The sequence below is a fragment of the Bufo gargarizans genome, chromosome 2 (assembly GCF_014858855.1).
Source record: "Bufo gargarizans isolate SCDJY-AF-19 chromosome 2, ASM1485885v1, whole genome shotgun sequence".
Lineage (NCBI taxonomy): Eukaryota > Metazoa > Chordata > Amphibia > Anura > Bufonidae > Bufo > Bufo gargarizans.
This window is the reverse complement of record NC_058081.1, coordinates 544,885,770-545,029,948: the sequence shown is the minus strand read 5'-3', so window position 1 is coordinate 545,029,948 and position 144,179 is coordinate 544,885,770. Positions and strand designations below refer to the sequence as shown.

The 144,179-nt window shown below is 43.2% G+C and overlaps 1 protein-coding gene across 1 annotated transcript; it reads right to left on the bottom strand.

Annotated features, from left to right (window-relative positions):
- Positions 1-32,004: 32,004 nt before the first annotated feature.
- Positions 32,005-126,099, bottom strand: FAM83E (family with sequence similarity 83 member E). Its single transcript, XM_044278083.1, has 6 exons — positions 125,707-126,099; positions 103,246-103,813; positions 76,760-76,927; positions 68,643-68,767; positions 63,057-63,822; positions 32,005-33,312 (listed from the first exon to the last, which is right to left on the bottom strand). Exons 2-6 carry the CDS (start codon positions 103,693-103,695, stop codon positions 33,082-33,084), a joined length of 1,740 nt encoding a protein of 579 aa, XP_044134018.1. The 5' UTR covers positions 103,696-103,813; positions 125,707-126,099; the 3' UTR covers positions 32,005-33,081.
- Positions 126,100-144,179: the final 18,080 nt, after the last annotated feature.

Here is a 144,179-nt window from a genome sequence, read left to right as displayed (position 1 = left end):
AAAAGTTGAAAAATTTGCAATAAAAATTTGAATCTGAAAATTCGAATTACGAAAATTCGCATATTACACAATCATTACCTTGCCGATTTTTTCAAGAAAAAAAATCGCGAATTTATGAATTTTCGAATATTCGACGAATAAAAAAAAAAAAAGATTCTCAATGGGGTTAAGGTCTGGACTCTGTGGTGGCCAATCCATGTGTGAAAATGATGTCTCATGAGCCTGATGAATCCTGGCATTGTCATCTTGCAATATGCCATGCCATCAGGGAAGAACAAATCCATTGATTGAAAAACCTGGTCATTCAGTATGTTCAGGTAGTCATCTGACTACCTGAACATTCTTGGAGCACATACTGTTGCTGAACCTAGACCTGACTAACTGCAGCAACCCCAGATCATAGCACTGTCCCCACAGGCTTGTATAGTAGGCACTAGGCATGATGGGTCCATCACTTCATCTGCCTCTCTTCTTACCCTGATGCGCCCATCACTCTGGAACAGGGTAAATCTGGATTCATCAGACCACATGACCTTCTTCCATTGCGCCAGAGTCCAATGTTTATGCTCCCTAGCAAATTGAAGATTAGTGGTTTTCTTACGGCACACAACTGGTCAGTCCCAATCCCTTGAATTCCCTTCGCATTGTGCGTGTGGAAATGCTCTTACTTTCACTATTAAACATAGCCCTGAGTTCTACTGTTGTTTTTCTTCGATTTGATTTCACCAAACGTTTAAGTGATCGCCGATCACGATCATTCAGGATTTTTTTCCCCGCCAAAATATGATGGGTCCCAACTATCCTTCCAGTTTTTAATAATGCATTGAACAGTTCTTAACCCAATTTTAGTAGTTTATGCAATCTCCTTAGATGTTTTCTCTGCTTGATAAATGCCAATGATTTGAGCCTTCTCAAACAGACTAACATCTTTTCCACGACCATGAGATGTGTCTTTCGATATGGTTGCTTAAGAAATGAGAAGCAACTGTTTGCACCAGTTGGGATTAAATAACTTGTTACCAGCTGAAAGATAATCACCCATGCAGTAATTATCCAATAGGAGGCTCATAACTATTTGCTTAGTTAAATCCAGGTGGCAACTTTTTTTTTTAAACAGGCAGTGTATAAATTTGCCTTATAAAAAGAATGGTGAAATGTAAAATCCCCTCAAAAGACGAGGGCTATCAGCCTCCGTCTTGCGAAGTAAGAATTCAGTCTCCATAGGTGAAAAGGCTTCTTTACTGTAAGAACTGTAATTCTGTGGAATAGTCTATCTCAGGACATAGTCAGAGCAGGAACAGTGGACAGTTTAAAAAAGGCTTAGATGAATTCTTAAACTGAAATAACATTGATACTTATAAAAATGTGTAGACGTCTGGAACTCACTCCCCTATTCTAAAATTTCCATCCACAGCCATTCTCTGATTGATCTTGATAAAATGATGTCTTTTTCAACCGTATTAACTATGTAACTATGAATATGGAGATAAAGATAAATCTTCGATTTCCAAGACAAATTCCCTTTTTTTTCAATTTGCACATTAGTATACAGATTGAACACCAGGGGGCTCCATTATAATAAAGAAAGAAAATATCTCACAATCAGAGCAATTTTGTAACGGCAAGTATATTACAAAAGAAACTAGCCTATTTATATGCTGAATTATATTACAATAACCCCTTTAACCCCTTCCCTTCCAGCGCCGTACTATAGTATAGCGCAGCGGGGCGTGACTTGCCACCCAGCGCAGTACTATTATGGCACGCTGATCGGGCGGTTGCAGGAGCTGCGCCCGACCGATCAGCAGCACGGGTCCGACAGTCACCTATAGCCGGACCCCTGCTGTATGCGCCGGCATTGGTAAAAACACTGATGCCAGTGCATTAACCCTTAATGTGCCGCGGTCAGCGCTGACCGCGGCATGTGCGATGTGTGCAGAGGAAGAGAGCTTCCATCAGGTCCCCACGCTGCTGTGACGGGGACCCAACGGCAGGGAAGGCAGTCGGATGCCTTACTTAGGCATGAAGGCTGCATTCCGTGACAGCCTGTGAGATCCAGCCCCCTGGATCTCACAGGCAAGCTGGCTGAAGGGTATTACAGTGTGTAATACACTTACAGCCAATGCATCACAATAAAGAAGTATTGTTATGCATTGTAAAGGGGATCAAACCCCCAAAAGTTGAAGTCCCAGAGTGGGACAAAAAATAGTGAAAAAAAAAAAAAAGTTTTACAAAAAAATTAAAAGTTTCAAGTAAAGCATCCTTTTCCCAAAATATAGTATTTTTTTTTTAAATAGGGAAAAAAAGAAAAGTAGACATATTAGGTATCTCCGCGTCCATAACGACCAGCTATATACAAATATCACATGAACTAACCCTTGAGGTGAACGCAGTAAAAAAAAAAGAAAAAACTGTGCTAAAAAAACATTTTACATCACCTTACATTACTAAAAGTGCAACACCAAGTGATCAAAAAGGCGTATGCCCCCCAAAATAGTACCAATCTAACCATCACCTCATCCCACAAAAAAATTAGCCCCTACCTAAGACAATCACCCAAAAAATAAGACTATGGAGACACTAAAATATGATTTTCTTTTTTTTTGTTTCAAAAATGCTTTTATTGTGTTAAATGTAAAAAAAAATAAAAAAGTAGACATATTAGGTATCGCCGCATCCGTAACAACTTGCTCTATAAAAATACCACATGACTTAACCCCTCAGGTGAACACCGTAAAAAAGATAAAATAAAAATGGTGTCAAAAAAGCAATTTTTTGTCACCTTACATCACAAAAATGGTAATAGCAAGCGATCAAAAAGTCATACACACCCCAAAATCAAACCGTCATCTCATCCCGAAAAAAAGAGACCCCATCTAAGACAATCGGCCAGAAAATAAAAAAAAATATGTCTCTCAGAATATGGAGAAACTAAAACATGATTTTTTTTTGTTTCAGAAATGCTTTTATTTTGTAAAACTTAAATAAATTTTAAAAAGTATACATATTAGATATCAACGCATCCGTACGAACCTGCTGTATAAAAATATCACATGACCTAACCCCTCAGGTAAACGCCGTAAAAAAATTTTTTAGAGAAAGTTTGTCAAAAAAGCCATCACAAAAGGTGTAATACCAAGCGATCAAAAAGTCATATGCACCCTAAAATAGTACCAATCAAACAGTCATCTCATACCGAAAAAAAATGAGCCCCTACATAAGACAGTCTCCCAAAATGTAAAAAATAACTATGTAAAACTGAAACAACTATAAAAAGTAGTCATATTTGGTATTGTTGTGTCTGTAACAACCTGCTCTATAAAAATACCACATGATCTAACCAGTCAGATGAACACTGTAAATAACAAAAAAAAACGTTGCCAAAATAGCTATTTTTTGTTACCTTGCCTCACAAAAAGTGTAATATAGAGCAACCAAAAATCATATGCACCCTAAAATAGTACCAACAAAACTGCCACCTTATCCCATAGTTTCCAAAATGGGGTCATTTTTGGGAGTTTCTACTCTAGGGGTGCATCAGGGGGTCTTCAAATGTGACATGGCAGCTTAAAATTATCCCAGTGAAATCTGCCTTCCAAAACCATATGGCTTCCTTTCCTTCTGCGCCCTGCCGTGTGCCCGTACAGCAGTTTACAACCACATATGGGTGTTTCTGTAAACTACAGAATCAGAGTAATGAATATAAACTTTTGATTGGCTGTTAACCCTTGCTTTGTTAGTGGACAAAAATGAATTAAAATGGAAAATCTGCCAAAAATGTGAAATTCTGAAATGTCATCTCTATTTTCCATTAATTCTTGTAGAACACCTAAAGGGTTAACAACATTTGTAAAATCAGTTTTGAATACCTTGAGAAGTGTAGTTTATAAAATGGGGTAATTTTTGGGTGGTTTCTATTATGTAAGCCTCACAAAGTGACATCAGACCTGAACTGGTCCTTAAAGGATAAATGTCATTTTTATTTTTATTTGCTAGTTTATTAGAGCTAGGCATGTATACCTGAGTTAGTCTGTTAATGATTGCCAAAAGATCTGTAATTACCTTATAATAGCTTTCATTAATGTCCTCTGTTCCTTTCCACTGCTCCCTTAAAAGACCGTTGCTATGGCTTGTCTGTTTCCTGCTAGGAAGACAGAGGGGCGGTCCTTCACATTGCATGCCTGCATTAGGCCTCAGAGTGAGGAGGCGTGTCTCTCAGTAATCCAATCTGATTGGCTAGCAGGAAGCTGCTGGCTACAGCAAGTTTGTATGTGACCTGAGGGAATGCAGTTTTGGCCTCAGAGAATTGGCAGAGTCATCTTGAGTAGATCCTCATAATGTAGGAATCAAAACAGCCGTAACTAAGGGGGAAACTCAAGGAAAACAGTGGTAAGTGAAGAAACTAAAGATTGCTTTATACATAATGCTGCTGCTGCAGTAACATGCTACAATAGATTTGTTTAATGAAAATATGACATTTATCCTTTAAAAAGTGGGTTTTATAAATTTTTTGTAAATTTGGTATTTTTTTTATAAATAAAAATGAACTTTTTTTATTCATTTTTACCACTGTCATGAAGTACAATATGTGAAGAAAAAAAACAATCTCAGAATGGCCTGGATAAGTAAAAGCATTTTAAAGTTATTACCACATAAAATGACACTAGTCAGATTTAGAAAAAAATGGCCTGGGCAGGAAGGTGAAAACTGGCCCGGGGTTGAAAGGGTTAATGAGGTTTCCTTTCTGTATCTTAAAGACATGCAGACACTTTAAAGTGCAGAAGTTATCAACACGTCTAAGGCCTCTTTTACAGGAGCGTGATGGAGTAGGTTCGGGTGCGTTCAGTGAAACTCGCACCATTTTGCAAGCAAGTTCAGTCAGTTTTGTCTGTGATTGCATTCAGTTGTTCAGTTTTTTCTGCCCGGGTGCAATGCGTTTTGATGTGTTTTTCACTCGTGTGATAAAAAACTGAAGGTTTACAAACAACATCTCTTAGCAACCATCAGTGAAAAACGCATTGCATCCGCACTTGCTTGCAGATGCAATGCATTTTTCACTGAAGATCCATTGACTATGGGGCCAGGGCTGCGTGAAAAACGCAGAATATAGAACATGCTACGATTTTCACGCAACGCAGAACTGATGCTTGAAAAAAAACACTCATGTACACAGACTCATTGAAATTAATGGGTCAGGATTCAGTGCGGGTGCTATGCGTTCACTTCAAGCATCGCACCCGCGCTGAAAACTCGCTCGTGTGAAGGGGCCTTATTGTTTCTATGATGGAGGAGGAGTGATACACAGATGAGCTGTTAATATGATGCAACTAACAGGCACCCTTACATCAGGTGGGATGACTTCTGTGTGAGGAAACTTAGAGCTAAAGTTGGGTCTTCAAGTAGTCTTTTATCAGTAAAAGTCAAGATGATATTGAAAATTTCTAGCCAATAAGTATGTACCACTGGACAATGCAACCACGTATGCATGTTCCCTTAAAGGTAACCTGTCACTAGTTTTATGGTGACTTAAGGGCAACATAAACTACTGGGTTCCTTAGCAAATTGTTGGGTCACTTTCTTTAATTGGCCCAGCCTTTTTGTAAAATTTTGTATTGAAAATCTCCAGCACATGCCAATGAGCCCCCATATTCATGAGCTCCTGGCTCTCCCCACCCACCTGCTGCTGATTCATATGGGAAAAAAATCAGATGCAAGTGGGCGGGGAGAGCTGTTAGCTCATGAATATGAGGACTCATTGGCATGTGCTGGAGCTGTTAGAATTTAAAATTGATGGCAGCAGAAAGTTGGTGACAGATCCCCTTTAAGGCCGCAGCTTCATTAGCATAGATATGATTAGTTTTATTTATCTATTTTAACTATTTTTATCTTTTTCTTGACTATCCATTTGATAAGTGCTAGGAAATTGATCTCTGGAATAGGTGCCTTATTCTCTAGGCCTTTGTGGCCCATGGCAAAGTGTCATGCCTTCTTTTTTTCCTTCCTGTTGAATTAGTCAGCTAAGCGCATCGAGGCCCGAAGGGTAAGACTGCATGTACACAAGACTATACATCATCATCATCATCATCATCATCATAAGATACCAGCAGAGCATTATCTTCCAGGACAATTCCTAGTATTTAAAGGGAACCTGTCACCAGTTTTATGGTGTCCTAACTAAGGGCAACATAAATGACTGATTCTCTTAGCAAAATGCTGGGTCACTTTCTTTAATTGACCCACTCAATCTGCCAACATCTTGTATTGAAAAGCTCCAGCTGATAATGATGAGTCCTGAATATTCATGAGCTCCTGACTCTCCCCGCCTACCTGCTGCTGAATGACCGTTTTTTTTTCCATATGAATCATCAGCAGGTGAGCAGGGGAGTGGCTATAGCTCTGAATTAAATATACGCTGGACTCAATGACATCATGCTGGACTCAAATCAGCTAATTAGCATGCGGCATGTGGCCGTCTTTGTGTGTATATTATGAGGTAACCATCTGTCACACCAGTAAGTGAATACATCTAAGGTACTTTTTAGTAGTTAATGATTGTATATAATTAGTTAGATTATAATCAAATATCCCTTTAACCCCTTTAGAAATTTAGAAATCTAGCTAAGTGCTTGAAGCCATTGGGAAACAGAAGCATTACATTTCAAATGATATTCCCATTTATTGCTGTAGGGCATTTTATCAGAGTCATAAAACAGCAATCATACCTAAGACCTGAGATGCTTTTAACACCTTAAGGACCCAGCCATTTTTTTTAAAGACTAGGCTGTTTTTTGCAAATGTAACATGTGTCACTATATGTGACAATAACTTTGAAATGCTTTAACTTATCCAAGCCATTCTGAGAATGTTTTCTCGGGACATATTGTACTTCATGTTAGTGGTAAATTTGAGTCAATATGTTTCACCTTGATTTATAAAAAAAAATAAAAAATTACAGAAAATGTGCTATTTTCTAAATTAGAATTTCTCTGCTTTTAGGCCGGATAGTGATACCTCATAAAATAGTTAGCAGTTAACATTCCCCATATGTCTACTTTATGTTGGCATCATTTTGTAAATTTAATTTAATTTTTTTAGAACATTAGAAGGCTTAGAATTTTAGAAGCAATTTTTTAAATTTTTAAGAAACTTTGCAAAACCCACTTTTTTATGGACCAGTTCAGATATGAAGTCACTTTGTGGGGCTTACATAGTAGAAACCGCCCATAAATGATCCCATTTTAGAAAGTACACCCCTCAAGTTATTCAAAACCAATTTTACAAACTTTGTTAACCCTTTATGTGTTCCACAAGAATTAAAGGAAAATGGAGGTGAAATCTTGCAGATTTTCGCAGATTTTCCATTTTAATCCAGCTTTTCCTCTAAGGCAACAAGGGATAACAACAAAACACAATGGGCCAGATTTATCATTACTCTGACAGCTCACTCCACTTTCACATATGGCTAAAGTCAGTTTTAGCCAAGTCAGATTTATGATCGGCCCTTTAAGACTGTGATAAATGTGGTTAGACGGTAGCAGTTTATCCGTCAGTAAGCAGCTTTACAAAAGTCGCACATCTTTACGAAAAAGTCGCACGTTTTTACGAAAAAGTCGCATGTTCTATTAAAAAGTCTCATAAGATAAGCATTGTCCTCACTGGAGTAAAATTGCGCATTTTTTGTCAACTTTTTTGTGACTTTTTAAATAGTCCCAATAGTAAATCTGTCTAGAGATTCATTTACATAAGAAAACACGCCCACTTTCAGAAAACTGGCGCAAATTTGTGCGCAGTTTCAAAGTTTGCACATTTTTTTGCAACTTTTTCACTCCATTATTCTGACTTGAGCTAATGATAAATCTGGCCCCATATGTATTAGCCTACATGCACACGAAATTGGTTTGGTTCCGCATCAAAACCGCATTCTTTGCGGCTCGGGTGCAGACCCATTCACTTCAATGGGGCCGCAAAAGATGCGGACAGCACTCAGTGTGCTGTCCGCATCCGTTGCTCCGTTCCGTAGCCCCGCAAAAAAAATAGAACATGTCCTATTCTTGTACGTTTTGCGGACATAGATAGGCATTGTTACAATGGATCCGCAATAAAAAGGATGCCATACAGACGTCATCCTTTTTGTTTGCGGATCCGCAAAACATAAACGTTCATGTGCATGTAGGCTTACCCTGATTCTGTGGTTTACAGAACCACCCCATATGTGGTTGTAAATTGCTATTTGGGCACAAGGCAGGTCTCTAAAGGAAAGAGGCGCCATATGGTTTTTGGAGGGCAGATTTTTCTGGAATGGTCGCCATGTCCCCTTTGAAGAGACCCTGAGCTACCCACATAGTTGAAACTCCCAAAAAATTATCCCATTTTGGAAACTACACCCCTCAAGTAATTTACTTGGCTGTAAAAATCAAAAATTTCATTTCCTCCACTAAAATGTTGCATAAGCCCCCCATTTTTCATTTTCACAAGAGGTAACAGGATAAAAATCACCCAAAATTTTGTTAAGCATTTTCTCCTGAACATGGCAACACCCTATTTTAGATTGTAAGCTAATAAATGGGCACACGGGAGGGATCAGAAGGGAAGGAGTGCCATATGGGTTTTGGAGGGCAGATTTTGCTGAAATGGTTTTTTGGGCGCCATTTCACTTTGAAGAGACCTTTAAGTACCCCTACAGTGGAAACCCCCCAAAAGTGACCCCATTTTGCAAACTAATCCCCTCAAGGAATTTATTTAAGGGTGTACTGACCACTTTTTCACCACATGTCTTTCATAGAATTCAGAGACACTGGCTGTAAAAATTAAAAATTTAATTTCCTCCACTAAAATGTTGCATAAGCCCCCATTTTTCATTTTCACAAGAGGTAACAGGATTAAAATCACCCCAAATTGTGTTAAGCATTTTTTCCTGATCACGGCAGCACCCCATGTGTGGTCCTAAATAGTGTTGGGCAAGCATGCTCGGCTGAACACCAGTTCGGCTTGAGCATCGCAATGCTCGGCACATCGCGGTGTTCGCCGAATATCGCGTGTGCTCGAGCGTGATGCTCGAGTCAGTGTATTTAAATCTAATTTAGCCTCTATTTCTGAAAAGTTTCTGGTGGGATTCAAACTCACAACCTTCTACATTACAGCCAAGAATGTTAACCACTAAACATGTTTTTGTGCTGCCATTTTTAAAGAGCCATATTTATTTATTTTTTCTGCTAAACATTGTTTGTGTTGGGGCTAATTTTTTCCATGGGTTCCATTTTGGGGTACATAGTACTTTTTGATTACTCGCTATTACGCTTTTTGTAAGGACAAGTGAAGAAAAGTGGCTATTTTGACACAGTTTTTATGAAAAAAATGTTTTACGGCGTTCACCTGATGGGGTATATCATGTGAGATTTTAATAGAGTTCATTGTTACAGATGCAGCTTTTTACTTATGTCCCACTATGAGACTTCAACATTTCAATGCAGCACAATACATCTGTATTGTGCTGTATTGAACTGTCAGTCTCTTACACTGTAAGATGCTGACAGTTGCCTAGGAGACCCAGCCCTGGGGCTGGATTTCCTGGACTTCAGTAACTGGCGGTCCCGATGCCTGTGTAAGGCATTGGGGCTGCCATAGCAACCATCAGGTCCCCGTCATTGCAGCACCGGGATGGGGGATTTACAAGCTGCCGCAAAAACCCTGTATGCCGCGGTCAGCGTGACTGCGGCATAGAGGGGTTAATCCACCGGCATCAGTGTTTTCACCGATTCTGGCGGATACAGCAGGGGCCCTGCTGTCAGTAACAGATGGCCCCTGCTACTGATCGCGGCAGAGCATGTGAGGAAGCTGGTTAACCGTAGGATGAGAATGCTCAGTCCTAAGGCGTTAAGTACCGGTCAGTTAGGATGAGTATTCTCATCCAAGGTCAGCAAGGTGTTATGCGAATTTGGAAACAAAAGACTCCTCAAGTCTTAAGGACTCAAAGGATGCCTAACTCAACAGTATTTATAGAATTATTTAGAGTACCTGTCACCACTTCTGACATGCCTGTTTTAATAGCTTCATGCATTCCCCATGTAATAACAATTCTGAAGCATCTATTCTTATGGCTCTATGATGTGCCATTCCTATATTATTTCTGCTAGAAGTTCTGAATATATTGCAAGCAGTCTGCAGTAAGGGTACAGAGGGGTAGTAACTAGCAATGAGCGGACCCGTGGATGTTCGGGTTCGCCGGGTTCAGTCGAACTTCGGGTCAAAGTTCGGGTTCGGGACCCAAACTTGACCTGAACTCGAATACGAACCAGAACCCCATTGATGTCAATGGGGACCTGAACTTTGGTGCATTAAAATGGCTGTAAAATAGTCGTAATAAGGGATAGAGGGCTGCAAAAGGAAGCAAAATGGGGGTAAGAGCAGGACCGTTGCCCTGCAAACAAAAGTGGATAGGGAAATGCCTTAAAATAACATAGAATAGAAAAAAATAAAAATCTTGAACTAGGAGGCGGAGGTCAAAGTTGAGGAGGCGGTGGACGTGGCGGTGTAGGTGGAAGCTGCAGTGAAGGAGGAGGAGTTAGCCAACATTGTTTTGGTTGTTTTTTTTTTATTATTATTATTATTATTATTAATATGACTTTTTTTGTATTAAAAACACTTTTCTTTTATTGGTCGGATGAAATATGCTAATATTTTGAGATAGGAATTTTGGGTTTTCATGAGCTGTATGCCAAAATCATCAATATTAAAACAATAAAAGGCTTGAACTACTTCAGTTGGTGTGTAATGAATCTAAAATATATGAAAGTCTAATGTTTATCAGTACATTACAGAAAATAATGAACTTTATCACAATATGCTAATTTTTTTAGAAGGACCTGTATATATATATATATATATATATATATATATATAATATATAATTTTTTTTTTATACATTTGGGAAGACCCTGGGAAATAGAAAAGAGAATGCAAAGAGAAAGTGCCCTGGAGTATAACAATGGCTGGGTGCAGCCGGTATACTTGTCTACTCAGCACAAGGTGTGGACAAGTCTTGTGGGATCTATGCCTGGTTCATTTTAATGAACGTGAGCTTGTCCACGTTGGCTGTGCGCAGGCGGCTGCGCTTGTCTGTGATTACCCCCCTGCCATGCTAAACACACGTTCAGACAATACACTTTCTGCAGGGCAGGCCAGCACCTCCAAGGCGTAAAGGGCAAGCTCAGGCCATGTGCCCAATTTGGGGACCCAGAAGTCGAATGGGGCAGACCCGTCAGTCAGTACGTGTAGTCATGTGCACACGTACTGTTCCACCATGTTGCTGAAATGCTGCCTCCTGCTAAGACGTTCCTTATCAACTGGTGGTGCTGGTTGTTGTGGTGTGCTGACAAAGCTTTTCCACATTTTAGCCATGCTAACCCTCCCTTCTGAGGTGCTGGCGGTGCCTCAGCTGCGTTGGCGACTTCTTCCTCTTTTTCTTCTTATGAATGAATTGCTAGCAGTCTGCAGTAAAGGTACAGAGGGGTGGTAACCAGTTGGGGGGGGGGGTGTACCTGCACAGTATCACTTTATCCAATCAGTGCTGCTATTTTCAGACTGTGCAGGGTGTGAGGGATTAGCTCGCTTTCAGGGGTCACACTCAGAGATATCTTCGCCAGACACCAAGTTTAAGGTACAAACACTATGCTTTATTGCAGCACATCCGCGTAAACATAAACAATTATACAAAATAAACACCTCGCCCGTCTGGGCTCTACCTAAACAGAATAATATCCCTGACTCACCTACATAATGCAGTTCACACTTGGAATCAGATGCAGCTTTCTCAGCCAGTCACTCAGCAGCCTCCAGGCTGTAGCAAAACAGTAGGTCTAGGGAACTAGGGCCCAGAAGTCCGCCTGACTCTGGCGGTGCAACCCTCTCATTGCAGGCGTTGCGTGGTCCCCCAAACTCCAGGCTATTCAAAGCCTTGTGGCCCCTCAGTCCTTCTGACTGAGACACAGAGCCTCTGCTTCACAAAACACACTCTCTCTCTCTCTCTCCTGATACACTGAGGGTTGTTTATAAGCCCTTGAGTACCTCCAGCTGGTCTCACCTTTGGTGGAATAGGCGTGTGGACCATACTATCCTCCCCTTCTATGCCTCAAACCTGCACGAGACCTGTCACTGTCTCACAAGGGATACACCCCAACTTGTTACCACCCCTCTGTACCCTTACTGCAGACAGCTAGCAATTATTCATAACTTCTAGTAGAAATAATAAAAGAATGGCACAACATAGAGTCATAAGAATAGATTCTCCACAATTGTTATTACATGGGGGATGCAAGTAGCTATTAAAACAGGCATATCAGGAGAGGTGACAGGTCCTCTTTAATAGAAACTGCAAAGTTGTTCAGTAGAACTGAAAAGATCTTCATTTGATATCACTCCATTAGGCATTTAATCTGGGATGTGTCATTTAGTGGTGTTTCCAGAAAGACAGTGGGTCCTAAAAGCTTAGCCTAACTTTTTTTAATTTAACCTTATAAAAATACATCACACCAAACACACAGTATTTTCAGATTTTTAGTCAGTCGGGAAGGATAATATACTTGTAATCAGGTTTGGATTCCATCCCAAACTGTACACTTACTGGTCACATATATGTGTATTCCCGCAACAAGGGTTGTACTGTAGTATTAGGGTAGCATTAGGGTCTATATCCTACTGCATTCAGGTTTGTAGTAGGTGGGTGCACACCACTTATTGGGTTGTCAGATACTTGTTTTAGGGAATAGCTCTGGATATCTTTCAAGAAAAGTTTGGATACTAGTAATTTGTTCACAAGTGGCGTTCCAACAAGATGACTCCACGCATACCACACAATGGGCTCTTCAGGGTATCTAGCGCCTCCCCCTCGGCCAGCTCAATAGCCAGATCTCTCCCCCATCGAGAATGCCTGTGACTGGATGGGACCGATCACCTTGGCTGAACTATGGGTCCAGGTTGAAAGAGCTTGGAATCACATACCACAGAAGGACATCCAGCATCTCCAAGATTGTTATCATGCCAAAGTGGCAGACTGTGTCACAGCAAGACAAGATGCCACCCAGCTTTAATGTGACCCTGCCTCAACATACAGTATTTCCTGCTGCAGAACCCAAAATAAAGGGTGCAACATCTTGTGTGATCATTGACCAAGTACCGCTAATAGTTTATACTTTTTATAAAAAATTTCGTTTGGTGTGAGAAGCTACTTGATCACTGTTTGTGGGTGTATGTATAATGTAATCTTTTAGATTCCAATTATAGAAGGGCAGAATTGAAGGGTAGCCTTGGAGTGTTATCGTGACTGGGGCACAGCCTGACCATGCTATATTTCCTATTTTTGAGTGTGTGACATCCCATTCCTTTCCCATTAGTGCTGGGCGAGCATGCTCGGCCGAACATTAATTTTACTCGAGCATTGCATTTACTCGGCACATCGCGGTGTTCGGCTGAATACTGTGTGTGCTCGAGTGCGATGCTTGAGTCTCCTCCCCGCACGTTTGTATGCTGCTATGCAGCCAATAAACGTGCAGGTAGGTACTGCCATTCGCTGAAATGCCGTAGCCATGTTGGCTCCTGGCACTACAGTGATTGGCTGGCCGGAACGTGTCATCGGGTGCTATATAGCACCCGATGACACGTGTTCGGCTCAGTCTTAGTCAGGGAGAGCTGGAGAGCAGAAGGGAGAAATAGTGTAGGGAGTGAAATAGGAATATTTTAGCCTTTATACTTGTTATAGACCCAAAAGTCCTTTTAAGGACTATTGTTGTGTGTGGCAGCAATATATATTTTTAGTGCAACCTGCGCTAAATTGCTAAAACTTGTTATAGACCCAAAAGTCCTTTTAAAGAGGTTGTCCGGTCCCAAAATAAAAATTTTATTATGTGTTCCTAACACCCCTCACCATGCATACATATGCCCCCAATACCTGTTTTTCATGTCTGAGCTTTCCTTCCCCCCTGGAAGACATCACATTATCCTGGCAGATCTGTTTACTTTCTCCCCTTCTTGTTGAATATATAACTTTATTGATACACAAGCCTGGCTGCACTGCACAGTGATGAGTCACAGGCTGGACACGCCCCCCAACTCTAACTGTCCACAGGCTCTGCCCTCACATGTGTATCTAATCCTATCATGTGTGATACAGCCTGCTGAGCTGTGTATCTAATCCCATCACTGACCGTCTGCAGGCTCTTCCCTCACTATCTCGGCCGTGTGAAAAACAGCTTGAATCAGCAAGCGTATCCAATCACATCTGTATCCAATCCTATCCTGTGTGATACAGCCCTGCTGAGCAGTGTATCTAATCCTATCACTGACCGTCCACAGGCTCTTCCCTTACTATCTCCAGAGTGTGATAGACAGCTGGAACCAGCAAGCGTATCCAATTACATCTGTATCTAATCCTATTCTGTATGTGTGCCTGATAAAGATCCTGTTGTGTGCGATACTGCCTGCTGAAGTGTGTATCTAATCCCATCTTCTATGATACAGTGTGCTAAAATGTTTATTTAATCCCATTTTGTATGATACTGCCTGCTGAGCTGTGTATCTAATCCCATTTTGTATGACACAGCCTGCTGAGTGGTGTATCTAAGCCTATCTTGTATGATCCTGTCTGCTGAGCTGTTTATCTAAACCCTTATGCACACGACCGTATGCATTTTGCGATCCGCATTTTTTGCAGTCCCATTGAGTTCTATGAATTTGAGGTCCTCATTTTGTTCTGTCTTTAATCGAACTGACATACGGATGTAAAAAACACACTGATGACGTCCATGTGCTTTCCACATCCGTATGTCAGTTCTGCGAAAGATAGAACATGTCCTATTCTGGTCCTCATAATGTAGATCTAAACCCCATAGAACTCAATGGGACTGCAAAAAAATGTGAATCGCACACGGACAGTAACCTTATTTAGTGGATCCGCGACTTGCAGACCGCAAAACAGATACGGTTCTGTGCACGAGCCCTATCACTTATACTCAGCGCCCATAACAGTGACATCCACAGTGCCCCCATAACAGTAACGTCCACCGTGCCCCCATAACAGTGACGTCCACTGTGCCCCCATAACAGTGACGTCCACTGTGCCCCTAGTGCCATCCAATGCCCCCTTGTGCCATCCATTGCCCCCATTGTGCCATTCATTACCACCTTGGGCCATCCAGTGCCTCCTGTTTGCCATCCATTACCCCCTTGTGCCATCCAGTGCCCAACTTGTGCTATCAATTGACCCTCTTGTGCCATCCAGGTGCCCTATTGTTCCAACCATTGCCCCCTTGTGCCATCCAGTGCCCCATGTGCCATCCATTGCCCCCATTGTGCCATTCATTGCCCCCTTGGGCCATCCAGTGCCTCCTGTTTGCCATCCAGTACCCCCTTGTGCCATCCAGTGCCCCCTTGTGCCATCCAGTGCCCCACTTGTGCCATCAATTGACCCCTTGTGCCATCCAGCTCCCCTATTGTGCCAACCATTGCCCCCATGTGCCATCCATTGCCCCCTTTGTGCCATCCATTACCCCCTTGTGCCATGCAGTTCACCTATTGTGCCAACCATTGCCCCCTTGTGCCATCCAGTGCCCCCTGTAACATGCACAGCATAGCGATTAGCCTCTGTGGCTGATTACTATGCTGTCACTCCTGCACAGCGCTTACATCGCGCTGTGCAGGAGTCAGTACAGGCTTCACATAGAAGCCTGTACGATACAGAGAGAGGCCAGAGGTCCTGCACATGCGCACTAGCATTCAGCCTAGTGCGCTGTGAAGACTGCCGGCCAGCGCTTTCTCCAGCAGGAGGCAGTGATGTCACTTGTGACGATCCGTCTCCTGCTGGAGAAAGGAAGAGAAGACAGGAAGATAAGAAGACGGACTTTGTCCGGAAGCACTGGAGAGACCACGTGACCGGGAGGCAGATCTCAAGAACGGCTGCACTCTGGAAGGAAAGTATGCGACCAATAATCTTTCTTCCACAGTTTAGCATTTATTACCCCAAAAAAGTTTAAGCCAGGAGAATCCTTTTAAAGGGCTTCTGTCACCCCACTAAACCGTTTTTTTTTTTTTGTTTACTTATAATCCCTATACTGCGATTTATGCCTACATAATCTAATTAATCATTTTGGTCCAGTAGATTGTGTTAAAAACTTGCTTTTAAAATATGCAAATTACCTTGCTACCAGCAAGTAGGGCGGCTACTTGCTGGTAGCAGCCGCATCCTCCGATCCTAAAGACGCCCCCTCCTCATGTTGATTGACAGGGCCAGGGAACGGGATCGTTCTCTGCTGGCCCTGTTTGCATTCAAAATCTCGCGCCTGCGCCGTACCTGTCTTCAATTGGCGCAGGCGCACTGAGAGGCTGGACGCTCGCTCAGCCGCTCCATCCTCAATGCGCCTGCGCCGAGTGTAGATGTGACGTCATCGGCGCAGGCGCATTGAGGATCGAGCGGCCGAGCGAGCGACTGCCTCTGAGTACGCCTGCGCCGACTGAATACCGTTACGGCGCAGGCGCGAGATCTTGATAGCAGACAGGGCCAGCAGAGGACGATCCGATTCCCTGGCCCTGTCAATCAACATGCGGAGGGGGCGTCTTTAGGATCGGAGGATGTGGCTGCTACCAGCAAGTAGCCGCCCTACTTGCTGGTAGCAAGGTAATTTGCATATTTTAAAAGCAAGTTTTTAACACAATCTACTGGACCAAAATGATTAATTAGATTATGTAGGCATAAATTGCAGTATAGGGATTATAAGTAAACAAAAAAAAAAAAAACGGTTTAGTGGGGTGACAGAAGCCCTTTAAGGGCTAAATAGCTTGCAATTGTTTGGCCGCAGCAGACAGCGACATTATCTGCGCTACATCTCCTGTCTAACATGTGCGCAACCTAAAAATATCTGTGACTTCCAGTGTACTTTTTCTGTAGACGGTGTCCGCTACAGACAGTTACATTACCTGCGCTACCTATCCTGTATAATGCCCATCCTAAATATCAGTGACATTAATTCAGTGTAATTTTTTATTAGCCGCTGGTGACAGCGACATTACTTGCACTATACCTCCTGTATAATGTTTGTGCATTCTAAATATCAATATAACAAAATAATAGCAAAGACAGGTGCACTCTGCGGTCTTACTAAACCCTCAAACTGATTTTAAAATTGAGAGATTAGCCAACATGTCCTACGGTGTAGGACATGTCTGAGCCCGAGCACCGCGCCAAGTTTTCTCAAGTAGCTCGGGACCTAACACTCACCTACCTGTGCCATGTGGGCAATACCAGGAGCCAGTTAGAGGCCGACTCACAAACAACTCACCAGTTACCTCCAGCATGTAACTATGCTAGCAATGGGAGGAGGGAGGAGTCTGCGAGTCCCACTCAAGACTGGTTGGTATGGCCCAGGCCTCACAGGTGCACCTAAATTGGAGTTTATACACCTCCAGGCATCTCTATATATACAAACTGAAAAGAATGGTGTGGTATTAAACAAGTAGGAAGTGCTCAAACCCACATGCAGTTGTGCATATATTTATACATGGGAGCAAATCCTGCACTTGTGGCCCGTTGCTAATGACGATCCTCAGCAAAAATGCATACAGTGGAGGATGCCAGCCAGTCTTGAGTGGGACTCGCAGACTCCTCCCTCCTCCCATTGCTAGCATGGTTTGCGAACGTCGAACGCACATTTTTGCAAATGTTCGCGAACGGTCGGACCGGGCGAACCGCCATTGACTTCAATAGGCAGGCGAATTTTAAAACCCACAGGGACTCTTTCTAGCAACAGTAGTGATGAAAAAGTTGTTTCAAGGGGACTAACACCTGGACTGTGGCATGCCGAAGGGGGATCCATGGCAAAACTCCCATGGAAAATTACATAGTTGACGCAGAGTTGGATTTTAATCCATAAAGGGCATAAATCACCTAGCAATCCTAAATTGTTTTGAACAACGTGGTTTAAAACATCCAGTGTGTGTATATGATCAGGTATGATGTTGTATCTATCAGGTAGTGTAAGGGTTACGCCCGCTTCACAGACATTAACCAAACTCCCCTTTTAATGCACCGCAAACAACCGCAAACAGTCCATTTGCCCAACTGCAAACTCCCCATTTGCACAAGGTTGGATACCAAGCTAGCCATGTCCCATTGATGTCATTGAAGGTTTCTTCCTCCACCCAGCCACGTACAACACCAAGGGTCCCGAAAGGTGAATTGAATTGATTTTTCGAACGGGGAGATGGTTAAAAAAAACGCTGGCTCCCTCCCCTTTGTTTGAATCCACGGTCACTGCATCTGCGCTGTACAATTTACTGTCACACCCGATATGAGTGGTATTTTCTGTAGTACTATTCTCATCAGTTTAATCCCTGTTATGTCCCCAATCTGGGGTCCATTTATAAAAATGATTTTTCGAACGGGCAGATGGTTAAAAAAAACGCTGGCTCCCTCCCCTTTGTTTGAATCCACGGTCACTGCGTCTGCACCGTGTAATTTACTGTCACACCCGATATGAGTGGTATTTTCTGTAGTACTATTCTCATCAGTTTAATACCTGTTACGTCACATATCAGGGATTGCCTTTTGTGAAAAAAAAAGTTGGGGCACTGCGCGTACACGGAGCAATGTGCTGTGACACCCTATATGAGTGGTGTCTTAACTAGTACTATTCCTATCAGTTTAATCCCTGTTACGTCCCCTATCCGGGGACGTGTGTCGAATTGATTAATCATTGTCGAATAAACGACATCCTGAAATAATTTTGTTCTGAGCTCTGTACTTGCTTTGTATTGGAATTGATGGGGATTTTTTAAATTGTCTGCATTATTTCTAATAAACTATTAAGAGAGTTTATTATGATTTTTTTATTTTATGTATTAAAAACCCATACAACTTTAAAAAAAAATAAAAAAATTATGTGTTTTTTCTATGGAAAATTATCCAGTCGATCGCTTTTGGTCTGATCATAATGAAGCAACGGCCTTATCATCTGGGGTGTGGCAACATTGCCAACCCACTCATAGAGGTGATGATCGCTTCATTGTGATACGCAAGCCCCTTCACCACAACAAGGTACTGATCACGAAAGGGGAATTGACACTTGTATGTGCCTTTTTTTTTGTTTTGCTTTTGCAGCCACAGTGCAGCACCAGAGGCCAGAAAAATTAGGCATGTATTTACTCAAATGTCCACGGCTCGTACCAACGCCTGGACTACCTATTCGTATCTAAAGAGCATCTTCAATACTGTCGTAACCCTCAAATAGGGTCTATACACTTATCCGACCATGCCCCGATCTCCCTATCACTCTCTGCCCCGGGCCCCAAAACATACAAATTTAAATGGCGCCTAAACGAATCTCTATTGGGTAACCAGTACACTAGAGACAAGATTGCTGAACTCCTTGAGGAATACTTTACCTTAAATAAAAACCCTGATATTTCGGCCCTATCCTTATGGGATGCCCACAAGCCTTTTGTTAGGGGACACTTCATAAGTATGGGAGCTCACCAAAAAAGAGAGAGGACTAAAAAATTAGACTTCCTTTGCCAGAAAATACAAGCCTTGGAATCCCTACACAAGCGTTCCTTCACCGCTCTACAACTCCAGGAGTTGTCTGGCTACAGGGTTGAATTGAAATCCATGTTACAGCAATCCACAAATAAGCTTTTCTTAAATTTGCAACACAAGTTTTTTGCTCACGGAGATAAAACATCCAAATTGATGATGAGTAGGATAAGAAATAGAAGAGCAGCAAACTACATCCACCAAATATCATCCCCTCAAGGCTCTCCCTTATATTCCTCTAAAGAAATAGGTGCTCAATTTAGAGAGTTTTATGAAGCCTTATATAACCAGCCCCAAACACTCTCCCCTGAGGCCCATACGTCTATCCTCTCCTCCTTCCTAGACTCACTCTCAATTCCGACCATTCCTGATGACCAGAAACAGAAGCTGGCCTCCCCGTTCACTCTTAAAGAACTCAAAACTACCTTAAAACAGACACCTTCTGGCAAAAGCCCAGGCCCTGGCGGCCTACCGGTACAATATTCTAGAACATACCAACAGTGCCTACTCCCCCACCTACTTGAGGTGTGTAATCTAACCCTACAAGGGGTGAAACTATCCAGGGATATGACACAAGTCCATATTACCTTGATCCCTAAAGAGGGAAAAGACCCTAAACAATCTGCCAACTACAGACCCATTTCCCTCCTCAACATTGACCTTAAGCTGCTTGCGAAATTGTTTCCCTCCTGCAATAGTACACGGGGATCAGGTAGGCTTTATCAAAGGTAGAGAGGGTAGAGACAATACAGCCAGAGTATTGAACGCAGTGCAATTTTCTGCCAACCGCTCCAGACCCCTCCTCCTGCTGAGCACGGACGCAGAAAAAGCGTTCGATAGAATTAATTGGCTTTTTCTGAGACATGTCCTTTATAGATTTGGCCTGCCTGATCCCTTTGTACAAGCTACCTTCGCAATGTACGCTCAGGCCTCAGCTTCTGTTTTGATCAATGGCGATCTATCTGACCCCTTTTTTATCCAAAACGGTACTAGGCAGGGATGCCCCCTTTCCCCTTTGCTCTTCGTACTAGCTTTGGAGCAGCTTCTCCTGAAAATGAGAGCAGACAAAGGTATTCGAGGAGTGATTTTGGGAGGCAAGGACCATAAAATTGCTGCATTTGCGGACGATATCATGATCATGACATCTAACCCTAAAGACTCATTGCATATCATCCAAAAACACTTAGATAGCTACAGCTCTTTTTCGAACTTTAAAATTAATAAGCAAAAATCACTAGTAGTATGTGTGAGGATCCCCCAATCGACCCAAAATAGCTTAAAAAGAAACTCCCCTTTCAACTGGTCCTCCCCTTATATAACATATCTAGGGATAAAAATTAGCTCAAACACAATGGATTTGTTTTCATTAAACTATACCCCTTTATTAAATGATATCTCCTCTAGTATAGATAAATTAGATATCCCAACTATATCTTGGTTTGGCCGGAAGAATTTACTAATGTCCTTGATACTCCCCCGCCTTACATACTTACAGCAGGTTTTACCCATCCCGGTTCCCAAAACCTATTATAACTCCTTAAGGAAACTATTTCGCTCATTTATATGGAGAGGGAAAAAGCCAAGATTGTCTTATGAACTCCTGTCGCGCCCTAAATGTTTTGGGGGTATTGCCCTACCAGACCCAGAGTTATATGGGAAAGCAGTCCTGCTGTCCAGAATAATAGAATGGCTCAGACCTAGTAGCACAAAACCTTGGGTTGCAATGGAGCAAGAATTAGTGAACAAGTCCTTTAGATACGTATTATTAGGTAACAAAAGCACATGTAATTTACCTTCCTCACCATATCCTATCATTCAAGCTACTTTGAATGCGTGGAAATAGTTTCAGTCATCCCACTGTTCAATACCTTTCCCCTCTCCTCTTCTTTCCATTAGGGATATTCTGGGAACAGCACTGCCCGAGGTAATAGAATGTACCCCAAGGGATTTGAGGGATTCAACACTCCCAATTCTAACTTTTTTCGACCCCCAATGGTTCCTTAGTCCAACTCAAGGAGTTCCAAACTATTTTTAATGCTGATCGCCGACATATCTCCTCCACATCCTATATACATACATTCCTCTCTCAACACGTATCAATCAGCGACATTTCTAGACCTTTACTTTGGTCTTAAGCCTTAATCTCAAACCCTATCCCCCTAAGAAATTAATCTCACAACTCTTCAAAAGGCTAAACATTCCACCGATCCCCACTAAGCCAGCGTTTATCCGCCACTGGGAAAAGGATTTAGGAAAGGAGCTCTCAAGCACCACAATCCCGGACATATTGTCTTCTCCACACTACTCATCCAGATGCATCCGCATACAGGAAAATGGGTACAAGATCCTAACCAGGTGGTACAAAACCCCCGATACAACCTCGCTGTATTCGGCAACAGCTTCTGACCTATGCTGGAGGTGCAGTACTAGTAGGGGAACTTTTTTCCACATTTGGTGGGATTGCCCAACTATTAAAGCATGGTGGGAAGAAATATTCCAGATTAGCAATTCAATATGCAAGACCAAGGTGCAAATGTCTGCAAGTAAAGCCCTGCTGAACCTCAATTTGGATAAAGCAACTCACCCTATGCCTTTTCTCTTCAAACAGCTACTGATAGCCGCTTGACTTTTAATCCCAAAATGTTGGCTGTCATCTGCCCCTCCTTCCATAGAGCAATGGAAAATGAAAGTGGATCAAATTTTTCGCTTTGAAGAATTATCCTCGTGGGAAGCTAGGAATTATCCTAAATTTCAACGCCACTGGCATTTATGGCAAAAGTATAGGCACCCGAGCTACACATAAGGTCTTGCTCTATATCCTGTTAGACAGGGATGTCCTCTAAGGTTTTTTGGGCCTACTGCGGAGGAAAATAAAGCACACATCAACAGCTCTATACTGGTGAACCCTGTTATTGGTGTTATGTCATTTATGGTTAAACACTGATGTTATAAGTAAATGTAAATCTGATATACTGAGAATGTCAAACATATGTATCTATGAATTTACTCTTCATTATTGTATCTGATGTGTACCCTATGTAATAACATTTCTATAAGTGCTGCACGCCTTGCAAGGTGTGTAAGCGCATATCAATGTACCTTGTTACGTTATAAAAATAAAATAAAAAATTTAAATAAAATAAAAAGTGAAAAAAAAAAAAATTATGCATGTACACATGCCTGAAAAAATAGGTATTGTTGCAGCCGCTGTTGTAGCAGCGGCCGGAAAAATTGATGTTTTCCAGGCAGAAAGGTGACTAATACATTGCGGCTTGAACCCTAGTTGGTGGCGGAGAATTCACGAAAGTCATCCGGCATGCAGACGTTAAATACAGCAGCGTGGGGACCATTTTGAGGCCAAGGCATGTCATCAGGCCTTTTGTTAGTCAAACGTATCCCCCACTGTCAGTCCCTTCGGGATCCATGCCTCATTCATCTTAATGAAGGTGAGGTAATCAACACTTTTTTGACCGAGGCGACTTCTTTTGTCAGTGACAAAGCCTCCTGCTGCACTGAACGTCCTTTCTGACAGGACACATGAAGCGGGCAGGCCAGAAGTTCTATCGCAAACTGGGATAGCTCAGGCCACAGGTCAAGCCTGCACACCCAGTAGTCAAGGGGTTCATCGCTCCTCAGAGTGTCGATATCTGCAGTTAAGGTGAGGTAGTCTGCTACCTGTCGGTCGAGTCGTTCTCTAAGGCTGAATCCAGAAGGGCTGTGGCAATGTGTAGGACTAAAAAAGCTCTGCATGTCCTCCATCAACAACACATCTGTAAAGCATCCTGTCCTTGCCACCGTGGTCGTGGTAGGAGGAGGATTACTTTCACCTCTCCCCCAGTTAGATTCCCGTTATGCCGTGACATCCCCCTTATAAGCTGTGTAAAGCATATTTATTAGTTTGGTTTTGAACTGCTGCATCCTTTCTGACTTTTGGTAATTTGGTAACATTTCCGCCACTTTCTGCTTATACCGGGGGTCTAGTAGCGTGGCCACCCAGTACAGGTCGTTCTCCTTCATCCTTTTTATACGAGGGTCCCTCAACAGACATGACAGCATAAAAGACCCCATTTGCACAAGGTTGGATGCCAAGCTACTCATTTCCCGTTCCTCGTCCTCACTGATGTCATTGACGGTCTGTTCTTCCCCCCAGCCACGTACAACACCACGGGTCCCAGATAGGTGACAACAACGAGCACCCTGGGATGCCTGCTGTGGTTGGTCTTCCTCCTCCTCAAAGCCACATTCCTCCTCTGACTCCTCTTCCTCATACTCCTCTTGCAGCGTTGCCACAGGTCCGGCAAGCGATGATGACAAGGCTGTTTCTGGTGGTGATGGTGACCACAACTCTTCTTCTTCACGCTCATCTACAGCCTGATCCAGCACTCTTCGCAGGGCACGCTCCAGGAAGAAAACAAATGGGATGAGGTCACTGATGGTGCCTTCGGTGCGACTGACTAGGTTTGTCACCTCCTCAAAAGGACGCATGAGCCTACAGGCATTGCGCATGAGCGTCCAGTAACGTGGCAAAAAAATTCCCAGCTCCGCAGAGGCTGTCCTAGCCCCCCGGTCATACAAATACTTGTTGATGGCTTTTTCTTGTTGGAGCAGGCGGTCAAACATTAGGAGTGTTGAATTCCAATGTGTCGGGCTGTCGCAAATCAAGCGCCTCACTGGCATGTTGTTTCAGCGCTGAATGTCTGAAAAGTGCGCCATGGCCGCGTAGGAACGCCTGAAATGGCCACACACCTTCCTGGCCTGCTTGAGGACGTCGTGTAAGCCTGGCCACTTAGACACAAAGCGTTGTACGATGAGATTCAACACATGTGCCATGCACGGCACATGTGACAATTTGCCCAAATTCAATGCCGCCAACAAATTGCTTTGATTGTCACACACCACTTTGCCGATCTCCAGTTGGTGCGGGGTCAGCCACTGATCCACCTGTGCGTTCAGGGCGGACAGGAGTGCTGGTCCGGTGTGACTCTCTGCTTTCAGGCAAGTCAACCCCAAGACGGTGTGACACTGTCGTATCCGGGATGTGGAATAGCCCCTGGGGAGCTGGGGGGATTCAGTTGATGTGCAGCCAGACGCCGCAGCAGAAGAGGACTCAGCCGAGGAGGTTATGGAAGAGGATGGAGTAGGAAGAGTAGAGGAGGTGGCAGTAGGCCTGCCTGCAAGTCGTGGCGGTGTCACCAACTCCGCTGCAGAGCCACGCATTCCATGCTTGTCAGCAGGTTGACCCAATGCGCAGTGTACGTGATATACCTGCCCTGACCGTGCTTTGCAGACCAGGTATCAGTGGTCAGATGGACCCTTGCCCCAATCCTGTATGCCAGAGATGCCATGACTTCCTTTTCAATAACTGAGTAGAGGTTTGGGATTGCCTTTTTTGAAAAAAAAAATCGTCTGGGTACCTTCCACTGTGGTGTCCCAATAGTGACACATTTTTTGAAGGCCTCAGACTCCACCAGCTGGTATGGTAAAAGCTGGCAGGCTAAGAGTTCCGTCAAGCCAGCTGTCAGACACCGGGCAAGGGGGTGACTCTGTGACATTGGATTCTTGCGCTCAAACATTTCCTTGACAGACACCTGACTGTGGGCAGATGAGATGGAACTGCTGAAGGTGAGAGGCGGAGTGGCGGGTGGTTGAGAGGGGGCAAGGAGGACAGCAGTGGTTGACGTGGCTGAAGATGCTTGACCAGGAGGAGGATGGTGGCTTTGAGTTTGTGTGCTGCTTGTACTCATGTGTTGATCCCATTGGCGTTTGTGATGTGAGATCATGTGCCTTCGCAAAGCAGTTGTACCGAGGTGGGTGTTGGACTTCCCACGACTCAGTTTCTTTTGGCACAGGTTGCAAATGGCATTGCTGTTATCAGAGGCAGACACACAAAAAAAATGCCACACTGCTGAGCTTTGCAATGACGGCATTCTGGTGGTGGCAACAGCATGCGTTGATTGGCGTGCTGTCTGGCTGACCCCTTGTGCCGATACATGCTGTCTGACTGTGCCACTAGCTCCTTGCGACGACCTCCCCCTGCTTCCAACTCGTCTCCTCCTTCTGTCTCCCCTTCTGAACTTCCCCCCTCTTCTTCTTCTTCTTCTCTTCGAGCAGGCACCCACGTGGCATCCACGGACACATCGTCATCATCATCCGCTTCACTTGTATCTGACACCTCAGCAAAGGAAGCAGCAGCGGGTACAACATCATCATCATCATCATCATCATCACACTGTACGTCCATGTGTGTAATGCTGCCTGACTGAGACATATCCCTGTTATCTACATCCTCTGGCAATAATGGTTGCGCATCACTAATTTCATCCAACTGATGTGTAAATAACTCCTCTGACGGATCAAATGAAGCAGCTGTGGTGGTAGTGGTGGTGGTGGCAGCAGGCGGGCGAGTGGTAACTTGAGAGCAGGTGACTAAAGCTGAGCTGGAGGAGGATGGTGCGTCAAGCTTCTTAGCGGAAGCTGTTGAAGATTGGGTGTCCTGTGTAAGCCAGTCAACTATGTTCTCAGAATTTTTAGGGTTCAGGGTACGTGGCCTCTGATCACTGGGCATTATTCCAGGGCCAGTGGAAATCGCAGCAACATGACCACGACGGCCCGTGCGGGGTGGCCTGCCTCTGCCTGTCATTTTTTGGGGGATAAGTGGTAGGTACTATGCGTGCAAGGTACTGTGCCACCCTATATAAGTGGTGGGCCGTGGGCACAGTACAGTCTGTGTGGGCCTGACACACACTGGCTTGCAACTGCGATTATATCACAGAGAAAAAAATGAATTGACTTGTTTCTATCTGCAAGGTATTGTCTGTGACACCATGTATATGAATGGTGTGCACACAGTACTGTCTGTGAGCCTGCAGCCTCTCACTGTCTGACAACTGAGATTATTAAAGAAAAAAAAAAAGAGACTTTTTTTATCTGCAAGGTACTGTGACACCCTATATGAGTGGTGTGCGCACAGTACTGTCTGTGAGCCTGCAGCCTCTCACACATGGGCAGGCAACTGCAATATATATATATCTATCTATCTATATATATATATATATATATATATAAAAAGCTGACTGATGTACCAGCCCTAAAAAGGGCTTTTTGGGGTGCTGTCAGGACGCTGTCCTTACAGCAGATGAGTCTGTGGACACAGAACACTGCCCTAGCTAACGCTTCCCTATTGAATCAGCAGCAGCACTGTCCCTCCTCTCACTGAGAATGCAGCTTCCGAAAGAATCTAAAATGGATTCTGTCCAGGAGGTGGGAGGGTCTGGGAGGGAGGGTCTGCTGCTGATTGGCTGGAATGTGTCTGCTGACTGTGAGGCACAGGGTCAAAGTTTGCTCAATGATGATGTATAGGGAGCGGACCGAACATCGCATATGTTCGCCCGCAGCGGCGAACAAGCCATGTTCACCGTGAACTGTTAGCCGGCGAATAGTTTGGGACATCACTAGTGAGCAACTGAGGTTCACATTATAAGTTTGGTTGTTGTCAGGCTGCTGAGGTGATGGGTCTAGGCTGGCCCTTTAACCTTTAGGCTACCAGCACCATGCATGTACGGCGCTGGTGCGATGTGTAAACATGACGCCCGCTCGCACGTGCATGGCCGGCAGATCTCTGCTGTTTCATACATATAATGCCGATCGCGGTAATTAAATGCTTTAGATGCCGTGATCAAGTGATATGTGCAAAAACCAATCCGGGCATAGGTAGTTGCGCTGAATAATGGTAGCTTTACTGAGTAAGTTAACAGTATTAAAACTGCAATTTTTATTTTGGCCACCAGATGGCAGGCCAGGATAAGTAATAAGCAAAAGTGAGCAAAATAAGCTAATAATATATTCCTGATAAACCAAATATTTTTTTTTATAAGCTCATATATGAGGCACAGAATGATCACAAAAAATTAAAAAACAAAATGTAAAAAAATATATAAAAGTTTAAATCACCCCCCTTTCCGTATAATTAAAAAATAAATACCTAAATAACAATAAATATAAACATCATGGGTATCACCATGACCAGAAAATGCCCATACTGTAAAAATAGAAAAAAAAAAATCCAATATGGCGAATGGCGTAACGGGTCAAAATTGCCGATCTGACATTTTTTCATTGCTTCTCTTACAAAATTTTTTATAACATGTGATCAAAAAGTTACACATACCCCAATATGGTATCAATTAAAAGTACAAAATGAGCCCCTAAACAGCTCAGTAGACATAAGTATAAAAAAGTTATGGGGGTCAGAATATGATGATATAAAAAAAAATCTAAAAGTTTACATTTATTTTTACACTATTTAGACATAAAGAACCTATACATATGGAGTATCGTTGTAATTGTACTGACCCATAGAATGAAGGCCATGGGTCAGTTTTGCCGTAAACAAAACGCTGTGGGAATAAAACCCGTAACGTGGAGGGATTGTGTTTTTTTCTGCTTCCCACCACGTTTTATGCCATATCTAATGATGGCATTAGAAAGTACAAGTAGTCCCGCAAAAAATAAGCCCTCATACAGCTATGTGACCGGAAAAGTAAAAAAGTTATGGCTCACGAAAAAAAGAGAAGAAAAATGAAAACGCAAAAACGAACAAACCTCCGGTATCCAAAGGGTTAAAGGTAGTGATTAGTGCAGACCTTCTCCTGGAGAATAGAGGGATTTACAGAGTGGACTAGAGATCAGATTTTATTCTTTTTTTTTTACAGTACTTCACAGAAGGAGTGTGAGCTTAAGCAAACACTGAGATGCTTTAATTTTTCAAGGCTGTATAGCAGGCTGAGCTGGTTGGGTTTGTTTCCTGGTTGCTAATTTAAAGGGGTTGTCCAAGTTATATTTATTGATGACCTATCCTCAGGATAGGTCATCAATATCAGATCGGCGGGGGTCCGACACCCAGCACCCCCTCCGATCAGCTGTTTGAAGAGAAGGCATGCGCGGTGTCAGCGCTGCCTCCTCTTCACTGTTTACCTTCTAGCCGTTGCATCTGCAGTGGTGAGCAGGTGTAATTACACCAATGCCTTCCCATTCATTTCAATAGGACAGCTTGGGTGTAATTACACCTGCTCACCACTGCAGATGCAACGGCTAGAGGGTAAACAGTGAAGAGGAGGTAGCGCTGACACCGCGCAAGCCTTCTCTTCAAACAGCTGATCGGATGGGGTGCCGGGTGTCAGACCCCCACCGATCTGATATTGATGACCTATCCTGAGGATAGGTCATCAATAAATATAACTTGGACAACCCCTTTAAGCCTCTGCTTCAGACTAGGCCTAGGCTGTGGGTTGGAAAAAAGAACCTAAGCCAGCAATATAGGACTTAAAATAATTCTCCGGGCTGTCCTGTATGCCAACGGCACTGTTTTAGACCAAGATAGTAGCAGTACCTTCCAAGCAAGATGGTGCCTGCTACTATTCAGGGCATATCTTAAGCTGATGAGCAGTGTAGGCAGTGACCCATGGAAGATACTGAGGAAGACAAGGTATGGAGATGGGCAAATGTGTATCCAATAATGTATACAACTGGGGTCCCAGTGCCAGGAGCTGTATACAGGGGCTTCCATCCAGGTCAATAGGAAGCCATTTACATTGTAAATAGTGAAATATAAGGGTACATCTGCAGCAAAATTCCACAATAAAGCATATACTATACATTGTGATTTATACACTGTGATAAAATTTGAAACATGTAAACATGAAGGGGGCCCAGTATACATTTTGGTTCATGCAGTAGATATGCTAGGAACACCCCTGCTCTTAAATGCTAACAAGTATTTTGCCAAAAGCAACACAATTATGATTACATTGGTAATTTTAATCAATAACACATTTTGGTTCACATTTTTCTTCTCAGTTTTAAAGTATACAATTACTATTGTAAGTATGATATTTTATGTAATATAAATGAGCTGCCATTCACATTGGCATTATATATAATCCATTCATTTGCAAAAATTCATTATGAAGAAAAATATAGCAAAAAAGAAGAGTTGGAAAATAACTAGTAACATTGTTATTTCCCTTAGGCCAAGTTCACACGTTGCGGATTTCTTTTGGATTCTGCACTGTAAATCCTCAGTAAAGTACAATTGCGTCTATTGGATTTTCCCATCTAAATGCAGCAGATTTTTGAATATATGGATTTGCTCATTCGGATGGGACTTTCAAATTGACAGCATCCCCATTATCTTTTGGATTGCTCAAAGATTTCTTCCATTAACGTCACTGGAGCTTAAATCTGCTTTAAAATCTATGGCTGACAAATGTGAGGTGGATTTACTTGAGGATTTGTTGTGGATTTCATCCACAATGTGTGAACTTACCCTTATAGTTAATTTGTTACAAAGTGCTTGTTCAACATCAAGGTGTAAGAAGCATAGTTTCTTTGTCCTCATCTCTACTGATCTTTATGATCGGTGTAGGACAGGAAGGGATGAAAGCATCGATTCAGGTGAAGCTCAACTAGGTGAGCAAACAGCAGACACCAGGTATCAACCTCTCCACTTAACCCAGTGATTAACCATTATACTACCCCAGAAAAGCTGACATTAAAGCGGCATTCCCATCTGGGACATTGATAGCATATCCCTAGGATATACCATCGAGGTTAGATAGGTGTTGGTTCCTATTTCCAGAATGGGACCCCTGAAGTGAACAGAGAGCAACCACACATGTGTGGCCACCTTCCATTCAACACCCTGGGAATTCCAAAATGTAGTTAGAGCCCAGCTCCACTTCAGTAAGAGTTTGGCCACACATGCAGAATTTTTATGCAATTTTAGAAGCCATAACTAAGAGTAGATTTAAAAGAGGAGAAGTAGTATCTTTTTTTAATACAATCTTTTTATAATCTACTCCTGAAAATCTGCTTGTGCAGCCCTATTGTGACTACATACACACAATATACCCTATGTTTGCAGAATATACAGTTGCAAGAAAAAGTATGTGAACCCTTTGGAATGATATGGATTTCTGCACAAATTGGTCATAAAATGTGATCTGGTCTTCGTCTAAGTCACAACAATAGACAATCACAGTCTGCTTAAACTAATAACACACAAATAATTAAATGTTACCATGTTTTTATTGAACACACCATGTAAACATTCACAGTGCAGGTGGAAAAAGTATGTGAACCCTTGGATTTAATAACTGGTTGAACATACTTTGGCAGCAATAACTTCAACCAAACGTTTCCTGTAGTTGCAGATCAGACGTGCACAACGGTCAGGAGTAATTCTTGACCATTCCTCTTTACAGAACTGTTTCAGTTCAGCAATATTCTTGGGATTTCTGGTGTGAATCGCTTTCTTGAGGTCATGCCACAGCATCTCAATCGGGTTTAGGTCAGGACTCTGACTGGGCCACTCCAGAAGGCGTATTTTATTCTATTTAAGACATTCTGTTGATTTACTTCTATGCTTTGGGTCGTTGTCCTGTTGCAACACCTATCTTCTGTTAAGCTTTAGCTGGTGGACAGATGGCCTTACGTTCTCCTGCAAAATGTCTTGATAAACTTGGGAATTCATTTTTCCTTCGATGATAGTAATCCGTCCAGGCCCTGATGCAGCAAAGCAGCCCCAAACCATGATGCCCCCACCACCATACTTTACAGTTGGGATGAGGTTTTGATGTTGGTGTGCTGTGCCTCTTTTTCTCCACACATAGTATTGTGTGTTTCTTTCAAACAACTCAACTTTGGTTTCAACTGTCCACAGAATATTTTGCCATTACTGCTGTGGAACATCCAGGTGCTCCTGTGCAAACTGTAAACGTGCAGCAATGTTTTTTTGGGACAGCAGTGGCTTCCTCTGTGGTATTCTCCAATGAAATTCATTCTTGTTTAGTGTTTTACGTATCGTAGATTTGCTAACAGGGATGTTAGCATATGCCAGAGACTTTTGTAAGTCTTTAGCTGACAGTCATCTTTACAGGATGGCCACTCCTAGGGAGAGTAGCAGCAGTGCTGAACTTTCTCCATTTATAGACAATTTGTCTTACCGTGGACTGATGAACAACAAGGCTTTTGGAGATACTTTTATAACCCTTTCCACCTTTATGCAAGTCAACAATTCTTAATCGTTGGTCTTCTGAGAGCTCTTTTGTGCGAGGCATCATTTACATCGGGCAATGCTTCTTGTGAAAAGCAAACCCGGAACTGGTGTGTGTTTTTTATAGGGCAGGGCAGCTGTAACCAACACCTCCAATCTCATCTCATTGATTGGACTCCAGTTAGCTGACACCTCACTCCAATTAGTCTAGGGATTCACATACTTTTTCCACCTGCACTGTGAATGTTTACATGGTGTGTTCAATAGAAACATTGTAACATTTAATTATTTGTATTATTAGTTTAAGCAGACTGTGATTGTCTATTGTTGTGACTTAGATGAAGATCAGATCAAATTTTATGACCAATTTGTGCAGAAATCCATATAATTCAAAAGGGTTCACATACTTTTTCTTACAACTGTATGTTAAGGATTTTCAAGTATCTAGCTACTGATTAGCTATCCTCAGGATAGTATATCAGTAGTGTCGAGCGAAGCAAAGCATTTGAAGGGAAATCATGCTAGAAGTGCACATTGACGTCATCACGCTCAGCGCAGGTCCTTCGGCAGGCCTTTTTCAATAAAGAGAGGAGTGGACTGCCTCTGTGCAAGCTAGTGGATGAGCTGAGTGATTTTTTTTTTTCTTTACTCAAAAAATCATATTGCACTAGCGTATTACTGTTTTTAATGGACGTTAGATGGTTGTACTTCTGTCTAAGCGGTCATTAAAAATGGTCCAAATTATTCATATGCTGAATAGAGTTTTAACATAGCGATTCGTGATAAATTAATAAATAACTAATAGAATTTCTTGTCAAACTTCAGCAAATCTTTCAAAACTTCTCTCATCTCTGTATCAGTATGAGATTGGTGGGAGTCTGACATTCCAACCTATCAGCTGTTTTTAGTTTTTATCAGTAAATCAAAAGCTTGAGAAGGTACTGGAATTATAACAATACATTTAAGGGATTTTATGTAATGTTTAAAAATTTTTCCTAGGGCAGGAAGTTGTATAAAAAGGAACTCACCTTTTGGATGGCTCGCCACTCCAGTGCCGTGCTCCAGCCCCAGTCTCTCTGGTCACTATTGGTCTAACAGTGAAGTGGAATCATCCAAAAAACCATTATAGCCACTAAGGTATTTTCTTCATTAACCCTCCCCCCCTTCCCCCACACACTTTTTCTATGATATCTCCTGCTCAATTCATTTGATGGTACACAGTAACCTCAATCTTCATCAGGCTTATAGACTATAACAGGAACACAAGATAGCCCCTCCACTAAATCTCCTCTCCAAATTGACACTAGCTCTCTTACTACTTAGTTTACTCTGTCAGTAATCAAGCTAATAAGACAGTAAATGAAGCAGTGCATATAGAAAGAAAAATTGTCAAGTTCAGCCGAGGACCATTAGAACCGGAATGGAACAGAATAAGGCCATCAATTACAACAGATCATCAATAGTATGTTGGTCTTCCAAGTTGTCTTGTGGTACTAGTCCATGGTCTAGCCAAAGAGGTTGTAGACACACCGTGCACTAACTGTCCTTGCAGTCTTACTGGTGTCAAATTATTTAGTGATTGAAATGACACAAGGTTGGTCTCTCGAGGCCTGTTCTCTTCGGGAAAAGCTCTTTGTCGCATCAGTAGCATTGCTGGGGTATCCTTTATAGACCATCTTGATTTGCTCTGGTGGAAAAAATGAAAAGGTATGTTAGAGCTTACCAACTAGGAGATATAGCTGTACATAAGGCTGAGTTCACAGCTGCATTAGGAAGTCTGTTTTATTGTCTTAGGAGCATGAAACTCAATTCAAACTGTGACACATCAGGACACCAATGGAACCCAACAGACTGTATGCCTTGAAATGGAGTCTTTTGGGATCCATCATTTCCCCAGATAAATAATGAAGTATTGCATGCTTTGCTATTTTTATAGCAAATTTAATGGAATCTTCAGTGGAGCATCCAAAACAGATATGAACTTAGCGTAATAGTGTATGCACACGAAGTTTATGAGATTTTACATTATGTGGTACACTACTACTGTTATATTCTTTTCATCTGGCATAAATAGAAGCTGACATATGCTGAGTTATCATATAGTTCCAGAAAAAATATGCAACTGACTCATAGGTGGAGAGAAAGTTCAGCCTGAAGAAAATGTTACCACAAAACCTGATTAATCAGAAGGAATTCCTATCTGCAGATTTTCATGTATTTTACATTTTTTCTAGTTGTAGGTATAGGAAAATCAGATTCTATCAGATAGTTAGCCATGTTATCCTAGTTGTCCTAGTCAGCTTAGTGAGGAAGAGCTTAGTGGGAAGAAAGTTTGTCTATTAGTGTATGAAGTAATGTCTTAGGTTGTTAATAGAGAATAAAAGTCTGAAGTAATGAATTATAGGATATGTCTTCTAGTACATGCATCTAGATGTTATCTGGTGAGTAGGGAGGCTTGTGGAGTCAAAGAGGTAAATTCATGTATTTAATTAACCCTTCTAGTATACAGTGTGGCTGTATTACAATTTTGTCGAAAGTATGTGTTGTAATGTTTTATGACCAATATATTTCTTTCGGAAGATAACAATGAAATAAAGTGAAAGATTGTTGTTATAGGTCTCCTAAGAGACTATATTAGATATTCACATGTTGAACATGACAAAACTTTTATCGAATCAAGAATTACAAATTCTACCAAGATGTGTAACGTCTCCCATGCGTATTGATGACATCATGCATATGAATAATAATCTACTGATGATGTAATGTATGTGAAGTTGTGAACCATTAATGTCTACACTCTGGCAATCTGTGGCATTTTTATGAGAAAAATTTTACCATTCCATTCTCCACCTTGCTTTCATACAGTAGCCTGCCTGCCTTTTCAATTTACTCTGTAATCTGCCCTGCCAAGGGTCCCAGCGAGGGCACCCTCTGCAATTCTATATTTAGTACCTATCTTGTAGATATGTAATAAATACTTTTTATGGGATAACCCACTGAAATGATCGATTATAAGAATGAAGAAACTGCAGCTCAGGTTAAACAGACACTCCTAGAAACAAAGTTTTTGTCCCCCTCCCCATTTGTATAGGCGCTGTTGTACGTAATTATATATGTATATATATATTCAGTCTTTGTTACTTTTGGGAGCAAGATCATATGACCCCTGGTGAGACTCACTGAATCCTACAGTATTTGCTGTGTAAAGAGGAAGTCAGTTTCTCTATTGGTTCCTATGAGGGCCTCAATATCATTCTCACAGGAATGAATATAGAAGCTGTCCATACAGCAGAAGCTTGCAAGAGAGTAAGATAAAATTGGCAAACGTAAATAGGATATAAAATGAATATACTTAATATGGAAAAGTATGCAGCAGTATTTTTCCATCCAAATGACGGCATTTATGCTGGAAACGCGGTGGACCACGTTATAGTGGATGGGACCCGTCACGTGTGGGATGTGTCTGGCATACTTCAGATGCAGCAAAATCAGTATTCTGTTACTATGCTGGTACAGAATACTGGAATTACAAAAGCAAATGTGGATGTAGCCTAAAGCCATGTAAATGGCTGCAGATTGGCAGCAAATACGCAGCATTTTACAGTACCAGCAAAGTGGATGAGTTTTCAGAAATCTCTAAACTCTGTGGAGAAAATTCTCGTAGCGTAAACTAACTTGCACTGCTGATCAATCCTTGGTATGTCAATTTATTTTGCAGGTTTTACTCATGGCTTTCAACTTTGGGGGATGACCTGCGGCATTGCCATCAAAACATCAGCCTATTGCACTGTGGCGAATTTCAGAGAAAACCACCGATTTGATTTTCTGGGATAAACGTTCAGTAGCGTAATCATCCTGTTAGCGTGAACCCTTAGAATCCGCGGTATCATAGCTGGGCTATGGGTAACAATCACGGCAAGAGAAGGGATTTAGCTATTCCCAAAGGGGAAGCTTTTGAACCAACACGCTGGGTTGTATATAGAAATGGTAAGACAAAACGATTCAAATGAGAAAGCAGCTTAGAGTGTCACAACAATGAGACCAAGGTGCGGTTACAGCAGAGATCAGAAAAGCATCAAAATCTTATTATTATCAGTCATTTTGTGTATCTGAATATATGCAAGGTACCTTGTGTAGATAAAGCTTCTGCAGATCCAGTGCAGAGCCATACCTCCAAACTTTTGAAAAACACAAAGGGCAATATGTGTGGAATGCATAACGCACCATGACAATGTTTTCCGCCCAAAACATAAATATACACACCCAGTCCCCTTAATGCCCCTACATACACAGTAGTTATGCCTATATTGTGTCCATCACATTAGTTATGCTTCGATACTATGGTTTATTAAGGTTTGCTGCTTTAATAAAGAAGCTGTGGCTGATCACCACCCAGCAATAAAGTGACACAGTTGTCAGTATTTATGTTATGGGTCAAGGTTGGGTAAAGGGGCCAAGGGTGCGTTAAAGGTGGTACCCCCTCCCCTGTTTCCCTGGATACCATCAGTCTGTGAGAAGGTGGTGGAACTCTTCTACAACATGCTCGGTTGAGTCCATCCCAGGCGCTAAAGTGATCCTCTGTGTGGATGGGTCAAGACAACAAAAGCTAGAGGGAAGGGTAGCCATAGCAAATGTCACCTTCGAACTGTAGCCTGAAAACCTTTCATCCTGTCATGCACGCTGCCCCAAGCACAGAGCTGCTTACCCTGATCAAAAATTGGGAACACTGATGTTTCCTTATTTCTAGTGATAGCTGTAAAACAGGCAGTCTCAAACTGCGACCCTCCAGCTGTTGTAAAACTACAACTCCCACAATCCCCTGCTGTAGGCTGATACTCTTAGGCTGTTCGGGCATGCTGGGAGTTGTAGTTTTGCAACAGCTGGAGGGCCGCAGTTTCAGGATGCCTGCTGTAAAACATGCAAGCCTTATACAAGCAGTTCAAATTTTATTCCAAAAAGTTAAAATATAAACTCAGTGCCGAGTAATTCAGAATGGAGCTCACATGTTTGAACAAAGCATATTGGGGGAGATTTATCAAAACTGGTGCAAAGTAGAACTGGCTTAGTTGCCCATAGCAACCAAACAGATTCCACCTCTCATTTTTTACAGTTTCCTTTAAAAATGAAAGTTGGAATCTGATTGGTTGCTATGGGCAACTAAGCCAGTTCTACTTTACACCAGTTTGATAAATCTCCCCCATTGTTCCTAATCATAACATGGAAAGCACACATCTCATCCTGTATTACCCGTATACTGCACATTAATTAACCATTTAATGACTGCCATATTTTTACATACATGCTAACTGTCTATGCCCTGTGCAGTTAGCATGTATATAAAGTTTGCCGTACATGCACAGCAATGGATTAAATTTCCAGCTCCTACACTCTAGCAGAAGTAGGACGGCTTCTTGGCTGTCAGGCTAAGGCCTCTTGCACATGACCATATGGCTTTTTTTAGTATTTTGTGGTCCTTTTTTTAACTGATCCGTTGTTCTGTTTTTTTGTTTCCGTTGTGTTGTGCAAAAAATCTCTGTTTGGTTTCCGTATGCGATCCGTTGTTTGCGGATCACAAACAGAAACATACAATTTTTAATCATTAATGTAATTTACAGTAATGTATTTTAACAGTATGCACATGGGCAAAGTGGGCATGGATCCGCAAAAAATGAATGACATACGGATGTGTTCCGTATGCATTCCGCATTTGTTGCGGACCCATTGACTTGAATAGAGCCACTGATCGTTATTTGCAGGCAATAATAGGACAAGCTCTATCTTTCAGCGGAACGGAAATACGGAAACGAAATGCATACGGAGTACATTCCGTTTTTTTTTGTCTGGAACCATTGAAATTAATGCTTCCACATACGGACCACAAACAGAATTCGCAAAAACGGAATGAAAACGGAAAAAAAAAGTTTGTGTGCAAGAGGCGGAAGGCACAAATGCTTTTTTTCCCCGCTCCGTTTTTTTGTGTTCAGTTTGCGGTCCGTATGCGGAACCATTCACTGTATGCATTCCGTTTCCATATTTCTGTTCTGTTCAAAGATAGAACATGTCCTATTATTGCCCGCAAATCACGTTCCGTGGCTCCATTCAAGTCAATGGAACCATCTATTGAAAATGTTATGCCCAGCCCAATTTTTTTTTATGTACTTACTGTTTAAGGGTCCATTCAGACGTCTGTAGTGTTTTGCCGTCCGCATATTGCGGACCACAAAACATTGACGCCGCACCTCGCCGGCACTTAATAGAGGATTTCTATTCTTGTCCACGGTTGCGGACAAGAATAGGACATGCTCTATTTTTTTGTGGAGCCGCAGACCGGAAGTTTGGGGCCACGGACCGGAAATGCAGATGCATCTTTTCCGGTCCCATTGAAAATGAATAGGTCCACACTCGTTCTGCATAATTGCGGAACGGATCCAGACCTATTCTACGGACGTCTGAATGGACTCTAAACATTATTGTACGCTTCCGTTTCCAATCCGCAAAAACAGATCACAAACGGAAACCAAACGGAAAAATGGAATGGCAAAATGGAACTGCAAAACGGAAGCGGAAACACTACTGAAACAAAAAAAAGGAAAAACTGATCTGTTTAAAACGGACCGCAAAATACAGAAAAAGCCATACGGTCGTGTGCAAGAGGCCTAAGAGACTGAGCGCTATGCAGTGTAGAGAGGAAGTGGCTATGCCGCTTTTTCTACTGGATCCAGTGATCACATGATTGGCAGGTGTCTCGGGGGCACAGGAGAGCTGATCAGCTCTGCCTACGTGTAATGACCCCACAGAGGACTGTTTTCTTTTAATGATCTATTCGAGGACATATTATGTACCAAAAATATATAAAAAATAAGTAAGAAACGTATAATAAAATACAAATAAGAAAAAATAAAATACAACATGCCCACCTCAACCCAAACTGTTTCCATAGCCCCCTGTGCGCGCAAAGCTATACATATTATATATCAAAATGACCAACACAAGATGGGGACCCCACTTTAATAATTTATTTTTGTGTCAGTTTGCATATTTTAAAGATAAAAGGCTGTAGTTTGGGGGAAAAAAATACTCTAAATCTAAAAAAGGAAAAAAAAATCTCTAAAATCCATATTAATAAAAAGCTCTAGCTGTTACATAAAAAATACAAAAGTTAGGGTAGTTAATCCACCACGTGTGCGAAATCACAAAAGTGTCTGGTCACTAAGGGCTTTTCTGCCCTGGTCATGAAATAGTTAAACCACTTAAAGCTACACTTGCCGGATAAAATATAGCATTTTACTACTATATTCAGTCATGTATATTAACACAGTTAATATTGGATGAATTAGTAGATATACCAAAAGACTGTCTGAAGAATCAGATTGATAAATATACATAAAGTCTGTAGGGACATCCAAACCTTCAGGAAATTCCAAATTCAGCATGCAAAAAGCCTGTCTGTTATACAATTTTCTTCCGCAGTCCATGCCTCTCACGAGTTTCTTAATTTCTTTCAAAACCATATACACACATGGTTTATGCATTGCCAGCATGTACATATGTATATAAAATGACTCGATGCTGGTGATAAATTTAAGGCCCAGGGCTAGAGATATCATAAATATGTTCACCAAAATCCTTCTTCCTAAGGCCTCCTGCACACGAATGTTTGCTGCCCGTTGCTGTATTGCGGACCGCATTTGCGGAACCGCAATACACAGGCGCCGTTCCGTGGGCATTCCACATCACGGATGCGTACCCATTCACTTCAATGGGTTGGCAAATCCGGAGATGCAGAATGGTGCAGAACGGAAGCACGGAACGGAACCCTACAGAAGCACTACAGATCGCGGACCCATTAAAGTGAATGGGTCCACGATCCGCTGCGGCTGCCCCATGGTCGGTGTTCGTGCATTGCGGCCTGCGATTAACGAGCCGCAGCATGGCCACGGGGGGCACATGTTCGTGTGCAGGAGGCCTAAGGCCTCTTTTACACGGGCATTGCGGGTGTGTTGCGGGAAAATGCAAGATTTTTCTACCCGAGTGCAAAGCGCTTTAATTCGTTTTGCACGCACGTCAGAAAAATCTGCAAGTTTGGTACCCGAACCCGGACTTCTCCACAGAAGTTCTGGTTTGGGATCGGTGTTGTGTAGATTTTATTATTTTCCCTTATAACATGGTTATAAGGGAAAATAATCGCATTCTTAATACAGAATGCTTAGTAAAATAGGGCTGGAGGGGTTAAAAAAATAAAAATTAAAAATTAGACTCACCTCATCCACTTGTTCGCGCAGCCCGGCTCGTCTTCTTTCTTCTTTTTTGAGGACCTGGGAGCAAAAAAGGACCTTTGGTGATGTCACTGCACTCATCACATGGTCCATCACCAAAGGTCCGTTTCCTCCCAGGTCCTCAAAGAAGAAGAAAGAAGACGAGCCGGGCTGGGTGAATAAGTGGATGAGTTTAATATATATATATTTTTTAACCCCTCCATCCCTAATTTACTTAGCATTCTGTATTAAGAGGGCTATTATTTTCCCTTATAACCATGTTATAAGGGAAAATAATAAATATTGGGTCCCTATCCCGATCGCCACCTAGCAACCGTGTGAGAAAATCGCACCGCATCCGCATTTGCTTGCGGATGCTTGCGATTTTCACGCAGCCCTATTCACTTCTATGGGGCCTGCTTTGCGATTTTCACGCAACGCACAAGTGATGCGTGAAAGTCACCGCTCATGTGCACAGCCCCATTGGAGTGAATAGGTCCGGATTCAGTGCGGGTGCAATGTGTTCACCTCGCGCATTGCACCCGCACGGAATTCTCGCCCGTGTGAAAGGGGCCTAAAGGTTCTACTTGTGCAACCTACATACTAAAGATGCCAATGATTACACTATAATTCACACATGTGTTGAACTGTAGTTAATAAAACAAGTTATGGGGTATATGTATACAGCCAGTACTACTTGATGTGACCACTTTACTCCTACACATGAAGCTACAGACCATAGTGAATACCGTCACTTCTATATGACCCTGTAGTGTTCCACCATGTCTGTATTGCTGCATATTCCCCCCCCCCCCCACCCACTGAGGGCTTGTTCACATCAATGTTGCGAATTCCGTTATTGTTTTCTGTTATAACATGGCTATAACAGAAAATAATAGAATGTGTAACACAGAATTGATAGTGGAAACCTTTAGAGGCACTCTGTTTTGATCCATCATAATAGAGGTCTATAGGCAAGCATAACGGATCTGTCTGTTTTCCATTATCCAGGCTTCGTAACGTTGATGTGAACCCACCCTAAGAGATTTATATCCGGTATAGGATCCCTAACAGAACACCCAGTGGCGCCCCTAGAACAACCAGCCAAAATTTTATTTATTTTTATCCTTCAGAGTCGCACCGCCGATCAACAGGCGGCGCAGCTCCCTGGATGTAATTGCGGGCATTTGCGGCGGCAGCGGTGGTGGTGGGGGGCCGGGGGTCAGTAGGAGATGAGCGTTTCCATTGTGGAAGCGCTCATCTCCATATCTAATCCATCTGTATCGCTGTCCTTAGGACAGCGATACAGATGCCTGTGCTGCGGCAGAGCAGGGGAGGGAGAGGTGTGTCCCTCCCCTGTTACTCTGATAGGCCACAGGCACTAATGCCTGCAGCCTATCAGAGGCCGGCTCAGGCGGCGCGATGACGTCATCATCGCGCCGCCTGAGCCGGGCAGCACATCGCAGGGACACAGGCCGGAAGAGGCCTGCATCGCATCGCTGCTGATGGAGGTCAGTATCAGTGTATTATTATTTTTTTCTTATTGGCACATTATGGAGGTATTATGGCATCTGGTGGCACTAAGGGGGGCATTTTTTTACTGGCACATTATGGTAGGCACTATAGGGGAGAGCGGCACTATGGGGGAGAGGAGCACTATTGGGGCATATGGTGGCACTTAGAAGGGGCATTTTTTACTGGCATATTATGGGGGACACTATGGGGAAGGGGGAGAGGAGCACTATGAGGGCATTTACTGGGGCACTATATAGGGGTATTTTATACTGGCATACATTATGGGGACATTAGCTCAACATCGGGCACTCAGCGGGGGTATTTCATGTACTGTCATATTGTAGGGAGAATTATTAGTACTAGGAGGTATTATGCGGAGCTTTGCTAATACTGGGGGGCTATGAGGAACACGATTACTAGTATGGGCACTATAGGGGCATTATTACTACTAAGTGTGCTCTGGCAGAGAATTATTTCTATTTTGGGGAGCCCTGTTACTTTGGGGGGCACCCTGCCACAGTATCAGCTTAGCACAATAATTTTTGGGTGACATTATCTTTCTACTATTAGTGTCTGGCCGCAGTTATTTTTTACAGCACTGTGTGCCAATAATTGTTGAACCATTGTGGGACCATTTCTGCAGTATAGTATTGGGGGCATAGCGGGTACAGTATTGGGGCACTATCTGTGTGGTAGCAGTATTTCCAGGGGGACTGTTTCTGCAGTATAGTATTGGGGGCACAGCGGGCACAGTATTGGGGCACTATCTGTGTGGTAGCAGTATTTCCAGGGGAACAATTTCTGCAGTATAGTACTGGGGGCGCAGCGGGCACAGTATTGGGGTTGGCAGGAAAGGGTGTTCAGAAGATGTGAAGATGATGGAAATGTGGGAAACTAATGTCTGTTTGGTAATCTCTGCAGAGACGGGAGATGGCTGAAAAATCATCTTGGCGGTCTGGTCTGAATGGAGAAGATGAGGAAAGAGAACGTCTACAACAAAGGTGACATCACTGGATGTAAGAGGTATGTGGCGCTATGTAGGAGAGGAGATGCTCCGGCTGCTCCCCCTGCCATTTGCAGAAGGAGGATTCAGAGCTGGGTGAGGTCAAGGGGGGCAGCAGGCCACGGGCGGGTGGCAGATGGTAGGGGGGAACCACAGACCTTGAGCAGGGTCAGGGGAGGGAGGAGAGCGGAGGAGCTTCCTGGCTGCAGCCGGCTGTCTATTGTATGATGTGAAGCAGGCAGTGCAGCCAGGACAGGCCTCCCCTCTCCGTATGATGTGTAGAGACAGGCTGCAACTATAGAATGTCAGCTGTACAGTGTGTGTTGGGAGTGGCCTATTATATGTAGGAGGGGCTTTTAATAATGGGCGGGGCCGCATTGTTATTTTCCTACAGAGCTTTTAGAATCGTCAAGTAAAAAAATCAGCGCAACACACTACACCCCTTCCCTGCATTTTTAAATATAAAGAGGGCTTTGAAAAATTAAATTAGCACAGCGCACTACACATGCCACATTTTTTTTGCTTTCGGACCCCCCCCCTAGACAAAATTCCTGGGTGCTCCCCCCGAGAACACCTCTACCCCTTGCTAGACAGGTGACTATAACCATTAGTTAGTGATGAGGGAAGCGAGCTTTGGATGCTACATCCAATGTCACTTCACTCAAAACTTCGGATTTATGCTGCACGGAGATCCGTCTCTGTACAGCATTAAAAGTTGGGAGGTATGAGTAGAGCCAGCAAATGGCACACTGAAAGAGCATCCAGAGACATAAGAAGAAAACCAAGAGAGAACTGTGTCCTTAAGGGCTTGTTCACATGAACGTACTGCTTTGCGGTCCGCAAATTGCAGATTCGCAAAACACGGAAGCCGCCCGTGTGCCTTCCGCGGAATGGGTGGCCCTTTATAAAAATGCCTATTCTTGTCTGCAAAACTGACAAAAATAGGACAGGATTTGGGCCACGGAACGGAGCAACGGATGCAGACAGCACACAGAGTGCTGTCCGCATCTTTTGCAGCCCCAGTGAAGCAAATGGGTCCACACCTGAGGCGCAAAAAATGTTGCTCGGATGCGGACCCGAACTACGGTCATGTTAATGAGCCCTAAGGCTGATAGATTGGAGCATGAGGAGTGTAGATGGTGGTCTACAGTGTCAAATGCCACAGAGAATTAGTAAAGAGCGGTCACCGATGAATTTAGCTGGCAGGATGTCGCGTTGTCACGTTGGCGAGGGCAGTTTCTGTAGAAAGTATGTTATATCTTTATGTTATGGCTAAGCTTTTATAACTGCTCAGCTTTATAAAGCCTTTAGTAAAGGGCGATTTCTTGCAATAATACCATTTCAATCTGATGACATGAAGCCAACTTTCCCCTTTGCCAATTTCTATTAACAGACTATTGTCAGAAAGAGAGAGCAGAGCAATCATATCATCAATTCTCCTGACTTCCATGGGGTCTCTGTCTTGTTTCCCTTAAAAATGATGGGGGTCAATTATGAAATCGGATACATTAGTTTTGTGGTGTACAAAAGTCGCAAGTCATGGCAATTGTGACATTTCCATAACAACTGTCACATTTTTTTGTGATCCTCGCCAATTTTCGCAGTTTAAGAGCTTAAAGTGAGATTAGACCTGGATTATGGCACATTAACGTCTGTGACACATTAAATGTTGCAGAAAAGTAGCAAAAAAGTAATATCCTACGCCAGGCAGCGTCTAGTGTATTAGCTAAGACTAAGGCCTCATGCACGCGACCGTTGTTTGTTTCCGCGTCCGTTCCACCGATTTTAGCGTTTCTGATGCGGGCCCATTAATTTCTATGGAGCCGTTGAAAATGTGGATAGTCCACCGTGGTTCCAGTCCGTTAAAAAAAATAACCTTTCCTATACTTGTCTGCAAAAAACGGTTTGCGGACCCATTCAAGTCAATGGTACCGCCAAAAATGCGGATGCACAACTGTCTGTCATCTGTGTCCACATCCATTTTTGTAGAATCAGTGTGGCGAAACCAACCTCGCCACTGGGTTTTGGAGGGGCCTGTTTGCCAGCCTCTTGCCCCAGGATTATGGCCCATAATAACTTTGAAGGAGAAGACAGACCAGCCGCACAGCTTAAATCTGTGGAACTGTTTTGGGCAGGAAAGCCATGCTTGCGGCCGGCCAAATGTGACTTCCATGGGATTCGGGAACCCCTGCTCGGATCTGGGTGATTTTTGGATATGTTGTTCACCCAGATCAGAGCTATCCATGGATGTATACATTATGGGGATATGTGGGGTTTTGAGGTGTTTTCTGTGTTTTGGAAAAATGTGTGGTTTCTGTCTGTGAGTGATTAAGTTAGTCCATTACGTTTGGTAATTGTATTTTGTTGATTGAGTCTCAGACAATGCCAGTGTGTTAGTTAATTGCGTCACAGACAATGCTCATTGTATTTTGTTGATTGCGTTACAGACAGAAGGAAGGGGATTTTGTGTACAATTGCTAGGAAGGTTTCAATACTGTAAATGCATGTGATTGGCTGTTTTTACAAAATCCTGTGGGTGGTAGCCTTGTTGGAAGATGTGTATAAATCAATGCTTGTGTGTCCAAATAAAGAGTTCCTGTTTTACCCTTTACCAAATTGAGGCTGATGTTTGGGTAACTGATCGACACTGGGGGATTGCTATACGCTGAAGATTTGCTATACTCCCCTGGCATAACTACTAGCTCTTGTAAGAGCTGTTCCTGCTCTCTGGATGTAGAAGAGGTTCACCCACTGGAGCCTGGAGCCTTGTCGTAGGTCCAGGTTGGGTAGGAGATGGTGAGACCTCAACCAAGCTTCGGTGGTTCGTGGGGTCTGCAGTGCTTACGGTGTCAAGTGGAGTGCTTGGAGTCCTCAGGAAGCGCTAGGAGCATCTATCGACGGAGGTACCCGGTCAGGGTGCCAGGAGATCCGTTACATTGGTGGCAAGCAGTGGGATAGCATCCTAGTGAGAGGAGAAGCAGCTCGGAGACACCGCTCGTGGATTTACAAAGTTGAGGGCAACGTTAGTATCCATACAGCGCCCCTGGATACAGCAGGATGGAATCGGCTAGTCTTCGGACAGTGTTCCATGACGAGGAGGAGGAGGCAGCTGCGGACTACAGGGATGCAGACAGAAAGGAAGTCTGGTATGATGCCCTGGAAAATGCCCAGCGGCGGCGAAGTGAGAGTCTCCCCAGTGAGGAGCAGCAGTTGCGGATGCGAGTGGCCCTGCGAATGCCCCTTCTGGGAGAGAAGCCCCTGGATGAGTGGGTGACAGAACTGGAGAGCCTGGTATGGAAGGAGTGTTGGCTAGACAACGCCTACCAGGCACTCTGGTGGGATGTGATTCGGCACTCCCCCTGGATGGCTGAGCACGACAGACCCGAGGGTGGGGATTATGATGGCCCTGGCCTGTTGTTTGAGGCCTTCGCAGAACCGAAGTTCGGAGATGCTGGAGAGTCCCAGTTCTGGAATATCTATGACTACAGGGAGGCTATGCACGATTGGGCTACAGCGAGAGAGGTGAGACAAGACCTGGCATCTCTAGTGTCAAAGGAGTGGGAGCTGGAGCAGGATTACCAATACCTCTTCAGCTCAATTCGGTCCCAATATACACTGCCAGAGAGCTGGGTGGCAGTCCCAGACCTACAACCCTACAGCTGGGAAGACCCGACTGAAGTATCCCCTGCTTCATTACCAGTTACAGAGGAAGGGGACCTCATAGACTGGTCCTGGGGGGAAACTCATATGGCAGGTGGGGATGGGACCGAGATCTCTCCACTGGCCCTACAGGGATGCTGGGCAGTCGGCCCAGATCCCCAACGGCAGCCGTAGTTTCAGGGAGTAGGGACAGTTGGTCCTGCTCCCCAGCGGCAGTATGTTTTGCAGGGAGAGGAGAGCATTGTCTCCATTCCCCAGTGGCAGTGTACTTTGAAGGGAGAGGAGACAACCGGTCTCTCTCCCCAACCACAGGGGGACAGGACCCCTAACTCCAATGATGCAGATGGGACCACAGTCTCTGCACCAGACCTACCAGGGTGCTGGACGGCCGATACAGAGTCCCCACCAACCCCGCAGGAATGCCAGGAGAAGGAGGTAAGCGATCCCTCCTCTCCACAGCTGATCCGCGACAAGGTCCTGGGGGTAGGATTCCCTGACCCCATCCCAGTGGAAGAGCTGGCATCTGGGCAGAGCGCAGTTGGCCTCTGCCCTCCCCTATCCTCTTCTCCAGAGCCGGACTTCCCACAGGCTACCCCAGCGGAAGAGCTGGCATCTGGGCAGAGCGCATTCGGCCTCTGCCCACCTACAGCTCCAAGCTCGAGAACAACAAGGAAGCAAGGAGTAGCAGATGCCCACTCAACAGCTGGGGACATACAGAACAAAGCCAGGCCCAAAATTCAACAGGTCCAGTATTGGGTTGTGGGTGGACTGCCAGACTAACTCAGGTACCGACCGACGTGAGATCAGGTATCTGGTTAGTCTTCCCTGGGAGAGGGAGATGTGTGGCGAAACCAACCTCGCAACTTGGTTTTGGAGGGGCCTGTTTGCCAGCCTCTTGCCCCAGGATTATGGCCCATACTAACTTTGAAGGAGAAGACAGACCGGCCGCACAGCTTAAATCTGTGGAACTGTTTTGGGCAGGAAAGCCATGCTTGCGGCCGGCCAAATGTGACTTTCATGGAATTCGGGAACCCCTGCTCGGATCTGGGTGATTTTTGGATATGTTGTTCACCCAGATCAGAGCTATCCATGGATGTATACATTATGGGGATATGTGGGGTTTTGAGGTGTTTTCTGTGTTTTGGGAAAAATGTGAGGTTTCTGTCTGTGAGTGATTAAGTTAGCCCATTACGTTTGGTAATTGTATTTTGTTGATTGCGTCTCAGACAATGCCAGTGTGTTAGTTAATTGAGTCACAGACAATGCTCATTGTATTTTGTTGATTGCGTTACAGACAGAGGGAAGGGGATTTTGTGTACAATTGCTAGGAAGGTTTCAATACTGCAAATGCATGCGATTGGCTGTTTTTACAAAACCCTGTGGGTGGTAACCTTGTTGGAAGATGTGTATAAATCAATGCTTGTGTGTCCAAATAAAGAGTTCCTGTTTTGCCCTTTACCAAGTTGAGGCTGGTGTTTGGGTAACTGATCGACACTGGGGGATTGCTATACGCTGAAGATTTGCTATACTCCCCTGGCATAACTACTAGCTCTTGTAAGAGCTGTTCCTGCTCTCTTGATGTAGGAGAGGTTCACCCACTGGAGCCTGGAGCCTTGTCGTAGGTCCAGGGTGGGTAGGAGACAGTGAGACCTCAACCAAGCTTCGGTGGTTCGTGGGGTCTGCAGTGCTTACGGTGTCAAGTGGAGTGCTTGGAGTCCTCGGGAAGCGCTAGGAGTATCTATCGACGGAGGTACCCAGTCGGGGTGCCAGGAGACATCAGTATCCTGGGTGGGGATATTTAGTTTACACTTTTTTTTACCTTTCCTTTTTTTTGGCGGTCTGCCATAAAAAATGGAAGACACACAGAAACACAATGGGGGAAAAAACGGCAACGGAACAACGGATCCCCAATTTGATGAACGGAAAACAACAACGGTCATGTGCATGAGGCCTAAGGCTACATGCACACAACTGTTGTTTTTCTCTGCGTCCATTCTGTTTTGGCTGATCAGATGGTTACCCATGCATTACTATGGAGCCGTTAAAATTGCGATGTAGTCAACCATTTCTTTTCCGCATCCGCTGTCCGAGTTTCCCATCCGCAAAAAAAGTATTGCATGTCCTATTCTTCTCCACAATAAATGTCTTGCGGACCTATTGAAGTCAATAGGTCAGCAAAAAAACGCAGATGACCAACGGAAGCCATCTGTATGTCATCCGCATCAGTTTTTTTTTTTTTGCGGATTGTTGCTCGGAAACCTGTATATATTAAATTTCAAGAATTAGAGCCTTCAGGTTTTTTTTGCGGACCGCAAAAAACAACTGTGGTATGCATGTACAACACAGTGCATTGCACCAAATACATGAAAACTGTGTGCATTTTCATAAATTTGGTGCAAAAACACTATGTTAAAGGGAACTTGTCATCAACTCTATGATGACCTCACTGGGGGCAGCATAAAATAGTGACAGAAATTCTACTTGAGAAGAGTCATGGTTATTCCTAATCTCCTGCACTCTCACCCATCTGCTGATGATTGGCAGTTCTCTTCTAGGGAGAAAGGGAGAAAACTAGGTAGAAGACGGTCACTCATCAGCAGGAGGGCAGGAGAGCAGGAAGTCATGGATAACCAGGACTCTTCTCAGGTGGCCGGGACTCTTTTCCAGGCCCAATCTGCAATGATTGTGATGTTGGTTCTCGGCAACCATTTACTTTTAACTTATAAATGACAGACAGAGCGCTGAAATCAACTCACCTGTCTCTACTTAGTATGGGCAGCATACAGTTGATTACAGGTTCCCTTTAAACAGACTGACAAAGTGACATGAAAATGATCTCAAATGATAAATGACCCCCTATGTTTAAAGTGTATCTGTACTGTCACAAACTGTTGATATGTCATAGTCATGAGTGGGGGTCTGATCGCTAAAATGAGGAAATAGAATCGCTCATGCAGATCACTGTGTGACCTCAATGCCGAAGATGTGCATGTTAAAAAGTCTATGAGCCCATCTCGAGTCCATCTCCTGCCATAAGGCAAGACCGTGCTCTGTCCTCTCATTCTAGTGATCAGCAGGGTCTTAGCACTCAGACCCCCACTCATTAAAACCTTTGTTATAACACTATCATAAATTTGTAAAACGACAGGTACACTTTAAAATGTACTTTTTGTAATAGCAGCCGTCGTTCCACGTATGAAGCTGCATAACAGAATATCATATAACCAGAAACATAAAATATACGGTCTCTCTTAAATATATATATATACTGTAAATATATATATTTATTTTTTACATATATAGACTTTATGAGTCCTTGGTTATGTGTAATGCTAATAGCTCCGTTACAATTAAATCATCAATATCACTTCTGAGGAATTTTTAATAAAGGTGCAAACAAAACATCAGAGTAATTACATGATAAATATAAAGATGGGCATGGTTGGAATGTAGGGCAGATTAGATGTAGTGCCATGGCATGTAGCCCGGACTTAAGTGCTGTCACAGCAACAATAACAAGCAGCATGGCTAATCTGAATCTAACGAATCTGAATCATGTTATGTATCAAACGTAAAGCGGGAGACGTGGGGGCGTAACTAGCAGTCTAGTCCCAATTATTAATGACTATGTTAGGGTACTTTCACACTAGCGTTAGAAGAATCCGGCAGGCAGTTCCGACAACGGATCCAGAAATCCGTATGCAGACGGATATAATTTATTTCCGGATGCCGATCCGTCTGATGCATTGCAATACCGGATCCGTCTCTCCAGTGTCATCTGGAAAAAGGATTCGGTATTTATCTTTTTCACAGATTTAAAGGTCTGCGCATGCGCAGACCGGGAAACCGTATCCGTTTTTCCAGGAACACTTGGTACCGGATCCAGCATTAATACATTTCAATGGAAATTAATGCTGAATCCGGCAAGTGTTTCGACATTTTGCCCAGAAAAAATACTGCAGCATGCTGCGGTATTTTCTCCGGCTAAATACCGTAAAAGGGACTGAACTGAAGACATCCTGATGCATACTGAATGGATTGTTTTCCATTCAGAATGCATTAGGATAAAACTGAAGCGTTTTTTTTTTTCCAGTATTGAGCCCTTATGACGGAGCTAAATTTCCAAAAGATGTTCAAGAAGCAAAGAAAAGAGCTAACTCCCTGCAACACCACTGAAAATCTGCGCAGGCGCACGTCTCATCTCAGTCTGCAGCTGCACCTTCTGTGCCCGTCTGGGGGCTGCAGCATCAGCAACTGAACTGCATATAGACGGGAAGGATGTGCCCCCAGAAGGGACCAGATGGTGCATGTGCAGATAGACCTGCACAAATTTCCAGTGGTGGCGCAGGGGAGGACTGGGGCTCAATTTGAATGGGCACGGCTGGTCTCCTTTGCCAATCAGTACAGTCCCATGGAATCTCTGTTTACTAACTAGCATATTGATTATAAACAGTTTTTTGGGGAAAAAACAGGGGAAACAGCACATAAACAGGGGAAACAGCACATAAACAGTAAAGGTATGTTTGGAATTGGGAGTTTGAGAACAAGAATGGCCTGGAAATGGTTTAAAACCTACTGTAGTGGTGACAGGGTACAATTTCTGGCATAAGGGCATCTAAAGCTTCACAAAACTTGTTAGGAGAAGTGAGCATGTTACTCCAACAAAGTATTGATTTAGGCTGGCGTACGAAGTGCCAGTCTTTATGAACCTCCCTCTTAGAGTTTACCGTACGCCTGGCCAATAGAGTCTTGAATTGGGCAGACTAGATGGGCCAAATGCTTTTTATCTGCCGACACAGTCTATGTTTCTATGTTGAATATAATTTTAGAGCTCTTGCTTTGGAATATTTTTACATGGGATTTACCTTCCCTAAGCTCCTTTTCCAATGAATGGATTAATGAGATGATACAAGCCATTTGAATGTACAAATACAGAAATTAGACTGCAGCAGGGAAGGAGCTGGCTTTCATCTCGTCATGCAGCTGTACAAAATAGTTCTTCATTACTGGCACGGCTGGAATTTCTTTTGATTAATTATTTCAAATATGTTAATCTGTAATGTGTTATCCTGACCTACATTAATTCCCTGTTAGTGTAGTCATGACATATGTCATCATGAAAGGTTATTACAGCAACTCATGTCTCTCAGTTTCACTTGCTGCCTCTTATTTTACTACATGCCATTGAAAAGATTAAATGCATCTGAAAGTTATGTAGACAAACGGACAAATCTATTGGACCTGAAGAGTAAATATTGGAACAAGGTGGAGGGAATATTAGACAAGGGAGGAAACCACACACCGTAGAACACAAGTCAAAGATCACTATGGATGGGGATGAAAGAAAGGGACATTTTTCACTTTCCTCGTAAACTGGGGAGTTATAGGTAGACTTCCTTTCTTAAACTGGGGCAAACATTCTGTTTATGAATACCCTTGACAAGGAAGATTGGCTAATTACCCCCTTGCCTCGAGACGCAGGATCCAGAGAACTTGCCCTGCCAGCCTCTTCTGAATATGCCACCTGCAGGGCAATAAAAGCACATTTTACACAGTGGGGCTCATTTATGAAAGACCAGTGTTTTCTATGCTGGTCTTGATATCCCCTAAGCCACCAGAGAATGCCCAATTACTACTTCAATTTTTGGGTTTGTTTTTACAGTAATTAATAAAAGTTACGTTTAAAGTGGTAGTGGTATAATTTAAAATGAGATGCATGCCAGTCCCCGACTATAGGTTTTCCTTATCCTTTGGTATTGCGCATTGATGTCTTTTGATCCCTGTGGGTCAGCAGAACAGAGACTAATCCGAGAGGCAGTGGCCTGGTGGTTACCCTGCAGCAAAGTCCAGATCCCTGTGTAGGAGTTAAAGGGTCAATATCAGGGGGGAGCACTTAGATAACTCCCATAGGCTAGTTTCACACTAGCGTTGAGATCCAGCAAGCTATTCTGGCAGGGAACAGCCTGACAGGCCTCCCTCAATCTGGCATTACAGGCAGCCATTGTGTTGCCATCCAGCCCCATTAAACTACATTGGAGGCTGGCAGAGATCCAGGAGCAACCCAACTAACTATAGGAAAGGTTCCTAACTTGAAAGATATATTCTTTGCTAATGGCTCACTATCATTGTTTTTTAGTTGTTCTACATTAGAATGATGTATGATGTCACAAAATAGACTTGCAAGAATTATCTAAGATTTTTATAGGAAACTATAGGTGCAACTTGGAAAGCAGAGATCAAAATCGTAATTACAATGGCACGACAAACACTCTCCGTTCTAAAACTCCTAACATCACCTACTGATCAGCTAATACAGTTTGTAGTGACTGTACCCAGTACAAGTAAATGGGACTGAGCTGTAATACCAGGCACAGGGTCTGCAAAATTTGCATAGCTGCACCTGGTAAGCAATGAAGTAGACTGCACCTTTAATCAGCTAATTGCGAGGATACAAGTTTTCAGACTTCCACTGATCTAATATTGATGACCTGTTCTAAGGGTAGGCCATCAGCAGGGCCGGTGCAAGGATTTTTGCCGCCCTAGGCAAAGATCCATTTTGATGCCCCCTCATGTCACTCATTCACTTACTTACAGACACACACACACACTGACAGACAGACACGCACTCAGACACTCACTGAACGACGTACACAGAAACTCACTGACAGACACACACTCATCCACTGAAACACACACAGAAACTCACTGACAGACACTCACTCACTGGCAGACAAACACACTCATATACTCACTAACAAGCATACACATACTCACTGACAAACACACAGACACTTACTGACCGACAGACATCCTCACTCACTGACATACACACACAGATACTCAATGACAGACACACATTAATTTACTGACAGAAAGACAGACATTCATACACACACTCACTCACTGACATAAATACACAGGCAGACACTCACTCAGTTAAACACTCACCTCCCTGGGGTCCAGTGTGATGCAGCTCCTCAGTCCTCCAGCGCGCTGTTTAGTATGCTGGGGCCGGAATGACGTCATATTCCGGCATCACAGAGGGCGCACGAGGGAGGAGTGGGGAGCTGCTAGAACAGCCTCCCTTGCCGCCCGCCTCCTCTCCTCCGGTTATTTACTGGCAGAGCAGGCACCAGCCATCAGGGTAAGCAGATGTCTGTTCTGCCATATTTAAGAAGGACCTCCACCTCCTGGCCCCCCTGTGACAGCGCTGGGGGCGGCTCAAGAGCCGCTCCCCCAGGGCTGCAGCCCCAGTCAGGGGGAGCCCACCAGGGTGCCCCCAGCAGGCCGGCGCCCTAGGCGTACGCCTAGTTAGCCTATATGGTCGCACCGGCCCTGGCCATCAGTATCAAAGTTCAAGGAAATACCTTTACCACCAATCATTTCTATGGTCATATCTAAGGGATAGCGCAATGTACTTCTGCTTACAAAATACTTTGTTTGTCCACTCTCTGCTTCCAGGTACAGCCTGTCCCAGCACTTCGCTTTACAGTCGTTGAATATCACTATAACGCTCTGTATTAAATCTTGAAATTTTGAAAAGTTGCACATTGTACCAGAACCAGGAGTTCTACAAGCACACTTAAAGGGGTTCTCAGAGGCTTCACCTAAATTCTCAGTTTCAACTAATGTGTGGAAGGATGAGAGTTTCAGCATTACTTACACTTCCGTCATACTAATGATTCCGCAATCTTGGCTGTGGGCTCTTTCATTGAAGTCCAGACTGGATGTGCTCCTACTGTATGTCTTCTTGTACAGCTGTATAATGTACATGCAGCTGAATAGAAACAAACAGGGGCACATCCGGTTGGGACTTCAGAGGAAGAACCTGCAGCCAGCTGGGCAATCATGAGATCACCGATTCGGAGGCGCAGGCGAAGGAAAGGACTGATGAAAGTCTTTCTTCCACAGGTTAGCTGAAACCAGGGGCTCCTGACGAAGCCTCTCCAGGTAAAACGTACGTCGAGGTGCAGCTTTTGGTCACACGCTCTGGGTCCAGCATATCATGGGTAATACATGTTTTGTTGTTTTGCTCAGTTAGTTGTTACATTTCTTTTTATATCTCTATTGCCACCTGCACTTGGCACACTTGCCTCTGTCTGTATTGTACAGTTCAATGGCTATGTGCATACCTTATGCGGCCATCCCAGGTTTTTGGGTTGGCTAGTTTGCCTTGTGCTATTTGTACATTTTTTCATTTATCTTTCTGTGCATGCAACATACATACCAGTACATGTTACTTTGAGTGAACCTACAGTTCTCACAATTTTCATGCTGATGTATACCTAGGGCTGTGACATCTTTTTCCCTGCCAGTTGGGTGTTTGGGAGAGAGGTTGTATCTGACCTCCTTACATGAGGTCTCCCCCCCCCCCCCTCCTGTACACTTGTGCCTTTTGTTTCATATATTGTTTATGTGATCATGTCTCAATAAATTACATATATTTTATGTGTGTGTCTCCCACTTTTCTTTGGGGTTATTGGTTCTGTTTTTGGGTTGGCTCAGCGGATTGGCAATGCACCTTACTGGGAAAACTCACAGTGGGCCGATTTCCTTTTACTAGGCAGTGGGCTGGCAGAGTCCTCACTTTTCACACTTTCTCAGCCCTCTCCAATACACCTCGCAGGCCACCGGCCCTCCTGCTCTCAGTCATTATTATACACTGTGCGTGATAATGACAGTAAAGGCTAGCATTATGTGTTACCGCCTGTAATACACATTTCAGGTGCTGGACCTGCTGTGCCCAGTGTGCTGCCATGTCCTCACCAGCAATGTTGCAGGACTACCCCTAGTAATAGATATGTAGTGCAGTATATATATATATATATATATATATAATGAAAAGAAGAAGTAGGACTGCACTCCGAAATAGTGATAAAAGCAAACTGAAGTTTATTCACCCATATTATGGCAAGTCTTGCGACGTTTCGGCTCACAAGAGCCTTTCTCAAGCTTGAGAAAGGCTCTTATGAGCCGAAACGTCGCAAGACTTGGCATAATATGGGTGAATAAACTTCAGTTTGCTTTTTATCACTATTTCGGAGTGCAGTCCTACTTCTTCTTTTCCTATACTACTGGGGATTGCCGCTACCCTACGTTGGACCGTGCACCCACGCTCTGGCTGGTGCTCCCACTAGACTTTTTATATATATATATATATATATATATATATTATGGGATCGCTCCCTCACAAGGGGTCACAATCACAGATTTCTCCTCTGACAATGGGGTTCAAGTCCAAATGGTGCTTTATTTTGGCACTTCAGCACCCACACAAACTTAAATCCAAACTAAGATAAACACCTGCCTGTCTGGGCACTTCCTAATACATATATCGTCTCTACCTCACCTATTTCCCAAACAGGGTATCGGGTCAGCTCACCAAACACAAGTCCATGGGAGAGATCCGGCTTCTATAAGCCGCATGGTCTACCAGCCCTCCTGGCTGTGACCACGCAAGTCCCCCAAGCTTCCCTCTCTGTAGGGTCGCTTACTCTCTCCCCAGACTCCCCAGACTAACAACTTGTCTCCCAGTTCAAAGAAATCTAGCCCATACAACTTTAAAAGGCAAAACTGTGCACATTTCAGAGTGGCATTTCATTGTGGGCAGTCTAAGGCACACCTGTGCAATATTCATGCTGTGTAATCAGCACCTTGATATGCCACACCTGTGAGGTGGGATAGATTATCTCAGCAAAGGAGAAGTGCTGTCACGGTGGAGAGTGGGGGAAAAAAAACACTGTACTATGACTGAGGGATAATGAAAGCAACTAGGCCTGAACACAAGGATAAGGGTGCAGGTCACCTCCTAATGCATCCCTATACCTAGCCCTAACTCCTCACCGTATGAGCGGACCTGGATGGTAGGATGGCTCATACCTTGATACCTAAGGCCCTGAGAATTCCTCACAAAGGAGATAAGGAGAGGCGTCCTGTTCTTCCAGGACACGGAAGAACAGGAGTCTCAAAAGGCTTAGAAGCATGGAAAGGAAAAGACAATATGCAGCAAGAGAATCGGCAGGTAAGAAAACAAGACCACACACTTACCTGCCGCTGCCACCACAACTGGAACCCGTGAATACGTATCGGAGCCCTAACGCCAAACAGGACCCCTTACCAGCAACTCACACAGGTATCCAGCACACCAGACTCCGCTAGGACGCCCATGCCGCAAGGTGCATGGCAGCCCCAGGTGGCACTGCATACAGGCTTGTGGTTCAATAACAACACACCAAACATACAACACATGTAAGGGAGGGAAGACATTGTTAGAGACCTCGATGTCCCACTAGGAGGCCCTCACTCTGGGAGATGGAACATGAAGACCAGGAGCATAACTCCAACACACACCATGGCTGGAGTACCACTGACAACTGGCCTCTAGCCACAGGTAAGATGAAGCGCCTAGTGACCACGCCCAACAAGATGGTTTACCCCTCCAACATCGGACAGAGGAGGAAATAACTGAAAAGGGAAGTGCACACACCAGCATAAAAAGCTACATGTTGCCGCAGGCAACAACATGCAAGGCAACCATGTCACGGCACACACCACAAAGGCCGTGACACTGCCCCCGCATGCTGAAACAGCAACACGTTGCCACAGGCAACAGCAAGCAAGCATGGCAGAAGTGTCACAGCGCACACCAAAGGCCGTGACAAGTGCTCACTAACACAGATTTAGACAGCTTTGTGAACAATATTTAAATGTAATGGGTCTTTTGTGTATGTAGAAAATGTTTCAGATCTTTGAGTTCAGCTCATGCAAAATGGGAGCGAAACCGAAAGTGTTGCATTTATATTTTTGTTCAGTGTATATCTCCACACACCCCTGGACTGCACCTTGTAATAGATGAGAACTGCAGTATCTATCTATCTGGGTAGTCCTGCAGTGTATGTGTGTGTATGGACATGTACATTTATGTCTGTCCCGCCAATGAAAAACATGCGGATTTCAAAAGAACAGTATCTGGATGCATGGTTTGCAGGTGGCAAAACAGATATGGCCGTGTGCATGAGGCCTAATACATATACACTGCAGGATTACCCCTAGTAATAGATATATATATAGGGTGAGATTTATCAAAACAGGTGCAAAGGAAAGCTGACTTAGTTGCCCAAAGCAGCCAATCAGATCCTTTCATTTTTCAGAACTCCATGGGCAACTAAGTCAGTTTTCTTTTGTACCAGTTTTGATAAACTCCGCCCCCCGCATGCTGCAGGATTATCCCTAGTAAAACGATAAACACAAAAAAAAAATACAAAATATGTTAAATATAAAAATACAAAGTCAAGTAACATCTAAGGGCTCATGCACACAAACATATTTTTGCTCCGTGTCCCTTTTTCTTTCCAGCCCGTACGCGGTACCATTTAGTTCAATGCGGCTGCAAAAAAACGAAATGACTCCATGTGCATTCCATGTCCATATGTCCACACGGCCATTCCACAAAAGGAATAGAACATGTCCCATCTTTGTCTGCATTACCGATAAGTTTAGGACTATTCAATTAGGGGTCGGATGATCCATTCTGCAAAATGCGGAATGCACACGGCGAACCGCAAAACGCCAAACGGTCATGTCTGTGATCCCTAAGACTGAGTTGACATTACCGTTTATTTTTCCATTCTTCTGATGCAGTACTTTTTTTTTTTTTTTTCCTAAAATAACGTCTCTCAGGCGGAAATGGCTCAAACTGATGCCAAATGTGCATAACTGATGCTCAGGGTCTGTTTTACTTTTATAGGATCCATTTAGTTGTTTTCATTATTTTCCTGTTGTTTTGATTAATCAGAAGAACTGAAAAATAAATGGCGATCTCATCTCCTCCTAATATGGGATCTGTGTAAGAATTTAGCATGAAAGTCTTCTAACCAATAATATACAAGGTTGTAGTTGTAGCTGGCCTAAGGCCTCTTTCACACGGGCGTCATATTTTTGGCCCGGATAAGATGCGGGTGCGTTGCGGGAAAATGAGCGATTTTTCTGCGCGAGTGCAAAACATTGTAATGCGTTTTGCACTCGCGTGAGAAAAATCGCGCATGTTTGGTACCCAAACCCGAACTTCTTCACAGAAGTTCGGGCTTGGGATTGATGTTCTGAAGATTGTATTATTTTCCCTTATAACATGGTTATAAGGGAAAATAATAGCATTCTGACTACAGAATGCTTAGTAAAATAGTGATGGAGGGGTTAAAAAAATAAAAAAGTTAACTCACCTTATCCTCTTGTTCGCGTAGTTCCCGGTCTGTTCTTTACTAGCTGTGGGCTGAATGACCTGTGGTGACGTCAGATCACATGCTCCAATCACATGGTCCATCACCGTGGTGATGGAGCATGTGATCTGACATCACCACAGGTCCTTTAGCCCAAGCCCACAGCTAGCAAAGAACAGACCGGGAACTATGCGATCAAGAGGATAAAGTGAGTTAACTTTTTTATTTTTTTAACCCTTCCAGCACTATTATACTATGCATTCTGTAGTCAGAATGCTATTATTTTCCCTTATAACCATGTTATAAGGGAAAATAATACAGTGAATAGACTGTCACCTAGAACCCATGCGTGAAAATCGCACCGCATCCGCACTTGCTTGCGGATGCTATGCGATTTTCACGCAACCCCATTCACTTCTATGGGGCCTGCATTGTGTGGATTATCGCACCGCAACGCACAAAGAGGAGCATGCTGCGATTTTCACGCAACGCATAAGTGATGCGTGAAAATCACAGCTCATGTGAACAGCCCCATAGAAATGAATGGGTCAGGATTCAGTGCGGGTGTAATGCGTTCAACTCACGCATCGCACCCGCACGGAATACTCGCCCGTGTGAAAGGGGCCTAACAGTTTTCTGACCTCGCCTAGTTGACTTGGCCACGCCTTCTGCTTATGTGGCTCCATCTACAACAGGCATCCTCAAACTGCTGCCCTCCAGCTGTTGCAAAACTACAACTCCCAACATGCCTGAACAGCCTACAGGTATCAGCCTACAGCAGAGCATTGTGGGAGTTGTAGTTTTACAACAGCTGGAGGGCCGCAGTTTGAGGATGCCTGATCTACAACATGGGGCCACTTTTACCTTTTTTCCAGGGCCACTTTGAGTTCCTAATCCACCCCAGCTCAAGCACAGCATTTAAGTAAAGCCATGGAGAAGCCCCTTTAAATTCTTAATTTGTTAGTAATGGGAAATTCAACTACTATATTCTACTTTTTATTGTGTCTTACATCTTGTGATCGGTGAGGCGTATGTAAGCCCTAGGACTGACTTTACAGGTTGTATGCTTAATGGGTGGAAGAATGTTCACCTCTCACTGGGTGATATGGAATTGCAGAAAGCAAACTAGCAACTCATCTACCAGCCATGGTTGCCTACCTGAATTTTTTTAATTATTTTTTTCTGGACAACTTCACAGACAGCCAACATTTTTTACAGGTAAATTGTAAAACCATCGTGAATGAGAAGGAGTATAACTAATACTGGTCTACGGCTCAAGATACTGAAGATCGTATTACTAGTATGAACTGGGAACTGTAAAAATGTATAATCACCAAAATAACTTGCTGAAGGAGATATATTCTCTATAAAAAAATTACAAATTGTATTCTATTCAAATTCTATTTTTTTAGTCACGGACAAGAAACAAGTTGCTATTACACTATAGTGTGCAGTCTACCAGGCATTACACTACAGTGTGCAGTCTACCAGGCATTACACTACAGTGTGCAGTCTACCAGGACATTACACTACAGTGTGCAGTCTACCAGGCATTACACTACAGTGTGCAGTCTACCAGGCATTACACTACAGTGTGCAGTCTACCAGGCATAACACTATAGTGTGCAGTCTACCAGGCATTACACTACAGTGTGCAGTCTACCAGGCATTACACTACAGTGTGCAGTCTACCAGGCATTACACTATAGTGTGCAGTCTACCAGTGCATTACACTACAGTGTGCAGTCTACAAGGCATTACACTACAGTGTGCAGTCTACCAGGCATTACACTATAGTGTGCAGTCTACCAGGGCATTACACTACAGTGTGCAGTCTACCAGGCATTACACTACAGTGTGCAGTCTACCAGGCATAACACTATAGTGTGCAGTCTACCAGGCATTACACTATAGTGTGCAGTCTACCAGGGCATTACACTATAGTGTGCAGTCTACCAGGCATTACACTATAGTGTGCAGTCTACCAGGGCATTACACTATAGTGTGCAGTCTACAAGGGCATTACACTACAGTGTGCAGTCTACAAGGCATTACACTACAGTGTGCAGTCTACCAGGCATTACACTATAGTGTGCAGTCTACCAGGCATTACACTACAGTGTGCAGTCTACCAGGCATAACACTATAGTGTGCAGTCTACCAGGCATTACACTATAGTGTGCAGTCTACCAGGGCATTACACTATAGTGTGCAGTCTACCAGGCATTACACTACAGTGTGCAGTCTACAAGGCATTACACTACAGTGGGCAGTCTACCAGGCATTACACTATAGTGTGCAGTCTACCAGGCATTACACTATAGTGTGCAGTCTACCAGGGCATTAAACTATAGTGTGCAGTCTACCAGGGCATTACACTACAGTGTGCAGTCTACCAGGCATAACACTATAGTGTGCAGTCTACCAGGCATTACACTACAGTGTGCAGTCTACAAGGCATTACACTACAGTGTGCAGTCTACCAGGCATAACACTATAGTGTGCAGTCTACCAGGCATAACACTATAGTGTGCAGTCTACCAGGCATTACACTATAGTGTGCAGTCTACCAGGGCATTACACTACAGTGTGCAGTCTACCAGGCATTACACTACAGTGTGCAGTCTACCAGGCATTACACTATAGTGTGCAGTCTACCAGGACATTACACTACAGTGTGCAGTCTACCAGTCATTACACTATAGTGTGCAGTCTACCAGGACATTACACTACAGTGTGCAGTCTACCAGGCATTACACTACAGTGTGCAGTCTACCAGGCATTACACTACAGTGTGCAGTCTACCAGGCATTACACTACAGTGTGCAGTCTACCAGGCATTACACTACAGTGTGCAGTCTACCAGGCATTACACTACAGTGTGCAGTCTACCAGGCATTACACTATAGTGTGCAGTCTACCAGTGCATTACACTACAGTGTGCAGTCTACCAGGCATTACACTATAGTGTGCAGTCTACCAGGGCATTACACTACAGTGTGCAGTCTACTCTTCTCAGGCAGATTTGCCTCTTTTCAAGGCCTGGGCTGCAATGATTAAGATGCTGGTTCTCTGAAACCACTTACTTTTGGCTCATGATTGACACACCGCTGAAATCAGCATTTCTGTCACTAATTTAGGCCTCTTTCACACGACCGTTTTTTTTTCCGTTTTGCGGGCCGTTTTTTGCGGTCCGTATACGGTCCGTATACGGAACCATTGATTTCAATGGTTCCGCAAAAAAAACGGAATGTACTCCGTGTGCATTCCGTTTCCGTATTTCCGTTTTTCCGTTCCGTTTAAAGATAGAACATGTCCTATATTTGGCCGCAAATCACGTTCCGTGGCTCCATTAAAGTCTATGGGTCCGCAAAAAAACGGAATGCATACGGAAATGCATCCGTATGTCTTCCGTATCCGTTCCGTTTTTTGCGGAACCATCTATTGAAAATGTTATGCCCAGCCCAATTTTTTATATGAAATTACTGTATACTGTATTTGCCATACGGAAAAACGGAACGGAACAACGGAACGGAAACGGAACCACAACGGAAGCAAAAAACGGAACAACGGATCCGTGAAAAACGGACCGCAAAACACTGAAATGGACATACTGTCGTGTGAAAGAGGCCTTATGCTGCCCTCTGTGAGTGCAGGTACCCTTTAAGTATTATACTGGTGCTTGGCTTATCCAGTGGCAGTTTTGTATGCACATAAAAAGGGGTATTTGGATTCACATTATAGGGCAAATGTAATAAAACTGACTAAAAGAAAAACTATTTGTTTCCAGTAGCAACCAATAACAGGACAGCTTTCATTTTTCAAGAGCATTAAAAGAAATGAAAGCTGTGCTCCACCTGCCACACCGTTTCTTCTACGGTAGTCATGTCTAGTGTTGAGCGAACTTGCGATTTGCTGACCATAGACGTCTATTATGACAGAATGCAATACAGACTGCCTCTTATAGGCGTCTGTGGTGCATGCCATCATAGAATTCCATTATGGTCTGTGGTAACAGAATCCATTACAGAATTCTTAGATAACCCGAACGGCGAACTTGCAAATCGCAAGTTCGGTCAACACTAGCCATGTCCCCTACACCTCTCTTCTCCATGTTGTTTAGGTGGAAATGTCCAACAGAAAACCCATCAGGGTTCCCCAGATGCAGTGATACTGATTATATGAAAAACAAATATATTGGGCAAACATAGTGTTTTGGGCACTCTGGGAAGATATAAAATATTTCATTATGGGACTGGAGGACCCCTTTAAGATATTAATATGCTAAAAAGAACCTGTGTTTCTTTATATCTTCTCGCAGGCATTCTTAAAGTTGTACCTCCCATAGTTACTTAAATTACCCATGGTAAAAGTTTGGGTTTAAAAAATATGCTCTGCCAAGTTCTTAAGAATGTTATCTTTTCAAGCTATCCAGAAACGGGCAGATATCTTGATATCTAACCCCGCAAACATGTTTGTTATATTTAGCTATTTCTATAGAGATTTTCAATTGTTTATTCTCAAACAAGAATTCTTTTGTCTCAGTGGGAACCATCAAGTATTGGATTTCAACACTGCATGATCAGGTGAACACAAGGTATTAAATTTAGCAGCCATTTTTTTTTGTCTCAAACCAAACTCATGTATGTAGATAGCAGAATAAACATTTGCTTCGCCCTGTTTCATCACTCTCCAAAAACCTATAAAGACTGCAAATACATAAAGTCTGCAAATACATAAAAAATCTAATTTTATTCCAAGTGAAATACAACACACTTACCTTTGTGTCCTCCCCAAGTTCTAAGGGGTTTTGCCTCAAACCAGGTTCTCCACTGCAGCCTGACAATTGAGACAGCTGACTAAGATCCCAAAGAGACTTGCTCGGCCTTCCCCCTGTTGTCTTAGCCACTGATAACCTATTCCGCTGAACATTCTTTAAAATATCACTCAAAGCACTGTGAGACTCCTGAGCATTACGAAAGTTCATGGAAGGGCCTTCAAAATTGTGACAGGCAGCAAGGCGGTGGCGAATGGAGTAATCAGGCACATTTACTGCACTTTTAGCTGCGGCTGAAGAATCTTGAGGTACACCTGAAGTCCTGTTAAATCCAGCATCCATACCATTATTCTTTACTATAGCTGGTACAACTGTCCGCCGCGCTGCTATGTTATTAATACTTTTGGACAACTGCAGTCCACCCATTGGGATTAAGTAAGGGGATGAAATGACATCTGTTGGCTGCAAAGCTCCATGGGTGGTAAATCTCTGAGGTGAGGAAAATCCATTTGTGTGGGGTTCTGGCACAACTGGCACAGCCTGCGCAGTGGAATTTACGTTTTCAGTATCTTTAGGCAGTGCTGGTGCAGGCGAGGGTATTATAACTCTATTTTGAGAATCTTTGTTGGGATCCTTGACAAAATCATATCTCTGAAGTGGTTCAGAAGCTGCAAATAGTGTACGAAACTGATTATCAAACGAATCGGTTATTTCTCCAGTTAAAAGTGTGATCAAGTTTCTGTTTAGTCTTGAATCACTCCATGTGAAACTGAAAGGGAAATATATATTAAAGATAAGTAAAGATGCCTGGAATAATTTACACAATAAACAGTGTTTTGGGGGGAATATGGTACAACATTCAACATTAGACCCCATTGTACATGTGATTTCAGCCAGTCAAGGTAGAGAATTTATTCATGTTAATTGGGGTAATCCAGTGTTTATAACGTGACTCTTTTTGAAAGTATTGAGGGAAGTGAAGCAATCAAAGTGAAATTCGATCCGAAGTTTAGGAGAATTTCTATTTGCAATGAATCTGAATTTCCTCGGGCTTCATGGTAATGAATCAGATTTTCCTAAAATGGCGGTTGCAAAGTTAAGGTAAGAAGCCCGGGAAGCGGAGATCACCTATAATGTCGCGCAGCCAGACAATCTGCAGATAGCCATCCCCTGTGATGTCACAGCCCAATAAAACCGTCATCCAGTACGGTCTCTGCCATTGTCCTGTGAGCTGAGCATCAGAATAGATGTAGCAAGCGCTCATGTGTTAGGGACACTGTTGCTCAAAATGATAATACAAGAATATTGTAGAGGGAGACTGCAAGGAGACTGCAGAGAGAGTGCAGGGAGACTGCAGGAGACTTATTTTCTGTCAATTATTTATCAGCTGTAAATTAAGAAATGTAATTAAATACCAATAAGTTGAAAACTTTTATTATTCCAGTGCCAGCGTGCCAACCAATACCATCCAAATCGCACCCCTTAGGGGTGGCAGGCCTTAATGATGACCATCCTCATTATTTGCTGGCTTTACTTCTTCTAAATCATCCTTCAAAGTCTCCATGTCCTAAAAAAATCAGCAAGATGCAGAGAGAGGAGGAGCTGGATGTTCCTGATTACATATTCTCATTGATATTAGATGTGGAAAAGGAGGAAAAGCAGATGGCAGAAGAAGGGCTCCCACCTGTAGGGCAGGAGAGCGTTGGGATTGGAGAAGTGGGTATGCCAATTCTGATTAATATTCAGTGTTTACTGTCCAATAACCTACAGGAGATTGCAGGCAAGAACAACAATAATATGCATATTGTGCAAATTATTACCTAACCAGCCAAATCCAATACCAGCTCCAGCCCCAGTTTAAAGGTGCATTAAAGGTGCAGCATGGCTGCTCTGTGTGGCCATACCATAAGGCAGAATCACCTAGGTATGCTGGATTTATAGTGACATGACAAAATAATCCATCAAATTTTTTGGCTAACTTTAGCAAAGTTGCTGAATCAAATTTTTCTAAACTTCACTCATCTCTATTAAACATCCTCAATATATACTGATGAAATCTTTACAGTACTTTTCCACAAAATCACTTTCCATGTTCTGGCCCAAAATATGACATTTACAGCTTGCTGTCTAGGGTTATGATCGTAGTTCACTTTCAGACTGCTGGTCAAGCATGCTCATTTTCAGCACTAGGAGTTATAGAATGCAGTAACTGGGAATTAATCAATTGGTGGTGTTAAAGAGGTTTACAAGAAAGTGATAGACATTTCCATTAGTACAATTATCTTTTGCCGACATAAGTTCAAATGTATTGGAAAATGCAAACTTTTAGCTGTAGTGATGGCTTTTATGTGTACACAATCATTTTCTAATAAAGATAGATGATAGTTATACTGATTTTTCATTAATAATTGTTTCATTCACTTTGAAATAAATGGACTGTATTGACATATCTAAACTGGCCATTAAAATTCCAATCAATAACAAATATAACAGAGATCTTTGTTACCCTGTAGTACATGTAGCTGACTCACAAAGGCTACATTTACACACATGCACTTCTAACCAATATAAATTTAAATTGGTGAGTAAATAGTTATCTGTATTTAAGTAAAGGCCCATTTACGCACACCAATTAAGCAGGAAACTATCAGGAAGGACCCCCTCCCCTTTATATACACTAGACTATTGCCAGCCAACCCGCAGTTTTTGGCAAGATCAGTTGACAATCTAATGTGTATGATATTAGAGGAAAGAAGGATCAGGGTGCATAAATATCAGCACCTCATCCTTTGATCTCCCAGGAGACTAAAGAATCTAGCAGCAGCGTTCCTTTATGAGCATGGGGGAGTCAGGAAAGATAATGTAGCTTTCAGCCAAACGAGTGACTAATCGCTATTGAAGATGTATGGGTATCATAAAGGGGTTGTGTCACAAAACATATTCTACATTTTTCAAACCAGCACCCAGATCTGAATACTTTTATAATTGTATTTAATAAAAAATTTAGAATAGCTACTGAGTTATTCAGTAAAATGTATCTTTTGTCCGTGTCACAGAGCCGGTCGAAGATGCTCAGTTTAAAACTTCAACTGCCACCAGTTATACAGTTGCAAGAAAAAGTATGTGAACCCTTTGGAATGATATGGATTTCTGCACAAATTGGTCATAAAATGTGATCTGATCTTCATCTAAGTCACAACAATAGACAATCACAGTCTGCTTAAACTAATAACACACAAATAATTAAATGTTACCATGTTTCTATTGAACACACCATGTAAACATTTACAGTGCAGGTGGAAAAAGTATGTGAACCCTTGGATTTAATAACTGGTTGAACTCCTTTGGCAGCAATAACTTCAACCAAACGTTTCCTGTAGTTGCAGATCAGACGTGCACAACGGTCAGGAGTAATTCTTGACCATTCCTCTTTACAGAACTGTTTCAGTTCAGCAATATTCTTGGGATGTCTGGTGTGAATCGCTTTCTTGAGGTCATGCCACAGCATCTCAATCGGGTTGAGGTCAGTACTCTGACTGGGCCACTCCAGAAGGTGTATTTTCTTCTGTTTAAGCCATTCTGTTGTTGATTTACTTCTATGCTTTGGGTCGTTGTCCTGTTGCAACATCCATCCTCTGTTAAGCTTCAGCTGGTGGACAGATGGCCTTAAGTTCTCCTGCAAAATGTCTTGATACACTTGGGAATTCATTTTTCCTTCGATGATAGCAATCTGTCCAGGCCCTGACGCAGCAAATCAGCCCCAAACCATGATGCCCCCACCACCATACTTCACAGTTGGGATGAGGTTTTGATGTTGATGTGCTGTGCCTCTTTTTCTCCACACACATTTCTTCCAAACAACTCAACTTTGGTTTCATCTGTCCACAGAATATTTTGCCAGTACTGCTGTGGAACATCCAGGTGCTCTTGTGCAAACTGTAAACGTGCAGCAATGTTTTTTTGGGACAGCAGTGGCTTTCTTTGTGGTATCCTCCCATGAAATCGATTCTTGTTTAGTGTTTTACATATCGTAGATTTGCTAACAGGGATGTTAGCATATGCCAGAGACTTTTGTAAGTCTTTAGCTGACACTCTAGGATTCTTCTTCACCTCATTGAGCAGTCTGCACTGTGCTCTTGCAGTCATCTTTACAGGACGGCCACTCCTAGGGAGAGTAGCAGCAGTGCTGAACTTTCTCTATTTATAGACAATTTGTCTTACCGTGGACTGATGAACAGCAAGGCTTTTGGAGATACTTTTATAACCCTTTCCAGCTTTATGCAAGTCAACAATTCTTAATAGTAGGTCTTCTGATAGCTCTTTTGTGCAAGGCATCATTCATATCAGGCAATGCTTCTTGTGAAAAGCAAACCCAGAACTGGTGTGTGTTTTTATAGCGCAGGGAAGCTGTGACCAACAACTCCAATCTTATCTTATTGATTGGACTCCAATTGGCTGACACCTAACTCCAATTAGCTCTTGGAGATGTCATTAGTCTAGGGGTTCACATACTTTTTCCACTTGCACTGTGAATGTTTACATGGTGTGTTCAATAAAAACATGGTAACGTTTAATTCTTTGTGTGTTATTAGTTTAAGCAGACTGTGATTGTCTATTGTTGTGACTTAGATGAAGATCAGATCACATTTATGACCAATTTGTGCAGAAATACATATCATTCCAAAGGGGTCACATACTTTTTCTTACAACTGTATGTTATGGTAGTTACAGGTAGCGTTGAGCGAAGTTTAGAAAAATTTGATTGAGCTGCTTCGATACATTTCACAAAGAAATCCGATTTGCGACAAATTACTTTGTAACAAAGCACATTTCTTTGTAAGTAACGGGCGCAATGAGGGGGAATGGCTAATTCGCTGCCCCCCTTCTTCCCCGTCATTGAACCCCTCAGTTGCCGCATTCATCTTCTGACAAGGGCTTTCAGGGATTAATCCGGTAGAAAAAATAATAATACCCACCTCGTCCATTTGAGAGTGAAGAGGCCACTACAGCCATCTTGATTGAAGACACCGTATAAAATCTTGCGCGGTGCATGATGATCATGATCACTGGCCGAAGTGGTGACCTCATATGTCATGACGTACGGACTTTTGCGCAGTAGCTTCGCTCAAGATAGCCGTGGCAACCTCTGTGCACTCAAATGGTTGAGGTAAGTATGTTTTTTTTCAACGCCATTTCAGGGAAAATGTATTAATTACCACAAAGTATGGGGAATTCAGCTTTGCGGCAAATAAAATTTTTCCAGAAATTCGGATCAAAGTCCACTTTGGATTCTTCGATTCACTCAACCCAAGTTATAGGGATAGAGCTACAGAAGAAAGGATACACCCCCTGAGCTGCCAGGCTGATAATCTAGCAAAGCAATTGGAGCAATGAATGTGAAAATCTCTGGACCAATGTGTGGGGCACAACTGGTTCTAGCTTTGTTAGAAGGGAATTGTCATGTACTATATGATGTCTGATTTTCATTTTTTACATCAATTATGGCTTAACCCCTTTAATTCTCACCAATGACAGGTGCAGTGGGGGGAAAAAAGGACTGACCATTGTGGATCAAGTTTTTTTTCTTACCTATATGTTCCAGTAATTACAGTATTGCAATCCACCAGCAGAAATTTCTCTTTCAGCACTCCTGTTACTTGCTTTAATTTTCGACTACTAAATGTGCATCCAGAAATGACCCTTACACGAATATTCTGCCAAAAAAAAAAAAAAAATACTGTAAAAGCAGGAACAATATCATGTCAGGGAAATACTGTATAATGCTATAAAATAGCACTTGATCTCTTTCCAATGTCACCTACTTTAGCATATTTATTACACTAAAAGGCTTCTGAACTGTCTCCTTACAGTGATAGTCACCATAAGCTCTGCATAAGAAGACCTAGTGTATATGGCAAAATCTAAGGAAAGTCTGGAACCGATTAGACAAAAATAAGTTGAGAATTCTGTATAGAGTCTTTAAACATGTAAAACGTACTTGGGCTTTGTGAGAGATTAACTCAAAATAGTAACAAGTGAAGTAGGGGGCGGCACCACTACTCCGGCTGAGCGCACATGAATCAAGCGCTGTACGTGGCTGGAGAGGACACACACGATCGGAGGTGCTCAGCTGTGCACGTAAGATGCGAAATAGAAGTAATATAGAACGGAACAAAAGCAGCGGCACTCACCCGTGTGTAGTCAAAAAAATCTGCAGCTTTATTGATCCAAAATTACATCAGGCAGGGGGCGGCCAATTCAGAAGCACGCATTAAACAGCGGCGGCTGTTTCGCGATACATGCGCTTCTTCTGGCTGTGCGTCAATGCGTGCTTGCGCATCGCTCCTTTTAAATGCTGACGCAGGCCGTTGTCATGGAAATTAACAAGTCGGATTGCGTCCGCATAAAGGAGATGACTGAGACGGGATACATATAAAAACAATATAAGTGTAATAGCCAAGGAACGTAGACACACTGAGCAATAAAATTCTATGTACTAGGGCATTACAAAAAGGGGCTTAGATCATTCCTGTCATTGAGTCCGAGTTCCCCTAAGGCTTGTGTACGCAATATCCACTTAGCCTCTCTCTGCAGGAGGAGGCGGTGTCTGTCTCCCCCCTGCAGAGGGGTGGACACGGTTTCCAAGCCAGAGAAGGAAATACAACTAGTATCACCATCGTGAGCACTTCTGATGTGTTCTATGAACCTGGGACATCCTTTCCCTGTCTTGATGGAATTGAAGTGTTCCCTCACTCGTTCAAAAAGACATCTAATAGTTTTACTGATGTAAAAACGTCCACATGTGCACAATAATAAGTATACTACATAAGTACTCCGACAGTTAATGAAGGTATTGACTGTGTGTTGAATACCAGCAAATTCAATACTCTTTTTCTGGGAATTATTAGTGCACAGTGAACAGTTTCCACACCTATAGTTGCCTTTTGGAAGGTTACTTTTGAGCCAATTCTTGCTCTTATCTGTTTGGAGTCTACTCCTAACTAGTTTGTCTTTGACAGTGTGACTCCTTCTAAAGGAGATCAGGGGTCTCTGTCCTGTCAGCTCATTCAGAGTTGCGTCCCTCCTCAAAACATCCCAATTCTTAAATATGACTGATCGAATACGATCAGCCATGGGACTGTATTTGAAGGAGAACGCAAATCTAGCACCCTTGATCTGGTCAACACAATCTTTTTTCTGGTTACCACTCTTCAAAAGACTATCCTGTGAGAAATTTTCCTCTACTCTTTCCATATCTCTACTTAGTGCTTCTTCAGGGTAACCCCTTTTTACTAAGCGCTGTTTAAGATCATCTGCCTGTCTATGGTAGCCACTGTCTTTGCTGTTTATGCGTCTCAGTCTAATGAACTGTCCGTATGGTACGGCTTTTTTGACGCTCCGTGGGTGGAAGCTGTCGTGGTGGAGCAAGGAGTTGGTCGCCGTGGGCTTTCGAAAGCCCTCTGTGACCAACTCGTCGCCTTCCACCAGGACAGCCACATCCAGGAATTCTAACCTATTTCCTCTGAAGTTAAGAGTAAAGGTCATACCCATGTCGTTTTTGTTCAAATAGTTAACAAATTCATTGCACTCCTCTTCTGTACCTTCCCAGACTATAAACACATCATCTACAAAACGTAGGTACGTTTTTAATTTAGAAAGAAATGGATTATTGACAGAATAAACATATCTGTCCTCTAGTCTGGCAAGGTACATATTAGCAAAAGTGCAGGAGACGGGGGTCCCCATAGCCGTACCCAGCTTTTGTCTGAACCACTCGTTACCGAACTGGAATACGTTGTTCGTTAAAATGAACTTCAGCGCCTCCCCAATAAATTCACAATATACAGGGCTTTTACCCAGGTTCACCACGATGTCCAGGATCGCCTCAACACCGGCATCATGAGGGATGCGGGTGTAGAGGCTCTCCACATCGAGGGATACCAATTGGTAATCCTTCTGCCAACAGATTTCTTTCAGGGCCAACAAAAAATCATTGGTATCCCTGAGATAGGCAGGGGCACTACTGAGTACAGGTCTCAGAAGCCAATCCACATACTTGGATAAAGGCTCAGTCACTGAGCCAATCCCCGCGACGATAGGACACCCCGGGGGTGGCTCAGCGACTTATGGACCTTTGGGAGAAAATACCAAGATGGCTTGGCCGGAGATAACGGGACAAGTTTGTCCAACATGTTTCTGGGTAAGAAACCAACCTCCACGTATCTTTTGACGAGGGATTGCAACAACTGCTGGGTACTAGGCAGGGGATCCCCCCGTATCCTTTCATAGACGCAGGTATCACCCAATTGTCTAAAGGCTTCATTAACATAAAATGATCTAGACATGAGAACAACATTTCCCCCCTTGTCCGCCGGTTTCACTATTATATCTTCCTGGGAACGGAGCCACTGTAAGGCTTTATGTTCCTCTATACTGATGTTGGGTTGGGCAGTGGAATATATCACCGCTCTGATATCCCTCATAACTTGATATTGGAAGATATCAATGCTACTCCCGGCGGGCATGGGGGGGCAGAAGGTGGATCTAACTCCACCAATGAATGGATCCACGGAGACATCAGTTGAAGATCTCTCAGTGACATCCATTCCAGTGAGAAATTCAAGACAAGCTCGTTCATCATCATTGAATTTGTTAGATACTTGGAAAGCCACAGGATCCGACTGGAGTGGCAACTCTCCCTGAGTGGTAGGTTATGGCTTATTGTAGTTTACAATAATCTTTTACTCCCTGCCATACGATAGGACCAACGGTAACAGTGTAGCACAGCCTGCTCTGCCGTTTCCTAACTCCAGCCAAACCAGGCTGCTACTTAAAAGGGTCATTCCAATCTCAGACAAAAAAAAATTGATGCAGTGACCTGCTGGTTTATTGCCAAAGAGGGTTAATGTGTCTTTAATATGCACTTTGTATCTCAAAGGCTCAAAGGCTATATATAGGGAGAAGGAGTTACATGTTCTGGCGCCTTAGAGGCTGTTGATGGGTGTGGGCTGGAAGTTGTAAAGAGTGCAGTGTGGGGTGGTAAGGGGAAGCAGCAGAGAGAGAAGCAGCTGAGACCCAGCAGTCTTATGAGAGCTGAACAATTGCAGGCCTCTTGGGGTGAGAAGCGTTGAACCTAACAGAAGGGTTAGTGGCCATTTCAAGGGACAGTGCATGGACAAAAAGTCAATGAAGGTAATGCATGTATATTGTCTATGGACTTCACTGGATTTGGTGGAGGTTAGAAGCTTTAGGTTCCCCTACTATACTAAGGAAACAGAGGAGCTGTCTGTTAGAGGACTACACCCCACAGTTGGGTATTGCAGAAATACTAATTGACCTTGAAAATAGAGAGAATGAGAGAAATTGCGCCACTTGGCCAAATTGGGAAGATTGTTTAGATTAACTGGACTCTGAGAGAACCATCTCATTGCATATTCTTTCCAATATGCAGCCTTTGGAAAACTGTCTATGAAACCTGGTAAGACTGTGCCTACTTTTGCAAGTACCCGTGTGTACCATCTGTTGAGTTTTTCAGTAAAATGCAGTTGACTTGTTTTAACCTAAAACTTGCCTTATTATTGCACTGAATCCTCACCTATGCTACCATAACATTGCATAGAGCCATGTCCAGACAGCCCTGCCTTGCACCCAAAAACCCAGTGTTGGCACAGTAGGCAAGAACACAAAGACTGTGAGCCCTAACTGGAACCCAGCCCGCTTTCCCTGCCTACTTGCAATGCAATCCGTAAGCTTCAAGTCCACAACTGGTTTACAGACACTACTCTACTAAGTGCAAGACAGACACACACACAGACGAAACAACATAGAGACGGAGTCATACAGGAATGGGATGCAACCAGGCAGACAATGCAGTATCACTTTAGAAAACAGAGGGTAGTCAGAATAATCAAGCCAAAGTCAGAACCAGATGGGAGACACAGTACCAAATCACGAGACAGAGAGAGTGGTCAAAGGCAAGCAGAGGTCAATAATAATATAGCAATCCAAAAGCACACAGAAGAGGACCGAGAGCACAGCTAGGGAGTCAAACCTATGTGGCAATAATGTATTGCTAGCAGGGGATTTAAATAGAGCACCAAGTTCCTAGATCAAAACCTGATAGGTCCAGGGACCTGGTGCCCTACTGAACCAGAACACCAGTTGCCCAAACATGGACAGGCTGGCCACTCATTCAGCGTGCATTATAACTAAGCACACCTAACCCTTATAACAACTAATTTCCCTCAGTGTGTGTTCACTGCGGGGGGAACAGAGTGAGCATTCATAGCTATGGACGTGCTCAAATCACTAGGGGGCATGGCTAGGCGGCACGTCATGGGGGGCAAGGCGCGGAAGCGCCTATCACAGGGCATGACCACACCACAGCCCCAGACCGCAGCACTGGAAACCGGACAGGTAAGTTGGTGACACCCAGCAACACCCAGCACCCAACTGCCACCGAGCAGGAGGCCCCCAACCAGAAAGTACATTCATTGTATACTGGCTCAGAGACAAGGATTGCTACCATGAGTACTATTACCACCATCCATGCCGCAGCCAACTCTACGATCTTCTTAATCTCTTGCCTCCCCTGCGGGCCGCTGAACCGAGATGGAAATAAACCATTTTAGGTGGCCATACACATTAGAAGAATATTGGACAGAATCTCTGATTTCAGTTGGACTGGATCACCATTGAATTCAATGTGCATATGAGGGTGTGCCAACTCTACCCTGACAGATGTCAGGGGAGAGAAAGCTCCAGTATGTTGGCTTTTAATATCTCAATTATTTTTCTCCAGAGAGATAAGGCAAGACTGTCTGACAGGGAATTATTTCCATCTGCCTATTGAGCGCAGCTGCATGCTTGGTTGAGCTGTGTGCATGAGTATGGAGGTCGGGAGTAATAGCTAAAATGTACATCTAAAATGTATGCCCAGTTTAAGAACAGCTAAGAATCTTTCCAAGTCATCCTACCAATGAATACTTATCATTGCAAAAACTCCTATTTATACAAATACAGCATTTCACAGGAGGAACATTATGCAAACAGGTGCCTGTGTATTTGTTCAAGAATCCTTTGCTGCCTAAGGAGAAAGTGAAATTGCTATTATTGAAGTAAGGCTGAGTTCACATCATCCTTTCCATTCTTCTCCGAAAGCGAAAGGACGGATTTGGCACATAACTGAGCTGAACGGAGCCTACGGACCCCAGAGGAAGATTTTAGAAGTGGAGACAAAAGTCCTGCGTGCACAACTTTTGTCTCTGCTTCAAAAATCTTCTTCTGAGCGGAAACCTAACTGACCGCATTATAGTCTATGGGGTCTGTAGGCTCCGTTCGGCTCAGTTATGTGTCAAACCCATCCTTTCCGTTCTCCTGCTCTTATAATGGAGCAGCAGAACGGAAAGGCTGAAGACTGATGTGAACTCAGCCTTACCATGAAGAGCCATGAATCCTGGAACAGAGACATTGGTCAATAGGTTGACCCTAATGTACAGCTGATTTCTGCAGCAAGACTATGCTTGGATACATATGCATGGCTTACCAGAAACATAATTAAACAGGTATTCCAGCATGTTAAAAATTCTGCCCATGGCCTGCAAATGGTTAAAAAAATAATACTAATACTCAACTTGCCGATCCCCCGTGACTGCCATTTTTTACTTCCTGCTGCCGACATAACAAAAAATAGCTAGGAATGCTGCTCGGGTAGGTATAGGATGGTTTATTTTTTAACCATTTGCAGGCCATGGGGCAGCATTTTAATGTGCTGGAATACCCCTTTAAAGGGGTAAAAGTCCTCATTTGAGCCAAAACTGATTTAACAGGACCTAAAATAAGTAAAGGCTTCCTCAAAGCAATGTATAAGATATTTCTGCAAAGTTTTGGTGGTACTTATTACTCCTAATGCTGGTGCAATCAATGATACAGTTTAAAGATCTTTAGTATTCCTCATGGGTGATATGTATTGTGGATGATTTTGTACTTTGAATAAATGTAGTAATAAATCAAAATATAGCATTCTTTGCTATACATTGCAGACGTTCCAAGGCTCCCTCAAACAGCGATTTTTGTTGTTGTTGGATGTTCTGTCAAAGGATCATCAGGCTATGTATTTTGGGAATACCATGAATTTTGATTACCAGGAGCTCTAGACTTTCTACTAGCGAATGTTTGGAGATCTCTTTACATTTGTAAAATCACACTCCAGATCAGCAAAAATCCAAGGATGTAAAGATGCACAACTGGGCCTCATATTCCAACATGAAGCTGATAACACTGTACTTGTCAGTGGTCTTCCATTTCCAGTTTTTACAGATTTATATCAATCCATGGCAGAGTAGAAGAGTCCAACACAAACAGTGTGCCACAATGTCTGCAGAAGTCGGTATGGACCACTAGTTGACTTACAGGTTTAATGTAGGCATAAAGCAGGGTGCAGAGTCTATGGGATTGTGTGTTCTTCACCCTAAAACCACCTCAAGGTGGTATTGACTTTCCCACAGTGAATCCTCAGAATTCTACTCCTGGAGTACACTGTGTTAGCAGCTTCTGCCATATAGATTGACTGGAGACATTGATTATCACAGATGTACAAAGCAACAGGCAGAAATTGTAATCAGTAAGGGTATTTTCACACTAGCGTTAGACGAATCCGTCAGGCAGTTCCCTTGCCAGAACTGCCTGATGGATCCGGAAATCCGCATGTAAACGGAGATCATTTGTTTCCAGATCCGGATGCGGATCCGTCTGACAAATGCATTGAAATACTGGATTCATCTCTCCGGTGTCATCTGGGAAAAACGGATCCGGTATTTATTTTTTTCACATTTTTAATGGTCTGCGCATGCGCAGATCGGAAAACTGGATCCGTCAATGCGGCAATTTCTTGAACACATGGTACTGGATCCGTAATTAATGCATTTCAATGGAAATTAATGCCAGATCCGGCATTCCGGCAAGTGTTCCGGAATATGCTGCGGTATTTTCTCCGGCCAAATACCGTAAAAAGGGACAGAATGGAAGACATCCTGATGCATACTATTCAGAATGCATTAGGATAAAACTGAAGCATTTGTTTCCGGTATTGAGCCCCTATAACGGAACTCTATACCGGAAAACGTTAACGCTAGTGTGAAAGTACCCTAAGGGATGGCAGCAATTAGAGAAGATGTGTTCACTAAACAAGATGGGTCAATTCCAAACTCAACTGGAATAATAAACACCTTTGCAGAGTAATAGGACAACATGGGCCTTATTGCTCAGGTCCACAGCAATAGGGGAGGATATCCTTATAACAACCTGAATAGTAGCTAACAGGAGGATGGCAAGAGGATTTGGAGGCCTTCAAAAGTTTGAGCAGGGGAAAAAATGTGACTGCTGAGTGCAGCAGCAGATCAGTAGAGGAGGCTGAAAGGAGCGGCATTAAATGATAATTCTGAGATTTTCATCAAGCATCAAGACCAAAAACTCACGTGTCATCAACAGTAGACTTCTAATTTCTGCTATGTATGATTGAAGGCAAAGTTTTGTCACTAGAAAATTTGCAATAAATATTTTCATTTTACTGTCCGCTACAGTATCACAAATGATTCTAAATTCAACAGAATGTTTCACCTCTGTCAAATATTTAGGAAATCATCTAAAGTCCAACTGATTAGTTATAAAAAATAACTGCAGAAGTAATGAATACGGTAAATGTGTACCTCTGTGAATCTAACATTGATTCCAGTTGTTTCCAGCATATGAATAAATGAAGACAGGTGACCTAAACTTAGGATTATGTATACAGGAACCATGCGTCGTGTAGCAGCTTCATACATGTCCAAGAAAATATCTGGATCTGTGAATATGTCCATCACAACAGCAATGACCTGAAAGAAAAACACTACATTATGTTAGGGATTAACCCATTCTTTACTGAGAATCTTATTGTACTGTAACAGAAATATTAGATACAGTGAAATCTCTCCAAAAGGCTACCTATTTGGAAAGACCACCCAGCCAACATTTCCTTTGTTAAGTCTTGAATTCCAACTCCAATTCATATATACTGGTCATCATTGAGATAACCACAACCCAGCAGATCACTTATGCTATTTTAAGTAGTCATTTCAAACAGCTTTCACTGCAAACCTGGATATATTAGACATATTTTAGATATAGTTTGTAGTTCTAAATTACAGATGGTCCCGCTGATGCATACAGAGGTGGACTGGAAACTTATACACTACGTGCAGAATTATTAAGCAAATGAGTATTTTGACCACATCATCCTCTTTATGCATGTTGTCTTACTCCAAGCTGTATAGGATCGAAAGCCTACTACCAATTAAGCATATTAGGTGATGTGCATCTCTGTAATGAGAAGGGGTGTGGTCTAATGACATCAACACCCTATATCAGGTGTGCATAATTATTAGGCAACTTCCTTTCCTTTGGCAAAATGGGTCAAAAGAAGGACTTGACAGGCTCAGAAAAGGCCAAAATAGTGAGATATCTTGCAGAGGGATGCAGCACTCTTAAAATTGCAAAGCTTCTGAAGCGTGATCATCGAACAATCAAGCGTTTCATTCAAAATAGTCAACAGGGTCGCAAGAAGCGTGTGGAAAAACCAAGGCGCAAAATAACTGCCCATGAACTGAGAAAAGTCAAGCATGCAGCTGCCAAGATGCCACTTGCCCCCAGTTTGGCCATATTTCAGAGCTGCAACATCACTGGAGTGCCCAAAAGCACAAGGTGTGCAATACTCAGAGACATGGCCAAGGTAAGAAAGGCTGAAAGACGACCACCACTGAACAAGACACACAAGCTGAAACGTCAAGACTGGGCCAAGAAATATCTCAAGACTGATTTTTCTAAGGTTTTATGGACTGATGAAATGAGAGTGAGTCTTGATGGGCCAGATGGCTGGATTGGTAAAGGGCAGAGAGCTCCAGTCCGACTCAGACGCCAGCAAGGTGGAGGTGGAGTACTGGTTTGGGCTGGTATCATCAAAGATGAGCTTGTGGGGCCTTTTTGGGTTGAGGATGGAGTCAAGTTCAACTCCCAGTCCTACTGCCAGTTTCTGGAAGACACCTTCTTCAAGCAGTGGTACAGGAAGAAGTCTGCAAGGTAAGAAAAACATGATTTTCATGCAGGACAATGCTCCATCACACGCGTCCAAGTACTCCACAGCGTGGCTGGCAAGAAAGGGTATAAAAGAAGAAAATCTAATGACATGGCCTCCTTGTTCACCTGATCTGAACCCCATTGAGAACCTGTGGTCCATCATCAAATGTGAGATTTACAAGGAGGGAAAACAGTACACCTCTCTGAACAGTGTCTGGGAGGCTGTGGTTGCTGCTGCACGCAATGTTGATGGTGAACAGATCAAAACACTGACAGAATCCATGGATGGCAGGCTTTTGAGTGTCCTTGCAAAGAAAGGTGGCTATATTGGTCACTGATTTGTTTTTGTTTTGTTTTTGAATGTCAGAAATGTATATTTGTGAATGTTGAGATGTTATATTGGTTTCACTGGTAAAAATAAATAATTGAAATGGGTATATATTAGTTTTTTGTTAAGTTGCCTAATAATTATGTACAGTAATAGTCACCTGCACACACAGATATCCCCCTAAAATAGCTAAAACTAAAAACAAACTAAAAACTACTTCCAAAAATATTCAGCTTTGATATTAATGAGTTTTTTGGGTTCATTGAGAACATGGTTGTTGTTCAATAATAAAATTAATCCTCAAAAATACAACTTGCCTAATAATTCTGCACTCCCTGTAGTGGCCCTGAGAAAAAAATAAAAAAATATAAAAATGGCTCTCATGTTGTCAGTAGGTCCAAAGCTGACAGAAGTAAGGGCCAAAACAAGTAAGCGAGGTCATCAATACCATAGTGCAACACAAAATACTTCCCCAGAAGCTGTCCCTCTGTGGTGGCCATCAATAGCTGACACATTCTGTCCACCTTAGGAGGTAAGATGTGGGCCACAGCACCAAGCCCGGTCTAACGTCAGCATGCCGCCTGGACTTCACCTAATAATGCCCCCGGTAGTATGCTCCCTAAGTGGTCAAGAAAAGCACCATACATTGTATAGCGCCCATGCTTGGTATCACAGCTCAGCTCCATTCACCTAAAAAGGGCTGAGCTGCACCTAGGCCACGTGACCGATGGTCATGACATCTCTGGCCTAGGGTAAGCAGTGAGTAAGCCGTGGAGCTCACAGGAACATCAGGCAGTCCCGGTGTTGAACCATCACCGATCAGATAATGGTGAATTATTCAGAGGTTAGATCATCAGTTAACACCTTTAAGTGCACCAAGGAAATTGCTTGACTGAAACCAGGTTCCAGCATAGTTATTTCGCCTGGTCCTGTGAGTAAAGAAGGAAAGGTAGATGCTGGCAGAGGATGTAAGAGGAGTAAGGGTGCACAGAGTGGCCAGGGCCTGCGCTTAGTGCACTTAATTAATCATTTTCATACACAACAGTGAATTTCCTGGTGACAGATTCCTTTTAGTTCTTCTGGAATGTTTAGTCATAGAACCCTCTGTGTAAATTTGGCAGAACTTTCTTTCTCCTGTGAAGATTCTCCACTGTTCCAAGTTTTAAATGTTATTGATCAAATAGTGTTGCCACCGACTATCAGACTATTGTGCCAGATATCAAATATGATCCATAAAATTGTTCCAATCACATAGCAATGGCCAAAAACTAGATACTACTACAACTATGCTCATTCAAAGTACCATGATGGAAATTGCCCATCCAAGGCACATAAAAAAAATGAGCAACCCTCAGTACCCCTATAAAACAATATCATTATCTACCCTATGTTCCTGCAATGCTGTCTACTCTACTAACAGGATCTTATATTTGAATAGCCACAGAGTAGCTATTCAAATACCAACCGTTGCAGTCTGAGATCAGCATTGGGCAAAAAGGATGGTAGAAATGTTGAGTTCTGACAAAGTGCCAGGAATGAAGGACTGCACTCCAAAATCCAAGACACTTGTTTGTTTGGCACTCAGTGGCCACTCTAAGGCCGTCTGTACATGTTCAGGTCTTGATAAGGGTTTGTTCAGTTTTTTTTTTTACATGAGACATTTATTGTGTACAAAATGTTATATTGGGCTTATGTTTCCGAACTTTGGCCACATTAAACATGCATTGATAATAGAATCTGCATGTTTCTTGCTGACCCAATCTTTTTTGGTGAACTAAAAATGATAATTTTGTTGCTCTTATACTCCCTTGTGTATAAAGGCAACGGCTATTCGCTAGAAATGAAGACAAAAGAAAGTAAAGCAATTAAAATTTATGAAAAAAGTTACATTTATTGTTACATACAGATACATGTCTTTTGACCGTTAAAACTATATAATCGATCTGTGCTTGTTTTTACAAATTTACCTTCCCTTGTAAAAGGACCCTAATGCCCCTATTAAACTGGATGATTTAAGGCCAATTATCTTTTATGCTGCCAGAACATCAGGCAGTCTCATTGGGCCATTATCTATTAGGTTCATAGAATTGGCCATTAGTGTTGAGCAAATCGAAGTATCCAAAGTGGACTTCGATCCGAATTTCAGGGAAAATTCAATTCGCCGCTAAACCAAATTTCCTTGTTTTTCGTTGTAAAAAATTAATTTCCCCTGAAATGGCTTAAAAACAAAAAAAAGTACTTACCTCATCCATTTGAGTGTGAAGAGGGTACCATGGTCAGCTTGATTGAAGATCCCACGCAAAGTCTCGTGACCACCTTAGACGCCGTGTGAGATTTCATGCTGAGTCTTCAATCAAGATGGCCGCAGCGGCCTTTTCGCACTCAAATGGATAAGGTGAGTATTATTTTTTATCCCCACGATCAGTGATGAACAAAGCAATGTGCTTTGTGACGAAGCAGCCGAATCAGATTTCCCATAACTTCGCTCATCTCTAGTGGCTATACACTACTAACTTTTGTCTTCTCAACAACAGATATCAAGCCTTTTTGCCATTTTTGAAATCTAAAACTCAATCTTGTGTGCTAGATATTTTTTGGTTGTTGTCAAGTGTAGTCTATATGGCAATATTTGGGAAGTCACTCATGCCAAATGACAGGTGTGAATGTCATCATAATAAGGAACATGACTATGGGAAGCCACAATAATGTATTTCTTCCTTTCACAAGCCACAGTCATGAAAGCACGGCAATAGAATGTTTATCAGATTTAACCTCCACTCTCCATCATGCTTACCACACCTCTCATCCTAAAAATATTAATTATAAATATAATTATAAATATCATTATTATGATGACAACTGTGTGATGTCAATGACACACATGCAGTATTCTAAACAGCTGACTGCTCCTATACTACAGCCACACAGTAACTACTACTCATCCATGCCAGCTTGCAGATGTTACTCATTGTTGTACTCATGAAATGTTATTGATCAAATAGTGTTGCCACCGACTATCAGACTATTGTGCCAGATATCTAATATGGTCCATAAAATTGTTCCAATCACATAGCAATGGCCAAAAACTAGATACTACTACAACCATGCTCACTCAAAGTACCATGATGGAAATTACCCATCCAAGGCACCCTATGTTCCTGCAATGCTCTCTACTCTACTAACAGAATCTTATATTTAAATAGCCACAGAGTAGCTATTCAAATACCAACCCCTGCAGTCTGAGATCAGCATTGGAAAAGACAAATTGGGCAAAAAGGATGATAGAAATGTTGAGTTCTGACAGAGCGCCAGGAATCAAGGACTGCACTCCAAAATCCAAGACACTTGTTTGTTTGGGACTCAGTAGCCACTCTAAGGCCGTCTGTACATGTTCAGGTCTTGATCAGGGTTTGTTCAGTTTTTTTATGCAGTTGTGAAGCTAAAACCAGGTAAGGATTCTCAAAAGAGGAGTAGAATCTGCCTTTCATTCTTTCTCTATCTTATTGATCTCTTTACGATCCACATCTGGTTTTGACTTCAAAAACTAAATCAGAATGCCTGCTAAAAATCTGAAAGTGTACAGGAAGCATTAGAAGTTGTATTTGACCCCAGAGCAACACTGTGTCCATCCTGGCTATCTAATATGAACTCGCCAAATGCAATAGGTATACTAGATGGACTTCTTTTACAATTCCCAGGACCTTAAAGGGACACTGACAGGCCCAATAAGCATATTTAGCTATATATATATATATATATATATATATATATATATGACTACACATGTCTTCTAATGTGTATTAAAAACATATAAGTATACCCCCTGTCCACCTTATAAATACAGCAAACTGATGTTTTATAACCTGAAGTAATCGCTTTTCTTTCTGCCCAAGGGGCGGCGTTTCAGCTTCACTTGCGCCCAGCCAGCCTCGCCCCAACCGCCGCTTTGAAGCGCCGCCCATCTCATCAATATTCACTTCGCTGGACGGCTTCTGCTGTCCCTGACGTTCCGAGATCCAGAGCATGCCCAATACAAAGCTATGGGCATCGGACTCACCTTCAACTTCTGCGCATGCGCCCGGCACCCATAGCTTTCTATTGGGCATGCGCTGGATCTCGGAACGTCGGGGACAGCAGAAGCCGCCCAGCGAAGTGAATATTGATGAGCTGGGCGGCGCTTCAAAACGGCAGTTGGGGCGCGGCTGGCTGGGCAGAAGTAACGCTGAAACGCCGCCCCTTGGGCAGAAAGAAAAGCGATTACTTCAGGTTATAAAACATCAGTTTGCTGTATTTATAAGGTGGACAGGGGTTAGACTTATATGTTTTTAATGCACATTAGAAGACCTGTGCATGCATATGTACAGCTAATTATGCTTATTGGGCCTGTCACTGTCCCTTTAAGATTATGAAATATCAAGCTACTGAGGCTTACAAATGGAAAGTACTACTAACCACTAGGCATCATTGACCATGAGATGCTGATTACACTGCTAACCACCATGGAATGACTTGTGCCACCAGCTCTTTACTTTATGTTTTTATAGCCTCCTAATGAAGACATAGACCTGCAATTCTATTCCCTGCCTTCCATCCCAAACAAGCAGTGTCAGGCCTAGTTCACACAAGTTTTTTTGCGAGTGTACGGGCCTTTTTTTTTGTGTTCCGTATATGGTCCGTATACGGAACCATTCATTTCAATGGTTCCGCAAAAAAAAACAGAATGTCCTCCGTATGCATTCCATTTCCGTATTTCCGTTTTTCTGTTCCGTTGAAAGATAGAACATGTCCTATATTTGTCCGCAAATCACGTTTCGTGGCTCCATTCAAGTCAATGGGTCAGCAAAAAAAAAAAACGGAACACATACGGAAATGCATCCGTATGTCTTCCGTATCCGTTCAGTTTTTTTCTGAACCATCTATTGAAAATGTTATGCCCAGCCCAATTTTTTCTATGTAATTACTGTATACTGTACATGGCATACGGAAAAACGGAAAGGAAAGACGGAAAGGAAACGGAAACACAACGGAACTCAAAGACGGAACAACGGATCCGTGAAAAACTGACCGCAAAAAACTATAAAAGCCATACATTCGTGTGAACTAGGCCTCAATTTGTGGTTTCCTTCTGTATGTTTTGGGGATTTTTGTCTCTAGGAACACCCTTAAGCACTCCATATGTTATTAGGTAATATCAGAACAATGTATAATGTAGACTTTGAATTCATTGGACATCATATAAATAGCGCGTAACATCTTTTTAAGAAGCGATTGCACCGCACAGTTTTGTAAGCCATTGTTAGTATGCTGTCAGGACATCTAAGTTATATGACGAAGAAAACAACAACCTAATTATACAATTGGCTCTACCTACTAAACAGTCTTTTCACAATTAAATTAGGACTAAAGCTGCTGAAATTGTGTTTTCTGAGTTGTATTTTGAGTTTGATTATATCAGTCAGGAAAAACACAAGCAGAAAAACTATACAAAGGTTTAAGAAAGATATACAGTATCTGATCATGGAACAAACATCTGTGTAATACATGTGCAAATAAAGGGGAATAACCTGGATGCATGCCATGTGCTAAAATGTTTATTTATATAGTCACATGGTCCTTGATTAAAACTTGACTCTTAAAGGGAACCTGTCACCAGGGGCGTAACTACCATAGCAGAAGACCATGCGACTGCTATGGGGCCCAGGGCAAGAGGGGGCCCAGTCATAGTTGGGATTATCTCCTCTTCTACTGGAGGTGAAAACTTGGTCAGGACTCTACCCTCAAAAGGAACAGCTTTTAGCAAATGAGGCAGTGGAAAAAGGACTCAAGGGTAATTGAAAAGGGTTTAGGCAGAAACCTTCTGTCCTGTGTGGGGGGCCTGGTTTGATCCTTGCTATGGGGCCCTTACTTTTCTATGTATTCCACTGCCTGTCACCATGAAAATGCAGTGCAATCTGCAGGCAGCATTTTATAGAGCAGGAGGAGCTGAGCAGATTGATATATAGTTTCATGAGAAAAGATTTCTTTATTTAAATCTCAGCTCATTCTAAGCTTTGGAGTGACATGAGTGGTCTAACGCAGTGAAAGACACCTACACATTACACCTAAAGGAGCTTTTGTGGCATCCCATTCTATATCCATAGGCATTAATATGGAGGTGGTCACCCTTTTGCAAAGAAAACAAACAACCTCCATTCTTCTGGAAAGGCTTTCTATAAGATTTTGGAATATGTTCAACTTTATGGACCTTGCTTTGTGCACTGGGGCGGTCATGCTGGAAAAGAAAACAACCTTCCCCAAACATACAATTGTTCAAAAGCATTAAGATATCCCTTCCCTGGAATTAAAGGGGTATTCCCATCACATACAATAGTGCATATCGCTAGGATATGCCCCCATTGTCAAATAGGTGTGGGTCCCACCTCTGGGACTCTCATCTACAAGGAGAACAAAGCGGGGAGAGCTGTGGCTGGAGAACCCCGGGTTTCCTCCATACAAGTGAAAGGGAGCGCACTAAGAACGCGCGGCCCCTGATACCTTTCATTTCTATGGGGCAGACGGAAATAGTTGAGCCAGCACTCGGCTATTTTCGGCAGCCCCATTGAAATGAATGGAGGGAGGCTGCGCAGTCGACCGTGAAATATCTAGGAGAGAAGAAATTTCACAATCTGGCTTGTTGCAACGCTGGAATACTGTTACAGTGCTACACTGGAATTCAGTGAGCTATTTAGAATAAGTCATTCTTTCACAATGGTCTGTAAAGACTGGGGGCATGGATTTTATACATCTGTGGCAATGGGACTGAATAAAACAACTGACTTCAATGAGTAAAAGGTGTTTCACAATACTTTATGGCTCTGTATGCACAGAATGCTGGTAGACTGTCAGTTACATATTAGGACCACCTACATAACTGCTAAGCTCAGAATGAGCAGAGTTTAAAATGAATAAATTACAAGTTAGATTGAATATTTTTCCATAAAACTATATAAGAACCTACTAAGCAACTGCTGCTCTATAAAATGAGACTTACAGATTGCTCTGCATTTTCATGGTGTCAGGTTCCCTTTAAAGCTCTGCATGGACATCATAAATCATATAGACATCATAGAGAAGGATCCCCTCTATTTTAATTAGACATATTTTATTTAGCATGTGTTAAACGAAAGCTGGGCAAAAAATAGCCAAATGACATGACTCAAACTTCAAAGGGAATAAGCAGTTGGACAGAATTTTCCCAGGGCAAATGGACAACCATTTAAAACAGGGGTGCACAATCCACAGCCTGCGGGTCACATGTGGCGCCCAGAGCCAAGTTTTGATCCCCCCTCCCTGCTGTGTATAAACGAGGCTGATCATGTGATGGCACACAATTTTATCTCCTGCTCCTGTTCTCTAGCAAGAACAGGACGGGTCCCCCGCTGTAAGTGACAGCACGGAACCGAGGAGAATGCAGAAGTCTCAGTTTATCAGCGCTTCTGCCTTCTCCTCTGATAGGTGACATAGCTCTCAATGAGTGCTAAGCAGTTTGGACCCAGCGATCACATGCCCGCCAGATGTCTTGGGGGCAGAGGAGCGCAGAGCTGCAGGGTCAGTAGACTGGTTTTCCCTGTAACTACGGTTCCTCTGGAAATCGTGCAAAAAAAAAAAAAGTCTAAAAAAGAAAGCCACTGAAAGACCAAAAGGTCTTTCAGCGACATCTTAGGGACAAATTAATATAGAAAAAATATTCTAAGTTAAAAATTATAAAAAGAAATTGAAAAACACAATAAAATAAGAAATATAATAAATTACAAATAAAATAAAAAAAGTCCTCTTGGGGAAATATTATGTGGCAAAGATATACTGTCCTGATCAAAAGTTTAAGACCACTTGAAAAATGGCAAAAAATCATATTTTACATTGTTGGATATTTAACAAGGTTCCAAGTAGAGCTTCAACATGCAACAAGGCTGTTTTTCAGCTGATCCAAATTTTAGGACCACATGCCTTTAAAAGGCCAAATCTGTGCAAAGAAGTGGATTCATCGTCATTTTCTGTCAGGTAGTCACACGTTGTGATGGCAAAGGCAAAAAAACTTTCCCTTTTTGAACGTGGTTGGGTTGTTGAACTGCATAGCCGGGGGCTCTCACAGCGCACCATCGCTGCTGAGGTGGGACACAGTAAGACAGTCATTTGGAATTTGTTAAATGATCCTGAGGTGTCACCGCCAGACATCTGAGAAGCTCTGACAGACGTTCTTCAGAACCTCCTGCCTGAGGTTCTTTTATTTTGCTTTTGTTTTGTCATCTCGTTTCCCTCTCTCAGCTGTCATCTAGTTGCACTGATTGCATCCCTTTAAATCCCCTCCCATACTGCATCACTTTGCGGTTTATACAACTTCCTGGAGTGTGCTGATGCTAGAAGCTGTTACTGCTGCATCCACAAGATAAGTCTGTTTTCTTTATTTCTGTTTGCCTGTGGGCTTGATCCTAGGTGAGCCTGACTCCCTCCGTATTTAGTGTAGGGAGCCGGTGGTCATGTCCCCTCACTATTATAGGGTGTTCAGGTGTCATACAGTCGAGGAACGAGGGTATGCAATTTTCTACCACTGAGATTTTTGCATGGGCTGAGCAGTAAGGGAGAGAGCTAGGGCTCTTACATGGCTTGCCCTATTGTTCCTTAGTTTTGGATCAAGTCAGTCGGATCTTCATTTGTGTCTTCTAGTTTTCTGTAACACCATCCGTGACATGAGGGTTATGGAACAAAAAAGTCAAGTGGAAGACCCCAAAAAATTTCACCAGCACTGAGCCGGACGATCCAATTGGCTGTCCGTCAAGACACTGGACGGTCCTCGACCCAAATTAAGGCCCTTACTGGTCCTGACTGCAGCCCAATAACCATCAGACGGCATCTGAGACTGAAGGGCTTCAAAAACAAAAAACTTCTTCAAAGACCTCGTCTCCTTGAACGCCACAGAACTGCTCGTTTGGACTTTGCAAGAGAGCACCAAAAATGGGACATTCAAATATGGAAGAAAGTTTGATTTTCTGATAAGAAAAAATTTAACCTTGATGGTCCTGATGGTTTCCAACATTACTGGCATGACAAGCAGATCCCACCTAAGATGTTTTCTATGCGCCACAGTGGAGGGGGCGCCATAATGGTATGGGGTGCTTTTTCCTTCAGTGGAACAATGGAGTTTCAGGAAGTGCAGGGGCGTCAAACGGCCGCTGGCTATGTCCAGATGTTGCAGAGAACATTCCTCATGACTGAGGGCCCTCGTTGTTGGGTTTTTCAACAGGACAACACTACAGTACACAATGCCGCAGGACAAGGGACTTCTTCCAGGAGAATAACATCACTCTTTTGGCCCATCCTGCGTGTTCCCCTGATCTAAATCCAATTGAGAACCTTTGGGGATGGATGGCAAAGGAAGTTTACAAAAATGGACAACAGTTCCAGACAGTAGATGGCCTTCGTGTGGCCGTCTTCACCACTTGGAGAAATGTTCCCACTCACCTCATTGAAGCGCTTGCATCAAGCATGCCAAAACAAATTTTTGATGTTAACAACAATAACGACGGAGCTACTCATTACTGAGTTCATGTTTGGAAGTTTGATTCCTGTTTTGTGGGGGTTTATTTATTTTTTTGGAGGTGTGGTCCTAAACTTTTGATCAGCTGAAAAACAGCCTGTTTCAGTTTATTTGTTGTTTTCATTAAATTGAATGCTCAAAAAATGTTTTGTCCGCTCTACTTGGAACCTTGTTAAGATCCAGCCATACTAAATATGATTTTTTGCCATTTTTCAAGTGGTCTTAAACTTTTGATCAAGACTGTATTGAAAAAAAATAAAAAATTAAGAAAAAATAATAACATTCAAATAAAATTTAAAAAAAGTGCAAAATTAGAGTGTTCACTGTCCCCCCAACTGTCTTTTTAAGACCTCTTGGGGGAGATATGTGGCAAAAATATATTTAAAAAAATAAGTAATAAACCAATTTTCAAAAATAATAAAATCAAATATTAATAAAATACAGATAAAAGTAAAAAAAAAACAAAAAAAAAACGTGTAAAATAAATGTCACCATTCATTGTCAATAGTGACAAAACTCAACTGAACAGAACGGAATGCTCCAAAATGCCGTTCCAGAGAGCAAACCGCAACATGTTGTAGTTTGCTTTCTGTCCTGGGATGCGGAGCAAGACGGATCCGGCATGACCTCTAATGCAAGTCAGTGGGGATCGATCCGTTTTCTCTGCCACAACCTGCCACAATAGAAAACGGATCCATCCCCTATTGACTTTCAATGGAGTTCATGACGGATCTGTCTTGGCAATATTAAAGATAATACAACTGGATCCATTCATAACGGATGCAGATGGTTGTATTATCAGTAATACGGAAGCGTTTTTGATGAACCCTGCCGGAGCCGGCAAAGACACTAATGTGAAAGTAGCCTAAGCTTGTTATGTCATGTTTTGCATATAGTGAATACCATAGAAATAACACCTACAAAACCAAGAGAGAAATGCGTTTTTTGTTTCCACTTGACCAAGCTGCGTCCACTGCGCTTTGATTGACAGGGCCAGGCAGTGTAAATGCAATCACACAAAGTGCTGAGGGCGCAGCAGTTGCAGAAAGCGCAGAGCTTCTAGGTGTAACAGCAATGCCCCCATTGCTCCTAGAGGCTCATTTGCATATATTAAAATATAATTTTTCTCAGCAATACAGGCACATGTGGACATGGGACCAACACAAATATCTTCATCTGCCAGGAGCACATTTCTAGATACAAATCTGCTGACAGATGCCCTGTAAAAGAAACCTGTCATACTGAACATGCAGTCCAATCAGCTGTATGTTATAGAGCAGGAGGAGCTGAGCAGACTGATATTTAGTTTTGTGTGAAAAGAATCAGTAAATTATATATTTCATTCATTTGATTTTCTGCTTTTTCTTTGCATGGGAGTCACTTGGACAGGCCCACTAATGCTTTCCCTGTCTGACCATGCATTCAGAAATAGCTGACAGTCACTTAGCAGGATTTCTAGGCATGGAAAAAGCGAAATTTACAGTAAGTTAATGAAATAGAAGTTAGGGCTCATTCAGACGGCCGTAGTGATTTGCAGTCCGCAAATTGTGGATCCACAAAACACAGATACCGGCCATGTGCGTTACGGCCGCTCATGGCTGACCACACCGGAGCCGTGGAACGGAACTACTGATGCGGACAGCACACAATGTGCTGTGTACATCTTTTGCTGCCGTATTAAAATGAATGGGACCTTACCTGAGCCTAACTCTGAGCCTTTTCACACAAAACTATATATCAATCTGCTCAGCTACTTCTGCTCTATAACATGCTGCAGATTGGACAGAAATTTCAACATAAAAACAGACAGGGACTACAAGTAGCAGCACACTGCTTTATGCACAAATCCACATGCAAAAATGGAAAACAAGAATAAATGTAAACTGCATTACTACTATACTTACTGTATGAATATTAGAATCTGTTTGTGCACATTTTTTATCAAGAATATGTGGGGCCCATCTACCAGCGACAAGGTGGTTTCCACCAGACAGGACCTACACCAACAGTCTGGGCTTTTGGCCTACAAATTCCTGGGCAATGTAGAATTCAGCTATGAGACCAGGAGAGGCATGGCTGAGCTATTAATAAATATAGTGAGTATAGCAGTAATGCAGTTTACATTTATTCTTGTTTTCAATGTTTGCATGTGACTTTGTGTCTAAAGCAGTGTGCTGCTACTTGTAGTCATGGTTTGTTTTTGCATTGCAGTCATGGTAGCGTGCACCTGAATTCTCTTTAAAAATAGTTTGGAGGTGCTGGTTTAACTCTTTCTTTGCACAGCATTTTCAATGTGACAGGATCCCTTTAAACTAACTAGCCACAGTGTAGCGCATACGACCCTTGAAGTAAGTTTGATCTATAATCAGGTAATAAGATTAGGCAGGGTGCTAAATCTCATAGTTAATACGGTTGAAAAAAGACATAAGTCCCTCAAGTTCAACCAAGGGATAGGTGGGGACGCAAATCCCAGAAGGAAGTAAGACTCCGATTTCTACACATTTTCATAAGCATTAATGTTGTTTACTTTTAAGAATTCATCTAAACCCTTTTTAAAACTGTCCACTGTTCCTGCTGTGACCACGTCCTGAGGAAGTCTTTTCCAAGGATTCACAGTTCTTACAGTAAAGAAGCTTTTTATATATTTGCATAGTTTCATCATGTCCCCCCTTACACGTCTCTTCTCAAGACTTAATACATTTAATTATTTTAATCTTTCTTCATAACTAAGACCCTCCAGGCCCCTTATTAGTTTAGTCGCTCTTCTCTGTACTTTTTCCAGCTGCAGTGCGTCCCTATGGACTGGTGACCAGAATTGAACTGCATATTCCAGATGAGGCCGCACCAACACTTTATAAAGTGGTAATATTACATCCCTGCCCCCCAAGTCCATGCCTCATTTAATGCATGACAATATCCTGGTGGCCTTAGAAGCAGCTGATTGACATTGTACGCTGTTATTTAATATACAATCTAGAGTCTATGATTTCTTGATGATACAGGTGGACAGAGGTACTCCCCTGTGTAACTTCGATGTTAGTCAGTGGCAGCTCAAGCATGACACCTGACGTTTTCTCGATCCCTTTGAGTAGGCCACTTTATTTGTCATTCTCCAGGACTATGGGATGAACAACGTAATTCCACTGATTCATGTCCTGGAGCAAATGCTGCTAAATCTGGCTGGCCAATGGACAGGAGATGTGGTGACTACATCTAATGGCCACATGAGCCCTGTAGGGGCTGATCTAGAGGAGGAGGAGGAGGAGGAGGAGGAGGAGGAAATTCGAGCACAAGCAATGTGTAGGGAAATGGGTGTTTTTTTTCTACACAGGTGACAGGAGAGGAGGAGCAGGAGCAGCTGGGGGAACTACAGGGTGATGAGGAAGACGAGGCAGATGACCCAGACACACTGTGGCAGTATGCATTGGAGATGGAAGCAGGGAGTCCCTCTGAGTCATTTGCGCAAATGACCCAATGCATGCTCACTTGCTTTCGTAGTGACAGCCAAATTGTCACCATTCGGCAGAGAGATGACTACTGGCTCTCCACCATGTTAGACCCTTGCTACCGGTCCAAAATGGGGAAATTTTTTCCACCGGGTGAGAAGGAGGACAAACTGAACTACTATAGACACATCCTATGTAGTCAGTTGTCCGCTGCCTATGTGCGCCATCGCCCATCTTCACGCAGTTCTGATCGGGGGGCCCCTCTGCTCTCATGTTCCACTACCATGGCTTCTGGGGGGTGGGGAGGGGGGGCAGGAGCTGTACCAGCTCAATCAGCAACAACTTAAAGAGGACCTTTCACCAGAATACAACTTCTAAAGTAACTATACAGGCATGTAGAGCGGCGCCCAGGGACCCCCCTGCACTTACTGTTATACCTGGGCGCCGCTCCGTTCTCCCGGTATTGCCTCCGGTATCTTCACAGTTAAGCTCCACCCAGGGGAACCTGCTGGCGCCTCCTTCTCCCATGCTGCAGCACTGGCCAATCACAGCGCTCAGCTCATAGCCTGAGAGTCTTTTTTCTCTCTCAGGCTATGAACTGAGCGCTGTGATTGGCCAGTGCTACAGCATGGGAGAATGAACCGACGGCAGGTTCCCCTGGGTGGAGCCTAACTGTAAAGATACAGAGCAGCGCCTAGGTATAACAGTAAGTGCAGGGGGGTCCCTGGGCGCCGCTCTACATGCCTGTATAGTTACTTTAGAAGTTTTATTCTGGTGAAAGGTCCTCTTTAAGTCTAGAGTCACTGATGAGCAGTTTTCTTCACCCACCTACTGAAGAAACTACTCACTAGCAGCAGCAGGTAGACATAGAGCAAAACCTGAACCAGAAGGTGGTGGTATACTTGGACTGCACCCTGACACCCAACATCGAAGATCCCCTGGACTACTGGACAGCCAAATTCGATTTGTGGCCGCAACTGGCCGAGTTTACATTGGACAAGCTTTCCAGCCCGACCAGCAGTGTGGCATCAGAGTGTGTGTTTAGTGTGGCGGGGGCCTTAGATACCCCAAAAAGAACACGTTGTGCAACCAAAATGTCGATAAACTGACCTTTGTGAAGATGAATCAGGTGTGGATCAGCCAGGATTTCCACACACTAGTGCCTGTTGCATCATAATAACTGAACCATGGTACCACACCTAAACTTTGTCAAAAAGACACCTGTTTCATCTGGCTACCTGCTTCAGCTACTATACTGATGCCACCTGCCTGATGCCAGACACCTGCTGCCAGGTGCTCCTACTGCCACTCACCATCTTTAGCTGGTACTGGCATTGCCCCCCACCTCAACACTATGTCACCAGACCACTTTGTGGTCTCCTAATGCTGCTGCCACCTCACTACTCTGTGGTCTCCTCATGCTGCTGCCACCTTCCCACTCTTTGGTCTACTCATGCTGCTGCCACCTCACTACTCTGTGGTCTACTCATGATGCTGCTACCTCCCCACTCTGTGGTCTCCGCATGCTGCTGCCACCTCAATCCTCTGTCACTGGGCCACTCTGTAGTCTCTTCATGCTGCTGCCACCTCTCCACTCTGTGGACGCCTCATGCTGCTGCCACTTAACCACTATGTCACTTGGCTAATCTGTGGTCTGCTCATGCTGCTGCCACATCATCAATATGTCACTAGGCCACTCTATTGTCTCCTCATTCTGCTGCCACCTCACCACTATGTCACTGGACCACTCTGGTCTCCTCATGCTGCTGCCACCTCACCACTCTATGGTCTCCCCATGGTCTCCTCATGCTGCTGCCACCTGACCACTCTTCGGTCTCCTCATGCTGCTGCCACCTAAACACTCTGTCATTGGGCCACTCTGTGGTCTCCTCATGCTGCTGCCACCTCACCACTCTGTGGTCTCCTCATGCTGCTGCCACCTCACCACTCTGTGGTCTCCTCATGCTGCTGCCACCTCAACACTCTATCATTGGGCCACTCTGTGGTCTCCTCATGCTGCTGCGATAGCACCGCCCACGTCATTTTACCCCTCATACAGTTGCAAGAAAAAGTATGTGAACCCTTTGGAATGATATGGATTTCTGCACAAATTGGTCATAAAATGTGATCTGATCTTCATCTAAGTCACAACAATAGACAATCACAGTCTGCTTAAACTAATAACACACAAATAATTAAATGTTACCATGTTTTTATTGAACACACCCTGTAAACATTCACAGTGCAGGTGGAAAAAGTATGTGAACCCTTGGATTTAATAACTGGTTGAGCCTCCTTTGGCAGCAATAACTTTAACCAAACGTTTCCTGTAGTTGCAGATCAGATGTGCACAACGGTCAGGAGTAATTCTTGACCATTCCTCTTTACAGAACTGTTTCAGTTCAGCAATATTCTTGGGATGTCTGGTGTCAATCGCTTTCTTAAGGTCATTCCACAGCATCTCAATTGGGTTGAGGTCAGGACTCTGGCTGGGCCATTCTAGAAGGCATATTTTTTTCTGTTCAAACCATTCTGTTGTTAATTTACTTCTATGCTTTGGGTCGTTGTCCTGTTGCAACACCCATCTTCTGTTGAGCTTCAGCTGGTGGACAGATGGCCTTACGTTCTCCTGCAAAATGTCTTGACAAACTTGGGAATTAATTTTTCCTTCGATGATAGCAATCAATCCAGGCCCTGATGAAGCAAAGCAGCCCCAAACCATGATGCCCCCACCACCATACTTCACAGTTGGGATGAGGTTTTGATGTTAGTGTGCTGTGCCTTTTTTTATCCACACATAGTGTTGTGTGTTTCTTCCAAATAACTCAACTTTGGTTTCCTCTGTCCACAGAATATTTTGCCAGTACTGCTGTGGAGCATCCAGGTCCTCTTGTGCAAACTGTAAACGTGCAGCAATGTTTTTTTTGGGACAGCAGTGGCTTCCTCTGTGGTATCCTCCCATGAAATCCATTCTTGCTTGGTGTTTTACGTATCATAGATTCGCTAACAGTGATGTTAGCATATGCCAGAGACTTTTGTAAGTCTTTAGCTGACACTCTAGGATTCTTCTTCACCTCATTGAGCAGTCTGTGCTGTGCTCTTGCAGTCATCTTTACAGGACGGCCACTCCTAGGGAGAGCAGTGCTTAACTTTCTCCATTTATATACAATTTGTCTTTCCATGAACTGATGAACAGCAAGGCTTTTGGAGATACTTTTATAACCCTTTCCAGCTTTATGCAAGTCAGCAATTCTTAATCGTAGGTCTTCTGAGAGTTCTTTTGTGCGAGGCATCATTCACATCAAGCAATGCTTCTTGTGAAAAGCAAACCCAGAACTGGTGTGTGTTTTTTATGGTGCAGGGAAGCTGTAACCAACACCTCCAATCTCATCTCATTGATTGGACTCCAGTTGGTTGACACCTCAGTCCAATTAGCTCTTGGAGATGGTATTAGTCTAGGGGTTCACATACTTTTTCCACCTGCACTGTGAATGTTTACATGGTGTGTTCAATAAAAACATGGCACCATTTAATTATTTGTGTGTTATTTTTTTAAGCAGACTGTGATTGTCTATTGTTGTGACTTAGATGAAGATCAGATCACATTATTATATATTAATTATGACCAATTTGTGCAGAAATCCATATCATTCCAAAGGGTTCACATACTTTTTCTTGAAACTGTATACCTTGTTCATACGTGATCGTGGCATCTGAGTGTAAAATTAACAATTAAAAAAATGTAAATCAAACTTACTGCCTCCATTTGCTTGCGATGGGCCGGCCGAGTTTGCTTGCGATTTTGGCCGAGTTCTTCAAGCAAGATGGAGGCTGGTGGCCTGTCGCAAGCAAATGGAGGAGGTAAATTAGAATTTTTTTACTTTTTTATACTATTTCAGGTTAAATCGATTCGCTGACATGAAGCACGAGGAAAATCAAATTTATCCTGAAATTTGGAAATTCGGATCCAATTACACTTTGTAGTATTCGGTTCGCTCATCTCTAATCTTAATTTAAACCACATTTATCTTGCATAGCAACAAACAGTTGAGCATGTACAGTACAGACCAAAAGTTTGGACACACCTACTCATTCAAAGAGTTTTCTTTATTTTCATGACTATGAAAATTGTAGATTCACACTGAAGGCATCAAAACTATGAATTAACACATGTGGAATTATATACATAACAAAAAAGTGTGAAACAACTGAAAATGTCATATTCTAGGTTCTTCAAAGTAGCCACCTTTTGCTTTGATTACTGCTTTGCACACTCTTGGCATTCTCTTGATGAGCTTCAAGAGGTAGTCACCTGAAATGGTTTTCACTTCACAGGTGTGCCCTGTCAGGTTTAATAAGTGGGATTTCTTGCCTTATAAATGGGGTTGGGACCATCAGTTGCGTTGTGGAGAAGTGAGGTGGATACACAGCTGATAGTCCTACTGAAAAGACTGTTAGAATTTATATTATGGCAAGAAAAAATCAGCTAAGTAAAGAAAAAACGAGTGGCCATCATTACTTTAAGAAATGAAGGTCAGTCAGTCCGAAAAATTGGGAAAACTTTGAAAGTGTCCCCAAGTGCAGTCACAAAAACCATCAAGCGCTACAAAGAAATTGGCTCACATGCGGACCGCCCCAGGAAAGGAAGACCAAGAGTCACCTCAGAAATCGCAGGTTAACAGCAGCTCAGATTAGAGACCAGGTCAATGCCACACAGAGTTCTAGCAGCAGACACATCTCTAGAACAACAATTAAGAGGAGACTGTGTGAATCAGGCCTTCATGGTAGAATATCTGCTAGGAAACCACTTCTAAGGACAGGCAACAAGCAGAAGAGACTTCTTTGGGCTAAAGAACACAAGGAATGGACATTAGACCAGTGGAAATCTGTGCTTTGGTCTGATGAGTCCAAATTTGAGATCTTTGGTTCCAACCACCGTGTCTTTATGCGACGCAGAAAAGGTGAACAGATGGACTCTACATGCCTGTTTCCCACCGTGAAGCATAAAGGAGGAGGTGCGATGGTGTGGGGGTGCTTTGCTGGTGACACTGTTCGGGATTTATTCAAAATTGAAGGCATACTGAACCAGCATGGCTACCACAGCATCTTGCAGCGGCATGCTTTTCCATCCGGTTTGCGTTTGGTTGGACCATCATTTATTTTTCAACAGGACAATGACCCCAAACACACCTCCAGGCTGTGTAAGGGCTATTAGACTATGAAGTAGAGTGATGGGCTGCTGCACCAGATGACCTGGCCTCCACAGTCACCGGACCTGAACCCAATTGAGATGGTTTGGGGTGAGCTGGACCACAGAGTGAAGGCAAAAGGGCCAACAAGTGCTAAGCATCTCTGGGAACTCCTTCAAGACTGTTGGAAGACCATTTCAGGTGACTACCTCTTGAAGCTCATCAGGAGAATGCCAAGAGTATGCAAAGCAGTAATCAAAGCAAAAGGTGGCTACTTTGAAGAACCTAGAATATGACATATTTTCAGTTGTTTCACACTTTTTTGTTATGTATGTAATTCCACATGTGTTAATTCATAGTTTTGATGCCTTCAGTGTGAATCTACAATTTTCATAGACATGAAAATAAAGAAAACTCTTTGAATAAGAAGGTGTGTCTAAACTTTTGGTCTGTACTGGTACGTCTCCATGATTTTATGTGCATTGGCAGCATCTACAGTTCCTCAAGTCGATTTAATGACAATTTTACAGAGTATTTTATTACTTAATACATAACTATATAATGTATTATCGACATTGAACTTTATTAAACTTTATGTTCCATGTTCCTCTATAGTGACGGACGAACATCGGCCGGGATGATTCGCGAACCACAGGTTTGCGGCGGGCCCCAATGACTAATAGCAGGCTAACCTTCAGGTGGTATTTGCAGCCACCAAATACTTACTAGAAGTGCACAAATAGTCCACAACATGGAAAGTGACATACTAGAGGGGTATCAATGACAAAAATTCCCACAAAAAAAAAGTATTTTAATCATGTGACATTTTTATGCATCTTAAAGTGAAATTCTCAAAAATGTGTTATTTTAGAACATGGGAGTACGGGCTCTAAAAATTAGGCACTCGCCTAACATAAAATAAATTGTGATTATGTGGCTCGAGGTACATTATGTGGTCACAGAATAACAATTTTACTGTAGCCCACTGGAGTACAGGCCCCAAACATTAGGCATTCACCGTACAGAAAAGATCAAGTGATTATGTGGCTGGAGGTATATTAGACAGTCATTGGATATCAATTTTACTGCAGGCCAGTGGAGTACAGGCCCCAAACATTAGGCATTCACCGGACAGAAAACATCAAGTGATTATGTGGCTAGAGGTATATTAGGCGGTCATTGGATACCAATTTTACTGCAGGCCAGTGGAGTACAGGCCCCAAACATTAGGCATTTACCGGACAGAAAAGGCCTTTTATGCCCCTGTATTTAAATAGGACAGGGGCCATTCTTTGTTCTGGGCGATGGCGGATATGTGTGGGCTAGCATGAGGAAATTTAATTAAACTTGGTTGTCACAGATGTTGAATTCCTCTGAGATGCAGGCCTCATTCTTTTTTAGAAATGTGAGGTAGTCCACACTGTCGTGAGCTAGGCGAGTGCGCATCACGTTCCCCCTGGTGCACTAGTGCACTGAACGTCATTTCGGACAGAACACGCGACGAGTGGCAAGCCAAGAGTTCCATGGCAAATTGTGCCAGCTCTGGGCACAGGTCAAGCCTGCACACCCAGTATTCCAGTGGTTCCTCGCTTCTCAGAGCGTCCACATCTGCCGTTAACCTGATGTAGTCAGACACCTGTCAGTCTAGGAGTTACCTGAAGCTGGATCCGGAGGGCGGCTGTCGATGGGTTGGCTGCAAGAATGATCTCATATCCAAACTGACCAACACATCTTCAAACCACCCTCTTCTTGCATGCACGGTAGGATTGGTACCCGCAACTGTTTCTCTGTGGGTGGAAATTCCTCTGCCAGTGCCCGAAACAGCAGAATGCAGCAGCTCTCGCAGCAAAGCCTGGAAATGCTGCATTCTTACAGCCCTCTGTGATGTTAGTACCAGGGGTCTAAGTACGTTTCTACCCAGTACTGGTCCTTGCCCTATATGCTTTTTATACGAGGTACAATGTCACTGATGGCGCTCTGGCTGCCACAGTCCAGTTTGGTGATATCATCAAATGGCCGCAGAAGTCTGGATGCGTCACGCATAAACAGCGCTTTGAAAAGAAACCAAGCTCCCCAGAACCTGTCCTGCTACAGAGTTCGTACAGGTAGTCATTAACGGCACGTTGCTGCTGGAGCAGCCTATCAAGCATATACGAATATTCCACCTAGATAGATCTGCCCTCAAGCTCACATCACGTGACACAGCATGTGATGCACCACAGGTCCTATGATTGCTGAGGACACGGACATACTTTCTTACCTGCTCTGCTTGTTGGAAAATAAACAAATACGAAAATCGCCTGGAGAGGATAATCGTGGTATTGGCAGTCCAGGCCTAGTGGGATGCCACAGAGAGCCGTACTCTATGCCGTACCATGTTGTGTTATAGAACTAACATTTATGCCAGTATATTTGCACATGCTGTGGTTGAGCTCTTACAAACGGGTCAAATCACATTTTTGCTTTTTTGAAGAAATGTCATTACTTTGCTTTTAAAGGAATATACCCTTGAAAGGGGACTATGTGTGCCACTGAGAACTATCCTGCGATATCAAGTAGACAAAATACAATCTAGAGCAAGCTATTTTATCTGCCATCTTATATACATCTGTATGTGCCTGCAGCAACATTGTTTAAATTTGTAGTGATTACCTCCGGCTTCTTGTTGGAATGAACGTTCCTTAATTTTATATGTTTTAGGATTTTTTAAGAAATTGTTATGTTATTATACCTTGCAATCTGGATGTGAGTGCTCAGTCCGTACTAGCTGTTTTGAGTAAAAGTTATGTACCGTCCCTGCCCGTGTTTGCTAGACCATGTGTCTGTGGTCAGATGTATCTTGTCACTGACACTGTGTGCCAGAAATACATTCACTTGCCGCTGAACGTGGCCATATATTTCCTTCTGGGGACCTTCCATTGCGGTGTGCCAATGGCCACAAATTTTCTAAAGGCCTCCGAGTCCACCAGTTTATATGACAGTAGTTGGTGGGCTAGCAGATCCGACAATCCAGTGGTCAGCCATTGGCCATGGAAGCTTGCAGATGAACGCAAAGACAGTAAGGTGGAAGGTGGAGTAGAGGACAAATGGGAGGAGAGAGGAGAAGGAAAAGAGGCAGGACGTGGAGCGCCGGGAGTGTGGCTTTGTGGGTTCTGATGGTGTTGCTCCCACTGGGCTCGGTGATAGGAGGCCAGGTGGCTTCTTAGGGCAGTCATCCCTAGGCGAGAGTTGGGCTTACCGCGACCTATGCGTTGACAGCACAGGCTGCAGATGGCAACACTATTGTCAGCAGCTGACACGTTATAAAAAGCCTACACTGTGGATCCATGTGCCAGCATCCTGGGAGTGCCAGATGTGACCGTGCATGGTGGATGGCTCGCTCCAGATACATTTTCAGTCTGCTTTTTGCCTCCTGTGCACTGCGAGTTCTGTCTGCTTCTCCTCCTTCTACCCGTTATCTGCTGCTCTGTCTCTCCCTCTGAACTCCCCTCCTCTTCCTCTCTTGTGGGCACCCTTGTAATATCCATTGACAAGTCATCATCGTCACCTTCACCACCACTGACATTAGAGATCTCGGAGTAGGCAGCAACAGCGAGGACCTCCGTCCTTGGGCTGATCTGGGTACTGTCGTCCGACCACTGGGTTGCGGCTGTTGCTACCTCCTCTTCCTGATCCGATGCCAAGAACGGCTGTGCATTAGTAAGGTCTGGGGATGGATGGGAAAATAATTTCTCTGACTCGAGTGGAGGGGCTATGGTGGTGTCTTTGAAAGGTACACACAGCAGAGAGTGAGGAGGGTGCAGATACAGAGGATGAGGGTGCAGAAGTGTAAGGCTGAGTGAGCCACTCAACCAACTCTGGTGCGTCCTTTGACACGCACCTTCTCCAACTTCCCACTTAGGCTCCAGCCTGGTGCACCTGTCCGACCCCTACCACCCCTGCAGTATGGCCTGCCTCTTCCTCTGCCTGTCATTTTCAAAATGGTCCTGTGACAAAGTCCCTATAGAAGAGCAGTATTTGTGGAAGCAGGTATATTGCAGGCCTCAATCAATATTTGGTGGAAGCTGGTATATCAATCCCCTCTATCAGTATTTTGTGGAAACGGGTATATAGAACCCCTTAATGAGTATTTGCTGGAAGCTGGTATATCAAACCCATTAATCAATATTTGGTGGAAGCTGGTGTATCGCATGCCTCAATCAATATTTGGTGGAAGTTGGTATATTAATCCCCTCTATCAGTATTTTGTGGAAACTGGAATATAGAACCCCTTAATAAATATTTGCTGGAAGACGGTATATCAAACCCCTTAATCAATATTTGGTGGAAGCTGGTGTATTGCAGGCCTCAATCAATATTTGGTGGAAGCTGGTATATCAATCCCCTCTATCAGTATTTTGTTGAAACAGGTATATAGAACCTCTTAGTGAGTATTTGCTGGAAGCCGGTAAATCAAACCCCTTAATCAATATTTGGTGGAAGCCGGTGTATTGCAGGCCTCAATCAATATTTGGTGGAAGCCGATATATCAATCCCCTCTATCAGTATTTTGTGGAAACTGGTATATGGAACCCCTTAATAAATATTTGCTGGAAGCCAGTATATCAAACCCCTTAATCAATATTTGGTCGGAAGCTGGTGTATTGCAGGCCTCAATCAATATTTGGTGGAAGTCGTTATATCAATCCCCTCTATCAGTATTTTGATGAAACAGGTATATAGAACCTCATAGTGAGTATTTGCTGGAAGCTGGTAAATCAAACCCCTTAATCAATATTTGGTGGAAGCCGGTGTATCGCAGGCCTCAATCAATATTTGGTGAAAGTCGGTATATCAATCCCCTCTATCAGTATATTGTGGAAACAGGTATATAGAACCCCTTAATGAGTATTTGCTTGAAGCCAGTATATCAAACCCCTTAATAAATATTTGGTGGAAGCCGATGTATCGTAGGCCTCAATCAATATTTTGTGGAAACTGATGTATCACACCCCTCAATAAATATTTTTTGGAAGCCGGTGTATCACACCACTCAATTAGTATTCGCTGGAAGCCGGTAAATCAAACCCCTTAATCAGTATTTTGTGGAAGCAGGTATATTGCACCCCTTAATCAGTTTTTTGGGGGGCAACAGGTATATCACACCAGTTGCAATTAGTTGTTCCAATAGCGTTTGCCCCTCTGTATAGCTGCAGTATCTCAGCAGAACCGCACACAACTGCTGCACAATATAAATGCACACAGCAACTTCTCCCTACACTGGCAAAAAACAGAATGTAAAATGGCTGCCAGATTGGGTTTATTTATTGTGTAGGAGGTGTGTCCATGTGCTGAAACATCTCAATTGGCTGTCCTGTCCCACCTGATAAATGTGTCATGGGTCAAAGTTCGGCACAATGCAAAAGAATATGGCGCCGGTGGACATCACCATATGTTCGCTTGTTTGACGAACTGCGAACGAAGTTCGCCGAGAAACGACCGCTGAGAGAACCGCAAGACCATCTCTATTCTTCTACCCAAGCCTCCAGCTTCAGCAAATCCCTCTGTAATATTATATGATCTTCTTCTGTGTTGGCTACCTTACAGAGCTTAGCATAATTTGCAAATATTGAAACTCTATGCTATAAGCCATCTACAAGGTAACTAACAAACATATTAAAAGGAGGAGGGCCTAATATTGAACCATGTGGCACCTAACGTGACTATCCTCTGTTTCCTATCACTGAGCCACTTTTCAACCCATTTACATATACTTTATCCTTTGTCCTAGCATTTTTATTTAATATATCAACCTTTTATTTGTTACTGAATTAAATGCTTTTGAAAGGACAAGATAAATAACATTCACAACCCAAACCTGGACCAGTCTGGAAACTAGCTCCTGAAATAAACTGATTTAAATACTTTGATACGACCATTTCCTCACTAGCCCATGCTGATGCTATGTTATAGCTATGGTCTCAGTATTTCAACATTTGAAGACACCAGTCACCTAAGAACAAAACAATAGATTGCTTATCTATGTGGTCTTATTCGAATCCGAATAACTTGTATCTTCTGATCTGCAGTTAACTTGTTTTGTATATGTTTTCAAAAGAAATCTTTTAATTAAAATAAAAATTATCTGATTAAGAAAAATAACTAAATAATAGTGTAACTTGAGGGAGAACTGCAATAGTGGAGTAAAATAAAAATAAAAGTAAGAAACTGGTTGTATGCACTTGACAAAACTAACTATCCAGCCTGAATTCTGCTAGGTGACATCATTCATTATCTATATCTGAATCATTTTACAATAGCTGATATGTGTGAGGGAAGACCACCATCAATAATGAAAGGGATTTTCCTTCAGATCAGAGGACTGATGATCATTAAGCTGTTGACACTAGGGGCAATGTTGTATGGAAGCACAGAAGAGGACAATTAGCACAAAATATGAATTGACAAAATCAGATATCAGATACAAAGAGATCCCATGACCAAACTACTGAGAAATTTGAAGACTTAGATGGCAGTAAATTCTGACGAACCTCTACTTACATACCTTTGTTGCATTTTGGATTGTTCTTCGAACCACCACTTTAATGTGAGGAGCATTGTTGGTAGGAGGATGTGTGTAAACGTCTGCTCGTGTAATTCCTTTCCACGTGTCTCCCTCTGGCCATCCAAGATCCAGCATAGGTGTTGGTACATCTGATTTTCCTGGCCAGTAACTTACAGTTAAATCTTCATCCAGCTCCGAATCCTCCTCATATTCTAGTTTTCCTAGTTGAGAGTCCACTGCAGTGCTTTCTAGAGAAATAATTTCTTCCCTTGATAAAAACTGTCGAGCGCCTTCATTTTTAAGGTAACTGTTGAAAGCAGCTTCTCCAGAAGATAAAAGGGCTTCTAAGGCAGTTCTTTGTGTCTCTGAATAGTAAAACTGAGGACTTGCTTCAGAAATGTTTATAAATTCCAGATCATCTTCCAAGCATTTTACCTGAGAGTTGGCCATTTTAAGGACTTAGGGGTCTTTTCTATTAGGTAACTAATTATATATAAACATGAATTCAGAGTTTATCTGCCCAAAAATCCTTCAAAAGCCTGGTAATTGCAATGGATGCAAGGGAATTCTGGAAAGGAAAAACAAACATATTACATGAGTAATCAGCAAGTACACCAGCAAAATGATGAATTGGTAGGAATTAAAGATGGAGCGGTTTGTCTCATGTTTAGTACAAAAATGTTGGAAGCAAATTATAAGCACAGCTCTCTTGTTTGCTAGATTAAAATAAGAAGCAGATTAAGTAGACTACTGTATATGGCTTGAGTTGTTAACCAAAACTTGGATTTTCCTTCTTCAACTCTCCCTGCCATGCTGTGTCTATAGTAAACACCTCTAAAATAATTCAGACCCAAGATCCATAAATACATTTAAAAAATATATATATTTAGACCCCGTACCAGCCCCTGAATGAATGCAGGCCACAAACGAGAAAAGATATTTATATTCTAAATCAGACGCCTATACTTACTGACCTTTCAACTGGATAGGTGTTAACTGTTAGATCGGTGGGAGTCCAACAGCTGGGATACCCACCGTTTACCAGAATGCGGGTTCTCTGTCCTCAATTTGAATTGGGCAATGGTCAAACATTTCGACTCTTCTGAGAAAAATAACTTTTTATGAATATGTAAATAAGGTCTACAGTGCTCTGAGGCACAGGTCTGAGCCCCTTGGAGCACCAGAGCTCCCCTGCCCTGCACTTAGAGCTACTCCACTGATCTCCATGATTGAGTGGGCTAAGCATCTTGTCTGGTCCTGTAATCTTGTGCTTGCACATAGTCTACACTCTGGGCGCATGCAAAGTACATTTGCTTTCCCAGCAGTGCAGATAACTTCACTGACATCCTCCTCCACCCAAACAAGACTAAGCGTCTACTCTTCCAGGTGGAGGATGACATCATTGGTTCTTGTGTGGCAGTCAATCATTATTTTTCTCAGGCGGTATATAAAGGTTGTTCTGCTCAGCAGGGTCAACCCTACCAGGTATTATGCCTAGTTTAATATGGCTGATCCTGCTGACAGATGCTCTTTTATCCCCCATTGCTCTGGACATTCACGCAGTGCATAAATGGCCAAGAAATCAGCAATAACATTTTAAACCAATTCACACATACATGGAACTATGAAAACATCAAACACAAGCCAGGTCTCTTCTTTTCGTGCTCTCATTGCCTCTCTGCCTTTACTTCAGCAGGTGGCGCAGAGAAAGATGTAATGAGCCTGTCTGCACTGAAAGTGCTAGGCTGTCTGGAACAGTGGGCCCTGCTCTTTTTGTCAACTGTATATCTGTACGACAATAAATGGTTTAGGTGGCCATAGCCCCCAGGAGCCTCAGGTCCTGAGTGGTAGCCCAAACCGCCCGCTATTATAATTCACCAGATTCAAAAAAGATAAATGCTGAAACATGCTGAATAAACATATGCAAATGATCCAGCACTCCAAAAATTTACTTTATTTTAATTCATTAAAAACAGCATACACCATATTCAATGTTCAAGATAAAAGGAACAAAGGGCTTAACGGACATGTTTCTGGTCCAACAGGGTCCTTAGTTGTAAATATCTATGCTTAAGGTTCCTGTTGGTTTGGGAACACGTCAGATAAGTCTTTTGCTCCCTTTATGCTGGACATTGGTTGCAGTGTATGTTGTGTTAATGGATTAAAATAAAGTATACTTTTATAAACTTTATGGATTGCTGGATCGTTTTCACATGGTTATCTTCTGAGATACGATGAGCGGCTCTCAATCTCATGCACCTGGTGGCAGGTGAGCTGGAACATTTACATCCTTTTCTGAATGCAGGCCAGCCATGCTGTAGATACAGTATTTCTCTAAAACAGTTGCTGAAGCGGCACAGAGACTCTTTAGCCAAGGGGGGCCATATCACAATAAAAAATGTAGGAGCGGTGGCGTACATAGAGAAGTCAGGGTCCCATAGCAAGGATCAAACCAGGCCCCCCACACAGGACAGAAGGGTTCCTGCCTAAACCCTTTTCAATGACCCTTGAGTCATTTTTTCCATTGTTTAATTTGCTAAAAGTTGTTCCTTCAGAGGGTAGAGTCCTAACTAAGGTTTCACCTCCAGTAGAAGAGGAGATACTCCCAACTAAGACTGGGCCCCCTCTTGCCCTGGGCCCCATAGCAGCAGCATAGTATGCTGCTATGGTGTGTAGGAGTGACTAGAGAGTAAATAGCAAGAAGTAAAGAACTCCTTCTTGATAATTACCTGCTGGTCCGAGGAGGTGAGAGCTGCATTCAGATGCAGCAATCACCTCCACTGTATGGGGACAAGCATGGCATCATGATCTGCCGCCCTTAAACAATGATGTCAGCATAAACAATTATTTCACCAGATAAATGAGCATTTGCCCTTTCGTTGGGTGATTATTGGGAACATTGTTTCTGTAAAAGTTAATTCCGATAAATGGCCAACTAAAATAATAGACCCATGTAAATTGTGGGGCATTGTGATAAGCCACTCATTCTTGATAAATTGGTTTTAAACAACATGGGACCTACATACAATTCTTGCACAGGGGCCTCCGCTGTCTATGTCCACACCTGTCTAATACCCCGCTCTATGTTTTTCTTTTTTATTAGAGTATATTCGATAGGTATGGGGCTGGGCATGCACACATTGGGGACTATGGAAAATCTTTGTAGGATTAAAGCAGCATACATTCTCAAATATATGGACACTTTTTTACCATTTGAATTTTTTTCTCAGTTCTAGAGTAGCAGGGACATAGGTGATAACGATCTGTGTTTTCATTGCATCATCCTATACTGTATATAGCTGACAGATCATATCTAAAGGTCACTGACTAGAAGGAATATTATCAACGATCTGTACATATACAAATGTATGATATAATAGATTGTGGATCCCTGGCATTTCTCTACCCATCAGTGACACACAGAAATCTCTGAAGTTCATATAATGTTAGATTTCCATAGCATTCCCCTGTGAGGTATGTAACATACCAAACCACAGGGGAAACAAGCGAGGCTACGGTGGACCGATGGGTGTAATAGTTCATGTTCACTCACCGTTAGCAGATGCCTCCCTGGGCTGGCGTACAGTGGATGGGAAGACAGTACGAAATCCTCCGGGGCACTCTCTGTTGCAGGGAACACCAGCCAGATGTTGGTTGAGGTGCCCTTGATGGTAATTGGTGTTTAAGGTACTTTGGTGGCTGGGCCCCTGTGTTCTTGACGCCAGCACCGTAAGGTGCAAATGTTGAGTGTAGTAGTAGTTATGAAGAGTCAGTTGTTGTAAAACAATTCAAACAGTCCATCAATAAAGTGCATTCATATGGTATAAGTGATGACTCAGAAATAAGTCCAATTGTATTCCACTTCACCGCCACCTGGAGAAAGAGGCGGATGGCAGTCTTCACAGCGCACTAGGCTGAATGCTAGTGCGCATGTGCAGGCCGCTCTCTGTATCGTACAGGCTTCTATGCGAAGCCTGTACTGACTCCTGCACAGCGCGATGTAGGAGCTGTGCAGGAGTGACAGCAAAGCGATCAGCCACAGAGGCTGATCTCTATGCTGTGGATCTCACTGGGGGCACTGACTGGCACATGGGGGGGGGGGGGGGCAGTACTGTGGAATTGTGGATAGCACTGTGGGGAAATTAGGATGGCACATGGGGGCACTGGATTTCACTGGGGCACAGTGTATGACACTTGGGGCAATGGATGGCCCAAGGGGGAAATGGAGGGCATAAGGGGGACAATGGAGGGCACAAGGGGGCACTGGATGGCACAAGGGGTCACTGGATGGCATAGTGGGGGTACTGGATGGTACTAGGGGGCACAAGGGGGCATAAACAGGCACTAGGGGCACTGTGGACAGCACAATTATGGGGGCACTATGGGCGGCACTGTTACGGGGGCACTGTGGATGGCACTGTTACAGGGGCACTGTGGACGCACTGTTATGGGAGCACTGTGGATGGCACTGTTACAGGGGCACTGTGGACGCACTGTTACGGGGGTACTGTGGACGGCACTGTTATGGGTTTCGGGGACACTGTGGACGTCACTGTTACGGGGGCACGATGGACGTCACTGTTACGGGGGCACAGTGGAAGTCACTGTTACGGGGGCACGGTGGACATCACTGTTACCGGGGCACTGTGGACATCACTGTTATGGGGGCACTCTGGATGTCACTGTTACGGGGGCACTGTGGACGTCACTGTTACGGGGGCACTGTGGACATCACTGTTAACGGGGGCACTGTGGATGTCACTGTTATGGGCGCTGAGTATAAGTTATAGGGCTCGTATCTGTTTTGCAGTCTGCAAGTCGCGCATCCACTAAATATGGTTACTGTCCATGTGCGATTCACATTTTTTTTGCAGTCCTATTGAGTTCTATGGGTTCTAGATCTGCATTATGAGGACCAGAATAGGACATGTTTTATCTTTGCCAGAACTGACATACGGATGTGGAAAGCACATGGACATCATCAGTATGTTTTTTACAGCTTTATGTCAGTTCCAGTAAAGACAGAACATGACCTATTCTGGTCCTCAAAATGAGGACCTCAAATCCATGGAACTCAGTGGGACTGCAAAAAATGTGGATCGCAAAATGGATATGGTCTTTTGCACATTCTGGAGATAGTAAGGGAAGAGCCTGTGGACGATCAGTGATGGGATTAGATACACCGCTCAGCAGGCTATATCACACAGGATAGGATTAGATACAGATGTGAGGGCAGAGCCTGTGGACAGTCAGTAATGGGATTTAGACACTGGGTGAGAAGTAGATTCATGTCTGGGTGTAGTAAGGGTACTTTCACACTAGCGTTTTTCTTTTCCGGCATAGAGTTCCGTCACAGGGGCTCTATACCGGAAAAGAACTGATCAGGCATATCCCCATGCATTCTGAATGGAGAGTAATCCGTTCAGTTTGCATCAGGATGTCTTCAGTTCAGTCGTTTTGACTGATCAGGCAAAAGAGAAAACCGTAGCATGCTACGGTTTTTTCTCCGACAAAAAAAGCTGAAGACATGCCTGAACGTCGGATCCGGCATTTTTTCCCATAGGAATGTATTAGCGCCGGATCCGGCATTCAGAATACCGGAATGCCGGATCCGTCGTTCCGGCATGCGCATGCGCAGATCGGTAAAAATGCGAAAAATGTACAAGACGGATCCGTCGGTCCGCATGACAAGCGGAGAGACGGATCCGTCCTTGCAATGCATTTGTGAGACGGATCCGCATCCGGATCCGTCTCACAAATGCTTTCAGGCAGCAGCAGATCGGCGGATCCGGCGGCCAGTTCCGACGACGGAACTGCCCGCCGGATCACACTGCCGCAAGTGTGAAAGTAGCCTAACATGGACACAGGAATTATAGATGGTGTAGCTGCTACAGACAGAGCAGAGCGGGGGGCGTGTCCAGCCTGTGACTCATCTCTGTGCAGTGCAGCCAGGCTTGTGTATCAATAAAGTTATGTATTCAACAAAACAAGAAGGGGAGAAAGTAAACAGAGCTGCCTGGATAATGTGATGTCTTCCAGGGGGGAAGGAAAGCTCAGACATGAAAAACAGTCATTGGGGGCATATGTATGCATGGTGAGGGGTGTTAGGAGCACATAAAAATAATTTTGATTTTGGGACTGGACAACCTCTTTAATCTATAGCACCCTGGTACTAAATATGCTGTCTTCTACGTATCTTGGGTTATCCAATAAGGGCGTTCTCCCTCATGGCAGACATCAGTCTTCTACTACATTATTTGAAGGATGCTCTCCTAAATTGATTTAGGTTTTTCCACTATGACCCAGAAGTCTTCTGGTGAATAAGGACAATTCTGCGCACTAATTATCCATTTGTGCCTCGGCACTTGGAAAGTTACTCTCAGGCACTTGTGCTGATGAGGTCCATAAGCTATATTCAGCTGTAACCCTCACTAGGCTTACTTCATATTTAGACATAGACTCACTGTCTGGTGCTTGTTTGCTGTGGTTGTCTTCTCCAGGCTTGATTAGGGCCCAGAGGAAAATAAAACAGTTACATGTTGATTTAGGCCCGTTTCTCTTCTCCATGAACTTGCTTTCCTCCTCTCTCACTAACTACTTCACTTCAACTCCAGATTCTGCTCTCTCTCCCCTCTAGGGGAATTTCCACTAGAGTTTTTCTTTTCCGGCATAGAGTTCTATCACAGGGGCTCTATACTGGAAAATAACTGATCTGTTTTATCCTCATGCATTCTGAATGGAGAGAAATCCGTTCAGGATGCATCAGGATGTCTTCAGTTTAGTCTTTTTGACTGTTCAGGATAGAGATAATACGGCAGCATGTTGCGGTTTTATCTCCGGCCCAAAAAAACGAACAATTGCCTGAATGCTGGATCCAGCATTTTTTTCCATATCAACGTATTAGTGCCTGATCCGGCATTAAAAATACTGCAATGCCGGATCCATCCTTCTGGTCTGCACATGCGCAGATGGGTAAAAATTTGAAAAAACAAAACTGATCAGATTGTCCGTATGACAAACAGACAGACAGATCCGTTCTTGCAATGCATTTGTGAGACGGATCTGCATCAGGATCTGTCTACAAATGCTGTCCGTTTACATGCAGATTGCCGGATCCAGCAGGCAGTTCTGGCGACGGAACTGCTTGCCAGATCACTCTGCCGCAAGTGTGAAAGTAACCTAAGCTAGACACACCCCAGCTATATATATTATGTGGCGCCAGCACCACCTAGGGGCGAATGGGTGAAATGACAATGCCGGACTGACAATGTGAAATACCATACATTAGATAAATAAATAAGCAGATGTTTAAAGTGTCCCATTTACACACATATGTAGGATCCTGGGCACCAGAGATGGACTATTTCTGTTCCCTGTCATTATAAGAGAATTGGGCTGCGGTGATTGCTCTAGGTGGAAATATTCAAAATATTGTAATCAATGTCCTCTGCATTTCTTTACGGCTGCAGTATGCTTCTGTATTGCACGAATGTGGGTAAACGGTCAGTCACATGCAGAATTCCTGTCTAATGTATTCATTGATTTGGATATTTCAACTCAGACGGCATCTCAAGATATCAGGACCCTTTCACATTACAGCCAAACCCAACAAGCTCAAGTATGACTTCAATGAATGTCTTAATGAATGTCTCAATGAATGTCTTAATATAGAATTTCAAAATCAGGAGACCAATTAAGTGAATGGGTACCTTTGTGTATAGATTTCTACTATCTGATATGTCACTAATACCAATGCAGATAATTAGATATAAGCGGCTATATCGTACATCAGAGTGTCATACACCCCAGCTCCCATCGGCCTTGCTCTGCTTCATTTGGGAAAGGTGCTGTGAGGCTGGTCTTGGACTTTGATTATTGGTTCTGGTGCACATTGGAGAATTTTTCTAGGGCCTTATTCCCCGTGATTCTGCGCTCAATACCTCATAATGAGAAAGTGAAAACAGGATGTTTGTAATCCTTGCTATTTTCGCCTCAAACGATATGGGAGGTAAAAGTGGGGGGAAAATGCCCCAGCGTCTTAAGGGGCGAATACTAATGAGCACTTCCATTATGGAAGCGCTCATTAGTACCGGAGGACCGGGAAACCATGAAGGCTCTGTACTCTCTGCTTCCTGTTCCTCTGCTGTTGGCTGTACTGTGGCTGTGCACAGCGTGAGGGCCCTCATGCTGTGCACGCCAGTTCACAGCACAGCTGGCGGCAGGATGTAGAGGATCACGCTGGAGGAGAGGAGCACCAGCATCTGGAGCAAGAGAGGTTAGTGTTTTTTAAATGTTTTTATGTTATTAAGCATGAGGCAATGGGGGCTGATCTGAGGAAATGGGGGCTGTCGGGGGCTGTCGGGGGCTGATCTGAGGCAATGGGGTCTGCTGGTGGCCGATCTGAGGCAATGGGGGCTGCTGGTGGCTGATCTGAGGCAATGGGCGCTGCTGGGGCTGATCTGAGGCAATGGGCGCTGCTGGGGCTGATCTGAGGCAATGAGGGCTGCTGGGGGCTGATATGAGGCAATGGGGGCTGATGAGGGGTTGATATGAGGCAATGGGGCTGATGAGGGTCTGACGCGAGGTGCATGGGGGCTGATGAGAGGCATATTGGGTCTGATGAGAGGCATATGGGGGCTGATGAGGCATGGGGCTCTTATTTGAGGTCTGATTGTGGGTGATTCACATTGGGGTCTGAGCTGAGGTCTGATCTGAGGTCTTATTGGGGTCTTATTAACATTGGGGGGCTTATTGAGGCTGTCAGCTGAGGTCTGATTAACATTGAGGATCTGTTTGGTGGTCTGACCCGAGGTCTAATGAAAAATATTATATAGGGCGGAAAATACAGTAATTTATCAAAAAGTAAAAACTAATATATTGTATTGACATACACAGGTAAGTATTCAGACCCTCGGGACTTGACAGCCTCCAGTCTTTTTGGGTATGATCCCACAAGGTTTACACACCTGGATTTTGGGATTCACTGCCATTCTTCTCTGCAGATCCTCTCAAGCTCTGTCAGGTTGGATGGGGACTGTTGGTGGTCAGTCATTTTCAGGTCTCTCCAGAAATGTTCAATAAGCTTCAAGTAAGGGCTCTGGCTGGGCAAAGCCATTCACAGAATTGTCCCTTTGCCACTCCTGTTTCTTGGCTTTGTACTTGGGGTCACTGTCTTGTTAGGTGGACCTTCACCCCAGTCTGAGGTTCAGAGCACTCTGGATCAGATCTTTTTACTTTGCTCCATTCCGCTTTCCCTCAACTCTGACCAGTTTCCCTCTCCCAGCCAATGAAAAACACCCCACAGCATTATGCTGCACCCACCATGCTTCACAGTAGGGATGGTATTGTGCAGTACCTGGTTTCCTCCAAACATGCTTATTATTGAGGCCCCCAAAAATCTTAATTTCATCAGACCAGAGAATTTTGTTTCTCATAGTTTGAGAGGTGTTTAGGTACTTTTTTTTCAAACTCTTATGTGCCTTTTACTTGAGGAGATCCTTCTCTCTGACCACTGTGTCATAAAATACAGATTGATGGAGTGTTGGAGAGATGATTGACCTTATGGAAGTTTCTACCATCTGATTACAGGATCTTTGTAGTTCAGTCAGAGTGACCATTGGGTTCTTACCAAGTTCCTTTCCCCCCAATTAATTAGTTTGGTGGGGTGGCCAGCTCCAGGACAAGTCCTAATTATTCTAAACTTATTCTGTTAAGAATTATGGAGACCACTGTGCTCTAGGGAGCTTTCAGTGTAGCATAAATTTGTTGTACCCGTCTCCAGATCAGTGCCTCCACACAATCCTGTCTCTGAGCACTAAAGGCAGTTCTTTCCTTCTCATGGCTTTTCTTTTGCTTTGATATGCATTGATAGCTGTGAGTCCGTGCTGTGTCTTTCCAAATCATATCTGATCAACTAAATTTACCACAGGCGGAATCAAATCAAAGTGTAGAAACATCTCAAAGCTGATCAAGAAAAAATGGGAGACCCCACAGCTAAATTTCAACTATCATAGCAAAGGGTCTCAGTACTTATGTTTATGCAAAATTAGTTTTTCCTTTTTAATACATCTGTAAACATTAAAAAAATTCTGTTTTCACTTTGTCATTATGGGGTATGAGTTCATTGAAGACTTTCCGAATGCACTGTAGTTGAATGATAAATAATGTTTATACTTCCACCAACTGATTTACTTGACCATGATCAATTCTATTTTGCTTTCCAAAGACTATTAACTGTGAAGTCTGAATGACTGCTTCATAAATAATTACAATGAAAAACTCTGGCTTTAACTGTAGTTTTCCTTGGAGATAATATATTTACTTTAGGGCTCATACACAAGGCTGTAGTTTCAGTCTGTATCCAGGGCCGGCGCCACCAGTAAGGCGAACTAGGCAGTCGCCTAGGGCGCCATTTAGCAGGGGGCGCCCGCCCGTTGCGGCTTAAAAAACAAAACAAAAAACGTTGGTTACTTATAATATATAGGTTCGGGCGGGCGGCCGGCGGAGCCCCTCATGCTGCAGCTGAGCGCTTTGCTGGCTGCTACCTGCTGTTCTAAAGAATCGCTCCGGCCGCTCAACTGCGTGTCTGCGTTACCTTACCTCTAGCTGCTGAGGGTGGAGCGGAGGCGGAGCTCTGCCGCCCTCCCAGGCTCCCTAAATGATCTTGATGTCTGACCCCTCCCACCCTTGAGCACGTCATGTGAGAGAGGGGCGGAGTGAAGGAGGAAGGCCGCACACTGAGCAGCAGCTGAGCAGCCACAGTCAGGGTTCAGCAGTCCCCAGGCAGGCACCAACTACCAGCAATTTGCCCCCCCCCCCCAAGGCGACATTGGTTAATTACTACCTACCTACCGTGTGTTTGTCTCCAGGACCAGTCCCCAGAGCCAGACTGCAGCCAGAGACCAGCTCATCTTATTGTCCTGGTGGTAAGTAGTCAGTAGACAATGCAATATGTTTATTATTTACTGTATTTTTTGCCTTATAAGACGCACTCCCCCCCCCCCCCAAAAGTGGGGGAAAAATGGCCGCGCGTCTTATAAAGCGGATTGTGGATACTTCGCTGACCACTATGCTCCACAGCGCGGCCAGCGAAGTATCGGTGTGGAGAGAGGAGGAGGAGACACTCATGGTGGGGCCCGGTGCAGTGACTCTACGCTAATACACCGGGCCCCGCAGCTGTTAAGTACATTCAATCCGAATGGGTTCACAATTACTGTACTTACTGTAGTACCTTATGTATAGCATTAAGACGGCGCAGACCGGCAGCTCCCTCCTCATGCGCCGCCTGCCCGTCTGCCTGTTCATTCATAAAGTGAGATAGGCAGGCGGTGCATGAGGAGCTGACGGTCAGTGCCATCTTAATGCTATACATAAGGTACTACAGTAAGTACAGTAATTGTGAACCCATTCGGATTGAATGTACTTAACAGCTGCGGGGCCCGGTGTATTAGAGTAGAGTCACTGCACCAGGCCCCGCCATGAGTGTCCCCACCTCTTCCTCTCTCCACACTTATGCATCTGATCCACAGATCCCCCCCCATACCAGTGCATCATCCACAGATCCCCCCCCATACCAGTGCGTCATCCACAGATCCCCCCCCCCATACCAGTGCATTATCCACAGATCCCCCCCCCCCATACCAGTGCGTCATCCACAGATCCTCCCATAACAGTGCGTCATCCACAGATCTCAGTGAAGCCGTGGGGGTGGGGCGGGGGCGCACTGGAGCAGCAGACCAGAGAGACAGTCTGACTGAGACTGTCTGCACACTGACACTGACAGTCTGATACCGCTGTGCTGTCTGTGTCTGTCTCTTTGGTGGTCTGACTGAGTGACTTACTGCGTCTGCTCTGCTAGCTTACCTGGCTGGCTGCTGAGGGTGGAGCGGAGGCGGAGGCGGAGCTCTGCCGCCCTCCCTGAATGATCTTGATCTGGACTGAACCCCCTGACCCCTCCTACCCTTGAGGACGTCAAGTGACGCCGAGAGAGGGGTGGAGCGAAGGAGGAAGAGAAGGCCGCACACTGAACAGCAGCCGAGCAGCCAGGCTGAGCCAGCCAGCCACGGCCACAGTCCACCAGTCCCACCACCAGCAATTTGCCTCCCCCGACCCCCAGTGCGGCAGCAGCGGCAGTGCCTAAATTGCCTTCTCTCTCTGGGACAGAACAGAAGTGGGCTCCAGACCATCCTACCTGGATTGGAGTGCAGGACAGGTGCAGCTGCTTTATTCTTCCCCAGGACGGACCCCAGGGCGACATTAGTGAAAGGGGTGGAACATATGTGATGTCATGATATGGGCAGATCATCTGGTAAGGGGGAGGGGCGGACATTTTTATCTTGCCTAGGGCGGCAAAAATCCTTGCACCGGCTCTGTCTGTATCTGATCCACGCATCCGCAAGATTTTATTGGAAAACCCTTTTAAAGAGGACATTTTACCTCTCCTGACATATCTGTTTTAAGACTAGTACTAGTTTAATAGTTTTTTGTAGTAATTACTTGTATTCACTATGAAAGTTTGATAATTCTAGAGAATCCTTTCTTATAACTGTACACTGTACATAAATTAACAACTAGGAGTTACAAGTTCTCTTGTAAAAAGGTGTTGGGAGTTGGACCCACACCGATCAGATATAGGAGGACCTATTGTGAGGTGCAAGAAGGTTCCTGGAATCATTGTGGATGGAAAGTATGTGTCTCCGAGGTTCCTGGCCTCGGTGAAGTAAGAGCCGGTATTTTATGTGTCAGCAGCAGCTATTGCTAATTGACACATTGAGATTTAGCATGGCTGTCATAGCTGATCCGGGACGGCTCTTATTGGAAGTAATCAAAGTGCTGGGTGGGTGACTACTCCCCATGTTCCAGGATGGGTTTTGCCAGGCATAAAAACCTGCCAGCACTGCCAGGTGTGTGGATTTACCTCCCTCTGACAGTGAAGCTCAGGACTCTGTGTGCTGTAATAAAGACATGCCTCGGATAATTACATTCAGGAGTCTGTGTGCTGTGAATTCAGGGCTGTGCTGGGATTTGAGGTTTGAGCCGGGCTGGAGGACTCAGGCCCCTCTAACAGGCCGCCTATGGACTTGAATGAGGCTGAACTGCTAACAGGGTGTGAATTAACACCCAGGAGAAAAGGTGACTTTTATTGTTTATGGACCTTCCTTGTGTGTGAACAAACACCAAGCCACCTGAGTTTTGTTATACGCCAGTATATGAATAAACACCGCTGTTTGATTCAAGAACTGTGTACTTTCTCTCTATACTGCATCCACTAGTCTTAACTACCAGAGCGAATCCCCACAGAGGACAGGCCATCAATACTAAACTCCTGGACAATCCCTTTAAAATTGATATCTAATTCTTGCATTGAGTATTGAAACATGAATGATTAGCTCTCTAATGGAGATTTTATATTTATGAACTCACGAAACCCCAAAAACAAACAAAAGCAAAATGGGAATTATTCTTCATTTTCTGACTACACATTAATTAAAGACCTTTACTTCAAAATCAGGCTGTTTTACCAAGGTAGGGTCTAAGGGATGCCAACTTGTCTATATCCATTAGTATGGGGTAGTGAAGGGTGGAGAGAGAACAAGCAGTGGTAATTACTGGTTACAGTGCCTTATACTCTGATGTGTACAATATTGACCTACCACATCTATCTTCTATTACTAGATAAACATTCTCTTGGACTGTTGTGCTGCCATTTTAACTCATTGATGGATTTACTGTATATCGAAACAGTTAAAATGCTTGCACATGGAAACCAAGTAAGTTGGAAGCTGATTAGATGCCATGGTAACTGCCAATGTATGCCTTTTCATAAATCTACCTCATTGTATATTAAAGAGATTATTTGGGACAAAAAAAATATACTATAATATCTTGAAGGGAAGGTTCAGCTCCTGTTCCCACTCTGTGACAAACTTTTTTTATCACAGATTCCTGGCACTTAATGCTCGGGGGCCAAAATAGTACATTATGGTGATGCTGTGGGCTCAGCAGCTGGACTCATGTCCTGGCATGTCGATGCCAGCTGTATCATACAGCAGACACCAGGCTTTCAAGGCTAGGATCCAGAGATAACATCTTAGTTTATAAGATAAGATCTGCTTAGATGCTGAGGTCAATAGTGATTGCAGCAGCTGCACAATTAAACAGAAGATAGTAGCTCCCTTTGTTTTCCAATCATCACCCTGCGAAAGCAATCACAGGGTGCCGAGTACTTCTCTTTCTGAAGGGCCCCAGTCTTGCAATGTCCCTACTGCTGATACATCTTGCCTCTAGCAGGATGTATTAAGGTGCCTGTCAGAATGATCATGAACTGTATCACAGGAGAACTATAGTGCATAGTGCATGTCATTCAAAGATTGCATGTTCAAGTCCCCTAAGGACAACACATGACAAATGCAGCCAATCACATTTTGTCAATGTGATGTCACCACTGCAGCCGGGTAAGGGCACTTGTGGCAGAGGATTCCGGCAGCCAGTTCCGTCGCCGGAACTGCCTGCCGGATCCGCAATCAGGACGCAAACGGATGCCATTTGTCAGACACAAACGGATAGCATTTGTCTGACAGATCCGGATGCGGATCTGTCTGACAAATGCATTGAAATACCGGATCTGTCTCTCCGGTGTCATCTGGAAAAACGGATCCGGTATTTATTTTTTTCACAGATTTGAAGGTCTGTTCATGCGCGTACCAGAAGAACGGATCCGTCAATTCGGCAATTTTAATGCCGGATCTAATCTGGCACTAATACATTTCAATGGAAATTAATTCCGGCAAGTGTTTTTGGCCGGAGAGAAAAATACAGCATGCTGCAGTATTTTCTACAGCCAAAAAACATAAGAGGGACTGAACTGACGCATCCTGATGCATACTGAACGGAATGCTGTCCATTCAGAATGCTTTAGGATAAAACTGATCAGTTTTTTTCCGGTATAGAGCCCCTGTGACGGAACTCTATGCCAGAAAAGAAAAACGCTAGTGTGAAAGTACCCTAAATAGAAAAGAGAAAAAGTTACGGCTTTTGAAATGCACAGATTAATAAATGAAAAACAAAATGTGTAGCCCTGAGTACAAAACAAGACTGCGTCGTTAAGTGGTTGAAAATCTGGCAAATCACTGAGACATATCTAAAGATTTAATAGGGTCTGTACTTTGTGACCCCCTCATTTTCTATAACTCTGATCCTCCAAGCACTTCCTTTTTCTGATTGCAGAAAACAAAGGGGTACAGTTCTCGGTCCACTGAATGAAAGGCATATACAAATATATATCTCCCATATTATAAAACATTTCGCCATATTGAAAATGGTTTATATTTTGGGAAATATCTTTTTTCTCCAATAATATATTTTGCTTGAAAGTTTATAGAATTTTATAGAAATTTCAAACAGTGTATGCTATTGTTAAAGATTTTCACAGTTTCTGTCTGGTGTACTTTTATGCAGGGGGTGTTTACCAGGTTCACCTTTAAAAATGGTCACAGAATGTAGTAGTTATCAGAAGCCTTTAGGCCTGATTCACACAGCAATGCTCAGTTCAGAAACATCTTCTGTTCTGACTACAGCTCCCCAGACCTGAACTTACTGCATTATATTGATTTATGATACATCATCATATAATCATATTATCATAAATCATTAGGATGTAGTCAGTTCAAGTCAAAGGAGCCACGGTCAGTCCGGGAGATAAGTCCAACATATGGGCTGTGTTTCCCAGACTGAGCACGGTTGCATGAATCAAGCCTTAGTTTCTTAACAAGAAGACACAACCACTTGATGGTTGCAGACACAAGAAGTAGCCCAATAAGCTTAAAGGGAGTTTATCACTTTCCATTAAGGACTTTACCAAGGGGGCCATGCAATACTCCACTTGTCCACAAAGATTAAAGTGGAGCTCAAAGTGGCTTTCAGCTTTAACCTATCCTTCGGTGCTGCTGAGGGTCTCTGGGATCCTATCCCCCCAATCCCCACCCTCACAATCTGCCCTGCAAGCTGTTTCTCACAGGGTTGCACCAGGGACTTTATACAGTATTTGTCTTCTGTTGTCCTCTTCTTCGTTAAGTCACTACCGTTTATTGAATTACTTCCAACCACCCTCAGTTGCTAATATGTAAACTCTTCCCGTAAAAGGAGTGCGGTTCCAGACCACCACATGGTCAGACAGTCACAGACCAAGTCCAAAGAGCACTCCGGTACAAAGTATTGCTCTCTTTAACCTGCATTTACAGCAACACAGTATGGCAATTTTCAACAGTACTTCACACTTGTAAATGTTAGCGAACCTCCACTTTTTAACACACTGCTTACCAGTTGCACTATTACTGTAGAGAAGAGGATGGTTTATTTGCTAACAACACTTTACCTTATAGAGATCCCTTGGGCTCATCCCATTGATCTTGACCAGTCTACTTACTTACAGGACTGTAAAACACACAGACCACTTCCCAGGCCCCAAGATAGCACATGCCACTAAGTACAGGTTGTTTGATCACTTTCAGGGCTGATGTTCCAACGCAGTTGAGCGGACCATATTATGGAGTCACATAGGTCTGAAGTCCCCAGCCTGCCTGAGTAAACATAAATATCATACTTAAGGTGTACCTGCTCCCCACCGCTCCAGTCCATTGTGCTGCCTCCCACATGTCCATGTTCTGGTTCCCGTGCAAAGTTTACATCTACCACAGCATAGGCATGTTCACATGCTCTACTGCAGCCAGTGACTGGCTTCACATCACTGCTGAAGCCAGTCACTGGCTGCAGCAGAGAATGTGAACATGCCTATGCTGTGGTGGATGTAAACTTTGCAGGGGAACCAGAACATGGACATGCAGGAGGCAGCAAAGAGAACTGAAGAGGTAAGGAGTCGGTAAGTACTGTATGCGTCTTCTGTTTATGAAGGCAGGCTGGAGACAGGAATACACCTATATTAGGCGTATCTCTGGTGCAGATTGAGGTGTAAAACTCCTTTGCGCCGCAATCTGTGACTTTTCCCTGCTCACACCAGGTCAAAAAAAGTTTGTGTAGCATGGGTGGGGAAGGGGATGGGTTGGTAGGCCCATCTCATTTACCATTTTCTATGCATTACACAACTATCTACTGAGGAAGGAACTTGTTTCCGAAACGCATCTAGTGTGTACTGAGACTTGGCTATTGGTGCGGCTTTTTCAAAAACGCAAGAAGATTTTTTCAAAACGAAATACCGCTACAAAGATTCCGTTCACCAAGAATCCACCAAGTGGGCTAAAACTGTGTTGCTACATCTGTGATTGCCACAAACACAAGGTAAATCCTGTTGTGTCTACTCTCCTTGACCTGACAAGTCCAGGTAACTACCGGCTCGGCTCAGCTATACCAGCTTCCGTCTGGCCTGACGGCTTAGGCGCCTGCGTCACAAACCAGCGATCAACTACCTGGCTGGACACGTGGGACGCTGAGCGAGCAGGTCGGATGGTTTGCTCCGCAAGGAACAAGTAAGTGGAGCCCCACAGATTGGAGAAAGTGTGGTTACGAACTGTCAGACGACATCTAAACACAGAGTCCCCTTGTGGGAAATTACAACAATCCTGAATCTATGGTTTCAACTATTCGGTGAATCGGTAACTATAATCATGGACATTTGAACGGTTCAACACATCATCCCTTGCACCATAACTCTAGCCATTAAGTCTCATGTATAGGAGTACTCCGGTTATCTAGGTCTGTGCGTGAGCTCCGCACATTTGTACCTATTTGTTTATGTATGTATGCTGATACTGATACTACATTTTATTATTGATTTGGTGTATTAATAAATTTTACGCAAAAATACTGTGAGCCAGCCTGTATTATTTGTATTGATTTATCTCCCTTTTCAGCTGGTAACTGAGAGGCTGAGCTCCAGTAGTTTGCTGGTGGAGCCTTTTCTAATTATTTGATACTGGTTTAGAAAATGGTCTAACTGTAAGAAAGCTAGGAAGCTGTCTTACATTTAGAAGTGGGGGTGTGTCCACCAAAGTTATGTAGAGGCCAGCGCCGTCTAAAACGCCGGTCTTAATAAATGACTCCCATTATTCCCAGAGAACCCCTTTAACTGTAGTGAGGTACAAACTATAACAGAGCAACCGGTTCAATATTAAAATTTAAAATTTGTTATCCACTACAAATGAGAGTTCAGTAGCCAAAAGTATTAATACAATGGGAGACACAGGTTAATGCATAACAGTCACAGGGCCAAGGATCTTGGCAACCATTGGGAACGAGCGTTCTTAGGAATACTTGTTCCCGATGACTGCTCTATGTGAATGAGCCATCGATTGGGTGAACACATATTTTATGACGCACAATAAATCATTGTTTGTCTCCAGCATATTGTCCTGTGTAAACAGGGATCTGCTGCCAGCAAACAATGATTTTCCCCATACAGAAGGGATGATTGCTGAATGTAAATGCAGTTTATTCCCAATAATTTCCTGTCGGTCAGCCCTTGTAAAAGTGCCATTACTTTGGCCAGGGGCGTAGCGATAGGGAGTGCAGAGGTAACAGTCGCTACAGGGCCCAGGAGCCTGAGGAGACCCAAAGACCTTTGTGGTGCATAAGAAGACACCAGTATTATAGAAAGTGCATGCAGGTCAACTTACAACTCTGGCTGGAGGGAAGGGGTTAGGTCGAGAATTTGGCATGCGAGGTGGAGGGATGTGCCATTCCAATTTTTGTCTTTGGCAGCACAAAGGCTATGTGCTTCCCTGCCCCTGACCACAAAGCACTGAGGGAAGGGGGGCCCAAGCTGAACTCTTGCACCAGGGCCCATGAGCCTTTAGCTATGCCGCTGACTGGCACAACAGCACAGATAAAGCACTGTCCATAATCAATTTTAGTGATGCCCTAGAAAGGCAGGACAGTCAGCCTAACAAGAGCAGCCCTGGACCAAAACCTAATCCTGTGCGCCCCAAACAAGAGTATATCTATAATGAGTATGGAGGTTGCTGTGGTACCTGGGCCCAGGGGCTTGAGGGGAAACAATTGCACCTCTTACAAGGGAATGGGTCACTTTTATTTTGCTCCCAGTTAAAACCAGATAGTTGCACATATCTTTTTTTCTAATCTGTTTTTTATTTTCTAATCGTAGATTTATTTAAATTCGCGTTCTTGAACATGATAATGTTGCCTAAGCTGTTATTATGTTAACAACATTAAGGCCTCTTTCACACGGACGTCACGTGTGAGGGCCGGACAAGATGCGGGTGTGTTGCGGGAAAATACAAGATTTTTCAGCGCAAGTGCAAAGCTTTTTAATGCGTTTTGCATGCGCGGCATGTTTGGTACCCAGAGACTTCTTCACTGAAGTTCGGGTTTGGGTTAGGTGTTCTGTAGATTTTATTATTTTCCCTTATAACATGGTTATAAGGGAAAATAATAGCATTCTTAATACAGAATGCTTAGTAAAATGTCAATTGAGGGGTTAAAAATAATAAGCAAATTTAACTCACCCTATCCACTTGACCGTGTAGCGGATCTCCTCTTCTTTCTACTTTCTTTAGGACCTGGCTACAGGACCTTTGATGACATCATTTCGCTCATCACATGGTCCATCACCATGGTGATGGACCATGTGATGAGCACAGTGACATCACCACAGGTCCTTTTCATCAAAAAAGAAACAAGACATGGTAGGCTGAGCGTTCAAATGGATTAAGGTGAGTTTTTTGTTTTTTTTTAACCCTCCATCACTATTTTACTAAGCATTCTGTATTAAGAATGCTATTATTTTCCCTTATAACCATGTTATAAGGGAAAATAATAAAGATCGGGTCCCCATCCCGATCGTCACCTAGCAATCATGCGTGAAAATCTCACTGCATCCACACTTGCTTGCGGATGCTTGCGATTTTTACGCAGCCCCATTCACTTCTATGGCGGCTGCGTTGAGTGAAAAACGCACAATATAGAGCTTGCTGCGATTTTCACGCAACGCACCAGTGATGCGTGAAAATCACAGCTCATGTACACAGCCCCATTGAAGTGAATGGGTCCGGATTCAGTGAGGGTGCAATGCGTTTACCCCACGCATTGCACCCGTACGGAATTCTCGCCCATGTGAAAGGGGCCTAAAGGATATGCTTTACAGCAGCCACTCTATAGCCTAGAGGGGGCCCTTTGATTTTTATGGGAGAGTAGGCATGCTCGCTGACCTGTGCAGAGGTCTTTGTACAAGGAAAAAAATTGATAAGATTTGACAATCATCTATTGGCGGATCATGAGTTAGTTTTATATATATAGGTGATATCTGTCATTGTAACCCTGCATGTGATGGTAACAATGAAAGGTGATCTGTATAGACCAATAAATTGTGCCTATCATTAGGCTTAGTGGCCAGTGCGAAGCCTGCAGGATTTAATTTTTTTTAATTAAATATAGATACTGACATGAAAAAAAACTAAAAAATACATTACCAAATTCTTTTTTTAAATAAAGTACTTAATACTTGATTTAACCTCTTCCCAGCCACCTACTGTGAATTACAGGGGAAGTCAGTCTTTAAATATGGCTTCTGCTCGAGAGTGCAGCTGGCACCATAGCCTCCAGGTTTCTGAAGTTTTACACAGCAGACACCTGAGGCTAATAATGTCTGTGACAGGTGATAATGTTGATCTCAAGCATTTAACCTCACAGATGCCATGGCCAGTTGTGGCCACGGCATCTGAGGCAGCTTACCTTGGGAGCACTGCACTTCCAGGGCCCACATGGCTTTTTAAAAATATATAAAAATTCAAATCATCCCTCTTTCCATATACAGGTGAAACTCGTAAAATTAGAATATCGTGCAAAGTTCATTTATTTTAGTATTGCAATTTAAAAAGTGAAACTAACACATGAGATCATTACATGCAAAGCGAGATATTTCAAGCCTTTATTTGTTATAATTTGGATGATTATGGCTTACAGCCTATGAAACCCCAAAGTCACCATTTTGAGGTACCCTTTGCTCAGGGGGTATGGATTAATTAGCTGACTAGAGTGTGACACTATGAGCCTAGAACATTGAACCTTGTCACACAATTAATTAATTCATTAATTGCATTAATGCAATTCCTTTTAATTTGCATTGCTGAAATAAATGGACTTTTGCACGATATTCAAATTTTTCGAGTTTCAGCTTTATATGTATAATACACAATAAAAAAACATCATAGGCATTGCTGCATCCCAAAATGCCCATACTACTAAAATACTAAATATTTATTGCATATAGCAAACAGTGTAATGGAAAAAAATCTAAATGGCTGATTTGCCCTTTTTTTGTTACTTGACCTCCCCAAAAAATGAATAAAAAAAGTGATCAAAAAGCCATAAGCACTCCAAAATGGTATAATTAAAAACTAAAGATTGCCTCACAAAAAATGAACTCTCACTCAGCTCCACAGACAAAAGGTTATGGGGGTCTGAATATAGCAATGCAAAGAAAAATACTTCTAAGTTTTATTTTAGTGTTAAAACACAAATAAAACTAAAATAATGTGATATTGCTGTAATCGTTCTGACACAGGAAATGAAGAGAACAGGTCAATTTTGACAATGACAATTGCGTTATTTTCCAATTTCAATTCACCCCATTTGGAGTTTTTCCAGCTTACCAACATCATATGCAATAGTAAATGGTGTCATTCGAAAGTACAATTTGTTTTGCAAAAAAAAAACAAGCCCCGGTAAAGCCATGAAATTGAAAATAAAAAAGTTATGGCTCTGGGAGTAAAAAACAGAAACACAAAAACAGAAAAAATGGAGCGGTCCTAAAACAGTTGACCAGGTCATTTTCTGATATAACGTTCCCTTTAAGAGGGCTGCAGTGTTTGGAGCACCCTATTAAATATTTTGCCCTAGGGTCAAGGAGTATCAAGTTACACCTTTGACACGTCCTACACCATACAAGTCAGGTCCAAACATGTTTACCATAATAGGAGGTTCATCAAGGGATTAGTGGCACAAAGAGTAAATATACATCAGTAGGATGACGAACAGGGAGATGACTGTGCCTACTATGCCCATCCACACTCTAGTTGGCATCCTTTGCAAATATTATTGTGTAATCTGATAAACAGCTAATCTCTAACATTTCACTAGAAATAGGATTGCAGCATGAAGGCTTGTGAAATGCAACATCACAGCCAACTTCACTGTATGAGCTTGAGACCTGACAGTTAATAGTCTAGGTCCTGTGTTAAAACAACAGATCTCTAAAATGAAAGTCTACATCCTGCTGACCGCAAAACAACACCAGAAATTTTGAAATCTTCCTATTTCTCCAACTCAATTTGTAGAACAATCTTGCATCAGGAGATGCTCTTAAGCAATATATTACAAGACATATATTTTTTCGTAATTACAAATTCTTTAATCGAAGCACCTTGAACACGGAGTTGCAAACTAAGGACTTAGACATAAAATATACAAGTAACAACAATAATCAAACGGTACCTGAAAAGCCCTCTTCATTATAGTAGTCCACAAGACCTTCCACGTTAAAGTCATCAGGTAAAAATCTATAAAGACATTTTCCCTTTCCTGTGTTTTTTTTTTTGCAATCTCCTCGCTGTTGGTTTCTTGTGAAGGTGGTTGTTTCTTCTTTGAAATTTGCAATAATATAAAGAACATAAAAGCATAAAAAAAATCACATGAAGTCAGAGCTACATTTGTCAGCTTCAAGTCCTGCTGAAAAGTTGAAGCCAGAAACAGAAGATATTTTTTACTGGCTCCTCAGATGGGTTTATCTGTAGGCGACTGTGGGAAAGGTGTCAGCATAGTTCAAAGCAACTGGCTTTCTGTACCTTGTCGCTCTCCACCTGCTTTCCCTGCTTTGTTCTTCCTGTTACAACGCCAGACACAGGAGACACACCAGCAGGTTGTGCAGCCTACCTGTAGCAACCAGGAAGCATATTCACCTCGAGCAGATCAGTTGACTTATTTGCAAGATGACAAACCAACAGAAACGTAGCATGGTAGACATTACTAGGGACTGACCATCAGAGTGGATTTAAATAAATTCCCGGTTTTACACAACAGCTTATGGCTGAGTAATGTGGATAGCTGTTTCTGCAGGCTATGCCAATAATGATCTCCTGGCCTACATTTCTGTAACACGCATTGCAAAGCAGACAGTGCTTCATTCTGCACTGAGAATTTCATATCAGATCACACATAACAATGTGGGTTATTGTTCGTAAGCAATCGTGGAACACCTGGTGACAGACTACAATTAACATGAACGGCCAACACAATGGTATACTTCATAATGACGTATTGTCTTCTGAGTATGGATTGTGATAACACTTCACGTGAATGTTACACAAGTTCTTTTGTTCTAACCATCAACCTGATCTCTGGACGTTCCTGGTAACAACCTGTTTCCTCAGCAGAGAAATCATTTGTTGTAACGCGGCTCTCCCCAAAACCTGGCAAGCCTTGCAATGGTTGCACAGAGGGAAAAATGAGACCCTATTTACACCATGTATCACTTTCTGTATGACCCCATATCATCCATTTTGTAAACTACAGTATAAGGTCCTTAAAGATAGTCTGTCACCTCCAAAAATGGTTTTGTAATGTAGTGTAATGTAGGTGCCCCAAAACATAACCACCATAATGGCAACCCAATGGATGGGGGGTCAAGTGCGCTGCTGCAGCCAATGACTGGCCTCAGAGGTGACATGTCCCCAGTGTCATGCTACTGCTGGGTGATATGTTGCTTGGCGATATGTCACCGCTATGGACAGTTATTGGTTTCAGCAGCGCACATTACCCAAACTGTCCGGATGTTTATAGGTCGGAGACTAGAGATTGCAGGTAGAAGGGAGCCAGGTAGTGGAATGGAGGGGAGCAGGTGAGTATGATTTTACTGCAGGCTGCAGGAGACAGCTGGACAATCCCTCTTGGGAACAGTAACTTGTTTTCCTCCTATGTACACCCGGAGTCATAACTTTTTGTGGATTTTATAACAATCAATTTGGGATACATATTGAATAATTTTTATTATATTTTCACCGTTTTTTGGGATTTATTTTAGGCATTTACCGTGCTATAAAAAAAGCATAGGACCAGAATACCAGAATTGCTGTACCTGGTATTTTCCCAGCAGAATGCCAGCATTTATACCTGAAGCCCAGCAAACCTCATTGTAGTGAATCGAATCTGTCAGGCTCCAACGATCTCCGGCATATGCTGGATTCCAGTATTCTTTTCCTACACCGGAACTGAACACCAGCATTCCAAAGAGAGATGTGGACATAGCCAAATGTTTGTATTGCAGTGTATTATAGCTGCCAGTGTTATAGTCCCTTTACAGAGGACGGCAGATCATCTGCTGATCGATGGTGGAGGAGACCAGTGCATTTACATGCAGCAATCCCCTCCAGAGTATGGGGAGGAGCGATCGCTAATTCCATTGCTCTTCCCCATACAGTCTCGTTGGTTCCCAGCAGCAGATCGTGTTTACACTGCACAATCTGCCACTGGGAAACGATGATCTCTTGTGCTGCACAAAAGATACCATCACCAGATGAACAAGCGTTTTGCTCTTTTAACGGGTAATCAGCGGTGCATTTACACCGCCAAATCATTGCTAACGAGCATTACTAGTAACGCTGGTTAGTGATGATCTGTTCAAAGGGCTCTTTACTTAATTACCCATCAGCATCCCATGATTGTATAACAGGGGGCAGTGATGGGATTACAGATGCCATTGTCAGAACCAGTGTCGGACTGAGGTGCCTAGGGCCCACCAGTAAAATTTATTTTGGGGGCCTACCGTACGGATACATTCAAATATTACCTGCTCAGACTGCAGCAAGATTCTACCAGATGATTGAATATGGGGGTCCCTGCAGCAACTTTGAGAAGGTAGGTCCTGAGGAGAAGAGGACACTGGCTAGCTTTCCTCTATACCTAGAAGTCATAGCTCTGATCGTGTCTATAATAATAAACTGGGGAGTTTCTTTAATAATCTATCAAGTTTTATATGAACATAGGCTGGTTGAGGTGCTGTACATTGTATATATGTATGTAGTGAAGTAAGTCTACTGTGTTATGTGCCACTTGTGCGGGGGGTGGGAGACTAGGGGCCCTATACCCCTGTGGGCCTGGTGTGGAGCAGATAGTTTGGTGACTCCTCTCAACAACTCGTGTACATTATTGTGTTTGGACATTATTTTATAATGCCATACATGTACAAAGCAACAACTCCCACAACCGTATTTTGTCATGCATTAGAAAAACTAATTTTGATGAGTTTTTCCAGCCCTTGGGACTATACACAGACCTTCTGTAGCACAACCGTCCTTGGGAATACACTGAGTCACATGTACCGTTCATGCATTTTCATGAGCATTTCATGTAACTTTTTCTTACAAGCTTCATGGAAGTTGGGGACATGTTTGCAGTCAGTTTAGGCTGCTTTCACACTAGCGTTCGGGTTTCCGTTCGTGAGCTCCGTTTGAAGGAGCTCACGAGCGGACCCGAACGCAGCCGTCCAGCCCTGATGCAGTCTGAATGGAGCGGATCCGCTCAGACTGCATCAGTCTGGCGGCGTTCAGCCTCCGCTCCGCTCGCCTCCGCACGGACAGGCGGACAGCTGAACGCTGCTTGCAGCGTTCGGGTGTCCGCCTGGCCGTGCGGAGGCGTGCGGATCCGTCCAGACTTACAATGTAAGTCAATGGGGACGGATCCGTTTGAAGATGCCACAATGTGGCTCAATCTTCAAGCGGATCCGTCCCCCATTGACTTTACATTGAAAGTCTGGACGGATCCGTCCCAGGCTATTTTCACACTTAGCTTTTTTTAGCTAATATAATGCAGACGGATCCGTTCTGAACGGAGCCTCCGTCTGCATTATTATGGGCGGATCCGTTCAGAACGGATCCGCCCGAACGCTAGTGTGAAAGTAGCCTTAGGCCTTGGTGAGAATTTCACAAAACTGTTGCTCACAAGCTCCATGAAATCATTGGTAATAGAGGCTTAAGAAATTATAGGGCCCCACTGCAAAAGTCAGCTGTGACCTCTTCTCTAACTACTGCTCAAGATCAGGTAAAACAGCAGTGGCCTTTTGCCCGGAGCACATCTCAAGATAAGCAGGAAGGAGGTCAAAAGCATTGTCTCCCATCAGCGGCCCATTTCCAAATAGTATATTACGGAATTTGGCCATCATTTTAGAATGGCAAGCATGTACTAAGCAACATACCCCATGGCATTATTTTATCATGAAAAAAATCATTTTGCCACATTTTTCTAAGCCATGCCTGAAGCAGGATTTGTCAATATACTTGCTTATTGACTTTTTTCAAATGACTTGCGGACACAGAGTAGGAAGACAAAAATGATGTCAAACCTGTCAGCTTGGTAGAAAAACCATTGTAAGTTTTTTACATACTTTACAGACCTACTTAAGACACTTTTTCTGCATTTAGTCATTTAGCTGGCTGTAGTATGTAGACACTGACAGTCACTACACGAATGACCGTGTGTCACCTTCATATATTTCCATTTTCTGATAAGGCTTAAATTGTGTCTATACTCAGACGGGTGTAAAGGTCCATAGAAATAAGCTCATGCACCTTTAAGAGCATTTCATGCATCTGTTGGTCACAAGTTCCATGGAAGCTGGGTGCAGCTTTGCAATCGTTGGTAAAAAAATGGGAACCACAGCAAAAGCCAAATTTTACCCCTTCCTACCTACTTACTCCCTAAAATTTCTCTCTCAAAAATCAGAAGTGTAGTTGTAATGTAGTTTTCATTCTTTCCTCTTCATCCTGTCTAAACCTTTAAGGTTTCTTTAATCTACAGCTAGCCCATAATGTTCTACGGCATTGATATTGTGCCTGCTGTGCTGCCCACTAATAGGGTGCCGTCTACTATTGTGCTTGCTGTGTCCACTGTAGACCCCAGCTCAATACCTCCATCACTGTTTCACCACTCCTGGTCCTACAGGGTCCTTACTGTACAAGAGGATGTGAATGCATATAGCAAAACCAAAGCAACTGTACTAGTGATGGCCTTATCCCATGTGTTCCTTAGCACTTTGGTAGGCTGCCTCCATTGGAGGTACACCAATAATTGGATGTAAGTTGCCAAATAGTTAAAGGGAATTTGTCACCACAATTCTGGACTGTTTTCTGCAGTAATACATGAAGACTGCACATAAAGAGTCAAGACACATTTTTTTTATTTTCCTACTGCTCCCAATCCTCCCATTGTCAGCACTCAAAATACAGCGCTAACATAATGGGGAGGCGTCCTGACAGCGCATGCACAGCGGTCCTGACAATGTATTTCAGCACAGCTTCAAACTCTGACAGTTGCAATTTGGACTCCTTATTTGCAGTATTACTCATATATTACTACAGGCAATAGCTCGGGATTGGGGTGACAGACTCCCTTAAAGTCTAACATTTTCAGATGACAAAAGTTGGTACGTAGCTGCAGCCTTCTGTGCTTCATGTCAAGCACCGCACATATTCAACTAAGGACTGTGAAATTTCAAACTAGAGATGTTCCATTTGGAATTGGATTAGTAACAGTCCTATTCCACATGGGGTATAGATTCCATTGTGGAGCTTTTTGTACCAGATTCACAGTTTAGCATGTATCATCTCTGCAATACTGCTGATGGCTGTAGCGGTCACTCCGGTGAAAATACGGGTAAAGATTTAATAGTGGTAGGACTGGCTGAGGCAGCCAGTCCTACCACTATTAAATCTTTACCCGTATTTTGTGGGCACATTTTGTAGTTATTCCACTGAGAATATGAAAATGTATCAAATAAAGCCTCATGCACACGGCTGTAAGTGATTTGCGGTACACAAATCGTGGATCCTGGCCGAGGGCAAGTCACCCATTTTTTATTTTAACTTCTGTAGAAATGTCCTATCCTTGTCCACAAAACAGACAAAAAAAAGGACATGTTCTATTTTTTTGCGGGGTCACAGAACAGATGTGCAGATACGGACAGCACATGGTCCCATTGAGATGACTAGGTCTGCAACCGATCTGCAAACAACATGTATTGTTCTCTGCTTCCTCTGCCCTCCGCATACAAACCCACACAGTACAATAGAGTGTGTCTCCACCATGTCACCCGCAGCCCCGCACCCTCAAACATAGGGTGCTTCATGTAGGTATACCTCAATTATATGTGGCACAATGGTAGACATCTTTAATAAATGTTTCTTACAGAGTCTGACTTTTTTATACTTTCTGCAAATAGTGTTCCATGAAGCCCTATTCTTGTCATACTGATGGGGAGACTTTGACAGAACCCTGACATTTTGGCATTATATGTTCTAAAATGGAAACTATGATGTGAATGGAGCCTGCATGGCACTGGCACTGCTCGCACAGAGTCGGCTCTCCCAAACCTCTGAATGGCACGGCACCCGCAGATGTCTGTGAGAAGCACAGTGTAATTACTTCCTACCTGGTCAAATGTTTTATGACATTGCTCATGTGTTACAGTTTGCTATGGGCAGTGCACTATGTAAACATACATGTGAATATATGATACACATATCAAATCTTTGTCCTGCCCAGATTAGTCTTAGATAGGAATGAGGGAAAAGCAAACTGCTCAGTCACAGGGAGCCATGAGAGGATTAGATTTTTCTGAGGAGTTAGTTTTACATAACAGAAGACAAATATGACCCTTCGTATACCATGTACAACAAGGGAAGTGCTGAGACATTGGGACCGATGATCAACATCTGGGCCTGCCTTAATTCAATATACTAGCATTATAGAAAGTCAATATGGGAGGAAAACGGAAATGGTCACAGCTGTCAGAAATCACATCCGATCATCTGGGTTCTGCCGATCAGCTGTTTAGTTATAGGTCTGGTGCTGGAATTGGTGCAGTAAGGACACAGCTCCGTCCATTGTGTAGTGGACAAAGCTCATAAATGTAGTGCTGCTCCTGCTCGGCAGGTGTGCAGGGTGTCAGACCCCTCCTGAATAGATATTGATGGCCTGTCTCATTCCCACATGAATGTCACACCAATATGACATTACTGTGGGATGACAACAGGAGGACGTGTCAGAGGACCACAGAAACAATTACTGGTGTTTTGGCACTATTTTGAGACACTTACGTCTTTTTTTCACTCAGAAAACCTCTTTAAAGGGGTACTCCAGGAATGTTTTGAAATGACCACCAGCAACCTGTCTTAGAATGTGAGTAAGTATTCAATAGGAAGGCAAGAATCACTGTATCAACAGGGATTAGCGGTGCAACATAGGGTAAGTACGTCCAGGAAACCTCCCGGAATGACACAGGCTCCACATTGGAGGCTCACCTTGTTAGGTTGTGCTGGAATAAGCACAACTCAATTGTAGGCTTAGGGTCCATTTACACGTCCGCAGAATGGGTCTGCATCCGTTCCGCAAATTGCGGAACGGGTGCAGACCCATTCATTCTCTATGGGGCAGGAATGGATGCAGACAGCACACAGTGTGCTGTCCGCATCTGCATTTCCGGTGCGCGCCCCCGATCTTCCGGTTTGTGGCTCCATTGCGGACAAGAATAGGCAGTTCTATGGGGGTGCCGGCCGGGTGTATTGCGGATCTGCAATACACTACGGACGTGTGAATGGACCCTTAATCAGATGAAGTATCCTAGTTGTAAGGTATGCTCCCATAGGTGGATTGCCTTAAAACTGAGGTGCCCAATCTTCCAAAAGGACAGATACAGCTTCAGAAATGTTCACCTTTTATTGGTGCAAGGAACTGTCACAACAAGCGTTTGTTGAAGGATCTTATTATTTATTAAAGTCGATCAATAAAATGATAAAAAAAAAAAAGAAATAATAAAAAAAGAAATAAACTAAACAATTTATTATTTTATTGATTGAGAAGATCCTTCAACACATGCCGGTTGTGACGGTTCCTTGCACCAAAAAAGGTGAACATTTCTGAAACTAGAATGTGAGTAAGACTGGTTGCCTCCACGTCCAGAACTGCCTAAGGGGCGAGAGGGTGAGGTATCTCTACACTGCTCTACAATAGATGGTAATAATTCCTTCCTGCCTACAATATGCTACCAGGGCTGAGCAACCTGACAGGAAAATATGTAGTATATACAAGTGCCAGAGTCATTCCCAGAGAACCACTTTATACCGTCTCATGTGCAGACCAACAATGAAGTGACAGGAAACTCTGAAGTGTATCTTCTCTGTTTGGTTTGCCCAACTGTCTAAGCAACCAATACTTCTAACTGTTAAATTTTTTGCAGGTAGACTCCCTAAACACATTAAAGAGCAAGTAGTTCTTAGTCTATCCGTATTAAACACCCTCCAAAATCAATAAATGAAGTAAACAATTGTTGCAGTTGCCCGGTGATCCAGATACAAATCAACCAGAAACAACCTCTTCTGATCCAAGCAAAGTTGACAGTTCCCATCAGTTGATTCCAGTATTAAGCACTACACTTCTGTGAGAAAATTTAACAGACCATCTTCTTCTGTTAAGGAGAAAGACAATCCAGTGGACAATCAACTCCCAACTGATTAAAGTGACACTACTATCATTCTTTTTCTCCTCACATATTAACAGCCTATAATCTATGTATTGTTTTCCAAAAACAGGTGGATAGTTTTATGAATATCATTTTTTGAAGTTACTACAAGTATTCTACCTCCTGCCCTGGTGCTTACCTTCCTCCTTTGTTTGGACTTTTAGCATAGCAGAAGTCTCACTTGACCATTCACTCCAGCCAGAGAGAGAAGGTCAGTTGACTCAGAGAATCACACAATACACTTATCAATGCAATGCTCTCCTGTGGGCATCTTTAAATTGTTATTCCAATCAGGGGCAGACATAGAAATCACTGGGCCCCTTAGCAAGAATCTAAATTGGGCCCTCATTCCCCTTTTATAGCCCCTCCCACTACCCATTCCAGGCTTCTCCTTTTGTTCCTATTCTTGCTGCTGAGCTTTATAATTTATACCATCAGGGCCGGATTGGGATTACAAAACAGCCCTGGCACACAAAAGAGTTATAATAAATGCAGTGTGTACAGATGTATAGTATAGACAGGGATATATATAGTATATACAGTAGTGTAAAATGTGAGGTACAAGGTATAATGGATGCAGTGTGTACAGATATATAGTATATACAGCAATGTACTCATATGTGAGGTACGAGTTATAATAGATGCAGTGTGTACAGGTATATAGTAAATACAGCAGTGTATTGACAGTTTGTACCTCACATATCAGTACACTGCTGTATATACTATATATCTGTACACACTGCATATATTATACCTCGTACCTCACATATCAGTACACTGCTGTATAAACTATATACCTGTACACACCTCATCTATTACATACCTAACATATCAATACACTGCTCTATATACTATATATCTGTACACACTGCATATATAATACCTCATTCCTCACATATCAGTACACTACTGTATATACTATATACCTGTACACACTGCATCTATTATACCTCGTCTCTCACATATCAGTACACTGCTGTATATACTATATATCTGTACATATTGCATCTATAATACTGTATAATATATGCAGTGTCTGCATAAATATATATATATTTATATATATATATATATATATATACAGAGCAGTGTATTGATATGAGACATAGAAGGTATAATATTGTAGATGCAGTGTTTACAGAAATATGTGGTCAGTTATACATTATGGTCACTGTGTGTGGGAGGTACATGAGGTAGTGGTCACTGTAACTGTCTGAAGTATTATACATGAGTGAGTAATGAGTAAAAACAGGGCATGGGGGGGGGGGGGTAAATGATGAGAAGTGAAGTAGAGGACCTCCTCTTACCACTCCATTCCAGTCTGTATAGATCGATGCAGAGCTGATTGTGAACTTCTAATACTTGCTGTTAGGGGTTAAAGGACCTGTGATGATGTCATCATAGGTCCTGGCAGATGTACTGTACCTTTCAAACATAGGAACTACACCATTTTTGGTGTAGTTCCTTTGCTAGATCCTGCAGGACCTGTGATGTTGAAGATGATGTCATCACATGTCCTGGCAGATGCACTGTTCTAACCTGGGAACTACACTTTAAACTGTGCAGTTCCCTTACAGGACCTGTGATGACATCATCAAAGGTCCTTTAGCTTTAGAAAGATAGACAGGAGAAATTAGGTGGCGGGGCCTCTTCTGCATTTCGGGCCCCTCTTTCTCACGGGCCCCATAGCAGCTGCATGGTCTGCCTATATGGTAGGTACGCCACTGATTCCAATCCTACATCTATTATACTAGCAGATAACATATTCTTCTCACATCAGCAGTAAACTCACATGGGATTACCTCTTTATATAGGGATTTTATCTCTATGTTCTGACTGCTTCAGAAGGACAATATGTTGTATTTAATTTTAATTGGCAAACAGTGACGTACATAGAGAAGTGAGGGCCCCATATTAAGGATCAAACCAGACTCCCCACACAGGACAGAGGGGTTTCTGCATAAACCCCTTTCAATGACGTTTTTTTGCACTGCCTCATTTGCTAAAAGATGTTCCTTCAGAGGGTAGAGTCCTGACCAAGCTTTCACCGACAGTAAAAGAGGGGATAATACCAACTAATACTGGGCCCTCTCTTGCCCTGGGCCCCATAGCAGTCGCACGGCCTGCCACTATGGTAGTTATGCCCCTGTTGGCAAAGTAGTGCAGTATAATAAGAAAAATAGGCAAAAATTCTGAAAATAATTGTTAAAAAACCCTTTCTGACAGAAGTTTCCCCTTTAGGGTTCTGTAACGATGATAAGCCATACTCCCAGACAGCCAGAAAATGAATTGCATGTTACAATATAACTCTAAACTCTGCCTCCATTGCCCGACTCAAGTTTCACCTTTAGGCCAGATTCTTTCAAGACATTACCTCTCAGGAGCCAATATATAAGGCTCAGTAGTTCCAATACTGGAACAAAAATTGCTTCAGTTTTGCCCCTATTTGTTGTCAATGGGGACAAAACTGAACTGAACTGAATGCTCCAAAATGCATTCTGTTCCGTTCTCATACCGGAGAGCAAATCGCAACATGTTGTAGTTTGCTTTCCGTCCTGGGATGCAGAGCAAGATGACATGACCCCCAATGCAAGTCAATGGGGACGGATCCGTTTTCTCTGATGCAATCTGCCACAATAGAAAACAGATCCATCCCCCATTGACTTTCAATAGTGTTCATGACAGATCCGTATTAGCTATGTTAAAGATAATACAACCGGATCCGTTCATAACGGATGCAGACGGCTGTATTATCCGTAATGGAAGCGTTTTTGCTGAACCCTGCAGGATCCAGTAAAAACACTAGTGTGAAAGTAGCCTTAAATAACACATCCACATCCCATAATCAAAGTATATAATTCAAAATCCAGACATAAAGCCGTGAGGTGAAACGCGCGTCGAGGTTCCGCGCCCAGGGTCTGTCATTCAACTTTCACCATGTCCTCAGGTACGGTCTGCATTTAGCTTGATTTTTCAAGAAAATCCCAGCAGTCGTGTCTTCTCAATCAATCGAATATTTTTATTTCAACAAGAAAATGTCCACAATCCTGGACGCGTTTCGGCTAGCATGCCTTCATCAACAGGTACAGATAAGTATAATGATCTGGTTTATATAAGAGGATACACTCCTCCCCCTATGAAAACCTCACCTACTCCCATTATCCACACAGATGATGGGAGGGGTCCATAATTAACAAAGAAACACCCATATTAACGCTTTACATGGGTCTGTGTCTCAGACTAAATTTCACAATAACATATATATCAAAAAACAGTACAGGAAGTATAATATATTTATAGATACTTAAATGCCATATATTGCCAGGTATTAGATCCCTCACCGAATATTTGAAGTCTGCAAAAATAAAAAATGAAAATGTAAGTATAATATTAACTTACTAAATATGCATAATGTCATAATCCCTATTGAGGCCTCTGGGATATAAGGTATCCAATGTATGGATCCAGTACGCCTCTCTGCGCAACAGCAACTTCTTCAGATCACCTCCTCTCCTAGGTCTTTTGACCTGTTCCAGTACTTGAAACCTCAACTGTGCTATCCCATGTTTGCACTGTTCAAAATGAAATGGGATAGGTAACAATAAGTTTTTAGTACGAATAGTGGATTTATGTTTCCCAATGCGATCCCTAATTGTCTGTGTAGTCTCCCCAATGTATAATAAGCCACACGGGCATTTTATTAAATATATCACATTAGTGGATTCACATGTGAAAAAACCTTCAATCGAAAAAGGGCGTCCACTATGGGGATGAAAAAAAGTAGAACCTCTTATAATATGGGAACATTGGGAACAGTGCAAACATGGGAATGTGCCTTTACGTTGTGTCGCTAATACTGATTGTTTCAGAGTCTTTTTTGTACTTCATATATCTGAATGTACCAATTTATCCCTGTAACTGGAGTTCCTCTTGTTACATATCAATGGTAAATTTTTAAATTCATCGATGGTAGGATAAGCCTTCTGCAACAGAGGCCAATGTTTCCGAATAATATTGTCCAGTCTCTGGTTAAAGGGATGAAATTTATGTACAAGTGCTACCCTAGATGATATATCTCTAGATGGTTTATCAGATTCAGTGAGTTTCATTTGTGTTTGATTCAGGATAGAACGGGGATAACCCCTTTGTTCAAACCGCTGAGTCATCTCATTTATCCTGACAAATTGTATGTCAGGATCCGAGACAATACGCTGTACTCGCTGATACTGAGATTTAGGAATAGCTTTTTTCAATGCTGGTGGATGAGAGCTTGTGAAATGAAGGATGCTGTTCCTATCCGTATCTTTCCTAAATAAATCTGTCGACAATTTACCATACTGATCCTTTATCACCAGTGTGTCCAAAAAGCTCACTTTTTCACTATCCTGAACCAATGTAAATTTCAAACCCTCATACGCATGGTTAAGGTGGTCAAGGAAGGTCAAGAGGGTCTCATGTGGCCCCGCCCATATGCAAAAAATGTCGTCAATAAATCTTTTCCAAGTAAGGATATTATTAGAAAACCATACGGTATTATATATTTTTAATTCCTCAAATTGCGACATATATGCATTTGCATAGGGCGGGGCCACATTCGACCCCATCGCGGTTCCCCGCCTCTGTAGGAAGAAGTCATCTTCAAACATAAAATAATTTTCATAAAGTACCAATTTCAATAACTGTAACAAAAATTCCTGTACGTTAGTAGTGTACTGACTTCCACCTAATAATGATCTCACTGCTTCAACACCAGTAGCATGATCTATAGAAGTGTACAGACTTACCACGTCTATAGTCACTAAGAGACTGTCAGGTGGAACTGTTCCCAATTCGGCTATTGTGTTGAGAAAATGCTGTGTATCAGATAAAAATGATCTTGTATCTTTAATCAAAGGAGTCAAGGCCTTTTCTAACACAATAGCCAAAGGCGATAATATAGAGCCCACAGAAGCCACAATTGGTCGCCCCGGGGGGTCAATTAAGGTCTTATGCACTTTAGGCAAAATGTAGAACACAGGGGTGACTCAGACTGTGTGTATGGTTCCCTTGTACGTGTCCTTGTTGGGCCCCATGCACTTAGGCGCATACCTATGGTACTATTTATGTACACCTATTGTATCATTCACATCTACTTCCACCCCAGCCTGGTCATTTATTATGATTATATAGGGTTGATGGTGATGTTAACATCATTAGTGTATGCAGCTACGACTCTGGGTTTATTTCCTGTTTGTGGTACTGGGTGTACCATACCCTCAATTGGGTGAACAGCATATGTAATACCTTACTGGTTTCCCAGAGCCCTAGCTTTGTCCTACACCTGACCGTACCTAATTGCGTATGACTTTGCGTATTTTCATGGTGTCTTTTTGTATTGACTCACCCTGTGCTTCTCCGTGTACTGTATTACAACATTCCGTTGTTCCCCATTTTTTATATTTTATAATAAATGATATATTTTTTGATACAATACTCCACTTGTTTTGTTTTTGGTTTACTCTGGATGTGGTACAAGTGGTCACTATAGCTGTCTTAATTGACAGAGCTGCCTTGTTGTAGGTTAATAATAAAGTTTGGACAGACTTGAAACTGGACGGAGCTCACGGAAATGTGTAGCAGCGATTGTTCATCTCCATAGAGATTGGCTGTAAATGGAGATGAATGATGAGGAACTAACACTTCTTTCCCAATCACTGTCATGGGTATTCTGCCTTGTAAATGGGCCCTAACTTTGAATGATACAACTGACCAAACATCATGGAAAAAGGATAGAAAGGTTGGCACAGTTGGCACTAATGCTACACTAAGCACCATACAGACAATGAAAAGAGTTGTGTCACGAAGCATATTCTACAGTTTTCAAACCAGCACCCGGATCTGAATACTTTTGTAATTGCATGCAATTAAAGATGTAATATAGCCAGCGAGCTATTCAATAAAATGTATCTGTATACCGCCACCTGCTGTTTCTTCTTTTCCTTATTTATTGTCTATCTCACTGAGCTCCTCGAATGTGCTCAGTTTAAATTTTCAACTCTCACCAGCCATATGTTCTGTTAGAAGCTGCAGCAGAAAGGACACATCCGAAGCGTCCAGGCTGAAGACAATCTAGCAGAGCAATTGCATGAAGAGTAAGGGCTGTGTCTCAAAAAGCTAGGAGGCATAAACATGGCATGGCCTAACATTTTACTGTATTTTGCCCAGAAATTGCCAATGAGTGTTTATCCCAGCTATGAGCAGAGAAGGAGAGACTACTGCATAAAGATTTCTCCAGCTGCCTAAAAAGAGGTCTTCCCACCAATGACACTGATAAAGTATTAACTATCTATGCTATCAATGTCTAATTTGTGCTGGTTACAACCACTCGGCCGCATTCGAGGGGGCTTCATGTAGACATGCACTGGCCCCTATAGTTTCTTCACTATACAGCACCACTCACTTACCAAGTACTGTCATTTTTACAATAACAAACTGTTATAAGTCATACACTGGGCTAGATCAGTAGTTGAGCTGCGTCGTGGAGAAGCCAACTGAGCCGTTGTGCCACGAAGCCCCGTGGCCCATTCATTTCTTGGGATTGATGGTGCCCACTGGTCATCCTCCACTGATCAGGCATTCACTGCATATCTAATCAATACAGTATAAATGTTATAGGATTTATCAGTCTAATGCAAAGCAAGCTTAATTATACATTCAGATATTGAAAGCCGTCCTATACACCCAGTCCTGCCTTTGTATAGATAACAGCAATGTGCAAACTAAAAACATTACAGTAGACCTAAAAATTGGTAGCTAGACTAGGGTATCCCCACACCCAGGGCCGGCTCCAGACTCATGTGGGCCCTTTAGCGGTAAAGTCTCAATGGGCCCCCTTACACAGTGATAACTCTCTGAGTACAGATAATATAGTATCAGCAGATTGGCTCCGTTGTCGCGCACCACTTTACCAACTGTCAACTTGAGTGGGGTTAGCCACTGATTGGCCTTTGACGCCAAGGAGGAGCGCAAAACCGGTGTGGCTCTTGGCTTCCAGGCACAACAGCCGCAGCACAGCATGGCAACATCTCACCTGGCACATTGAATAGGTTCTGGGGAGCTTGGAGGGGTGCAGTGGAAGAGGCGGTAGCAGTGGAAAAGGAGTAGCCAGCCGAGGAGGAGATGAAGGATGGAGTAGGAGGAGAAGAAGAAGAGGCAGGCCTGCATGCAATCCGTGGCGGTAACACCAAATCCACACGGGTGCCACAGGTTACATGCTTGACAGCCGTCAGAAGGTTCACCCAGTGGGCAGTAAAAGTTATGTACCTTCCCTTTCCGTGTTTGCTAGACCACGTGTCTGTGGTCAGATGTATCTTGGCACTGACATTGTGTGCCAGAGATACATTCACTTGCATCTGAACATGGCCATATAACTCTGGGATGCCCTTCTGGGAGAAATATTTCCTTCTGGGGACCTTCCATTGCGGTGTGCTAATGGCCACAAATTTTCTAAAGGCCTCCGAGTCCACCAGTTTATATGGCAGTAGTTGGCAGGCTAGCAGTTCCGACAAGCCGGCGGGCAGCCATTAGGCAAGAGGGTTATCAGGTGTCATCAACTTTTTACTTTTGAACATTTGGGGCACAGAAGCTTGCCTTTTTCCAGATGAATGCGACGATGGCACGGTGGAAGGTGGAGTGGAGGACAAATGGGAGGAGAAGGAGAAGAGGCTGGACGTGGAGTGCCGGGAGTGTGGCTTTGTGGGTTCTGACGGTGTTGCTCCCACTGGGCTCGGTGATGGAAGGCCAGGTGCCTTCTTAAGGAGGTCATCCCTAGGTGAGTGTTGGGCTTACTGCGACTTATGCGTTGACAGTCTGCAGATGGCAACACTATTGTCAGCAGCTGATACGTTAAAAAAATCCCACACTGCAGACCCATGTGCCGGCGTCCTGGGAGCGCCAGATGTGACCGTGCATGGTAGATTGCTCGCCAAAGATACAATTGCAGTTTGCATTTTGCCTCCTGTACACTGCGACTTCTGTCTCCCCTATCTCCCTATTCTCCTCCCTATCTGCTGCTCCATCTCTCCCTCTGAACTCCCCTCCTCTTCCTCTCTTGTGGGCACCCACGTGACGTCCATCGACCCATCATTATCGTCACCTTCACCACCACTGACATCAGATCTTAGAGTAGGCAGCAACAGCTGGGTGGCGGCCGTTGCTACCTCCTCTTCCTCATTCGATGCCAAGAATGGCTGTGCATCGGTAAGGTATAGGAATGGATGGGAAAATAATTCCTCTGACTCGTGTGGAGGGGCTATGGTGGTGGTGGTGTCTTTGGAGGTGCACACAGCAGAGAGTGAGGAGGGTGCTGATACAGAGGATGAGGAGGGTACAGAAGCAGAAGGCTGAGTGAGCCACTCAACCAACTCTGGTGCGTCCTTTGACGTAATCGTAATTGACGTGATGTCCTGCCTCTTTCTCTGCCTGTCATTTTCAAAATTACCCTGTGATAAAGTTCCTATAGAATAGCAGTATTTGTGGAAGCATGTATATTGCAGGCCTCAATCAATATTTTGTAGGAGACGGTAAATCAATACCTTGTATCAGTATTTTGTGGAAAGAGGTATATAGAACACAATAATGAGTATTTTCTGGAAGCTGGTAAATCAAACCACTTAATCAATATTTGGTGGAAAATGGTGTATCGCAGGTCTCAATCAATATTTGGTGGAAGCTGGTATATATCAGGCCTCAATCAATATTTGGTGGAAGCCGGTATATCAATATCCTGTATCAGTATTTAGTGGAAACAGGTATATAGAACCCAATAATGACTATTTGCTGGAAGCTGGTAAATCAAACCCCTTAATCAATATTTGGTGAAAGCTGGTATATTGCAGGCCTCAATCTATATTTGGTGGAAGCCGATGTATCACACCCCTTAATCAATGTTTTGTGGAAGCCGGTGTATCACACCCCCAATCATTATTTTGTGGAAGCAGGTATTTCGCACCCCTTATTCAGTTTTTGAGGGGCAACAGGTATATCACACCAGTTGCAATTAGTTATTCCAATAGCGTTTGTCCCTCTATCTAGCTGCGGTATCTTAGCAGAACCGCACACAACTGCTGCACAATACAAATGCACTATAATATACTTTCTATATTAGAAGGTATATTATAGTTATATCACAACCCAATCAGTTTTTTTTTGAGGGGCAACAGGTATATCATACCAGTTGCAATTAGTTATTCCAATAGCATTTGTCCCTCTATCTAGCTGCAGTATCGCAGCATAACCGCACACAACTGCTGCACAATACAAATACACTATAATATGCTTTCTATGTTAGAAAGTATATTATAAGTATATCACACCTCTCAGTATGTAAAACCGCAGCACCCCCGTCTTGAGTAGAATCTTGTTTTTATTAACACCGAAAAAGATAGCAACGTTTCGACATCAAAGTCTTTTTCAAGCTATAGATCATCTATACTGTAGCTTGAAAAAGACCTTGGTGTCAAAACTTTGCTATCTTTTTCGATGTTAATAAACACAAGATTGGACTCAAGACTGGGAGTACTGCAGTTTTTCATATCTTCTTTGTTTACCAAGGGGGCCCTTGGGTCGGGGCCTGACACTGCGAGCACCGCCACAATTTTTTTTATTGAAATCGACTAACAAGTGGTGCTGTCCTGTCTTCACGTTGACAAGTACCCCTCAGTATGTCACATCTATCGATAGCACACCTATTACAGTCCTTAAAAGGACTTTCGTGGCGCTATTAGCTAGCGTTTGTTGTCCCTAATAGTCAGTCCCTTCTCCTCACAGCAACCTCTCCCTACACTGGCAAAAACAGAATGTAAAATGGCAGCCAGATCAGGTCTAGTTATAGGGTAGGGGGTGTGTCCATGTGCTGAAACGTCTCAATTAGCTGTCCTGTCCCATCTGATGAATGTGTCATTGGTAAAAGGTTGGCGCTATGCAAAAAATATGGTGCGTGTGAATATGTTTGCATGTTCGGCGAATCGCGAACTAGCAAAGTTTGCCGCAAAACAACCGCCGGGCGAACCGCAAGGCCATCTCTAGTGATAAAGCCAGGAAAGAACTGTGCATGCAAAGCGTCTTAGAAATATTGAAGAACTGGAATACTTACACAAGGAGTAGGGATGAGCGAACTCGAACTGTATAGTTCGGGTTCGTACCGAATTTTGGGGTGTCCGTGACACGGACCCGAACCCGGACATTTTCGTAAAAGTCCGGTTTCGGGTTCGGTGTTCGTCGCTTTCTTGGCGCTTTTGTGACGCTTTCTTGGCGCTTTTTGAAAGGCTGCAAAGCAGCCAATCAACAAGCGTCATACTACTTGCCCCAAGAAAGAAAATTATATAATGTTGTCTGGTGTGAAAGTAATGGACCTCAGCAG

Bases quoted from the DNA above. Each gene is read 5' to 3' on its own strand.
- FAM83E (XM_044278083.1), bottom strand. From the start codon at position 103,695: ATGGCCAACTCTCAGGTAAAATGCTTGGAAGATGATCTGGAATTTATA. The intron at 68,768-76,759 runs GTACACATTTAC...TTTTTTTGGCAG, and splicing joins TCAATGTTAGATTCACAGAG to AATATTCGTGTAAGGGTCAT. The intron at 63,823-68,642 runs GTAAGAAAAAAA...TTTCCCTTTCAG, and splicing joins GTAATTACTGGAACATATAG to TTTCACATGGAGTGATTCAA.